Here is a 144,179-nt window from a genome sequence, read left to right on the forward strand (position 1 = left end):
TAGAGCCCTTATCTTCATTTATTCTTTCCATCTTTTATGCCAGTATTCTTCGTTATTCATAGCTACTCTAAAAATAGCTATTAATTGGAACATGAAGACATATTTGAGGCTTAATCAGAATAAAAGTTGATGTTTTGGAGTGTGCTCAAAAGTTCTGGAGACCTAATAGACAACACAGTGACTATAGTTAATGATTATTGTACACTCGAAATTTTCTGAGAGTAGATCATTCTCACCATACATACACAACACAAAAGTAACTTTGTGAGGTGATGGATATGTTAATTAGCTTGAGTGTGGTAATCATTTTGCAATATATATGTATATCAAAACATCGCCTTGTATACCTTAAATATACACAATTTTTTTCTGTCAGTCATACCTTAAGAAAGATTAACAAAAAATAACATTATAAAAATTGTACATAAAGATACCACTTGAGCTAAAAGAACTATAGAGCCACTGTCTGCCCATTACGGGATAGAACATTCGGTGTCTATAGTATGAAATGGCAAAGCACTGAATTAAACTTCCACTTGCTAGATTTTGGAGTTGAAGCAATGTACCCACCAATAACTTGTTTTGCCTCATAGCTGCTATTTTTAAATATAATGAAGAGATTACAGAGTGGAAAAATAAATCGATAATTTAGTTACTTATGATGACCTTGGATTACATAACACAATAAAAGGAAAGGCACCTGTTAGAGTTCTCTAGCTGAAATTTTGAACAAAAACTCATGTCCAATATGTGACTATGCTTTAGAAATCCATTTATCTCTGTTCTTATCATACTAAAGGAGTTGATGGACAAGTTTCAAGCAAGATATGTGTTTGTGATGCCTGTGACAGAAACAATATACCTATTCATATTACATGTCCACATAGGAAGAGAGAGTACTGATTGTCTAAAAACTGGGTCTTGATTATTAGAAAAGGAAAATAGGTTTTAAATCGCTTGAAAACATAAAAATCCAAGCCCACTTGTAATATTTTCTCAGTATTCATTTGCATGATCAGTATTAGGATATGAGTTCAATAATAATTTGAGGTTCTAAATAACAATCAAACTGGGAAAGTGAAACTTATTATTATAGTGAATTTCAGAATTGTTTGCAAAAACGTGGCTGAAACACGAGCAGAATATTGGAATCCAGATGTTAAAAGAAGGCAGTTGAACCAAGTAGAATGTGTTATACTATTAGGTCTCACTAAGAATTACATATTCCAGGCCAGGAATGGTGTCTCATGCCTATAATCCCAGCACTTTGGGAAGCCAAGGCAGGAGGATCACTTGAGCCAACAAGTTTGGGACCAGCCTGGGCAACATAGTGAGACCTGTCTCTACAAACAAGGCAAAAATTAGCTGGTTGTGGTCATGTACACCTATAGTCCCATCTACTAGGGAGGCTGAGGCAGGAGGACTGCTTGAGCCCAGGAAGTCGAGGCTGTGGTGAGCCATGATCTCACTGCCATGGCACTCCAGCCGGGGTGACAGAATGAAACCCTGTCTCAAAAAGACCAAAAGGCTGGGCGTGGTAGCTCACACCTGTAATCCCAGCACTTTGGGTGGCTGAGGCGGGTGGATCACTTGAGGTCAGGAGTTCAAGATCAGCCTGGCCAACATGGTGAAACATGGTCTCTATTAAAAATACAACAATTAGCCGGGCGTGGTGGCGGGTGCCGGTAATCCAAGCTACTCGGGAGGCTGACGTAGGAGAATCGCTTAAACCCAGGAGGCAGAAGTTGCAGTGAGCTGAGATTGTGCCATTGCACTCCAGCCTGGGCGACAGAGCAAGACTCTGTCTCAAAAAAAGAAAAAAAAATAGGAATACATATTCCTATTGCAGCAACTGGAAGTGATCTCTAAAAATGTTCTGTATCGACTGACATGTATCTACTTATAGTGCTAACTGTATTTTTTAACATTACAAACCCAGACCCTATGTGGACAGAAAATTAGCATTAACCTCTGATAATGGACTTCGCTGTTCCACTCTAAAATGACATTGTTTTAAAGTGTGTGGAAATTTATAAATGCTAGACAAAAGCAACCTAAACTCATCACCACCATTACCAGCGTCACCACTATCACCCTTACTAGCATCATCATTGAGCAACTTAAAAGCCTGTAGTAAATGCATTTTTGTTCACTATTTTTATTTTCATCAGAAAGACTTGTTTATCTTACTATAAGAAGGGATATAAAGATGTGGCCTCACAGTCAGAGTCACAAACATTTCAGAGCAACAGGATAAACAAGAAGGCTGCTGCACTTTATAACCAGGGCAACATACACTTTAAAAAATAAAACCAGAAACACATAGATTGAGTTCTGTTTAAAGAACTTCAGAGATCCCCCAAACTACAAGTATTTTCATCCAAATCTTCTTGGAATACTCTTATATTTCATGAGTTAATTCTGGTTCTTTATCTCCCCTCCCTTGGGGGAGGAAGCACAGGGAAAGCCTTCCTTTTGGGCAGCTGTGAGTTGAGAGGAGAAGGCTATGGTTTTGTACAGCAAGGGCATGACTATGAAGCACTGTGTCTTGGCTGCTGGCACAGAAATAAACTCCAGAATCCTCCAGTTCTGCAGGCTGCACCTTCAGAGTAGAATACGTCCCTCCAGTCCTTTCAGCTGAGAATCGCTTGTTGGGCATACCGGACTCATCCTGCACAGATGCTCTCATAAAGTATATCAGAAATTTTATTTCTTTTCCCATAACACGCCGATACCAATAAAGATAATCATGTCCAGAAATTGGGTCACATCTCAGAGTCACAGTCTGGCCCTTCTCTATTACCCTGTGGCTGGGGAACTGAGTAACTCCAGCTTCTGTATGCTCTGTGAGAAGAGACAAAAACAGAATACATGACAATACATGGCATGAATAGACTTCGATAGGATAGAGCACAGATATTTAAGTACCTGAAGACTCACTTGCTCCCAGGAGACAAAGGGACACTAAACTGAGAAGCCTAGAAACCATGGCAGGACCCAGGTAAATCACGTTTCCAGATGAAGGAGCTTGCAAGCATGAGAAAAAGGAAAGGAAATCTGTCTCTTGGCCCTGTATGTGGCCTCCAGTGACATCAGCATGTTAGCCAATGTCCACAGCTTCAGGAGCTCCCTCTAGGGACAGGAAACATAGAAGACCTAGCCAGGAATCTCTGAAGATTGCCTCTAGAGGGGACAATGGAGAAAAACCGACGTCAATTAAAATCAACCTGTTTATGCATTTGACTAGATGTTAACCTTATATATACCATTCATAGCTCCTGAGTCTGATGTCTAGATCCTACCTCACCCCATCTAGCCCTGTCTACCCTCATGTATCACATCCCCAAAGACTGTGGGGCATTTCAACTTATGGTAGTTATTGTTGCTATTGCTAATGATCAATACTTACCTTCAAATTCTCTTTTCCCATTATCTCTCTAATGCACTCCAATCAAGTTTCCCACCCATCCACACCATTCTCAAACAGCATGCTCAAAACATGAAAGATTATCCTCAACTTTGCTTCACCAACAGCCTTCCAGCTGAAAACCTTAAGAGTAGTCCTCGAATATTCTTTTTCTATCCCACCCTATAGCCAATCCATTAGGAAATTCAACTGGCTCTGTCATCAAAATACACTCAGAATCCACCCATTTTTTCATCACCTTCATTGCTAACCCTTGGGACAAAGCCGTCATCATCTTTTTCCTGGATTACTGCAATAGATTCCTAACTGATCTCCCTGCTTTCATCTACTCTACTTCTGAATTAGCTCTCAAACTCAGCCCTCTAGAACCTGCTAGATCATGTCACTCATCTCCAAATCATCTACTAGCTTCCAGTTTTATTTGGAATAAGAAAACAAAGCAACAAAGCACTTAAGGCCATCAAGGTTTTGTATGATCCATCCTGCCCCATTACCTCTCTGACATAAACTCTACCACTCCCTTCCTTAAATTTTCAGTAATATGGGCCTCCTCATTGATCCTAAAATATTTTTTAGGGTCTTTGCACTGGCTCCTTCCTCTGCCTGGAATTCTTTTCCCCCAGATACCTACATGTCTCTTTCTTTCATCCTGAAATCATTGCTCAAAGGTCACTTCCTCATTGGGCCCTACTCTGAACAATATATTGTCATTTCAACGCTCCTTACTCTGACAGTCCTGGTCTCCCTCACCTTAGTCTGCCTTTTCTTGTCTACATTGCAGGTATCACCTGCTAATACACTAAATGCCTTATTTATTTGCTTATCTCTGTCTCTCCCTCCTGGCAAAAAATGTAAACATCAAGTAGACATGAGTCTTTGTCTTTTTTCTTTTTAATATGTGCACTGAGAACATCATACAATGCCTAAAACTCTTTCAAGAGGAGGTACTGCTGGAATAAAATCTTGAAAGGAGACTAGACTTTTCCAATAACCTATGGAAGGCATACCCCAGACAGGGGGACATTAAAGTCTCAAAATTATTTTCTTCCTTTGTAGTTTGAGATGGGTGTCAGATAAAAACATGAGAGCAAGTTTTGCAGAAAATATTGAGGATATGAGTTTCTTGGCCTAGTCTCAGGTTAACTGGACATATTGGAGTATATTAATTTTGAGTGGCTGCTATAAAACTGTCACAAAGTTGCTGGCTTATAATGGCAGAGATTTATCCTCACAATTCTGGAAAAGTCCAAAATGAATGTCACTGGACCAAAATCTAGGTGTCATCAGGACCACATTCCCTCTAGAGGATATAGGAGAAGATTCATTCCTTGCCTCTGTTTCTAGTGGCTGCCTCACTCCTCGGCTTGTGGTCACATCACTGTAATCTCTTCCCCTATGGTCACATTGCCTTCTTGTCTGATCTCCCGCTGGCTTCTCTTATAAGGACACATGTAATTTCATTAAGGGCCACCAGGCTCATCCAAAATAATCTCCTTATCTCCAGATCCTTAACTTCATCACATCTGTAAAGTCCACTCTCGCCATCTAAGGTAACAGAGGCAGATCCCAGGGATTAGGATGTGGATGTCTTTGTGGGGAGGGGTATTATTCAGCCAGCCACACAATACAAAATCTGGCTTTTGGAAATTCTCACAGGTATCATCTTCCTGCAATAGTAGTGCATCAACTTTAATCTTTGGTACATAAATCTGACATGGACATTTTCTTCACAGTGGAGCCTCAATATTTGCCTCCTCATAAAAACTAGCTTTGGTGGAGTCTGTGTGGCCCAGCATGCTTGGGATTGTGCACAAAGGAGACTACAGAGGGAGCCCCTGTCTCAGAGAACCATCAGAGAAGCTCTAGTGATGGGCTTCTTAATAATGGGCTTCTGCTCAGCCTCCCTCACTACCCTTCCACTCCACCATGTTTAGGATGCAGTGAAGCAGAGGTCAAGAAGAAGAAGAGGTTGAATTCTAGGTCTATCTGAGAGCTCCGAGTCTGGGGAGTAAGGACAACTAACAGCAGCCTCACAAATTGGCTTGGTAGGGACTCAGGTGACCCAAAGCTGGAGAACTAATGTCCTGTAGCTATAACAATACTACCAAGTGACTTTATATCCTTCATCCAACACCCGCTGGTGCTAACATCACACAAACTATGAATTTGACACTGGCACAGTTGTCAAGTTCAGTTTTACTAAACTAAAGACCATTCAGTTTTACTAAACTAAAGACTGTAATCAGATTTCCCCAGTTTTTCTGATAATGACCTTTTCCTGCCCTAGTACCTAATCCAGGATCCCATATTACATTTAGGTGTCATATCTTCCTAGTGTTCTTCAATTTGTGACAGCCTCTTTCCTTGTTTTTAATGATGTTGACATTTGAAGATTACTGGTCAGGTGTTTTGTAGAATGTCATTCAACTTGGATTTGTCTGATGCTTTCTCATTATTAGACAGGAGTTATAGATTTGGGAGAGGAATATTACAGATATGTAGTCACATGATAACATCACAACATTGCATCATAAGAGAATGCACATGAGGTTCACAAGACTTATTACGGGTCATGTTTATTAACTTTGGTCACTTGGTTATCATTTTTCTATTTCCCTTGTCTATTCATTAGAGGCAGGCCACTGAATCCAGGAGAGCGGAATCTAGGGGGATGAGTATAAAAGAATGTATGGGCATATGTTAAAACCACCATCTTAATATTTTGGGGACGATACTTTGCAACTGTACAAATGATCCATTTCTTCTTAAAGTTACACCCACTAATTTTAGCACTTGTCATTGGGTCTTATGTGTGGCAACTACTCACAGTGGTGTTGTCACAGTGACTTTTCTATTTCCCTCTGTTTCTTCTACATTTGCAATTTGGAATTCTTCAGTAAGAGATTGTCCTGTCTCACATTTTTTATTATTTATTTATTTAATCATTTCATTTTCAGTGTGAACTTAAGGATTTTCTTTTACAAATTGTTCCAGCCTTAGTCATTGGGGAAGCTCTTTCAGATGGATTCCTCTGTCCTTTTGAGATGTGTCCTATCCTTTTTCTTTTCTTTTTTTTTTTTTGAACACACCTCATTACAACATTCTTATATTTTTTACCTCAGGGTCCTAGAACCACCTTTCATTTTTTTAATTGGAGAACAATATTTGGCAACAAACATCTGGGCACTAGTGGTCTTCTAAGTGGACAGAACTATGAAATACATATATATATATATACCAACCCCTTATTCACACAGGTATGTATTCATTTCTTTAGCATTTTATCTACATGTTTAAAAACAATAAATTCATACTGATATCTCCAAACAGATACTCTTGTACGTTAGAAATGTTATTCAGTTTTGCTCTGAGACTTGAGTTACTTGTAAACAGTTTGATATTTTGAAGTCTCTCCCACATAGACCAGGAGCCAAATTTAGTGAAGGGCTTGTTTTGCTTTAATACTGAGGCAAAAGTCATCTGAAACCTCTGCTCATTGACCCATGAATTATTAAGTTTCCCATTCTCACTGCTCTCTCTCTCTCTCTCTCTCTCTCTCTATATATATATATATATATATTTATTTATTTATTTATTTATATAACTTTCAGCCCTTTGTGAGCGCCAGGCATTGTTTCCCCTAATCTTGTTGAGTGGCTCTTTCTCCAACCTTAGGGAATTTCCTCACACATGTACTGCTTACAGCACAGCTGAAAGGTTAAGAGAGATCCTAGGAAGGTCTCCGGGATTCTCTCTGTGCAGCAATCGCCTTTTCAATGCCCTGTCATGTGAAATCTAGCTGCTTTGATCTTGTATTTCAAACTCTAACTCTGAGCTCAGTGAGGTCACCCAGCTCTGCCTGGATTCTGCTTTCTGGCCCACGGCCTGGAAACTCCCTCCAGGTATTAAGACAGTCGTAGTTCTCAGCTTGGTTGTTTCCATCTCTCAGAGATCACTGTCTTCTGTTGCCTGACTTCCAATGTCTTGACAACCGTTGTTTCACGTGTTGTGTGTATGTGTGTGTGGAGGGGGGCAGGGTAGGGGGTGGGGTGTTAGCTGTTTCAAGCAAGAAGTTAAATCTAATTCCTGTTAATCCATCTTGGTTGGAAACAGAAGTGTACTCCAGAACCGTATTGAATTTCTTAATGCCAGGGTCCCCAAGGGTTTTAATGGTAATGGACCTTTTTGCCAGTTTTTGGATGTGTGGTGTACATTCCATGCAGAGTATATTTCATTCCAAACACATATGAGACACAGCCTGAAGATTCAGTTTTTCTCTCCTAACTTTTCCTTTTTATCTATCACCCAAAGACCTGACCAAACATCCAGTTTCCAATTTCTGGATCTTTGGGGTATGATGCTTTTAGTTTATAAAGCCTGGGAGAATTTTGAAGCTCCAGGATTAAGGCAAACAATGTAATTCTGGCTCTTTTTTGTCATCTCTTTCATAAGGACATTAAAATCCCAGCTTCAGCTGTGAGGTCTGTACTGCTCTGAAAGCTTATAGGTCTTTATAATTTTAACTTCCCCTTAATACTCTGCCTATAAGTTCCTGCCTTTTTTTTTACATAGTAAATTTCTTTTTCTTTTTAGCTTGTCTGTATATTGTTTTGTAGCAGTGGTGTTGTTTTAAATTTTGATGGTAAATAGTATATCAAATTTAAAAAGGAAAAATTTCAAACAAAGACAAGGCTAATCATGTTCTTTCTGCTCTTTCTATATTTTCTCTCTCCAAATAACCAGCAAAACGTATCACAACTTTTTTCTTCCTTACCCAAGCATATAAAACTATATATAAACTTAACAGAGGTATTTACTGATTTATTTTTTTCTTAAATAATTTTATGTGCTGTGGATTATTTTGCAAATATTTTCCCCTTGGAAGTTTGTCTTTATCATTCCTACAAGAGAGTGGATAAATATGCCTATTTGGCATTCTTTTAACTTTTTTGTACATATGAAGTGAAGCACACACATGCATAAAAGTGATAGGATCATACATTCTGAGTGCATAACTTTTTTTAGTGCTTCTATAATTGTCAAAAGTATAACTATAATTGAAAGATGAAACTGATGAACTCATTAAAAAGTAACATGTTCTTTTAATAGAAGAAAAGTATATAATTTTATATGCGTAGAGGGACTTACAGATCTCAAGACATACTCTATAGTTACAATACCGTTTGACAAGGGTAAGGGACATTTTATGTTCTCTGTGTCATTGAAAGGGCCTACTCAGTGGCCCTTTCAGGTAAGAAAGGTCTCTTTCCAGGTAAGAAACAGAAAAAGAAAAGATGAGAGTTGAAGACATATGCAAGAATTTCAAAATCATCTTAGAACACATAGTCTAAGTCAGATAATGAATATAGTACATGAGATGATATGTGGTGCAATGTTTGCAGGAGAAGTCAATTAGTGGTCCTGATGGGGTTGAAGAATTGCTGCAGAAATAGTACCAGAGATGAAAGGAGAAGCCTGCATGAGACAATAGGAGGCTTGAGGAAGCTGTTTGGGGGTAATTCAAATAATTTGTTATTGGAAGTCTAGAAAAAGAAAGTGCAGAAGGTGAAGGAAATGATCATTTGAAGTGAGCAACTGAAACAACTGGGAAGCCAAGATTGATGTTGGAAGTAATCAAAGATGTTGAAAGTTTTAAGGTAGAAGAGAAAAGAAATGGCAGAGAAGTCATAACAAAAAGCAGCAAAGGAGAGAAGCATTCACGTGCAATGGCTGCACAGTGTTAAGCTCACTCGATCACTTGAAAGCTCCAGTCTGTGACACTCACCCTCAAACCTGGTCTCGGGCACCCTTGTGAGAAGTATGTGAGGAATCCCAGGAACCATTGCACCCACTGACTTCCTGCCAAAAGTTTCCTAACGTGATGCATCCTTATGACCTGTTCTTGCCTTGCCTAGGGACATGTGGAACACCAAACCTACGTACTTCCTGTGCTGGGGGAGGAGCAAGAAAGGCTGCTGAGAGCTGCTGGGTACTGGAGGAGAAGAGAAAGCACCAGGGTTTCTGCACAGGGAGCAGGCGATTCTGCAGCACTGTGACCAAACCACTGGCACAAAGATACACAGCCGAGTCCCTGGGTTCTGAGGGCTGGATCTTCAGAGTGGCTAAAGATGCGTCAGGCATCTCTGCTGAGAATCGATCCTTGGGCATTCCTGAATCATCTAGAGAAGCCTTGTTGCGTAAGTAAACCAGCAACTCCAGTCCTTGCATCACGGTCTGTCTGTACCAGAAAACAGTATTGTGGCCTAAAATTGGCTGACATCTCATAGTTACTTCTTGTCCCATCTCTGTCACCTTGTGCCTTGGTGTCTGGGTGACTCCAGCATCTATGAGCTCTGTGAAAAGACATAGAATTTGGGGACAGAATAAGAAACATAATTGGAATAATAACTGGCAATATCCAAAAATGCAGGTGCTTTATTTGTGGGGATTCACCTTCTCCCAGGAGACAAAGGACCAGACAGCAGAGGAGCCTGGTGGCCATGGCAGGGCAGCGCAGGTGGAGCCTTCACCTAGATGAGACCCTTGTGGGCATGAATACTGGAGCTGAGGATTCTAGACCTTTCACCCAGAATAAAAGGGGGACTGTCAGTGACATCACCATCTCTGTCCCTGCTCAAAGGACCTTCCTCCAAAGGTGAATGCTACAGAAGATAGGGTGAAATAAATTACAATTACTCTTTGATGTGGTTGGTTCACTCAAAGACTCTAAACACCCCCATTAGCTGTCACCCCTCCTAGCTGCAGTGCTTCCGTGGCATTGCACATCACATCACCCATTCTGCTTTCTCTGATGCATCACGTATTGATCTGCCTGGTGCATATTGCCACTTAGGTGTGCCATCAGCGTCTCAAATTCTGGACATCAATAAATTATTTGTGAAATATCAAGAATTTTATTGTTCCCCTCACCGGCCATCCCTATATGCCAGACACACAAAATCAAAATAATGTGTTGCTTAGTTGGAGCTTTGCCCCAGATCCCTCCTGGAAGCATCTGGACTGCCATGCTCCTCATGCAGAGAACAAAGTGGCTGCCCTGGAAAGAGACAGAACTGTCCTAATTTTATTCCCAGTGAGGGCTGGAGGTGGATACTCTTGTGCTCTGTGACTCCCCCAGCCACACACAGTGTCTTCTGCATTTCTGGAGGACAAGGTCCCTTTTCACTTCTCCAGGGTAAGGTTCAAAATTATGTTAATTCTTTGGGCACAGGTGAAGATTGAGCAGGGGTAAGTGAGAGCTTTGACCTTCCTTGAAAACGACAATAGGCACTCTCCAGTTAAATGTGATCTTCCTCTTACTTCTAAGAAAGCACAAACACGTTCCTTTAATGATTAACACTTGAGTCTCTCGGTATAGTAAGTCAACCAATATCCACAAATAAATCCTTTCTGGTGAGGGGGTGAAACTCTAGAAAATGGCCTGCTTTTTAGAGTATAGATAGTAGTAAGATGTCTGTTCACAGAGTGGATGTGACACACTAGCTCCATGTCTCTGCTATTGGCACAGAGATTTCTCCTCCAACACCTCAAACGGGGGAGTATGTCAAGGGACAGAGAAACATATGACCGTCAGGGTGAGAAGTTACAACAGTGATATTTTTGTAATGTTAGAGAATCAGCAGTAACCACTCCTTTCTGGTCCTGTGTTTATTTGTGTGTGTGTGTGTGTGTGTGTGGTGATGGTGGGGGTGGGGGTCTTGTGCTATCTCTGCAATCAAGTGTCTTCAGACTCCATAGCATCCTGAGATTTGTGGATGGAGAAGGCAGAGCCTAGATATAGGGCTTAGGAAGGAAGATGAAAACACAAACATATAGAAAACACTTCGATTCAAGGCCACAATATTCTAGGACAGGGATTTTTAAAAAAAACTCTTGGCATATCCAGGACTAACCTCTTTCAGGGTACAGAGTCATGAAACAAAGAAACTGTGAGCATATAACAAGAAGAGCAGATGAGTGAGGTATCTCCTTCCTCTATGCTCTGATCTTCAATGGAAAAAGAAGTCAGAATTTGGGACACCACAGGCCCCGGTAATTTTTCTGATGATATTAATGTATTTGTTGGTTTATGAGGAATGAGGAGCCCTCTGACTTAGACCACGGTTAGGCTGTCCTTCTCAGGCCCTGACTTAAAGCCCACACATCAGCAGGATGAAATCAGGCTAGGTTTAAAGGAAAGCCCATTCCAACAGCTTCCCTCATGTTCCTGAAATAGTTGCTGTCTCAATGATCGGCATTAGCTTATGAAACAAGATTCTTCTGTGTTTCTTTTAATGAAGGCCACTTATTTGAGCAGGAAGAGGCTTCCGTGACTATACTGTCACAGAGATGACCCTGTCCCCTTTCACGTAACATTAACATGTGGAACATTACAGGACAGGGTCCTTCTCTATCATAATATTGGCCACGATTGTTGCAGTCTATCTTTGTGCCCCCTACGAAAACATTTCTGTGTGTTAATGAGAGTTAGTTTGGAGGATAAAAGGTGATAGGAATCATGTGTACTCTTTTACTTCTTCTCTTATATGCTTTTCTGACCCAAAAAAATCCCATAACTTTTTATTGTAATTTGAACTGCATTGTACTGGTGGTATATCAGTGGCTTCTTTGTCTGATAACCATCCTGAACGTGTGTAAAATCCCAACCTCACTATTGGTCTTAGCCCATTTGCACAAGTTTAGAAATCTTTGGGTCCTCCCTTCTTTTTCCAGTGCTTTCTCAGTGCTCAACAGGTAGGGCTCATGATCCAGGGACCAAACGTGAGCTTCTTAGTTTCCCACAATCAGACAATTCTCTCAGCAACTCTAAAGTGTCAGTGAGTGGCTGTGGCACTGAAGTGTCTCCTGGTAGCCAGAAGGACACAGTCACTAGAAATGAGCCCTTTGTCAAGACCCGAAGTAATACATGCTGTGTTACACTGGCACAGTGGTCATGTGCAGGGGTAACCACTCTTTCTGACCTAAGACTCAAAACACCTGAGAGAAAAATACTCATGTCAGATCAAATGAAGTAGAAATGTGAGGTTTGATTCTGGTCAAGAAGGGGTTGAGCTTTGCAGCTTGTTGGGCTAGCTAGCATTCTGCCAAATCGAATATGCCCTTCCATTACCTTTTCCTTAGCAGACAGGATCCCCTACTGAATAAAGAATTGGCTCGCTAATTTTTTCTTTTCTTTTCGAGATGGAATTTTACTCTTGTTGCCCAGGCTGGAGTGCAGTGGCGTGATCTCGGCTCAGTGCAGCTTCCACCTCCCGGGTTCAAGTGATTCTCCTGTCTCAGCCCCCAGAGTAGCTGGGATTACAGGCTTATGCCATCACACCCAGCTAATTTTTGTATTTTTCGTAGAGGCAAGGTTTCACTATGTTAGCCAGGCTAGTCTCTAACTCCTGACCTTAGGTGACCCACTTGCCTCAGCCTCCCAAAGTGCTGGGATTACAAGCGTGAGCTATTGGGCCTGGTCTAGCTTAAGCTGAATTTCTAGAAGTTTGAAATGCTTTGTAAATTTGTCCTGCTCTTTCTCAAGCACATGTAGTATTAGCAATATTCACTAGAATTAAATTCCTTCTTAAATTTTATGTTTGCACTTGTCCCTAGTCTTTCCAAATATTCTAGATTTGATCTCTGTGATCTTCTCTATTGAGAGATGTGCAATTAACAATGTCTGGGTCCTCTAAAGCAAGCACTATTAAGATAAATATTGAATATCTTTAATCTCCTTGGTTAAGGAATTGTATCTAAAAGGTATTCTCATTTTTTGTTTGCCTACTTTTCCTTTAATATGTTCCACCTTTCTTACACTTTCCTAAGCATCATAATTTTAAAAATAATTAGGCAGGCTCCTTTCAAGCACAGGCTAGAGCTGAAAATCACATAATTTGAGAGTCTTCAATTGATGTCTCAAGGCCTCTCTTCTAAAAAATGTCCAAATTGCATGTAACCCTTTATATAGTGTTGATTTTGAGTCATTCCTTAACAAATCCCCAAATCTTGTCTTCCTGTGAAAAGTTTATCTAGTCTCCCCTCTGAGATCCTGCATCTTTTTTTTCCTCCATGAGGCTTCTTTACATCCAGTTATCTTGCCTGCCTTAGTAACAACTAAAATAAATCTCTTCTAATAAACCTTTGAGAGCAGTTGACTCCGAGTGCATTTCCTCTTCCCTCTAAAATTTATCTTTCCCAGATATGAGAACCTCTCCTTCCTTCCTTCCTTCCTTCCTCCCTCCCTCCCTCCCTCCCTCGCTTCCTTCCTTCCTTCCTTCCTTCCTTCCTTCCTTCCTTCCTTCCTTCCTTCCTTCCTTCCTTCCTTCCTTCCTTCCTTCCTTTCTTCCTTCCTTTTTAAAATTGGGGGTGAGGTCTCACTCTGTCACCTAGGCTGGAGTGTAGTAGCATGATCTTCGCTACTGTAACCCCTGCCTCCCAGGCTCAAGTGATTTTCCCACATCAGCCTCCCGAGTAGCTGGGACCACAGGCATGCACCACCAATCCCCAGCTAACTTTTTGTAATTTTAGTAGCAATGGGGTTTCACCATGTTGCCCTGGCTGGTCTCAAACTCCTGAGCTCAAGTGATCCACCTGCCTCAGATTCCCAGAGTGCAGAGATTACAGGTGTGAGCCACCACACCCGGCCAAGAACCTCCTCTTTCTTTCATATAAGAAGTGTAAGTCTTCTAAGAAGTTAGAACTATTCCTGAGGAAGTCTTTTTCCTCTTCCATTTTAATGAACTTATATTTTAAATTTTAGTTATAATAGTTTATAAATGGTTAAAAGGAATCCCGTCCCCAAATTCTTGTGTTTGAATCCCCCTTTCCTCCATTTACTAGCCATGTGACATGAAGAAAAGTATGTATCTTCTCTCTGCTTCAGTTTATTCTTCTATAAAATAAGGCATTCTAAGTAGATGCTGAATATTTTCTACTTGGAAAATGAATCCACTTGAAATGCCCAAAACACAGTAAGAATTACATAAGAGATTTCAATTTTAAATATTCTTCCTTTGTGCCTGTTCTGATGATCAGAAGGAAGTATCACTTCAAAACACTGTAGTGTCTCATCCATTTTCTCAGGAAGTTAAAATTCTCTGTGACAAGTATTCCAAGCACAGGCGTTCTTTTAATTATACTCTTAGGTTTTGTAATAATAATGTTGATTGATTTTGAATCGTTGTGTGTATGTGCTCTAACTTCTTTCAGAGAGTCCTCCTCATTACATTTTCTTCAACAGAGAGAGCTTTGACAGGTGTGCTTACTATCACATACTCTAAATTATTTCTGTCTAGGAGTTCACTGTTTCTGATAGCTCACTCTCCTTACTTTCAAGAGTCTTGGAAATATACATTCTCCCATAACAATCCACCTGATGAGGCAATTTGAATGGCTATCTTTTTTTTTTTTTCTTCGACTTTTATTTTAAGTTCCGGGGTACCTGTGCAGGAAGTGCAGGTTTGTTACATAGGTAGGTGGTTTGCTGCACAGATCATCCCATCACCCAGGTACTAACCCAGCATTCATTAGCTTTTCTTGCTCATGCTCTCCCTTCCACTAACCCCCTTCTGACAGGCCCTAGTGTGTTTTGTCCCCTGGGATCTGTCCATGTGTTCTTACCATTTAGCTCCCTCTTGTAAGTGAGAACATGCAGTGTTTGGGTCTCTGTTCCCATTAGTTGGCTGAGGATAATGGCTTCCAACTCTATCCATGTCCCTGTGAAGGACATGATCTCATTTCTTTTTATGCCAACATATAATTTCATGTTGTATGCACCACACTTTCTTTATCCAGTCTATCACTGATGGGCATTTAGGTTGATTCCATGTCTTTGCTATAGTGACTAGTGCTGCAGTGAACATACACATGCATGTATCTTTATAATGGAATGATTTCTATTCCTTTGGGTATATACCCCATAATAGAATTGCTGGGTCAAATGGTATTTCTGCCTCTAGGTCTCTGAGGAGTCGCCACACTGTCTTGTACAATGGTTTAAGTCATTTACACTCTCACAACAGTGTAAAAGTATTCCTTTTTCTCTGCAACCTTGCCAGTGTCTGTTATTTTTTTACTTTTTAATAATAGCCATTCTGGCTGGCATGAAATGGAATCTCATTGTGGTTTGATTTGCATCTCTCTAATGATCAGTGATGTTGGGCTATTTTTTAAATGTTTCTTGGCCACATGTATGTCTTCTTTTGAGAAGTGTCTGTTCACATCCTTTGCCCACTTTTTAATGCGGTTGTCTGGGTTTTTTTTTTGTTGTGAATTTGTTTAAGTTCCTTGCAGACTCTGGATATCTATCTGACCTTTGTAAGATAGATAGATTGCAAAAAAAGTTTCTCCCATTCTACAGGGGTCTGTTTACTCTGATGATAGTTTATTTTGCTGTGCAGAATCTCTTTTGTTTAATTAGATTGCATTTGTCGATTTTTGCTTTTGTTGCAATTGCTTTTGGCATGTTCATCATTAAATTTTTGCCTGTGCCTATGTCCTAAATGGGATTGCCTACATTTTCTTCCAGGGTGTTCATAGTTTTGGGTTTTACATGTAATCTTTAATCCATCTTGAGTTAATTTTTGTGTATGGTGTAAAGAAGGAGTCCGTTTTCAATTTTCTGCATTTGGCTAGCCAGCTCTCCCAGCACCATTTAGTAAATAGGAAGTCTTTTCCCCGTTGCTTGTTTTGCCAGGTTTGTTGAAGATCAGATGGTTGTAGGTATGTAATATTATTTCTGAGTTCTCTATTCTGTTCCATTGGTCTATGTGTCTGCTCTTGTACCAGCACCATTCTGTTTTGGTTATTGTAGCCTTAAAGTATAGTTTGAAGTCTGATAGCTGATTCCTCTAGCTTTGTTCTTTTTGCTTATGATCGTCTTGTCTATTCAGGCTCTTTTTTTGGTTCCATATGAATTTTAAAATAGTTTTTTTTCCCTAATTCTGTGAAGAATGTCAATGGTAGTTTAATGGGAATAGCATTGAATCTATAAGTTACTTTGTACAGTATGGCCATTTCACAATGTTGATTCTTCCTACCCATGAGCATGGAATGTTTCTTCATTTGTTTGTGTCTTCCCTCATTTCTTTGAGCAGAGGTTTGTAGTGGGCCTTTAGTGCAATACATTTCCCTCTTAAAACTGATTTATCTATACCAGAGATTCTGGTACATTGTCTCTTTTTTCTCATTAGTTTCAAAGAACTTCTTGATTTCTGCCTTAGTTTTGTTATTTACCCAAAAGTCATTTGGGAGCAGGTTGTTTAATTTCCATGTAGTTGTGTGGTTTAAGTGTATTTCTTGATCTTGAGTTCTAATTTGATTGAACTGTGATCTGAGAGACTGTCATGATTTCAGTTTATTTTTTGCATTTGCTGAGGAGTGTTTTACTTCCAAATATGTGATCAATTTGAGTAAGAGCCATATGATGATGAGAAGAGTGTATATTCTGATGTTTTCAGGTGAAGAGTTCTATGGATATCTATCAGTTCCACTTAATCCAGAGCTAAATTTGGGTCCTGAATATATTTGTTAATTTTCGGTCTCAATGATATTTCTAATACTATCAGTGGGGTGTTAAAATATCCCACTGTTATTGTGTGGGAGTCCAGTCTCTCTTTGTAGGTCTCTAAGAACTTGCTTTATGAATCTGGGTGCTCCTGTATTGGGTGCATATATATTTAGGATAGTTAGCTCTTCCTGTTGAATTGAACCGTTTACCATTATGTAATGCCCTTCTTTGTCTTTTTTATTCTCTGTTGGTTTAAAGTTTGTTTTGTCAGAAACTAAGATTGCAACCCCTGCTTTTTTCTGTTTTCCATTTGGTTGGTAAAATTTCCTCCATCCCTTTATTTTGAGCCTATGTTTGTCTTTGCATGTGAGATGTGTCTCCTGAAGACAGCATATCAGTGAGTCTTGGTTCTTTATTCAGCTTGCCATTCTATGTCTTTTAATTGGGCATGTAGCCCATTTACACTTAAAAGTTAGTATTGTTATATGTAAGTTGGATCCTGCCATTACTATGCTAGCTGGTTATTTCACAGACTTGTTTATGTGGTTGCTTCATAGTGTCACTGATCTGTGTACTTCAGTGTGTTTTGTAGTGGCTGGTAATGGTTTTTATCTTTTCATATGTAGTGCTTCCTAGAGGAGCTTTTACAAGGCAGTCCTGGTGGTGACAAATTTCCTAAGTGTTTGCTTGTCTGAAAAGGATCGTATTTCTTCTTCATTTATGAAGCTTAGTTTGGTCAGATATGAAATTCTGGGTTGGAGATTCTTTTCTTTAAGAATGTTAAAGCATAGCTTTAACCACTCTACTTTATAAAGTTTCCACAGACATGTCTGCTGTTAGTCTGATAGGCTTCCCTTTGTAGGTGGCCTGGTCATTCTCTCTGGCTACCCTTAACATTTTTTTTTCATTTCAACCTTGGAGAATCCGATGATTATGTGTCTTGGGGTTTATCTTCTCATGGAGTATCTTATGGGGGTTCTCTGCATTTCCTGAATTTGAATGTTGGTGTGTCTTGCTAGGCTGGGAAAGATCTTCTGGATCATATCCTGAAGTATGTTTTCCAATTTGGCTCCATTATCCTTATCTCTTTTAGGTACCCCAATCAGTCATGGGTTCAGTCTCTTTATATAATCCCATATTTCTTGGGGGTGTTGTTCATTCTTTTCCCTCTATTCTTGTCTGCCCCTCTTATTTAAGAAAGATAGTGTTCAAACTCTGAGATTCCTTCTTCCACTTGGTCTGTTCTCCCTCTGATACTTGTAATTGCATTGTGAAGTTCTTGTGTTGTATTTTTCAGCTTCATCAGGTGGATTATGTTCCTCTGTAAACTGGTTATTCTGGCTGTCAGCTCCTGTATTGTTTTATCATGATTCTTAGCTTCTTTGTATTGGGTTACAACATGCTTCTTTATCTCAGCAAAGTTCATTATTACCACCTTCTGAACCCTACTTCTGTCAATCCAGCCATTTCAGCCTCAGCCCAATTCTGTGCCCTTGCTGGAGAGGTGTTATAGTCACTTGGAGGAGAAGAGGCATCCTGCTTTTTAAGTTTTCAACATTTTTGTGTTGATTCTTTCTCATTTTTGTGGGCTTATCTACCTTCAATCTTTGAGGTTGCTGACCTTTGACCTTGGATTTTGCAGGGTCCTTTTCACCGATACTGTACTTTGTTGTTTTCTGTTTGTTTGTTTTTCTTTTAATAGTCAGGCCACTTTATTGTAGGGCTGCTGTGGTTTGCTGGAAGTCCACTTCAGACCTTAGCTGCCTTGGTTTTTCCCATACTGGAGGTATCATCAGTGGAGGCTGTGAAACAGCAAAGATGGCAGCCAGCTTCTTCCTCTGGAAGCTCCATCCCAGGGGCGTACTGACCTGTTGCTGGCCAGAACACACCTGTAGGAGATGGCTGGAGACCCTGTTGGGAGGTCTCACCCAGTTGGGATGAACAGGATCAGGGACCTGATTAAAGAAGCAGTTTATCTGCTTTTTGGTAGAGCAGATGTGCTGCATTATGGGGAGTCTTTTTCATCTAGACCATTTGGATTCTACAAAGCCAACAGGCTAGAAGGACTGAGTTGAGTGAACTGTGGAGATGGAGGCTGCCCCTCCCTGCCAGGAGCTCCATCCCAGGGAGAGATCAGAGCTCTCAATGTAGAACCCTGGGTAGAATGGCTGAAGCCTACACAGGGAGGTCCTGCCCACTGAGAAGGAATGGATCAAGGTTCTGCTTAAAGAAGCAGTCTGGCCATGATCTTCTGGCAAGGCGGCTGTGCTGCATTATGGGGGACCTTTCCTCATCCAGACCATTTGTATTCTCCAAAGCTGGCAGGCTCAAACAGCTAAGTCTACTGGACTGCAGAGTTAGTGGCCACCCTCTTTCCCCGGGAATTCAGACTTATCTCAGGCAGATTCTAGCCTGTTGCCATTGGCTGTCTGGAATTCCAAGCCAGTGGGTCTTAACTTGTGAGGTGCTGTGGAATTGGGGCCTGCAGGATGATGCTCCTTGGCTCCCTGGAGTCAGCCCCCTTCCTAGGGTTATATGTGGACAGATTTCCTGCCTTGCCTGGGATCCTGGGGCTGAAATGTGTAAAACTCCTGGGTCTCTGTGTGTGCCAGAGCAGCTGCTCTGCTAAAACTTTACACAGCTCTGTGTACTGGATCCAAGGCCCTGTTGTTCTGGGCTTGTGAGGGAATCTCCTGATACATGGGTTGCAAAGATCTGTGGAAGAAGCGTGGTTTCCTGGGCAGGGTCACACAATCACTCACTGCTTGCCTTGGCTGGGGTGGGGGTTCCTTTGGCTGTGTGCTGCTCCCAGTGGGCTGTCGTGCCCCCGACACTCTGCTTTTCTTTGTTCTCTGTGGGTCAAGTTGTTTGCCTAGTTAATCCCAGTGTGAGAACCTGAATATTTCAATTGACAGTGCTAAATTCAATCACCCCATTTCATTCCTCTCCATGAGCACCATGGACCACAGCTGCTTCTAACTGGTCATCTTGTAGACCCTGAATAGTTGTCTTCTTACTCTCTGGGAGACTTAATATCAGGTTTGACCCTGCATTAAAAAAAATTTCACCAGTGAAGGAGAAGTTTGTAATCATCCAGGATTTGAGAAAATATCCAGACAAAAGTAGCTGCCATTGTATAGCTAAGTATTTGATGGAGAACCCCAAAACTTGAAGCTACACAATATGGAAAATACACATTCTGTGTTTGAATTGAGGAGTGAACACAGTAATAGGTCTGTCACTAAACCCAAATAAGTCTGTTGGATGTTACTAGTCCATAATTAGAATGATCTACTGGTAATATTAAAAGGACATGTCTATTTTACATGAAAGTAATTTTCCCTGCGTATTACATATTTTGGGAAAGGACACTGTTGTATTTGTGCTTATGTGTCCAAGAATGACCAAGGGGTTGGTGAATCAGCCTCAGTAAAGGTTGGTGGTGAATCAGACTCAGTAAAAGCCAATGACCACACTGGGAAGTGACTCACAGACACCAGAAATAGTTCACAGGACTTGATATGCAAGCAGGAACTGCAAAGACCATGGTATCTTCAATGCCTAATGCAGTAATATCTCTAATTACTGGAATTGCAAAAATGTTTAAAGAATTACTAATTCAACATGGTAAACTGAGTACCTTCCCATACAAAACAATAAAAAATGCTGAAAACACGAAAAGATATTTTTCAGAAACAGAAATATTAAGGGCTTCTGGAGGTTTAAAAGCTGCTGGGAACTACGTTCATGTGTAAATCGAAATAGAAAACAGAAGAAAGACATCAGAGTTGAGCAACACTCTTCTTAAAAAGAACAAGCTTGGTTGCAGTGAGCTGAGATCCGGCCACTGCACTCCAGCCTGGGCGACACAGCGAGACTCTGTCTCAAAAAAAAAAAAAAAAGAACAAGCTTGGAATTAGTAATGGTCTATGGGATTGTGGCTAGAACAATTTTAAGAAATAGATATTGCAATATAGAGTATATCAGTTGACACCTGCACAGCAATGCTGTATAACAAACCTCACTCAAATCTCACTGGTTAAAGTAATAATCATTTTTTATTGCTCATGAGTCTATGTGTTAAATAGATAGTTCTGCAAATCTTGAAATAGTCATAATATTCCTTTGTTGGATATGTAGTTTACAAATGTTTTATCCATTGCTGTGGCTTCATTTTCATCCTCTTAACAAGGTCTTTTACACATTAAGTTAAAACTCGAACGTTCCCTTATCCTACTGGCTGGGCATGTGACAGGGGTATGGCTCACTTCACTGGTGCCCAGGTGCTCAAACCGCTAGGGGGAGCATGCAGACGGGCAGGTGCAGAGGCCGTGGGGAGTGCTTTCGGGCTCCCACCCCATGGCAGCGTCTAGGACTTACAGTGCACTCTCAGCTGTGCCATCTGCAGTCAGCTTGTGTTAGTCAACTCAACAGACCCTCTGCTTATTGCAAGGACAGGGGGCCAATGTGACAGCCTGAGCTCTTGCCCAGTGTATTGGAAGAATCAGATCCTATGTGGGTTGAAAGATTGAGTGCAAGGTTTTATTGAGTGGTGGAAGTGGCTCTCAGTGAGATAGATAGATGGGGAGCCGGAAGTCGGGGGACGGAGTGGAAAGGTGGTTTTCCCCTGCAGTTGGCTGTCCAGTGGCAGGACTCTTCTCCGACTACCCGTGGCTAAACTCCCCTTCGGCATTCGTGTCCTTCCGCCATTGCTGATCTGCCGGTGTCTGCTGGTGTATTCTTCTACTCTTCTCAACGTCCAGCCTCGTGTCTGTGTCCGCTGAAGGTCTCAGGTTTATATGGGCACAGGATGGGGGGCGTGGCGGGCCAAAAGGCAACTTTTTGAGTGCAACAACAGAAACCCCTGTCCTCGTTTAGGTCAGTGGGCACAGGCCCTAGGATGGAGCCTTCACCAGGGACTGCGCCCTTCTCTACCGAGCACTTCCCTACCCCACTCTTGTATCAAAATGTTTTTAATTTGAATGAGGGAAATCTCTCTTGGAAGATTTAAAGTGGTGGGGAATATGGCCTTAAATAGAAGCAAAACATAGCTTAACCATAGTTGAGCTTCTGAACCTCCTCACCTTCAAAAGTATGTAAAAAATAGTTTAATTTCTATAATCTGCATGGTTGTTTTTGTTCCTAAAATGTGTATCTTTTTTACCTCACTGTGAAAATAGAGTAAATGGAACCATTTCCTGCTTCAGTGAGAAAGAAAGCATTCAATTGTGTCTTGAGTGATTAGAAGTATTGAACAGTATGAAGAAGGTAGCAGAAATTACAAGAGCAAATGTACAAACAGGCATTAAATTGTGTAAGACTGTTTTGTAAGGGTGTGAAGTACACTTGATAAAGTAACATTTATCTTACTCAGTAGTCAAAAATAAGATAAGATATGGTCCAAATGTTTAAAAATTCAAATGCCCTCCCGAAGTGAAATTTTTATCTAGTGAACAATGGAGACTCGTTGAATGTATAAAAATTGAAAAGTGGTTTTAGGAAAATGATTGCATCACTGGTAGAATGATTCAGGCTTCTTGCAGGCCTAACTGGGATACTTGGGAGAAGGATGTTCCAAGCAAAGGGAATAGCTTGAGCAAAGGTTCTAAGGCAGAAGTGTGCCTTGTGTATTCGAGGAATGGCCGGAAGGCCAATGTGTTGTGAAAAAATAAGCAAGGGAAAGAGGAACAGAGAGGAGGCAAGAAATGTAACAGGGAAGGGGATCACCTAGGACCTGTAGGCCTATGTAGGCTGTAGGTTTTTCTCTGAGTGAAATAGGAAGCTACTGTATGGTTTAGCGGAAGAGTGACAGCATCTAACCTAAAGGATCACTCTGATTTCTATGTTGAGAGTAGACTCCGGGTTGGTGGCTAGAATGAGGGAGGCCAAGGTTAGAAGTAGAGGAACCTAAGAGGAGGCTATGACATCTATGGAAGATAAATCGAATGAGTCCCCACAGGGATTTTTAGTGCCCCTCCCAACTCTGCCATTCATAGGAACCTACAGGGAGTTGGATCTAATTGGGGTTGATATTATAGTCTTAAATCTCGAAACATAATTAAAAGAATGTAAGAATTAAAGCATAAGAGTTTAAAAGTTGTGGGCCCTCAGGGGGCTGCTGCTGGGCCGCTGGGTCTCTCTTTGTGGACTTTGTCTCCTGAGGCCTGGAACAGAAGGAACTCCAGTCCGTTCCAGCCTCCATGGCAGCCCACGGTTAGGTGCACCAGGGTTTGCTGATGTCATCTTGTGCTGTTCCACCCTTGGCGCCAGCAGAGCTGCTGCCCCACTGTCCCAGAAAAGCCTGAGCCTGTAGTTTAGGTAGGATGCCACATCTGCATCCTCAAGACCTGTTATCCATGCGCAAAAAGATGTTGGGAAAGGCCATTTTTCCAGGAGGGGTTAGGGGAGGGACAGATAATCTATTTTTAATAAATAACATCCTAGAAAGACCAAAAAAAATTTAAAAAAATAATAAAAGTTTTGGGCTCCATGAACTGGAGAGGTCAGAGAAATAGAAGAATTGTAGGAGTTACTGAGATAAACAGAAGGTAGGTGGTGGTAGAACGATAGGATAATTTAAATAGAAATATTGAAAGATCTTTGTTGTTCCTTAAATGGTCTATAATCATGGAAGTAAGTCTGAAAAGGACTGGAGGGGGAAAAGACTCAGAGTATAGGAGGTTGAGAAACTTAGAAGCCTTGCGAGTGAATAATTGTCTATGTGATGAATAGTATTAAGAAAGATGACTGGATTAGTAGCAGGCAGAAGGACTGAATAAGAAAATTTCTGAAGGTAATAAGGTAAGTACAACGAGAAGGGGTATTATTATAAAGCAACATGTATAAAGCAGCAGGGCTTTAAAGTAGGAGGGACAAAATGATCTGGAAGCAGCAGGGAGGAATTCTGCACTATTTTCGTCTTGAAAGTCAGGACCTCTATACGTCCAAAAAAAAAAAAAAATAGAAAAATGACAAAGTGGAATTTGGCTTATGGCAGAACTCCAACAAACCTCAATTGCCTTGGGCACTCAAAATACAGGGATCTTCCACCTCAGTTGTCAATGATATCATGATAGGGATTTAGAAGGAATCCGTATATAAATATGAATATCAGAGAAATTATAACCAGTCAGAATGGATTGCAGGTATTATATAGAAACTTCTCATATACATAAGAAGAAAAATGTAAATTTGTGTGTTAAGGACATATAATCAGGGAGGAAACAGGGCAACAGAAGACTGGACATGTCTCTCTGCTTTGAGATACCCCAGTATGGGTCCTTACCAGGAGGCCTCATCAGTGCTCTGTGAGTGTGCACAGCGTTTAGCCAGCACTTGGCTCTTCTTATGCAGAATAGAGATAACTGGATCCTTAGATTCCAGGCCAGGTAGCTTACATTTAGTGAACTAACCTGCTTGTTCTAGCCACATTTGAGACACTCTTTAGGAGTAATGAAAAATCCCTTAATAAACATAAAGTTGAAATTGGCATTAAAAAGGACTGTCCACACCCGTAGTAAAGAACTTTCTTTTACAATCTAGAAAACTTGTGAAGGAAATTTCTGTTTGCAACTTAGCGTTAGGAGAGAATGAAGGGGAAAGCGTAGTTCAGAAAACGTAGCCTTTCTCGGGAGCTCCCACCATTCTCATGGGATGGCAAATGCAGGAGGACGGGGAAATCTCCAGTGTGGGTAGCCAAGGTTTATCTTACTCCTGTGTGTTTTGAGCAGAGAGAATATCTGAGGAATCCTCAAAACCCATCTCATAATCCTCAAACCAACCTAAGGTTTCCTATGTTGATACCTTCTCATTTACTCTTTGTCAGACCCTCAAACCACTTTTTTCTCAGGAGAGGGAGGAACAGAAAAGACTTTGCCCAGGACTGCTGGGAGGTAGAAGGAGAAGGGGAAACAGCGGGGTTTCTGCACAGGAAAGGGGTGATTCTGCAGCGCTGTGGCTAAACCAGCACAGAAGTACACACAGCCGAGAGTCCCTGGGTTCTGAGGGCTGATCTTCAGAGGAGAATGATGCATTAGGTATCGTGGCTGCTGAGAATCGATCCTTGGGCATCCCTGAATCATCTATCGGAGACTTGTCGTTAAAGTAAATCAGGAACTCCAGTCCCTGCATCATGCTCTGTCTGTACCAGAAGAGGTAGGTATGGCCTGAAATTGGTTCGCACCTCAGAGTCACTTCTTTTCCCATCTCTGTCACTTCATGCCGAGGTGACTGGACACCCCATACCTGTGTGCTCTATGAAAGAAGACAGAATTGGGGGACAGAATAAAGAAAAATATATAGCATCATCCATGCAGGAGCATGACGATGGGTTAATATTCTGAAGACTCACTTATACCAGGGATACAAAGGGACATGCAGAGAGTCCAGGAGCCCATGGCAGAGTGAGAGCAGATGTGGAACATTCCAGGTCCTCTGTGAGCATGGGCAAATAAATGAATGTTGTGACACTTTATCCCCATAAGATGCATCTGTCAGTGACATCACTGAATGGGCCACCAGCCCCAACTTCTTTAAGAGGAGGCTGCATCTCTGGGAGATGAATCAGGCAGGACTGAACTCAACTCTAATGGATCTGAGATACAGAGGCACACATAGAGAAGCCCCCTGGGTACTATTTCTTTGATATTAACACCAGCACCTTCTCCATAACATGCCTTACATAGGGAGCCTTCCAACTTTATCCATCTGCACCTCAGACTCCAACATTTAAAGATGAACTCATTGTTCTACTGCATACAAATTTCTGCAAACTCTCTCATTCCTCTCACTGGTGGCTTGCGCTTCTACTCCTTTGCAAGCGTACTTCACCATCTCCAAGGTGAGTTAGGAGTAGGCATCTGAGAAGATGCATGTCAACTGCATTGTAGGGATACAGGAGCTGAGCTGGATGTCTGAGAACTGATTATATTTGAAGCTCTTCCTGCAGAAAACCTGGTTTATTTATCCTTGAACCGTATTGGAATTCCCAAGGCCCATGGAATGGAACCTCTCACACCCTCATTCCACAATAAAACAGAGGATAAGAGATTGTCTTATTCTTGAAGACTTGCAGCTAAATGTTCTATCTTTGAATTAAATCTTAGCTACTACCCCCTAGAAAGTTCAATGTTTTTTCATCATTAACACCTGGCCTTTTCCCCCATAATCACTTCTGTAAAACCTACTCCTCAGGGATTATGGAGTTGAGCAGTGACGTTTTGAGTTGGTCAATTCACATTTCTGCCATAAAAGGGCATATTTTGGACTCTTGGCACAGAGGTATGCTCTGAGTTCACTGCATTCAAAAGTACTTGACAATGTTAAAGGGCAATAGTTTGCAGACTAGCTTGTGTTACCAGAGGGGCCTATTTCCCTGCGGGCTCTATCCTTTTGCAGGGTCTGTTGTACCCAGGATATAAAACTGTGGTCATAATTCTGTCTTCAAAAATTTAATTGCTTACCACTCCCTGTAACCACGTTCTAAGCGTGGCAGGCAGCATGACAACCTCTCAAAGATGTCCATGTCTAATTCCCAGAAACTGGGAATGTGTTAAATTTTGTGGCAAGGGGAGAAAGGAATGTTCCAAATGGAATGAAGCTTGCTAATCAGCTGGCCTTAATACAGGGAGCATGTCCTGGATTTTCCAGGTGGGCCCAATGTAATCACAAGGGTCCTAAAATGTGGAAGAGGGAGAATGAAGAGTGAGCCTCAGCGTGATGCAGAGCAAGCAAAGGCTCAGCCAGTCCCTGTTGGCTTTGAAGATTGAATGGGGCCATGAGCCAAGGAATGCTGGTGGCCTCTAGAAGTTGAAAAGGAGAGAAAAACAGTTCTCCCCTAGAGCCTTGGGAAGGAATGCAGTCCTGCCAACACCTGGATTTTAGCCTGGTTTTGGACTTCTGACCTGCAGAACTGTAAGATAATTGCTTTTAGTTATTGTAAGCCACCAAGTTAATGGTAATTTGTGTCAATAGAAATTGAATACCTTCTAGTAGCCATGGGACTGATGGGTGAGAGGCAGAAGCCAGATACAAAATACAGGTAGAGACAGATGCATGATCACATGGAATGAATTTCAAATCAGGCTAAAGGAAGTCTATAATGCAGCTGGGCTTTAGAAAAGGAGGAAGGAAAATAATCTGGAAGCACCCAGGAGGAATTCTGCACTATTTCCATCTTGAGTGTCAGGACCCCTGTACGTAAAAAAAAAAAAAAAAAAAAAAAAAAAAAAAAAAATAGGAGAATGACGAAGTGGAATTTGGCTTACGGCAGAACTCCAAAAAACCTCAATTGCCTTGGGAACTCAAAATACAGGGATCTGTTGCCTCAATTGTCAATGATACCATGATAGTGATTTAGAAGGAATCAATATTAAATATGAATATCAAAGAGAAATTATAACCACTCAGAATGGATTGCAGGTATTGTATAGAAACTTTTCATATAAATAAGAAAAATGTAAATTTGTGTGTTAAGGACATATAAGCAGAAAGGAAACGGGACAACAGAAGACTGGACATGCTTGTCTGCTTTTAGACACCCCAGTGTGGGTCCTCACCAGGAGGCCTCGTTAGTGTTGTCTGACTGTGCACAGCCTTTAGCCAGCACCTGGCTCTTCTTATGCAGAATAGAGACAAGTGAATCCTTAGATTCCAGGCCAGATAACTTACATCTAATGTACCAACCTGCTTGCTCTAGCCACATTTGAGACACTCTTTAGGAGTAGTGAAAAATCCCTAAGTAAATGTAAATTTGAGATTGGCATTATAAAGGAATGTCCACAATCATAGTAACGAACTTTCTTTTACAATCTAGAAAATGTGTGAGGGAAATTTCTGTTTGCAACTTAGGAGAGAAGGAAGATGGCCTCATAGTTCAGAAAATGCAGCCCTTCTCAGGAGCTCCCACCATTCTCATGGGATGGCAAATGCAGGAAGGCAGGGAAATCTCCAATGTGGGTAGCCAAGGTTTATCTTACTCCTATGTGTTTTGAGCAGAGAGAATTTTTGAGGAATCCTAAAAACCCATTTTGTAATCCTCAAACCAACCTAAGGTTTCCTATGTCGATACCTTCTCATTTTCTGTCTTTGTCACACCCCAAAACCACTTTTGTCTCAGGGGAGGGAGGAACAGAAAAGACTTTGCCCAGGACTGCTGGGAGGTAGAAGGAGAAGGGGAAACAGCGGGGTTTCTGCACAGGAAAGGGGTGATTCTGCAGCGCTGTGGCTAAACTGCTGGCACAGAAGTACATAGCCGAGTCCCTGGGTTCTGAGGGCTGGATCTTCAGAGTGGAGAATGATGCATTAGGCATCGTAGCTGAGAATCGATCCTTGGGCATCCCTGAATCATCTATCGGAGACTTGTTGTTAAAGTAAATCAGGAACTCCAGTCCCCGCATCATGCTCTGTCTGTACCAGAAAAGGGAGCTGTGGCCTGAAATTGGTTCGCACCTCAGAGTCACTTCTTTTCCCATCTCTGTCACTTCATGCCGAGGTGACTGGATAACTCCAGCATCTGTGTGCTCTATGAAAGAAGACAGAATTGGGCATCAGAATAAGGAAAATATATGAGGTCATCCATGCAGAAGGCCAGCGTGACGATGGTAAATATTCTGAAGACTCACTCGCTACCAGGATACAAAGGGACACACAGCAGAGAGTCCAGGAGCCCATGGCAGAGTGAGAGCAGATGTGGAATATTCCAGACCAGGACCTCTGTGAGCATGAGCAAAGAAATGAATGTTGTGACATTTTATCCCCACAGGATGCATCAGTGACATCACTGATTGGGCTACCACCCCCAACTTCTTTAAGAGGAGGCTGCATCCCTGGGAGATGAAACAGTCAGGAATTAACTCAGCTATAATTGATCTGAGATACAGATGCACACTTGCAGAGGCTCCCTGGATATTTGAGTTGGTCAATTAAGTTACTTGCCATAAAAGGGCATATTTTGGCTCTTGGCACAGAGGTATGCTTCTGAGTTCACTGCATTCAAAAGTACTTGCCAATGTTAAAGGGCATTAGTTTGCAGACTAGCTTGTGTTACCGGAGGGTTATGGAGAAGGAACAATTCATGGTTCCTTCTCCATAACATGCCTTACATAGGAGCCTTCCAACTTTATCCATCTGCACCTCAGACTCCAAGTATTTAAAGATGAACTCATTGTCTTATTGCAAACCAGCTTCTCTGCAAACTCTCTCATTCCTCTCACTGGTGGCTTGGTGCTTCTACTCCTTTATGCGTACTTAAATTATCCATCAGCGAGTTAGGAGTTAGGCATCTGAGAAGATGCATGTCAACTGCATTGTTAGGGATACAGGAGCTGAGCTGATGCCCTGAGAACTGATTATATTTGAAGCTCTTCCCTGCAGTGAAAAACCTGGGTTTATTTATCCTTGAACCGTATTGAATTCCCAAGGCCCATGGAATGGAACCTCCCTCACATTCTCTATTCCCACAATAAAACAGAGGATAAAATTGTCTTATTCTTGAAGACTTGCAGCTAAAATGTTCTATTCTTGAATTAAATCTTATTACTACCCCTAGAAAAGTTCAATGTTTTTTTGTCATTAACACCTGGCCTTTTCCCCATAACCCCACTTCTGCAAACCTACTTCCTCTCAGAGATTACGGAAAGCTGAGAGAAAGATCTGTTTTTTGAGTTGGTTAATTAAGTTACTTGCCAACAAAAGAGAAGGGCACATTTTTTGCTGTTGGCACAGAGGCATGCTTCTGAGTCCCCTGCAGTTGAAAGCACTTCCCAATGTTAAAGGGCAATAGTTTGCAGACTAGTTTGCGTTACTGGAGGGGCTATTTCCCTGTGGGTTCTTTCCTTTTGCAGGGTCTTTGGATCCGGTATATAAAACTATGGCCATAATTCTGTCTTCAAAAAGTTAATTGCTTATTACTTCCTGTAACCAGGTACCAAGTATGGCAGCAGCGTGATGACCTCTTAAAGATGTCCTCGTCTAATTCCCAGAAACCGGGAATGTGTCAAATTATGTGACAAGGGGAGAAAGGAATGTTCCAAATGGAATGAAGCTTGCTAATCAGCTGGCCTTAATACAGGGAGCGTGTCCTGGATTTTCCAGGTGGGCCCAATGTAATCACAAGGGTCCTAAAATGTGGAAGAGGGAGAATGAAGAGTGAGCCTCAGAGTGATGCAGAGTCCCTGTTGGCTTTGAAGACTGAATGGGGCCATAAGCCAAAGAACGCTGGTGGCCTCTACAAGATGAATAGAAGAGAAAGATAGTTCTCTCCGAGAGCCTTGGGAAGGAATGTAGCCCTGCCAATACCTGGATTTTAGCCCAGTTTTGGACTTCTGACCTGCAGAACTGTAAGATAATAAGTTTTTGTCATTGTAAGCCATAAAGTTATTGGTAATTTGTGTCAATAGAAATTGAATACCGTCTAGTAGCCATGGGACTGATGGGTGAGAGGCAGAAGCCAGATATAAAATACAGGTAGAGACAGATGCATGATCACATGGAAAGAATTTAAAATCAGGCCAAGGGAAGCCTATTCAAAAACATCTTCTTATGTCTGCCAAGGCCTCATCTTCTTCCAGGATACACACTGGACTATGCCTCATATGTGGATATGCTGGTGGCATCACTGTGATTGTCAACTCCCTGGGGAGAGGGTCCCTCTGCTGTGGTCCTGGGTAGCACCTCCATTTCTTGCTATTCTACTCTCTACAGAGCAGGTAGGGTTGGCCTTGGCTGGTTTGGGGCCAGGCTTTCCAAGGCTCCTTTGACACAAGAACTCCTTCTCTGGTTTTCTCAGCTCAGAACATGGGCCCTGCACCACCCCAGCTCCTTGTGCCCCCACATCTTAAGCGAGCTCAGAGGTATATGCCCTGCAAAGCACACCTGTCACTCAGCCCCACTCAAAGCTCAATTTAAAGCAAAACCCACCTTTACAAAGGAGGAAGAAGGGTCGGTTACTAATTCCTTTATTCCCAGCCATCATTCAAGACATCTGCAAACCAACTCCCTGAATCTAGGTCCAACCTCACAGTAATCCTTAACCGTCTTTTTCCAGAGAGCAATCTCTGCTCCTCCCTGTAGACTCTGGATGACAGTGAAGCCACAGTGCCTTCTAGCGGCCAGTAGGCTGGAACAGCACAAATGTGCTGTCTTTTGCCAAGACACAGGGACTTGGGCTTTGTTTCACTGAGTACGGGGCATATAGAATATTATGATTAGTTAGTGTTAGAAGGCCAGCGAATAATATTAGTGCTATGGGGTAGGACAGAGACACCCGAGACATTGACAATGTGGTCAGAAAGGTGGAAACATAATGTCAGGTTTAATACTGATAAGCAGCAGGTCTCAATGTGAAACTTGATGGGCTGGCTAACATGGTGCTGAATCAGAATTTAACCATTCTCTGTCCCCTACAAACGGCAGGCTAGTCCTGCATGGAAGAGAAAGTTTGCCACTGATCTTAGCACACGTTGAAAGCGCACCAAAGAATCTACCTTTTCTCTAGAGAACCAGTAGGAAAACAGGAAATAAGGAGAGACTAAAATGAAGAGAACAAATACTATAACCGATTTCCCTTCCATAGAGAAGATTTGGCAAGGAATGGGAAGATTAAAACAGGATTATTATTTTTGGGGTGCCCCATAAAATGGGGTAGGTGGAACAAACTGTTGTCCCAGGAGACTGGCTTTAAACGGGGTAAAACAATAGTAACATATCAGTTACTCCCTCCAATTTTGACCACTGCCCCTGGGGAATACTCATAAAACAGCAAAAATACATCCCCAGGGTGCAGTAATTAAATTAATTTGAAGCCCAATCTGTACTATCTGACCTAATCTCAACATTCTCTTGATTGTGTTTCTCATCTTGCCATATGGTCCAATGGAACACAGAGGTTATGTGATAGAAATAAATAACAATATAAGAATACCCTAGTAATAACATGCCCCAAACAAAAATATGTCTCAACTGGATTATGAATGGCCTTTAAGTTTTTTTAAAAAAAGTATTTGATATCAGAGTTTAATATCTCTATACCATTTAAGTTAAATATCAGACACATCACAAAGAATCTAACATTAAAATTCAAGGAAAATTAGAATTCCAAGTAAAGTTATTTTCACCTTAATCCCAATAATTAAGGATAATGGCACTCACTCTTTCTGTTGTTATCTACATAGTTGGAAAAAATATCAAAAACATTAAAAATTTCAGTTAATTAAAGTCCTAAAAAAATAATAATAAGGAATAACTTGGCTGGAATGTTGGTGAGGGCAAGAGCCCTGGGAGGTAAGCACAGCAGTCCATTTGTCCTAGAGGGCATTTGCAGATCCTGACTCAGCACTCAGGAAGCTGACTCACAGGCCAGGGGGGTAAAGGCAAAAACCAGAACATACCAAATGTGTCATTGCCAAATTCCAATAGTAACAATAAGCCAGAGACAAACCTGTTCTCCAGATGCTCCAGGACACCTCAAGCCTTAAACTGATTCAGGGAGCCTGATCGTTTATACCTACATGCACTTTCAGAAGCACAGAAAAATGATCGCTGCTGAAAAATATGGTCCATCCTACACCAAAAATTATTTCCACAGCTATAGCATTTGGCACAATGTCAAACATCATCAGATTGGTAAGGAGAAATACAAACGCCATTAAAACTCAAGCAGCATAACTGAGAAACAGCACAAAAAGAAAATCACAAAAATATCCTGTGAAGATCTCAGGGGTGAAAATAATCAGACAGACTCTGAAACAACTGTGTGTCCTGTGTTCAAATAATAAAAAGTGATCTCAGAAAATATGAGGGAGTTATTAACTATAAATAACATAGCAGATTGGAAAAAGAAAAAAATAGAAATTTTGACAAGGAGATGGTGAGTGAGTGGTCATTTTAATCCATCACATCGGTGAGGTTTTATTAGAGGAATAAGGAAAGGGAGATGTGCAATGAGCAAATGGACATAAAGCCTGACCTGCCATCAGGAATTAGATTGGATAAGGAGGGGAGGGAAGTCAGGAGGGGCTAATGGACAGTGACAATGCTTTCAGACAATTTCCAGTATGCTGCTTTTTAGTAATTCTAACCAATACTTCAGGAAGATTTCTAGAATTATCTTAGTTTAGGCAGAAGAAGAGTAGTGAATATGGAGCTAGACACACAGAGTGTATTATCAGAGAGGGCAATTGATTGCTTCAGAAGTTCTTACAAGGAATATTTTAATCCACCAAGGAACTTTTAATATATAAGGCAGACAAGTGGAAATGTCCTCTGAACTGACTGGTCCAGGTCTAGAGATACTCTTGGGCTGGGATGATTACATAGAAGGGTTAGACAGTTCAGGAGAAGCAGAATTCATCTGGAGCCAAGATTTGGGACTGGTTGCCAGGGTATCCATTTGTGTGCATTTCTTTGAACTAGAAAAAGGGCTGAATAACGTAGCTGAAATGATAATCACTATCATTAACAACATCATTATTAACATACTTTAACAAAAATAAAACAGAAGGGAAAAGATTTCCAAACACATACTGTGTGTTGAGACTTTGCTAGACAGCCAGGGTGTCACCAAGGATAACAAGTCATTCACACGCTGACAACTACAGAGGGGGAGCCTGCTGTTTGCTGCTTGGTATAATCACTATCTGTATTACTAAGTTTATTGTACATGTTTCATGATCTCATACTTTTATGGGAGAGAAACTATCACTACCCCTGAGGACTCAATCTCTGATAAGTCACTTTAGGTTTCTTCAGTTGTCCCCAAGAAGTGTTCCAAATCCCTGAGACACATTTTCAAACAACAATGATAGCGCTCATGTTTTAAGAAATAGTTCATTTCCTACCACTGTATGAATCCTAGCTATATCTGAAAACTCGCTTCTTCCCTGGGATGATGAGGAATAAGGAAAGGCCGCTGTGAGCTGAGTAGAGAGGAGAGAGCCCTGCAGTTTTATGCACAGGAGGGAAGTGTCTCTGCATCGCTGTGGCTAAGCTGCTGGCACAGAGATACACGGCCGAGTCCCCAAGCTCTGCAGGCTGGATCTTGAGAGTGGAGTCTACTCCTTTGAGCCTCTCTGCGGAAAATCGATCCTTAGGAAACCGTGAATCATCTACTGCTTCCTCATTTTCATATCGAATCAGAAGCTCCGGGCCCTGTCCCAAGTTCTGCCGGTACCAGTAAAGGGTATTGTGGCCAGAAATAGGATTGCACCAAAAAGCCACAGGCTGTTTTTTCTCTGTGATCTTGTATCTCGGAGACTGGGTCACTCCAGCTTCTGTGAGTTCTGTGGGGGAAAAGAATTTGAAAACAGAAGGAAATGACTAGAATAATCTCTGGGAGATTATGTGAGGATCATGGTGTTCCTAGAACTCACCTGCCCCCAGGAGACAGAGGGCCGCCCAGCAGAGGAGCCTGGTGCCCATGGCAAGGTCAGGGCAGGATGGGAGCTTTGCCAGATCAGGGTCACTGTGAACAGGAGCAGAGGAAGTGGGACGTCACTGTCCTTACACGGAAGTTCCTACAGTGACATCATTGTCTCCACAAATGCCTAAGTTCTTAGAAAACAATTGTTGTAAACTAAAACACAGCTAAAAGTTGTTTAACGTATTCATAGACTGGAAGTTCATCCAAGCATCCTCACTCACATATTCAGGGCTTAGGGGATTAGATCTCTCACTACATCTCTAAGCCTATCCTGTGCTGGATGTTTCTACTTGAAAGTCTCAAAGGCAACTCAAAATATATGTATCAATTAGTGACCTCTTGATTTTAGCATTTTGCTAAGCATTTTCCTTTTCTTTTGGTATTTCTTTTCTACCAGGTCCTCCATGCTCCCAGTCCTCTAGGGTAATTGACACAGCTTTATCCTAGAACTGCATTGAACCAGCCGACACACTCTAACCGAAAGGGGTAAAATAATTCCCTAAGCACAAAGTTGGGAGGTTTCATTTTATCTGAAGGCCAATGACCAGTTCCCTTTTTGCTGTTATCAATCTTCATTATGCGTTATGTATCAAGCCTTCACTACGATTCTGCCTGTAGTTCTTGGTCACCAATGTATTGAAAGTAAGTTCTGATATCTTAACCAAAACGGGCGAAGAACACTCTAACTCCTGAAAATATCAGGGTGAATATCTAACAATAAATGCAAAATTGAACAGAACTTCTGGGATCTTAAACACTTACACCTCTATCATATTTTACAATTGAATTGCAGTGTTAGTATCCAGCAGTTTTTAAAAAAATTATGCAACATTAGTTATGACACACTTCTCATTGTCTGAGTGGTAGAGTGGGAAGGCTTGAGGGATTGGAGAAGCCCTGAGAATCAATATGAATGAACTAACCAATGATATGTATGTTCAGAGAAAGGGAATAGTACAACTCAGCCTAGAGAAATCCAAGTTCCTAAAACCTAGGGGACACATGTCAAGGTTATCAGGTGAAGACCTGTGAGTGTAGAATTATCAGAACCATCTCTTTTCCATATAAATTGTTCATCATTGTGGTAGAAAAACTGCTAGTCGGAGGCCACCTTATGTCGACACCAATTAATAATTTCATGATGGAAAGTGTCTTCACATCACAGTGTCACTATGTCTTCCATCCTTGTGACCAGGGCTTAAGGCCCTGGATGACAACAGCATTGAGAGAGTGGAGGCTGGGTGGCTGGAGATAGGACCTATCAGGTTGCATGTGAAATACTTGAAATGGGGGCATCCCATTTCTAGGAAAGAGATTCCCCAGGTATTCTCAGGCCTCCCCTGCTTCCTGAGCACCAAAACAAATGAACAAAAAAACACCCATGATTGTGTCAGGGCCCAAAGGGCCGTCTCATTGCTCACGGAAGGAAATGCCAGAGTTCTAGAAAATCTGGTTCTTGTTAAGAATATTTGCGGTGTTGGCTGGGCGCGGTGGCTCACGCCTGTAATCCCAGCACTTTCAGAGGCCAAGGCAGGCGGATCATGAGGTCAGGAGATCAAGATCATCCTGGCTAACACAATGAAACTCTGTCTGTACTAAAAATTAAAAAAAAAAAAAAATTAGCTGGGGGTGGTGGTGGGCCCCTGTAGTCCCAGCTACTCAGGAGACTGAGACAGGAGACTGGCATGAACCTGGGAGGCAGAGCTTGCAGTGAGCCGAGATCATGCCACCGCACTCCAGCCTGGGTGACAGAGACAGACTCCATCTCAAAAAAAAAAAAAAAAAAAAAATTGTGGTGGTGTTACTGGCAACATCTATAATTGTCCACTCCCATCTTCTACATTCCCCTTACATCCTCCTGTCGATCATCCAGTACACACTAGAATAGGTTGGGTGTAGGGCAGGGCGCATTGCTAAGGTTTCTCTGATGTTCTCCCAAGGAGGCATATTTCTCTCTGCATTGGTCTGTGAGCATTCAGGTTTGGTTCCTGGCTCTCCTCCATCTACCCCTCAAGTGGGCTCAGAAGATTCTCCACTCAATGGTTTGCTACAGTTCAGATTTCACTGCTGACCAGAACCCACTGGCATCAGCGGAGAAAGATGAGTTTCTACTGACAACTCAAAACACCTGCAAACTAGATACTGAATGCTAGGATGAAGCCAGACTTTTCCTTTAAACTCGACTTCTCAGGCAACACTTAACCTTCTATCAAAAACATTTGGACCCCATCAAACCTCAGTGCCTCCTGATGAGCCACTGGGCTTAGGCCCTCCATACATGGCTCAGGGAGGGTGATGGGACTTCTAAACAATGGAAACTAGATCAGGGCTACTATCGGACAGTGTTTGTGGGGGACTGAAGGGAATTCCTTCCAGCTCCATCTGATCCTTCTGTCCTGCTAGAGACCCCTCCCCACAAACAGTGTTTCGGTCCTTCTAGAGTCCCCTTCTCTTACACAAACACATATTATCCAACCACAACTTAGAACAAGCACTACCACTCCTCTGCGTACGTTCAGGCAATTCCCCAACATCTGTGAGTTCTTTACCAACCTGTAGAGAACTCAGAATCTCCTGTTTCAGTTAAAGCAGTCCTATGTATTTACTAAACAGCTTCTTGACATGCATTGTTAGCTAAGTTTTGTACTCCTCTCAAAGATGTCAAGCTATTTTGTCCTCAGACTATAAATTTTCTTATCTTTTGGGGGGACTTTTAAAAATCATAGCCTGTCCCTATAGAAAAAGGATACTATAGGGTTAAAAGAAACCTTATCTTGTGTGTTCATTTTGTGGTAATTATAGAATATTTCAAAGATATTGAAAATGAATATAAAAAATACTCACCACAAAACTGAAATCATGTCAACATTCCAAGATCTTAAGATTTTTTTCTTCTAATTTTATTTAAAAAGCTGATACCTTTGGAAGAGCTGAATCATACAACAAACAGAATATTAAAATGTATTTCAATCATTAACATCATTTGACATTTGCTTTATCTCTTTTTGTGTATTTTACCCTCAATTTCTGAAGTAAAACACTTTATTCTTATTGATTCAGTATGTCTCTTCTTAAAAGAGGCCATTACCTTAGAAAACCACAAATGCCTTTATTACACTCAAAAACTTTATTTCAAAAACATTATTTTCTCATATATACTTCACATTCCCCTTTCTCCAGTTGTACCAATGTGTCCTTCGGTTTTATTTTTTTCTACAGGACATTATCAAAGATTATGCATTTCTTTTGGTTGTCAGGTCTTTTTAGCTACTTTAAAACTAGGTATATATTTGGCCCACTTATATTTTCCAATTTTCATGGTCTTGATTTTTGTAAAAGTCCATGTCCGCTGAGTGGTAAAATGACCCCCAATCAGAATTTGCACATTATCAGAGGTTAAATATTTTGGCAAACACCATGCCATAGTTGATGTGTGTTTCCCATTGCATCTGATCAATTACAAGAACATATAATGCTATCTTTACACATTTTTGGTGATACTAAATTTAGCATCATAGACATGAGATCTCTCCATTGTGAAGATATCATTTATCTTTTATAGTTAATAAGCAATTAGTGGAGTGATACTTTGACACAATACAGATATCTTGGTCTCCAATAACTTTTCGGATGTTGGTTTTGACATCACCTGATGGTCTCTGTCTGTAACTGCATTAATGGTTACATTGATTTTCTAATTAAATGTACTACCTAGCATTATTCTGTAATGAAGACATTCTTACCTACATCTTTTTATTGTCATTATAGCCTTATAGATTTTAAAAATTTGTTATAATTTAGTGTCCTCATTATTATTCTCTAATGTTTAGATACTCCTGTTTGGCTAGTGGGAGCCCCGTGAAACTGCTACTGTGGATTTTTTGTATGTTTTCTGGGTCATGAGACTTCCTTGATTTCTGCCAAAATATGTTTTTGACTTTCCCTGCTCTGGATCTAGAAGAAGTCATTTCTGCTTTGTTTCTTTTAGAAACATGTAGAAATTAAATACCATGCAATAATTCTGCCCATTACTGCTGGGAATACAGCTACAAATAAATAAAGCAATTGTCCATCGACTTTATATTGCTTTTTACGTATGGTATGGTTAGAGTTAGGAAATACATAATTTTTTTAAAAGTTCATATTGATACCTCCAATTCAAATAAACATCACAGATTTCTTCCTTGTCTTTCCCTATTTCTTATTTGTATCTCTCTTCCCGTTGTAAGAACTCTGTTTCCCAGCCATGACAATGAATTTACTTATTCTCTGTTGTACAGTATATTAGAACTGTTTCGGAAATGTGCACTAAAAACACTAAGAGCAACAAATCTCCCAAGTGAAGTTCAACCCCAACCTCATGTAGCCTTATAATCGTAAAACTATTAAAATCTAAAGATAAAATGAAACTTTAAAAACCAGAAAAGAAAAGCCATTACCTCCTTATAAGATATACAAATGATCAATAATATATGAAAAGATGCTTAGTATGTAGTGTTTGGGTCTTCTATCTAAGTTCAGTTTATTACATGCAACATGTTGGAAAAGCTCTTTGACATTGGCCTTGGCAATGATTTCTTTGATATCATACAAAAAGTTCAGGCTACAAAAGCAAAAATAAATGGGACTAAATCAAACTGAAAAACTTCTGCACAACAAATACAACAATCAACAAAATGAAAAGGCAACCTGTGGATTTGAAAAAATATTTGCAAACCATATGTCAGCTAAGAGATTAATATACCAAACATATAAAGACCCCATACAACTCTCTGGCAAGAGAACATATAACCCTATTTAAACCGAGCAAAGGACGTAAACAGACATTTCTACCAAGAAGACATAAAAATGGCCAAGATGCTCAATATCACTAAATGTTAGAAAAGTGCAAATCAAAACTGCTATGAGATAGCACCTCACACCCATTAGGATAGCTATTATTAAAAAGATAAGTTGCAAGAGTATGGAGAAAAAGGAACTTTTATACACTGTTGGTGGAAAAGTAGATTGATGCAATCATTAAGAAAATTATTGTAGATGTTCCTAAAGAAATTAAAAATAGAATTATATGACCCAGCAATCTCTTTTCTTGGTATATACCCAAAGAAAATGAAACCCCACCTTTTGGAGATATCTGCACTCCCATGTTCATTGCAGCATTATTTACAAAGCCAAGATATGGAAACAACCTAAGTGTCTACTGATAGACAAAGGATGAGGAAACTGTGGTATACATATACAGTGGAGTATTATTTGGTCCTAAAAGAATAATGAGATCTTGCCATTTGCCTCAACAAACATAGATGAACCTGGAGGACATTAGGCTAAGTGAAATAAGCCAGACACAGAGAAATAGTATATATTATTTCTATGTGAAATTTATAAACACTCAAATATACAGAGAGAATGAAATAGTGGTTACTGAGAGGATGGCAGGGGGAGGGAATAGGAAATGGGAATATTTAGGCCAAATGACATAAGATAGCAGATAGGCAGGATGAAGAATTCTAAAGATCTAATGTACCACATGAAAACTATAGTTAATAATAATATATTCAGAATTTTTTTCTAAATGAGTAAATTATATCTGCTATTGCCACAGGGAGTGAATGGTAACTATGTGAGATGATGGCTATATGAATTTGTTTCACTATAGTAACCATTTTCCTATAGGTATGTATCTCATAATATCATGTTATGTACCTGAAGTATACGTAATAAAATTTTAAAATTTAAAGTAAAAGTTCAAAAAAAGATGCTTAACATCATTAGTCATTAGGAACATGTAAATCAAAATCGCAATGAGGTATCACTTCGCATTTACCGGATGGCTAAAATAATTTTTAATAAGAAAAACAAAACAGAAATTAAGTGTTGGCAAGGCTGTGAAGAAACTGGAAGGCTTTTACATTGTTGTGGGAATACAAAATGCTGAGGCTGCTGCAAAACACTGTTGGGCAGTTGCTCAAAATGTGAAATATAGAATTCCCATGTGACTCAGCAATTCTGGCCCTAGGTATACACCCAAAATAATTGAAAGCAGGAAATCAGACAGATACTTGTGGGCCAGTGTTTATTGCAAGATTATTTATAATAGTTAAAAGGTGGAAACAACCCACATGTCCATCAGCTGATGATGAAATAAACAAAGTGTGGTCTATACACACAATGAAGTATTAAATATACACACAATGTCTGTATATTGTATACACAATGGTCTATACCGACAATGAAGTAGCTATGTAAAGGAGTAAAATTCTGACACATGCTACAATATGGATGAATCTTGAAAGCATTAGGCCAAGGGAAAGAAGACAGATACAAAGGGATATATATTTTATGATTTCCCATAAATTAACTATTTAGAGTTGGTAAATTCATATAAACAAAGGGTAGATTAGGGGTTACCAGAGGCTGAGAAGCAGGGGAGATGTGGAGTTATTGCTTAATGGGTGTGGTTTCTCTTTGAGGTCATGAAAAACATTTGGAAACAGCAGTGATGGTTCTACAACATTGTGAATGTATGTAATTCCACTTAATTGTACGTTTTAAAATTGTTAAAGTAAAAAATTATAGTTTTATGCACATATAAAACATTTAAAAATTAACATTTAAAAGCTGGTAATATATATTTTATATATATATAAAACTGGTAATGTATATACTATATATTATACATATATGATATAATGTATATACTATATATAATACATATATGATATAATGTATATACTATATATTATACATATATGGTTATACATATATTTATAACCACAGTTTTTTTTTTTTTTTTGAGACAGAGTCTTGCTCTGTTGCCCAGGCTGGAGTGCAGTGGCCGGATCTCAGCTCACTGCAAGCTCCTCCTCTCGGGTTCACGCCATTCTCCTGCCTCAGCCTCCCGAGTAGCTGGGACTACAGGCACCCGCCACTTCGCCCAGCTAGTTTTTTGTATTTTTTAGTAGAGACGGGGTTTCACCGTATTAGCCAGGATGGTCTCGATCTCCTGACCTCATGATCCGCCCGTCTCGGCCTCCCAAAGTGCTGGGATTACAGGCTTGAGCCACCGCGCCCGGCCTATAACCACAGTTTTTAAATGTTAATTTTTAAATGTTGATTAAAACCTTCAAAATGGCTAAAATAAATATTGACAACTCAATTCTCCATGAAGGACCCTAAAGACAATGAAAGGAACTCAAGTAATTTAAACATACAGTCATCTCTTAGTATCCTGAGGGGACTGGTTCGAGGAAACCCTGCTGATACCCTAATCTGAGGGTGCCCACCTTCCTCACAGTCAACCTTTCATATCCTTGGGTTCCAAATCAGCTAATACAGAGGATCAAGTATCTTGCTAATTTATTTCAAAATGTTGCTTGTCAGAATATATCTCAGAAAGGGTTTTCTGATATAGTTATTGTATTAGTCTGTTTTCACACTGCTATGACGAAATACCCAGGACTGGGTAATTTAATTTATAAAGGAAAGAGATTTATTTGACTCACAGTTCACATGGCTGAGAAGGCCTCAGGAAACTTACAATCATGGCAGAAGGAGAAGGGAAGCAAGGCACATCTCACATGGCAGCAGGACAGAGAAAGAGAAAAGAAAACTGTCATTTACAAACCATCAGGCCCTGTGAGAATTCACTCACTATTAGGAGAACAGCATGGGGGAAACCGCCCCCATGATCCAATCACATCCCACCAGGACCCTCCCTTGACACATGGGGATTACAATTTGAGATGAGGGTGGTGACACAGAACCAAACCATATCAGTTATAATTTTCTTCTGTAGTATAATACAGTTCCACTAGTCATATCTTTTCTCATATTTGGGACTATCATTTCTTTGAAAACTTTCCAGTCTGGTAAGTTTGCATTCATAATTTACTGTTTCAGATTGGAATACTCTGATTCTAAGTGAGGTTAAGAACCTATTCTTTTTTTTTTTTTAAGATGGAGTCTTGCTCTGTCACCCTGTCTGGAGTGCGGGGGGTGATCTTGGCTCACCGCAACCTCCGCCTCCCAGGTTCAAGCAATTCTTGTGCCTCAGCCTCCCGAGTAGCTGCTGGGACCACAGGCACATCCCACCATGCCCGACTAATTTTTTTGTATTTTTTATAGAGACGAGGTCTCGCCATGTTGGCCAGGCTTGTCTTGAACCCCTGACCTCAAGTGATCTGTCCACCTCGGCCTCCCAAAGTGCTGGGATTACAGGAATCAACCACTGCCCAATAACCTATTTTTATGTTAGCGGTAATTTATGTTTACTTTTCTGTGAAATGCCTATTTAGACTAAGTATTGCCATTTTATTGGGTTGTCTTTTTCTTAGTAAGTTATGAGAGTGCTTTACTCATTTTAGATACTAACTCTATTAGATAAGAAAAGCTATGCTACAGAAAACAAAATAAAAATAAATCTTAAAATTTCATTGGCTTAATTCTATGAAGTCTTACTTCCCGTGTCCACAAAGCCCAGCAGGACCTAAGTGGCTTTCTTCCATGGCTCTTCACCAAATTACGACCCAGTGAGCCGGGCTGCTTCCGTATTATCGTTAGTCAATCTGTATCGCGTAGCTCCCAAGTTTATTAGGGCATGGCAAAAGAGTTGAAGGGTATCTGTACAGAAAACAGTCAACAGCAGGCTTGAGACTGCGGTGCTTAGAAAGTTCTGCTTGCAAGACTGGCATTTGGCTGGCATCTGGGAAGCTGTCTGGTGAGCAGTGCCCTGCACTGACATGAAGTTTCTCTTAACTAAGAGGAGTAGCTCGTTGTGCCTAGACTGATATCGCAAACAGTATTGTGCTGAACACCAGAGTTCCTTCTGGGCTGTGGATTTTGGGTTCATACTAGGCAGTGAGTGCCTCCATGTCCGGCCTCCACTGAAGCCTCTGGGGTGTTGAGTCTCTGATGAGCTCCATAGGCAGAAACATTGCACACGTGTTAATGCATTTTTGTTGCTGGGAGAAGTGAGATCTGTGTGACCCCTCCTGGGAGGAAGAGAGCATAAGGAAGTCAATGTGTGAACTCCTCTAGATTCCTTCTGTGTGTTTTCTTCATATGATCCACTGCTGAATATTTACTATGACACTGTAATAAATCTCAACGGTAAGTGCAACTGTATGCTATATCCCATGAGTCTTTGCAGCTAATTTCTGTGTCTACTTGAGGACTCCCTTCACAGTGCCACAAGTTATTTCTTTTTTCTCTTCTTTTTCTTTCTTTTTTTTTTTTTTTTTTTTTTTGAGGCGGAATCTCACACTGTCACCAGGCTGGAGTGCAGTGGCATGATCTTGGCTCACTGCAATCTCCACCCCCAGGGTTCAAGTGATTCTCCTGCCTCAGCCTCCTGAGTAACTGGGACTACAGGCGCCCGCCACCACATCCAGCTAATTTTTGTATTTTTAGTAGAGATGGGATTTCACCATGTTGGCTAGGATGTTCTCGATCTCCTGACCTTGTGATCCACCCATCTCGGCCTCCCAAAGTGCTGGGATTACAAGCGTGAGCCACCACGCGTGGCCGCTGCAAGTTATTACTAAGGGCCAGCCTTGGGATTGCCCGCATCAGTTCTGCACACATCCAGTTATTCAGAATCTCTTCATATGTTCCCAGCCCTTTAACTACAAGTGAAACCTGGAACCAAAGGGGAGCCAAGGCACTTTTGTAAGCATAAATGGTGTTTGTCATGCTGATTCTTCTTCATTTGTATGCATTCCTCATGTCTTTTCCAGGCTGTGGCTTGACTTTCCATTTTTTATCATGTGTTTTGATACATGATTAATACAGCTAATGTCAGATTTTTGTTGTTGTTTTGAGACAGAGTTTCACTCTGTCACCCAGGCCGGAGTGCTGTGCTGCCATCTCGGCTCACTGCCACCTCCACCTCCCAGGTTCAAGTGATTCTCATGCCTCACCTTCCAGAGTAGCTGGGAGTACAAGCGCTCACCAGGCTAATTTTTGTGTTTTTAGTAGAGATGAGGTTTTGCCATGTTGCCCAAGCTGGCCTTGAACTCTTGGACTCAAGTGATCCACTGTCTCGGCCTCCCAAAGTGCTGGGATTAAAGGCATGAGCCACCTTGCCCAGCCAGTATTATTTTTTATGGCTTGTGTTCTTTTGTATTTCCACTAAAAAAGTCTTCCCTCAAAGGATAAAAATATTTTCCTTAATTTCTTCTGGTAAAATTTAAGTTTTTCTGCTTATAGTTAAGAGTAAATGTACCTGAAAGCTACTCTCATGTGAGGAATGAAGTAGAGACTTGGGGATAAGAGGGAGGAACATATGCTCAGTGCAAAAAAAGTAATCTGTAAAAACACATCGAAACAACATAACACATATGAGGAAATAACTGAACATAGAGGAGTGTGGCTGGAGCAGAGAGAACCAGGGCAGACTTGTACAAAATGATGATGGAGATGTAGGTGAAGGGTAAATGAGAGAGGGCCCCATGAGGCTATTGCCCCGTAGAGGAAAGGCAGCCAGGAACAGAGGTCAGGAGTGAAGGTTCGTGACTGTGAGTGGAAGGGATAGTGGAGGATGGGGAAAGGGGCAGATGAAGAAGTCACTGAAGCCCACAGGTGAGAGAAGAAGTCCAGCCTTCAGGGTTAAGAGAATTATCACTAATCTCAACTAGTGATGCCTTTTCCTTTCTAAAAGCAGAAAAACAAGAGCTGCAGAAGAGAGACTAGGCAAGCTAAGGGTGTTGGGGTGACCTCCAGTTGGTTTGAGACTGGGGTAGGAATGGATGTCAGCACTGAGGGTCCTAAGGCCCCTGCTCTATGGCCTCCAGGCTGGCCAGGGCTCTCTGACTCCTGTGGAGGCCTGGACTGCCCAGGGTGGGGACAGACACAGAGCAACCTCAGTCTAACTGCCCTTTACGTGCAGAGAGGAGGCAACCGTGCAGCACTGTGGATTCACTGCTGGCACAAAAGTACACAGATGTCTGGGAGCGGGTAGCGGACTCCAGAGTGAGGAGGAAATCCTCTGTCTTTGATCTAGAGACACTGTAGCCATCTGAGACTTCTACTTTGTCAGTGTCTTCAACACCATATGAGTAATGGATCAGCCTCAGCCCATTCCCCAGGTCTTGTCGATACCAGTACATATAGCGGTGGTTCTCAGTCTGGTGACATCTCAGAGTCACTGGTGTTCCTGTCTCTGTGATCTTGTGTCTTGGGCTCTGGGTGATTCCAGCATCCATGTGTCCTGTAATAGAAAACAATAGACCCTGATGCTGTAATCCCAAGAAAAAGGCTTTTATTGAGGCCTTGGGAATTCCAGGGAAGGAAGCCCACCTGTGACCAGCCCTCACCTGTCCACAGGAGACAAAGGGCCACATAGAAGAAGAACCTTGTGCCCATTTCAGGTCCAGGCCAGGATCTCGTGTCTCCCAGCCCTGCTCGGGGAAATAGAACTTAGGTTCTCAGTGACTCGATAACATCAGTGCCCCTGACAAATAGTTGAGCTGCAAAGTTAACCTGCCACACCCCTTCCATTCTCCACAAAAATAAAGTGTGTGTGTGTATATATGTATAGAGAGAGAGTGAATATATGTAATTTATGATATGTACAGCAATATTTTATAGGGCATATATACAATTAATAGCTCAGAATGGGAATAATCTGTAGACTACTTTTAAAGACATAAGTGCATATGCTCTTTGCAGGATTTTAGAAAGAAAAGCATTCCTCTCTGCATATTTTGTTCCCATTAGGATACAATTCTTCATTTTTATGCTGTTTTAATTGTTTCTAATATTTATGTAGTCTAAGGGACATTCTCATGGCAGTCTGGTGTCCTTTAGAACTCATCTCCTCAAATTTGCCTCTAAGTTCCTTTTATTAGATTTTATCTTTTCTCAAACTCTGGATAACTGGATGTCAGCCTACAGGAATGGCCTCTGTTAAAAGAGCCACCTGACATCTGGGAAGGTTTCAAAAACTCTTAATGTTAGGGTCCATATAATTTGTATATTGTTTTATGCTCTGTCACATTAGTTCACCTCACAGGAGTCTCATCATCAGAGCTCAGACCTCTGTGTGTTCCCGCTGGTAGTGTGATGGTTAATTTTAGGTGTTAATCTGACCAGATGAAGGCATACCTGGATACTGGTACAGCAGTGTTTCTTGGTATGTCTGCGAGGGTATTTCTGGGGAAATTGGATTGTAAATTGATGAACTGTGTGGGGAAGATCTACTCTCAATGTGCATGGGCAATATCCAGTCAGCTGGGGGCCTGGATAAAACAAAAAGACACAGGAAGGGTGAATTTGCATTGTCTCTCAGAGATGAGACATGTGTCTTCCACTGCCCTTGGATATCAGAACTCCAGATTCTCCTAACTTTGGACTCTGGGACTTATACCAGCAATCCCCTGGGTTGTCAGGTTTTTGGTCTCGAGCTGAGAGACACAACATTGGCTTCTCTGGTTCTGAGGCCTTCAAACTTGGACTGAGTCATGCTACTGGCATTGCTTCATCTTCAGCTTGCAGATGGCTGGCATACTGGGGAACTTTTCAGCCTTCAAAATCACGTGAGCCAATTTCCCTAACAGATCTCTTCTCTTCTCTTCTCTTCTCTTCTCTTCTCTTCTCTGTATACATATAGAGTATGTATATATATAGTTTCTCCAGAGAAACAGAACTGATAGAATATATATATGCATATGTATACATATATACTTTTTTTTTTTTTTTTTGCTATGAGAATGCTTTACTAGGCAACACCACATACTATGAAAATGCTTTAAAATACAACAGGAAGAGATGTGAAGACACAAAGAATACATAGTGACACATGGCTATCAGAACACACTAAGTGATGATCCACACTGCTTCCATCCTTTATCCAGAAAAGGAATAATCTAGGTCACCTCCTCCTCAGAGAGAAACAGAACCAATAGAATACATACATGTATGTACATATATACATACGTATGACTAATACAGGTATGACTTCTCCTTTTGTTTTAGGGGAGGCCACCTGAGTCTCCGTCACCTAATAGGAATCTCATCATCAGAACTCAGACCTCTGTGTTCTCATGAGTTTTGTGATGGTTAATTTTAGGTGTCAACCTGACCAGGCTAGGGCCTACCTAGGTAGCTGGTAGAGCAGCATTTCTTGGTCTATCTGTGAGGGTATTTCTGCAGGAGATTGGCTTGTGAGTTGATGGACTATGTGGGGAAAACCCACTCTCCTTTTTTTCTTTTGTGTAAAAATAAGAGGAAGCTCATTAGGGAATCATATGAGATATTTGCCCACAAGTACACTAGTCTGGTGCCTTTAGGGTAACAGGGAAATGCCCTGTGTCCGTTCAGAAGGTCTTATACCCACAAATGGGAGGATATTGATTGAACCATAAATGTGCTGTGGTGCAAAATTTACATCCAGTCAATAGTGGTACTATTGTTATTTCAGATACAGGTTACATCTCAGTGTGAGGCTCCCTTTTTGTGACTGCACATCTTGATGTAACCTGGGTGGCTAATTCCTACACTCATGCTCCAGTGAGAATGGATACAGAATCTGAAGTGGAGACAGAGAGGAGACCCATGAACACCCCCATGGAGAAGCTGTGGCTGGGGCCTGGCAATCCCAGGAAGAGCTTTCTCATCTATGCCCAGAACTCCCCTGGTCCTGGGATACCAAAAGGCACACAGAAAAAGAGATCATTGCCCATGGTTGAGTCAGGACAGGAAAGGAGAGTTTTCCATCTCAGGGCTCAGATTCTTTAGGGTAGGGCACATGGAATCTAAGAGCTCTGAGAATTGTTATCAAAATAAGGTGTGATCCATCAATAAATAAGGTGGTGGTTCACCAATAGAATTCTCAAAAATACTCTGACTTCTCTGGAGAGATAAACATCTACCAGGAGTATTTTTCTTGTATTTACATTTTTATTTCTTGATCATTATTGATTTACAAATTTTCTTTTGTTGAAAACATACACCTTATTTTGCAGCTTTGTCTGTTTTCTGTGCTAATGTTTCTCAAGTATTTACATGGTGCCTACACACGATAACTAGCTAGAAGTGGATTTGCCATGAAATCAATGAAGAATAACTTTAGGCCTTCTCACTTGCACAGAATTTATTTATTTTTTTTAATTTGAGACAGAGTCTCACTCTTACCCAGGCTGGAGTACAATGGTGTGATCTCTGCTCACTGCAACCTCCGCTTCCTGGGCTCAAGTGGTTCTCCTGCCTCAGTCTCCCAAGTAGCTGGAAGTACAGGTGCCCACCACCATGCCTGGCTAATTTTTGTATTTTTAGTAGAGATAGGGTTTTACCATATTGGCTAGGCTGATTTTGAATGCCTGACTTCAAATGATCCACCCACCTCAGCCTCCAAAAATGCTGGGATTACAGGCATGAGCCACTTTGCCTGGCCTTGCACAGAATTTTTTCAAGACACTGTCATTTTGTATTCTCTTTTTCAAAGTGATCCCTAAAATTTTATAAGCCTTATGCTCCACAAAACTTGGATCTACTCTGCACATACGCTCATTAAATTTTTGTTGAATGACTGAAGAAAGAAATGAATGGTTCTCTGAGTCCAGGCAGACCCTGAAGCTGTGAAACATAAACTTAGTCTATTCAGTTACAAATAAGCTCAGAGCCTGAACTGAGCAGAGACCCATGTGAGTCTGTTGGGGACTCAGAATGAGTCCAAATGAACTTGGAAGAGATAGTTCACATATCATTATAAGACTTGTGAATGAATGCATGGCAGTATAACTAAAAGAAAACCACGGCCTTTTTCAAAGAGAAGTGTCTTAGAGGGTCATCCCATTCTATCACTGTCAAAGTTTTAAGCTGACCCTGAAGGCAAAGTTTGAGACGTGGGCTTTGGTGAAAGTAGTTTGCTTTGGAAAGGATCTCAGGAATTAGGTATAAGAGAGATGGGAGAATGAAATAGGGAGAGGGGAAACCAGGACAAAGGTACAATGTTGAGTTTGTGCTGGAGCAACAGGAGATGGAATCCATCAGGATTGCTCTGAATTCACACCTTTCTGGGAGCATCACACCTTGCATATCAGACTCAGTATCAAGCAGGAAATGCTGTAAGATGCAACATTTTTCACTTTCTCTTAAGGCACAACTGTTTATGTTACTTTTACCAGTGAATGATCAGACTACTATATCGGCATTTTAGATGACTTTGTGTCTGAATCATAGGTGAATCAGACAAAAGTAATTCGTGTCTGCCTTTGTTACCAGATTGCACAAAGTAAATAACTGCTCGACTAGAGATTTGTCAGAAAATTCATAGGGACCTAAGATTTATTGAGCCTATACTATGTATTAGACTTTGTCTTGTTTACAAGTTTAAAATTTCTGTAAGACATATATTACTGGCCTCAGTTTACAAGTGACAAAACTTAGCTAAATGTTTTTCAAGTCACTGACCCAAGGAATCAGAATATGAACCACTGAGGTCTCCTCATCTCCAAGGACCTTCCTCTTTAGCATGTAGCCTCCCACGTGAAATATGTTATTCAAATGATTTGTGTCAGATGCATTGTTTCTAAAAGGGACATTTGGGTCAATGTTTCCAATGTTGAAGGTATCTTCCTCTACCAAAATGTATAGGGTGGAGTAACTTCAAGCATAGGTTGAAAGTTAGTATGGCCTAGGTGTGAGTCCAAGTTCAATATTTGTTAGCTGTACCTCCTTTAGAAAATTATCTAAATTCTCTAACAGTTTTTTACCTGTAATATGGGAGTGAATTGTTCTCCCTTATGAAGTTCTTAAGAAATTAATTGAAATAATGTACTTCGTATATGATGGCCCAGAGAAAATGGGATTAACAATATTGCTTGTTATTAGCAATCAACAAGGGAATTTTCTGTAAGTTCACATAAAAGAGGTAGAATTAAGTTGGTCTCTGTCCACTGTGTACTTGCATATGCATCTGCAAATGGCACATCGTACACTTGGTAGCTGCTATGCTGATTGTTGTACATGTGCACCCAATGCTCCCCGCAACCCACTCTCACCTCCCTGCCCTGTACTGCCCTGGGCTGTGCCCCTGAAGACTGATTTCAGCAAAGGGTGCTAGCCAAGGTTTTGGCTGGGCTTTCCAATGGCAGACACCAGCTGGACAGTGAAGGGTAGTGAAGAGAGAGTTCAGTATATCTGGGCTTCCCCTTCCTAGCTTCTGGTCCTGAGTTCCTCCCTTTGGAAAACTTTTCTCATTACTTGCATGCACCTCCAGGAACACAGCATTTCCCTCCCACCCCTTTCTCCATAGGCCCAGGAGTTGTACTGGCTTCTCAGTGTGCTGGAAACCCCTGGTCCCTCGAACACTCCTTGTGTCCCTAAGTCTGTTTATCCCTCTGAACACAGTCCTTTGATTAAATTGTTTTCACTTCAGCCTTTTTGAATGTGTCATCTGTTCCACGCCAGAAAACTGACTGATTCAAATGACTCTCATACGTTGTAAATGCATGTATGAATAATTAGGAATATATTATCTTGCCAGACTTTAGACTTCTTAAAGACAAAATGTGTAATTTGAAAAATTACATCTCATTTTCTGTATTCCAAGGAAAATTTTAACATAATAGGTATTCCAGGAATATCTACTGAATAAATTAACAAGCGAACAACAACTAAATGACAACAGCAAAACTATATATATACATGTAATAAATTTTCATGGACAAGTTGACAGAAAATATAAAATTTGTTCTCCTGCTTTCCATTTCTCTGCTGCATAGCTGGGTGTGCTGATGCTTGTCTATTGGCACTGAGTACCCTTAAATGTCCTCCAACAATCTCTCTCTCTCTCTCATTGTAAGAGCTAGAAGACTTGAAAATACATGTCCCAGATTCTCCTGAGAGCAAGTTTCTGAAAACAATTTTGCTTCCCCCAATAAGTTATACTTGTGGAAAAGTTGGAAGCAGAATAAAGACTTTTTAAAATTTTTTTTATTTATTTTTATTTTTTTATTATACTTTAAGTTCTAGGGTACATGTGGATAATGTGCAGGTTTGTTACATATGTATACTTGTGCCATGTTGGCGTGCTGCACCCATCAACTCGTCAGCACCCATCAACTCGTCATTTACATCAGGTATAACTCCCAATGCAATCCCTCCCCCCTCCCCACTCCCTGTAATAGGCCCCGGTGTGTGATGTTCCCCTTCCCGAGTCCAAGTGATCTCATTGTTCAGTTCCCACCTATGAGTGAGAACATGCGGTGTTTGGTTTTCTGTTCTTGTGATAGTTTGCTGAGAATGATGGTTTCCAGCTGCATCCATGTCCCTACAAAGGACACAAACTCATCCTTTTTTATGGCTGCATAGTATTCCATGGTATATATGTGCCACATTTTCTTAATCCAGTCTGTCACTGATGGACATTTGGGTTGATTCCAAGTCTTTGCTATTGTGAATAGTGCTGCAATAAACATACATGTGCATGTGTCTTTAGAGCAGCATGATTTATAATCCTTTGGGTATATACCCAGTAATGGGATGGCTGGGTCATATGGTACTTCTAGTTCTAGATCCTTGTAAACTAGTTCAACCATTATGGAAAACAGTATGGCGATTCCTCAGAATAAAGACTTTTATCTGACAGCAACAGACAGGTGGATTTGCAATGACCTCTGGATACTTTCTTGTGAATCCCCCTCTTGGTCACTGCAAGACCACTGTGACTCTCAGCTGTTTCCAGTAGTCCCTGACCTTGGCAAAAGTAGCAACTTCAGCCTTTCTCATCACTAGTGGTGGATCTGAGGGCAAGCTTCAGCCTTCTGAGAACCTCCCACTTCTCAGCCTTCCAGTGGTTTATAACCACTAATTCCCTGTTTTAACTCCTATTCTCCTTGGAATTCCTAGAGGATTCTGTTTCCTTGACTGAACCCTCTGATGTATTAGAAATGCCCCCTTGTCACTATACGCCTATATTAGGACATATTGTGGCCCCATTCTGTATGGAACTAAGACAGGACACATATTCTCTGGCCAGAAGTTATATGTCCTGGAAGTTGGCAGGCCATAAGCCATAGTAACCACATTCCATAATATGTGACCCTCTTCTACTGCTTGGCTAGTCTTGAGATGGAAGAATAGTGCTTTGCTGTAGCTCCTTGACCAAGGCCCAGGAAACACTATAGAATTTTAGAAGTTTTATTTTGGAGGCATGGAGTCGTAGGTTTGGATCCTGGCTTTGATCCTTAGAAATACGAAATACTGGAGAAGTTCATGAGGCACAACTCTGTATCTATAAAATAGTACACTGAAATCTTCTTCATTTTTAAAGTGGATATACTAATGTCTATCTTTGCATTAAAACACATAAAGTCAGGAGGATCATTTGAGGAGTTTGAGACTAATCTGGACAACATGACAAGGCCTCATCTCTACAAAAAATAAAAATTAAAAAAAATTAGCCAGGCAAGGGGACACGTCACTACAAGGTGATGTTTCCCTGTAGTCATGGCTACTCAAGCAGCTGAGGCAGGAGGATTGCTTGAACCCAGGAGCTCAAGGTTGCAATGAGCCATGATCACACCACTGTACTCCAGTCTGGGTGACAGCGTGAGACCCTGTCTCAAAAAAGAAGACAAAAACACAATGTGCACTGCTATGATTTGACTGTGTTCCTAAATAATTTATATATTGAAAACTTGGTTCCCAATGCAGCAGCATTGAGAGGTAGGTCCTTTGGGAGGTGACTAGGTCTTAAGGACTCTGCCCTCGTGAAGGTTAATCCATTCATGGATTAATGGGTTATAGAGGGAATGGGTAGGTTATCATGAGAGTAGGTCTGTTATAAAAGCCAGTTTGGCCATCTTTCATGACCCCCTCATATGTGATGCCCTGTGCCACCTGAGGACTCTGCAGAGTCCTCACCAGCAAGAAGATCCTCACCAGATGTGAGTCCTTGACCTTTGACTTCCCAGCCTCCAGAGCTGTAAGAAGCAAATTTCATTTATGTATAAAATACCCAGTCTCAGGTATTCTGTATGGCAACAGAAAACACACTAAAACACATGCCCATATGTTGGCGCAGAGTAGGAGCTCCCACCACTTGCTAGGGATTAAAAAGTACTGGCTAAGATGTGAGAACTTCCAGTGGGTCTGGAGCCCACAAGTGCAGGAGCTCAGCAGGACAGGGGAAAATGTTAGAAAAGAACTAGAAGCATCTCTGGGGCTTGGCTAAAGCTGCGTGGCAGCCCCCACTTCCTTCTCCCTGTTACATCCCCAACTGAGACAGGAGGGTTTGGGTACAGAAAGCCAGTAATTCTGCAGGGCTGTGCCTAAGCTGCTGGCACAGAGGTACACAGCTGAGTCCCCCAGCTCCAAGGAGCTCATGTTTAGTTCAGAATGATAGTCACTGAACTGTTGAGCTGAGAATCGATCGGGGATGCTTCCTTTATCTCTCTGCATCTTTTCATAAAACGAAATGAGGAACTGGGGGCCCTGACCTGGGCCCTGCTGGTACCAGTAGACAGTGTCGTGTTCAGGGATAGGATAGCATTGCAGAGTGGCTGTTTCCCTCTTTTCTTTGATCAGGTGCCTTGGGGACTGGGTGACTCCAGCAGCCACTGAACCTGTGGAGGAAGGAGAGAGAAGCTGAAGACTCAGCTCAGGAGAGTTTGATACTTCAGCAACAATCGAACGCTATGGATGCAGGGATGTCCCAGCTGTATTCAGGACTCACCTGCTCCCAGGAGACAAAGCATGACATGGCAGAGGAGCCTGGTGTTCCAGGCAGAGTCAGGCAGGTCAGGACTAAGCATCTCCCTTCTCAGGGTGCTGGTTTCCTGGGATGAGAAAGCAGGGCTTTTGCTCCTCCTCACCATTTTTGGAGGTTTTTACTGTGATGTCACTGTTCTGATGTCATCGTCCTGTAGGCTCCCATAGGCACCCTGTACTCCAGGACTAGCTCAGCTAACTCAGGCTTTCCCCCTTCCTGTCCAGCTTCCTGCAGGGCAGGGGAAGCTAGCTGTGCTGAGCAAGGGGTGGGAGGCAGGCTTCTGGGCAGACAGCCATCCCCAGAGCTTCTGAGATTTTCATCTGAGTCAGATGCTCCTTTGTCTCTGCCCGGCTTGAGTTATCCAGGCTGCCCTGCTGAAACCCTCCCCACACTCCCTGTCAAACTTAGGCACCTAGAGAGGTCACATAAGGCTGCAGTTCATGGCTTCCTGTCATGACAAATACACATGCATATCGGTTGATCTGATAAGGCTATGATTAACTCTTCCTGTGCCAGCACTACCTCCGGTTCATCTAGTAATATCCCTGATACAGAGACGAAATCAAGACTGTCTCCCTTAACCCTCTCTCTCCCAGACAGCGCTATCAGTGGCCCACTCAGTGGATCCACAGTGCCCTCAAGTGGCCAGTGTGTAGTCACTATGATGAAGCGCTAAGGACCCTGACTAGGGAGGCTGGGTGCTTCCAGCTCTTGCTGATTTCAGGTTTACCTGCCTCAAACTCAACTTTTGCACAGGGTAGTGAGGGAGAGGCAAATGTTTTTCTAAACAAGAACCAAAACTTTTACATTTAAATTTAAATTTTAAATTTCATCAAATGATGGTGTAGGAAAGGAGATATCAGCCAGTCATTAGATGCCAGCTGCCATAGGAATGGGGTGAGACCTGGGCAAAGCATTCCCTTCAACCAAAGGTGATTCCTGGAGGCAGCTGACAGTGACCTGCTATCAGTGAAACAACCACCTAAGCTGGAGAAATAAGCACATTAGTCTCATGAAAAGAAACTGCTTACTTTTATATCTTTTATTTTTTTAATACTCTAGTCAATTTTTTGTTTTTAGTGAATTGTCTTCTTTATGATTGATGTGTAGGCATTCTTTATAATATGAATCCAGCCCTTTCTCAGATTACGTTTATTTTTTCTTAATATATTTTGAAGAACTTTTTGGGATTTGCATAAAGAACAATTTGCTTTTTTTATGGTTAGAACATTCTTTTGTCTTTAAGAAATCTTTGCCTACCCCATGATCATGAAGAGAGCTTGCTATGTTTTCTTCCAGAAGCTTTTGGGTTCTAGTTTTTTGATATCTGGGATTTTTTTGTGTCTGTTACTAATTTTTGTTTATGGGAAGGGTCAGCAGTTGTCCTGTAAAGGGTGAGATAATAAATTTTTTAGTTTTGTGCATCATGCGGTATTTGTGTCAACTACTCAACTCTGCCATTGTAGTGCAAGAGCAACCATTGACAATATATACATGAATGACCGGGGCCATGATCCAACAGAACTTCATTTATGTTTACTGAAATTTGAATATCTTATATTTTTATTTTTTACTTCTTTAATTTTTGCTTTTTTAAAATCTTTTAAAAATGTAAAATTATTGTTAGTTTCTGAGCTGTATGAAAACAGACAGAGGCCAAATTTGGCCCCGAGGCCATAGTTTGCCCACATCTGGTTTATGGAGTGAGATAAGGCTAGAGATTCGTTATTTTTCCGTATTATGCCATTTTTCTAGAACTATTTGCTAAAAAGACTATTTTATCCTCTTTTTGCTGTTTTTAGTATTTGATCTGGGAATTACAATATGCATCTTTGACTTATCACAGTTTGCTTGCAAAAATATTCTCCTGTTTAACCATGGGATGTCATAAATGTCCTTTTTTAGGGGAAGAAAATTTCTTATTACTCTGAGTTTGATAACAGTTTTCATCAAGAAAGGATGTTGAATTTTATCAAATGTTTATCTATAGATAACATATAGTTTTCATATTTTTAGTACAGATAAGGGAAATGATATAGTCTGTTCTTTGAAATTTCAGACCAACATTGTGTTACTGAGATAAACCCTACTTGACCATGTTGTACTATCCCTCTTACATATTGTTGGATTCTCTAGGCTGTAATTGTAAAAGGATCATTGAATCTGTGTTCTTGAGAGATAGATAGTAGTAGCTTTCTTGGAATCTCTTAGTCTCATTTTGGTATCAGGGTAGTTCTGGCCTCAGAATGAATAGAAAATTGTCCCCTGTCCTTCAGTTTTCCTCTCAGTCCTGCTTTGGCAGCATCCTACCAACTTTGATATATTTTTATATTTGTTCAGTTTAAAATAACTCTTTTCTTTTGAACATTCTCAAACATTTTATGCATATATAGCAATTTCCTTAAAATAAATGCATTAAACAAAAAACACTCTGAGTCAAGGACTGTTAGCAATTTTAACTCTTTTGATGTTTGTTGCTAAATTACTAGACAAAAAGGATTTTACAATTTACTCTCCCCCCAAAAAAGAAAGGGCTGGGCCAGGCACAGTGGCTCACACCTGTAATCTCAGCACTTTGGGAGGTCGAGCCAGGTGGATCACCTGAGGTCAGGAGTTCGAGACCAGCCTGCCCAACATGATGAAACCCCATCACTGCTAAAAATATAAAAACTAACCAGGTATGGTGGTGGGCGCCTGTAATCCTAGCTACTCAGGAGGCTAAGGCAGGAGAATTGCTCGAACCCAGGAGACGGAGGTTGCAGTGAGCCGACACTGCGCCACTGCACTCCAGCCTCAGTGACAGAGTGACACACTGTCTAAAAAAAAAAAAAAAAAAAAAAAAACTCATTTATCCATTTATCTTCATTCTCACCAGTATTTGGTCAAAAAGAAAAAAAAAATGACCAAAAGATACTATTAATTGTAAATTATCTTTTATCTTTTGATTTATTCTTTGCCTTATGAGTTATTTAGACAACTATTATCTAATTTTGAAATATTTAGGACTTTTCCAGAAATCTTTCTCTTATTGATTTCTAATGAAGTTTCACTGTGACCAGCAAGCACACTTGGTTTGACTTGAATACTTTTAATGCACGGATGCTTATTTTATGGCCCAGAGTACATAGTGCATGCTGGCACACAGTCAGTGCGCACTCCAAGAGAACATGTATTCTGCTACTATTGGATGAAGTGTTCTGTAAACGTCAAGTCAAGTGGGTTGTTGGTGTAGTTCATATCTTCTGTATCCTTACTCGTCTTTGTTTTTGTCAACTCATTAAACCAGTTACTAAAAGAGGGGTATTGAAATCTCTGATTGTAATTGTGGATTTGTCTAATTCTCCTGGCAGTTCTGTTTTTGCCTTGGTATCTTGAAGATCCATTTTCAGGTACATAAGTATTTGATTGTTAAGACCTCTTGATAGACCAATACTTTTGTCATTAGGATATGACTTTCATTATCTCAGATATTCTCTGCTTGAAATTTATTTTGTTTGATATTAACATAACTACTCTAGCTTTCCTTTAATTGGTGTTGGCGTAGTACATCTTTTTCCATACTTTTATTTTATTTTTTTACATTATGAGTCTTTGTAGTATTCTGATAAGCAACATATAGTTGTTTTTTGATAGTATTTAATAATACTCAATAGTACAATCTGTGCTTTTAGATTATTTAGATTTGATGTGATTGTTGATGTGGTTACTTTTGTGTCTATCATCTTCTATTTGTTTTCTATCAATCCCATCGCTTCTATATTCCTTTTTTCTTTTTATGCTGTTTTTTATGGATTATTTGAGCATTTTTATAACTCTGTATTGTGTTGGCTGTGTTTTGTCATCTTGGTGGTTGCTCTGTGATTTTCAGTATGCATCTCTACTTTAACACAGTCTACCTTCAAGTGACTTTACTCAGATTATGGAAACCTTCCAATGATACATGTGTTTATTTATTCCTCACCTGTCTTTATGCTAGTCTTGTTATAGATTTACTTTTGCATATATTAGAATCCCTGCAGTGTGTTGGAATTATTTCAGTGTAAATAACCAATTATCCTTTAAAGAAATTTAAGTTTAAAAATTTGCTTTTGGGACTCTAATTACATATTAAGCTACTTAAAGTCGTCCCTTAGTTTACTGATGACCTCCTCTTATTCTCTGTATTTCATTAAGAATTGTTTATTTCTTCAAGTTTATTAATATTTTATCCTGTAATGTCTCATCTGATGTTAACTTCATCCAGTATATTTTTCATAACAGACATTGTAATTTTTATCTCTAGAAGCTTTGTTTGGACCTCACTATGCCTTTCCCCGTCTCTACAAAGCTTTGAACTTACAGACCAGAGTTACAATAACTGTTTGACTTTCTTTGTCTGCCAATTTGTCATTTCTGACTTGGTTCCTATTAATTAATCCTTCTCTTCGTTATGGATCCTTTTTTCATGCTTCTTTGCAGGTAATTTTTGATTGATGCCAGATATTTTGTATTTTATATTTTTGGGTGGTAGATATTTTTATATTTCTATTAATATTTTTACCTTTGTTCTGCGATGCACTTAAGTCAGTTGGAAACAAACAAAAACAAAAACAAAAATCCCAGCAGTTGTTATCTTTTTCTTGAATAATTTGGCAAGCTGATTTTAAAATGTATATGAAAAAGAGTGTCAAGAGTGCTCAAGAACACTCGATAAAAAGGAACAAAGCTTGAGAAATTATTCTACCGGATATTAAGAATGAGGATGAAGCTGTAGTAAGACAGTGTATTATCAGTGCAAGAACTGACAGAACAGACCAATGTAACAGAATAGAGATCCGAGAAAAAAGGCCACACATGTATAATGACTGACTTATGACAAAAGTGGTATTACAGGGTGATGGCGAAACTCTTACCACTTAACAAATAGTATTGGGTAAATTGAATAATCATTTGGAAGAATAAAACTTGACCTCTTCCTCATATCACCTGCAAAGAATTAATTCCAGTTCAATTGTGAGTCTAAGTGTGAAAAGTGGAAAATATAAAGATTTTAGAAGGAAATATGAGAAAACATGATCATTTTGAAGTAAGCAAGGATTTCCTAAAGTGGACACCAAAATACAAAACACTAACTGAAACAGGAGAAACATGGAATGATTGTCACTTAAGAACTTCTGTTTATCAAGAGAAACTATTAGTAGAGGGAAAAACTAATCTACAGAGAGAGAGAGAAAAAAATTCCATCCAAAACTCTCATATACCTCTCATGGGAATGTAAATTGGTACATCTTCTTTGGAAACCTCAAAGAATCCTACGTGGTTGATATAATTTTATTCAGGTCTTCTTTGAATTGTGTCCTTTTAACACCTTCCCAGGTGGGATTTATCTTATGAAACCAATCTCAATTTGTATTTCTATTTTTTTTAAGTTAGACTGGAGAAGAAGGAAATTAAGCACAGAATGACTACAAGATTTTCAGAAGGAAAAAAGCAATGTATAAACATGAGTTAATATGCATTATTGTGTGTAACAGTTATTTCTGAATAATTGATTTTGATGGAAATTCTTACTAAATATTCCAATTGTCTTCCAAGGGTGGTAGCTGTAAATGGCCTTAACAGTGTTTGCTTTTGGCTTCCCCACTCCTTGGTAGATTGTAGGTCTGAGTTGGTGACCACGTGGTAACAGTAGTTTAATATGAATGTGCTGAAACTTCATAGTTCTATTAGAGAATATGTAGTTAGTCACTATCCCTGAGACTAAGCTCTGTTATATCCTAATTATGGAAATTTGAATTATATACAAGGAATCCCAGAAATCCATAAGCCACAATTATTACTACCTAGTGTTCCCTGTTCCTGTATTTCAGAGGTTATTTTCTGACCTCCTAGTATCAGAAGAACACCTGAAGTTCCAAATGCATTCATTCTCCTTGCTGAGGAAAGAGCAGGGCAGCTCCTTTGTTCAGGGCTTCTGAGAGCTGGAAGGAGAAGTAAGTGCCTGAGTGTTTGTGAACAGCAAGGAGGCGACTGTGCCATGCTGTGGCTAAGCTGCTGGCACAGAGATACACGGCCGAGTCCCCTTGCTCTGTGTGCTGGATCATCAGGGTGGAGATAGATCCCTCAGGCCTCTCTGCAGAGAACCGATCACTGAACAGCCCTGATCTGTCTTGTTGAGCTTCATTCTGGAAGTAAGTCAGAAACTCTGGGCCCTGCCCCAGGGTCTGTCGGTACCAGTAAAGGCGGTTGTGTTCGGAAATTGGAACACACTTGAAAGATACATTCTGTCCCGTCTTTGTGATCTTGTGTCTGGGGTCTTGGGAGACTCCAGCTTCTGCGTGATCTGTGGAGATAGAAGTTGGGAACAGGAGGAAAACAATTGTAGTCTTCACGCACACATACACACACACACGCGCGCACACACACACACAGACACAATGAGATTGCTTGGTATTCTAAGGCCTCACCTGCCCACAGGACACACAGGGCCACCCAGCAGAGGAGCCTGGTGCCCATGACAGGGTCAGGGCAGGATGCGAGCTTTACCAGATCAGGGTCACTGTGAGCAGGAGCAGAGAAGGAGGTACGTCCCTGTCCCCACAGAGCAGTTCCCACAGTGACATCACTGAGCCTCAGGATCACCTGATACTGATTAATTAAGTCTAAGATAGCAGCAACTCTGATGCGCACCACTTTATTATGTACCAGCAAGAAAGAAAATAATTACTGTCACTCATCAGAAACAATAAACAGTGTAACACCGTGAAGCATAGAATTCATGAAAAGTGATAAGTCAGAAGTGGGTTTCCACACACACAGCTTCTGTTAGGTCCGCATTGTTTTCCCCACTCAGCCCTCCAGGGGGTTGCCGCCCACATTCCACCCTCCACCTCTGGGAAGTCTTCTCGCTTCTCTTATTCCTTTCACCTTGTCGGCTGGACGTGCCACCTGGCTGCTTCAACAGCACTTTACACAGAAGATCCCAGTACTGACTGTCAACCTTCCTTGGAGATCTCCTGTTTCTGGCTCTGTTCCTGCATTTTCCTGCCCATCCATGGTCTGGGTAGGAGTGGGAGGTGTTTGGGAAGTGAAGGAGAGAATTGCTGGTCTTTTTCCTGAAAGAGTTTGAATTCACAGCTCAGAGGGGTAAGGGAAGAAATGTTGCCTCCGGCAGGCACCAAGCTAAGTTGGGATCTTCAACTCATTCTAAAGGTTAAAAAAAGAACAATTAAACAGTTCCCCATATGAATGTATTAATCTCAATACTGTTTCTTTTTTGTCTCCACTACTTATCACGACACCTCCTGTGTTTCTAAGTCACCTCTGAAATAAATAAATGTTCCACAGCCTTTAGAAAGAGTCAGAACTGTTTTACCCTTGACATTCTGATGGGAGTAGTACAATTAAAAAATAGGGAGTTGAATTAATCCTTGGGGTTCCTAACAGTCTGTATTATGAGCAATTAATTTCTCATTTTCATTCCTAACTTAACTCTCAAAACTCCATGGGCACCGTCTTTCATGTGAGGGACAATAGTCACAATTCCTCTCACTGCAGGCAAGTTAGACCCAGATTTGAGAAGATCCTGCAAAGTGGAGGAAAAGTTTGAAGCAAAGCAGAGGAGATGGTTGAGCAAGGTCTTTGCTGCTGGCAAAAGGAGACCCACAGAATCCCACGCCCCTAGGGGACATGTGTCCAGCTTATGGAGTGAGATGTTTGGTTGACCAGCTTGGAAAATGCCATTGTACCTTCAATCTCAGAAGTGCTACATCACAATAGTATAAAATTCATGCTGGTGCATTTCCAGCTGACATTGCTTCCCATAGATGATGCCAAAAGTAGCATGTATTCACACCTGTTTCTGCTCTATCCCCGTTACCTGCTTTCAAGAGGTCTGTGTGAGCACAGGGTCATGAATGGAGATAGAACCTGGAGCTAGGACCTATGAGGCTGTATAGGGAATGTTTGGAATTGAGGCACAGCAGTTGCAGGGACAGGGATTTCCCAAAAAGGTTTCTTGAGCCACCTGCTTCCAGGAGGCAAAGCACAATTGAGCAGAGGAACGTGGAATCCCCTCATGCTCTGAAAGGGAAATTGTTGTTTTTAACACAGACCCCGTATGTTTTCAAAATACATGGTTCCTCTGGCAAGGCTTGGCATACTTAGAGCTGAGATTCCCCCAGGTGCATCCAGTACACACTTAGTTTTGAGAAACCAAGGCATGTCCAGCACCCAGGAGAAGAGCCTGGATCCCATGGGAGACTGAGCAGGTAGAGGCCGTTCGGAGCTCTGGTGCTGCAAGAGGCCAGGATCTGTCATGAACCTGTGCCTGGCAAGTGTGTGTCTGTGGTGGTGCTGTTGCTGCTCATGTCACAGTTCACAGATCTCCCTGGCATGGTTCAAGGTCCCTTTTCTTCCCACCCAGTCAGTTTTCTCCTGCACTGACTCCTACACAGCAAGGGGTACAGAGCTGAGAGAAGCTGGATTCAGAGTAGATCCCTATTCTCACAGGTTTTCTGGTGGTTCTCTGAATTGTGCTGCCTGACCTGCCTCTAGGTGTGGATCTGGGATGGGGATGGGAATGGGGATGGGAAGACCCCCTAGGTGTCCATCATAGCACATCTTCCTCTGTAGCTAACAAAGAATCAGAGACCTTTGCCTACTGGATTTTAATCCTGTTCAAAGGTCTTCACAGGTCTGAAACCACCTGCACATCCTGTAATAGTGAGGGTTTATGTTTTCAGAGTTATATTTTCAGGGTTTGTAAGGTGGACTTCTTATTTTAGATATATGAGTGTATATATGAATATATTTTAACATCTCACATTCAATACCGATTCACAGTGTGGGTCATTACCTGTCATTTGTCTAGAAAGCTTTCTCATTCCTTGATCAAGCTGCATGGTGTAATCATGACTCTCCCAGTTGTCAAATCTTGACCTTCCTTCCATAGGGGCTGGGGGCTACCTGGGATTTGATCCCTGTATGTACTTGTATATCTAAAATACTCTTCACTCAACCCTACTGCTTCACTTAACAGTTCTCCCTCTCCCTACCCCTTCTACTCCTGATCATTCTGCTCATTCCATGACCAATAATACTTCAACGGTACTCAAGTAATAGAGTAACTTTAACCCTAACCCCCATAAGAATGGACCCACACATCAAGCCAATATTGGAAGTAAAACTTCACTTTAAAAAGCACCTAAAGAAAATGACCAAATGGCCCAGATTTTGCAAACTGCCAACACACTAAGTCCATCTTTGCTCTGTAGCACCAGCAAATTGTACCTGAAGGTGAGTCACTGCCACCATCTTCTGGGAGAAATTTGACTTGTGATTCCTCCAGGGTTTCATAAGCTTTCCCCTGGGATTTCTCTTTGTCTATTTCCTGAGCTCATCACCTTCTCCTAGACCCAGCCAACACCCTTTCACCCTTTCACCTCTCAACTTGCCAACAAGTTAGAGACTCTTAGAGTAGAAAAGGCCTTAGAAATAATCTTGTTTCCATTTCCAGGTGTGCTTTGGAAGGTGGACTTGTTACTAACACAGCTATTTGTCGTTCATTTCCAAAGAAATCACTCCCTCAGGTGTGCATCTGTGCTGAGACCTAAAAAATCCATTAGGAGAAGGAAGAGGGTTGCATCACAGCTGCACAGCTTAGAATTTGATATAACATGTCCTTTGTCTTCGACAGCCTGCGGCCACTCTGCCGTCTTCCCAACTGTCCCTCCCCACTGCCTGCGCTTCCTTTTCTGTGATTCAAAGAAAATAAGATTTACCCAATTTTAGAATGCAGGAACATTTGCCAATTTCTGCCCCATGAGAGTCTCTCTTTGAACTCTGAGATATTTATTAAACTGTGACTCCATTGGCCGTGCCATTTTTCCCTTCGTCACCAGCCTTCAAAAAGCAAAGGAGATGTATAGGTGTTCACTTAACCTTGAAAATAAATTATCCCACCTTCCAACTACTTAAAAGAAAAACTGACTAAAATCAGATGGGATTCTAGTTAACATTGTTTTCCTCTACATTTAGTGTATGGAAAGTGACCACTTAGTTGCTTCTCCATCCCTCATTTTAACAACTCTTCACAGAGCTCCCTGGCTTAGTTTATCCACATTGATGTCTCTTCTACATCTTGTGAAGGGAATAATTTTTTTCAAAGCTCTGATCTTCTGGTTCCAGACCAATAACCACTTACCTGGCTAGTACCTCCCCACTGCCAACACCATGATACTTGTACCTGCAGTGCTGTAGGGTACACAGACCGCCCTACCCCTGGTGTCCAATTTGAAAAAAAACCCGGATGGTTCTGGACTTCCCCTCCCTCAAACTCCAGTGACCCCTCTATCAATCCCACACAGAAGCTAGCTGACTGTCCTTCATCTGGCTCCAACATTTATTAGCTCGGAGACCATGGGCAAGGCCATTCATTACCATTCCTGGACTTTAACCTCATTTGGCCTCATCTATAAAACAAGACTAACATTCCCTTCAATGCTTTATGAGGATTAACTGAGATACTGTGTAGTCTCTGGTAGGTTTGATAAATGTCTATCCTTTTATCCCTTCCTGTCTCCTCATGCAGGAGAAACCAATGGAGCTCTCAGACCTGCCAGGACTATGAGTGATGGAAAAGCTGGAATCATCAACTCAGTGCTGGAGTGAGGAGAACCAGGAAGCATAAATAGGCCATTCAGTCACTTTAGAAAAGATCTAGCAGAATTTAGGAGTCAGAAAATAGAGCACGAATGTACCTGTCTACCCTCATTATGCAATATGAAGCAGCTAATAGGAGCAAGGTAGGTCTATATCAACCAATCTGGAACAATAAAGACCAAGGTATATTAACAGAAGAGTATGCATGTGACAGGTAAAGTGTACAGGTGAACCCATTTTCTGTAGGTGTACTTGGATAGAAAGTTATGCATGAACACAGAAAAGAGGGGTGAAAAGAAGCAAACCAGAGCGTTAATATTGGTTACCAATGGAAGGTGGGATTGGATTTGAGAGCATTATTGAAATCTTCTTTATATGTTATTTAATTTGTTTATTTAAAAATCTTCACCACATACAAGCTTTAAGTTACACCTTTCATCTGGTGTCAGACTTTGTAGTTTCTAAATGGGCAAAGTATAGAGAGTTTCTGTTTATGGAACCCCCTATAGAGGCCCATTTTTTGTAATAAACCGAGGATAAAGTAAAAGCGTGCAAGCTCCTGGTGAACACAACCAGTCTCTGACTGCTGAGAAGGGTGAGCATCGAGGTCGATACATTTGATGGTGAGGTTGGTTTGTGCTGATTATGAACTAATAAGGCTTCTACCCCTGAAAGTCTGATCACCACAGGGAAGTGGAGGATCTCACCCCTTGTTCTAGAACAGGCTTTGAATAGCCCCCTGATTGGAAAAGGAAGAGAAATGAGCACCCTCTAGTGCCTACATTTCCAAACTCAGTGAGAGCTCGTTTTACATTTTTCAAGCTTATGTTTCTGATCCAATTAGTAGTAGTATTATGATGTCGATTGTAATGATATTCCAGCATTTATTAACAGCACACAGCTTTCTCAAATGCAGCTTTAGTGAGTGGGTGGAAGAAAATACTGCCCTAGGAAAGATGTTCTGACTTTGGTCTGCATAAGGTTCAATTATTTAAAATAGCTACTCTATTTTTGGTCTTTATTGCCTAAGAGGTAAAACTTCATTCGTCTTTAAAACTTGGATGCAAATCATTCTGGCAAAATTGGGGCTTCCTTCTATCTGTGGGCCATCCTTAGTGACTATATATTTGATTATTTCCACCCAGGATGGCTCTCACAATTCCTCAAGAACTAATACATAGCCCTGCTCTGTAAATGGAGCCTCTGTCTCACAACCAGCCTTTCCTGACTGGCAAAGGAGGGGAACAAACAAAGGTCTCTGCTCAGTGCCCTGCACCAAAATCAGGTGTGGGCTGGAGGAAGCTGGTGGCCATGAGCTCTATGTCTCTGGCATTGCCCACCAATTCATGGAAATGGACACCCATAATATGGCTCAGTGTATCAGGCACTGTGGCCTCAAAGCCACCCAAAGGGATATTTGTGCCTTGGAAAAACTCTTCCTAAGAGAATGGGGAAGTCAATTGTTTTCTTCTCCATCACCTTTTAATGCCAGTGTTTGATATTATGTTTCTAATCACTCTCTCAGAGTGATTAGGTGCCCTGTGTCTGTGAGACTCCCAAATCCAGGACACCTGTGAGGGAAGGAGATTGAATGAGGAGATAAGCCAGGAGGGCGATGGGCAGATAGGAAATTTAGTCGTGTAGAAAGGCTTGGGATCCAGTGACTCATCCATGACAGGGATTTCTCATCTGTTTCCAGGACTCATTTGATCTTAGGAGGTGAAGGGATAGAGGGTCCCATTTAATGCTTACAGACTTCTGGAACAGTCTATGTGGGAACTCAGAGGGCCTTTCAATATCTGTTCTTTATTCTTTCAAGATTGATCAGTGGCACCTGGAACCACTGTTGGTCCTGATAATAAAATGAGGAACAAAACATCCACAATTTGTAAAATGATGCATTTTACAGTCTAGAATGCAAGAGAAGTGTCAAATAGTCACACAGAGTCAGGGAAAATGACTATGGTGCTAAATCTAAGAATATTAATGCATATTATAAGCTGTGAGCATTTACAATAAGGAGGTGCAGCCTAGGAAAACTGTTGAAGGAGTGTTTCTCTAGAGATGGTGGTAGCTAAACTGAGATTTGGAGAAAGAATAAAAAAGAAGAGACTTGTGATGACCCAGAGGTTACAGCATGTAGTGGAAAGGCCTTTGGTGGGAGGAGCATGACGCATGAGGAATGGCCTGAACTGAGGCATCTGTGATTGACATGGTGATGAGGGTGCAGACGAAGGCGAGGACAGCTGGAAGCAGACATCACATGGAGGAGGCTGAGGACTGATATGAGAGTGATGTGGGGAAGATGGAGTTGTGAAGGCCGACAGGGAAAAGAACATAGATTTGTGTTGTCAATGCTGTCTGCAAATACACAATTTCAAATGAACTTTCGTTTCTGAGAGCAACTGAGTAAGAGGACTTCTGAGGTCAGAGCTGTAGGAGGGGCCTGGAAGAGAGGCTGCCTCTGCTCACATCACGGTGACGTGCGTTCCCCCATCCAGCTGAGACTGGCCTGGGAGAGCTGCTCAGAAATCTGAGGGCCCCAGCCTGGGCAGTATCGGGGAAACTCCTATGGGACAATGTCTTCCACTGCCTGGATCATGGTCTCGTGAAGACAAGGCCACCTGTATCTTCCACTGAGTTCTGTGTGCAGAGCAAGGTGGCTGTGGGGAGGAGGCTGGTGCAAGAGGGCATAGAGGTCTGGGAGAGGCTGTGGGACACCAAGGCCACCTATTTGGCTTTGAGAGAAAGGCACAGACCCTCAGGGATTTCTCTGTAGTGTGTGCTGGGATGAATCAGCTGTGCACCAGCTTCAGCTCCTATCAATGCCTACACATGTAGTTACGGATGACAGTCTCACGCATCTCCGTGCCACTTCATGTCTTGCCTTTGTTCTCTGGTATCTTGGGATCTGGTTGTCCCAGCTTCTGTAAAGTCTATGAAAGAAGGAAGTTAAGTGTCCAAGGAGGGACTCCAATAATGTAGACCTGAGGTAAAGGCTTAGGCTAGGATGTGGTTAGACAAGAAAGAGGATTTAGGGGCAGAAGGCCGCACCACTGAGGAGTCTGGTGGTCATGGCAGGGTCAGGGAAAAATAGGCCAATAGTGGGGAGTTTTTACAACTTGTGTGTTGGGGTCATAATTCCTGGATGTCAGTAGAGTCAACTGGTGATTCCACTGCCCCTGCCAGCCAGTGACTCTGTCCTCTGCTTGCTATTCCTCCCTCTACCTGCTGCAACCTTCACCCTAGAGTCAAGTCATAAACCTTCACCCATTTGGTCTCTGCTTCTGGCTGCCTTTCTTCTACAAGACAACAGACTGACAAGGGTCATGATCATTTGTCCTCCACCTACCATCAGCTCCTCCTACCATCACCTACCATCAGCTCCCAGTGTCCACTTTAGGGCTCTGTTTGACACGCTATTTCTTCTTCACTGAACATGTGTGCTTCCCTCCCATTCCTAGGTCTCTATCTTATTTCTTACATAAGATATATTTCAGGTACATTTATTCTTCGTGGGGAAAATCCAAAATTAAATTTTACCAGAGTAAATTGAGAAAACTATGCTTAGACATTTATATGAGAAAGCGCTTTTTGTCTACACACGAAAAAATTGTTATTTTGTTGCATTAAATTATATTCTTGTGCATCAAAAAACACCATAAAAATTAAAATATAAGTTGTAGACTGGGGAAAGACATGGGGAATGCATATAAATGATTGTTAAAAAGTGTGAAATTTAACATTCCTCAAAGTTGCTAATGAAGAGGCCTTAGTAGTGACCCCTGAAGACAACTGAATCTCTACTGCGGCCCTGCTGGTCACTAGGGGACAGTATGAGGGCTCTGACTTACTGACCAGGATGCAGAAGGTGATGATGGAGCAGGGGAGTAAGTGGAAAATGTATGGACTAGTTTGTTTCCTACTTCTGGTCCTTACAAGCCAGGAGACACGGGAAAATGACTCAATGTCCCTGAGCCTTCCATCTATACAGGAAGAATAAGAATGTTTGATGTGCAAGACTGTTGAAAAGCTCTAAGCTATATAACAAATGCAAAGAATCAAGCACACATCTGGGACTCCGCAGTCACTCTTGTTCTGAAGTTACCCAGGAAGTGACAAGCTGCAAGAGGATGCAGCAGAGAAGCGGGCACTCTCAGAGCACAGGAAACCTGGGCTCTGTTGGTTGGGAGAGCTTCATGCTCGGTAGGACACAAGACATGCCTTCCAAACAACTGAAAGCTTCCCTTAAAGGAGTGGAACCCGGGTGGGGCCTGCAGCTCTCAAGTGAAAGCTAAGGCAGGAAGTTTATATACAGAATGTCAGTGACTCTGCCAGGCTGTGCCAAGCTGCTGGCACAGAGATACAGGGCCGAGTCCCCCAGCAACAAGGCGCTCACATTCAGCTCAGAGCTATAGTTAGGGAACTGGTGACCTGAGAATCGTTCAGGGAAGTTTCCTCTGCCTCTGTCTTCCCCCCGATAATACTGAAATATCAACTGGGGCCCCTGACCGAGTGCCTGTTGGTACCAGTACACAGTGTTGTGCCCAGAGATAGGAGAGCATCTCAGAGTCACTTGCTGTCCTCTTGTTTTGATCAGGTGCGTGGGACTTTGGGCGACTCCAGCGATCACTGGGCCTGTGGGAAAAGGAGATGGAGGATGATCCAGAAGACAGCCTGGAGACCCTCCCCAAGGTAAAGTGGAAGACACAGGGGTGGGAAAGCTGAGAATGGGGCTGCTGTCCAGTGCACAGGACTCACCTGCTCCCAGGAGACAAAGCAGCGCCCAGCAGAGGAGCCCGGGGCCCATGACACAGTGGGGCAGGCAGCACTGCACCTGATGCAGGGCTTGGTTCTCCTGGGGAAGAGCTGAGTGAGTTCTGGGCCTTGATTTCCTGATGGGAGGGGTATCCTGTGATGTCACTGTCCTGTGTCCTCCCCACACAGGCTTCCTTAGGTCTAGTGCTCCACGGACCCTGGACTCTACCTGTCCTGCAGAGCTGGAGGGATGGGTGAAGGCAGAAGCTTCTGTGATGATACAGTTGATCCTCTGCCTACACCTCCCCACTCACAGGCTGCCTCATCACCCTCTCACCTTCCTCCCACCTAGTGCTGCAGTGCTCCATGCTAGAGCTCACACACCTGCCCATCAGCAGAGCTGCCCATCAGCAGAGGGTGAGGAGCCTGTGATTAAACCTCAGGTTCCAGCTCTTCCTGACTGTCCTCACATCATCTCTCTGATGCTAGATTCACACCAATGTTTCTTATCATATTTTCCTGTCCCAGGCAACATTCCCAGCCCCTTTCCTGAGTGGCCAGCGGTGCAGAGTCCCCAATATCAGGTCCATCTGATCAGATCCAAAGCAGACCTGGGTTGTCTGTAAATTATCAAGAGTACAGTTTCCCCAGAAATTATTCTGGGGCCTCATCAGCTCACAGCACAGACCTAACCAGCTTGGGACTCAGCATCCTCAAGGCCATCCTATATGTAGTGCTCTGGACAGTTTATGTTAATCCCTCCAGATCCACCCTGCCTTCAGAAGCTGACCCCAGTGTATCATGTTAACTGTCTCCCCTTTTCTCTAACTCTAGAGTGAGTTTGGCTTATGGGAGACAGGACAGCAGAGGGAGGTAGGGTCACCATCTGTGCTGGTTTGCAAAATCTATTCCCTTGGCTCCCTTCTTGCTGGGTTAACTTTCCTGGTGCCTGAAAGTAGTCACACAGGAGCCTGAATGCTTAGCCGCTTAGATACTTCTTTCAGCAGATATCCTAGCAAATGGGTCATAATTTTTTTATTCCATAAAGTCCTAGAACAGGACATAATTTTGCCAAGGTTTTTGCTACTTACAAGGATGGCATTTACTTCAATTTCCAATACCTTGTTCCTCATTTCACCCTGAGCTTTCACCAGAATTGTCCTTCATGCTCTATTTTCAGCAGTCTAGGCTTTTGCTAGTCTACTTCTCCGCATTCTTCCAACCTCTATCCATTACCCGTTTGCCATTAACCAAAACTGTTTCCACATTTTCAGGTACTTGTCATAGCAACAGCCTCACTCTCAGCACCATGTTTGCTTTCAATTTCTTTCCTACTGCTATAGAGAAATTCCACAGACTGGGTAATTTATAAAGACAACAGAATTATTTGGCTTATAGATCTGGAGAGTGGGAAGTCCAAGATCAAAGGGCTATAACTGATGAGGGCCTCCTGCTGTTATCAAAGGCAGTAGGAAGGGGAAGCAAGCACCGAAGTCAGAGGAAATGACCGAATTCATCCTTTTTATCAGAAAACCATTCCCAAGACCACGAATTCGCTCCCACAGTAAGGGCATTGATCTCTTTCTGAGGGCAGATCCCTCATGACCTAGTCATAACTGTCCCACCTCCCAATACCATCACATTGACAAATTTCAACATGAGCTTTCTTGGGGACATGGAAGTGTAGCACACACATCTACACTGAGTCAGTATTTCCACTCTTATGTCTATACTTAAAAGAAAATTTAAAAAAAGAATGCGTATGTCCACAAGAAAGAATTCCACAAGAATGTTCACAACAACTTTATTCCTAATAGTTGAAGACAGGAGTAACGTGGATCTCCATCAACAGGAGCATGGATCAACAAGCTGTGGTGTATTTATGCCATGGAATATTAGTCATAAGAGAGAATGACCTACTGATACACCAATATGAATACACTTCAGAAATGCTAATTTTGGAGGAAAATAACTCAATAAAAATGGTATATGATTCCATTTATATGGAGTTCAGGAACAGACCAACCTAGTCAATGGTAATTAAAATAAGAAAAGTTCTGGCCAGGCGCAGTGGCTCATGCCTGTAATCCCAAAAATTTGGGAGGCTGAGGCGGGCAGATCATGAGGTCAGGAGTTCGAGACCATCGTGGCTAACATGGTGAAACCCTGTCTCTACTAAAAATAGAAAAAATTAGCCGGGTGTGGTGGGCATCTGTAGTCCCAGCTACTCCAGAGGCTGAGGCAAGAGAACGGTGTGAACCTGGGAGGCGGAGCTTGCAGTGAGCTGAGATCACGCCACTGCACTCAAGCCTGGGCTATAGAGTGAGAGTTGGTCTCTAAATAAATAAAGAAATAAATAAGAAAAGTTTTTATTTCTGGGATAGAAATTGATTGGAAAGGAGCATGATGACACTTTCCTGCACGACGGAAATTTTTTCATAATCATTTCAGTTACTGTTGCACTGGCATATGCATTTGTCAAAATGTACCAGGATGTCCTTGTATTAATATTTCTGTTTTACTCTCTATTGTGCTTTCATAAAAGGTATTACTAAAAAGTAAACAGCTAAATTGCATAAAATATGGGAGTCATTTACAAATGTATGTTTGTATTCTGTATAGCCCAATTTTAAAATGAATCACACAAAAATGAGAAAAGACAGGAACACACCTATCTGTGTAAGTTATGGAGAATGTGAATAGTGCTTGGTGACTGAAGTGGCAACATTGAAATTTGGCATCAAAATCAGCTCAACTGCTGAGTGGGCTGAAAAACAACTAGGACCAAAATCAAGGAAAGCTGTAGACAAACAAAAACTTTAAAAAATATCTTCATATGCTGTTGAAATCATTCTGAGAACCATGAGCTGCTACAAATTTCATAACTTGGAAAATTGGGCATTCATCAGTCTCACAATTGAGACTTTCCTTTCATTTTTGCTTTGAACAGATTGGCCAATTTTTGAATTGATTTTTTTGCCAAGCAAGAAGCTTACTCTCCTCTTTGTGAGTGGGGTCCTGGGTGACCTGGGCCTCCCCCTTTGGCAGCCTCACAGAGGGGAGTTGGGCACAGCACAGACACATGGGCTTCCCTGCACATGTGGTTTGCACTCCCTGTAAAGCCCAGCTGTGGACCTCACAGTCCTGTAGTTAATGGATCCAAACTAAAGAAACCTTGCTTTCAGCTTCACCTGTTAGTGCTAAAGAGGTGTTGGCTTTACCTGTTAGTGCTAAAGAGGCGTCAGCTTTACCTGTTAGTGCTAAAGAGGGATACAGGCTGGATAAAAATAAAAAGTTTGTTCAATATTATTCTGTAATATTTAACAAGAAAATCAATTGAGGAGTTAATGGATTTTCATCCAAGCCAAAGTCATGATAATAGCTGAATTCCTTCCTTAATCTACACTGATAGGACTCAAACACTGCTCTATGCCCACAAGTACTTAGTACAGACTTATGTATAGTCTCTTTTGTATAATTCTACTACTCTGTTATCTTCAGGTCTAACGCCACAGTTTGCTGCATCTACTAACATTTTCCTTCAATAGTTTGTTTACCTAGGTGTTTCAGAAATTGTTATCAATATTTTTTGTCCTCCAGAGAACACATGCTCTGTGCCCAATGGAATCTCAGCCAAGGTGATGTTATCAGTAAGACTTATGAAGTTGTAGAATCCCAGAACACTCAACAGGTTAAAGCTGTCACCTGCTGAGACCTGCAGAGAGGATGAGGTGCAGCAGAGATGCACTGGGATCAGGGCACAACCCACCCTTCACCTGTCCCTTTTCCTCTGAGGCAGTTGCTCCTCTGTCTACACCTGCCCCGACACCAAGGCTGCCTGGCCAACATTCTTCAACTGTAGATCTCATTAAAGATTAGAGGGACTTCCCACCTCTTGTACAGCTGTAGGTAGCCTGGCAATAACTGAAAACTGCTGCAACATCTGCATAATATTGGATCCAAGCCCTAATTTTTCTTAACCCTTTCCCTCCTAGGCTGCTCTCCCAGAATCCCCAGAGCCCTTCAGATCCCAGTGGACCACAGTGACATCTTGTGGCCAATAAGTGAAGTTTCATCATTGTTTATTCTGCAGTGGCCCAAGGAATGCTGGGAAGTGTCTGCAGAGTGAGCTGGAAAAATATTCCAGAAGTGCCATCCCGCACGTTTTATGAGCAGCTTCCCTAAACCCTAATTCCAACATTAGTTCTAACCCTAACTATTGCTTTGAGTTACCAATCTTAATATCCCACCCTCATGCTGAATAACTCTTATCACATAGCTCCAGTTAGAGTCTAACTTTTTCTCCCTTAAAACTACCATCTAGAGAAAGAGGAACAGAATGAGAGGAATGAAAGAAAGTAGTATTTGGTTTTAAATAGTAAGAAAACACGGACACTGAAGCACAAAGAGATTATTTAATCTGAATCACTAAACAAAAACATCCTCCAAAAATGACAATGTTACCCCAACAGTATAGATCAGCAAAAGGTGAAGTCAAATGTCTAATTAATAAAAAGTAAAATTGAAATATATAAAATGAGACCTCTTACAAGGCAATAAGCAATGGTGGCGGGAGCAGTACCTGATGCAGAAAATAAGGATGGATATAGCTAAGACTAGCAAAGGGGTTGTTTCAGGAAATGATCAGCTTCTACAATGCGCATCCACTGATCTGAGCAGCAAACAGGGAAGAGATGATTCTGGCCAAGGCAGAGGAACAGCGGGAGATGAGAATACGCTGGTGCAAAATAGTGTCATAAGGACGCAAATCAGCCTGGGGACTGTGGATTAGATGACTTTACTTTCTCCTGTCTCCTGTGACAGCTGAACTAGGCCATTTTCCTCTCCAAGGATTTGTTCCTGCACCCTGAGTTAGATGCCCCTGGGATTTGCTCCTCCTCAGCTTCCCATGGATGAACTCCCTCTCCCTCCTTGTTGAGCACAGTCTGAAGGAGAGGTCATCTCTCCCTCCCCTTCAATCCCACAGAATTGGGGATTGGCACAGACTTCTCCATTGGCATCGATCTCTCTCATCGCATGCTCACATGCCTCCTAACTATGCCTTTTCATTTCCACTAGACTGAAAGTTAGATGTGGGCAATGAAACATAACACCTTTATCATAGGATGCACAAGTGACTGCTTTCAAAATTCTTGCGGTTTTTTTCACTGCCTTGGGTTATAGCTGAACAGGAAAAAAAAGGCACAATTTCTTAATGTGGCTTAACCACAAAAACCTTCCTAAGTGCCAAAAACAATAGAACTACCAAGGGATTGCTCTCCTCATTGGTGAGATGGCAAAATAAAACAACGAAGAAAATTTTGTCAAATACTTTAAAGGAGACCCAGAATTTCAGTCCCTCTTATACAAACATTATTTTACGGTCTCCTTCTAACTAAGAGACAGGCAGAGCCATTCCCGTGCCCTGCACCTGGCAGGAAAGCCCTGCTGGAGTCTGTGGGGAGCTGGCGAGGATGAACCTTGGTGATTCCGCCCCCAGAGCAGGGATTCTCAGGGAGCTCTGGACAACATCCAGGGACTCAGATGGAGAGTGGCCATACTCAGTCTTGGAGTGGAGAATACTTATATTGTGATCCTTCTGACCTCTCAGCCTAAAGTAAAAGCAGAGTCATTCCTGACTGTTGTGGAACTGCTTAGTTTCCAAAGCAAAAAAGTCCTTGTTTCAGGGTCTGTTGGTGACACAGAAGAATAGCGGGGCTGTACGTGGTTCACAACCTAGAGTTGCTGCTTGGCCATCTCTGTTCCCAATGACTCCAGCATCTGAATATTCCATGTGAGGAAAGATAATTTGTAAATAATGAACTGGTTCAGGGATACCTTTAGGGACATTCAAGATGGTTATCATGTTCTAGATTCACATGCTTGTAGGAAAAACAGAGCTACAGAGCAAGAGAATTTGGGAGTTGAATAGAAATAGGAAAAATTGAGGAGCGCTTAGATGATGGCTTCTAAGAACAAGAGTAGAGGGGAGATAAATTCTGAGCCCTTTTGTCCCCATAAGACATGGCATAAGAGGGACATCAGAAAATACTCCAGTGATATGCTGCTAAACTGGGTGTCTGTGAAGGTGGGGGCATGGCTGGTAGCATTTCCTAATTTCTGTTGTACCAGCATCCCCACCATGGCAGATTTCAAGCAGCCAACATGGCTTCTCTGAATGGGGAGCTGGGAAGAGTACGCCTATTTACTGCTTCTAAGTCATACAAGTTGCCTCCAGCACATCCCTAGACTCAAGAGCAAGGTTTTCAAAGTTCTTCAATGCTTCCTACTCAACACACTGAAAATTAGGCCACAGCAACTATAGCACACCTCCTTATTTTCATGATAGGATCAGAGTGTGAGATCCTGGGTCTTGGAATGGACAAAGGGACGTTTGTGCAGAAAAGGGATTTCTGAGTCCTCTGAAGCTGCTGAGACCACAGAGCAAAGAGCTATGCTGGTTGGTTGGGGAGCCACTAGCCTTTGACTTGAAGTAATTGCAATGAAATGTTTCTCCTGCTTAACTTAACAGAATGATTTCATTAGAACAGAAACCCTATTCCTTCCTATTTGTTCGTTAGTAACGTCTGCCCTTTGCTCCTTTTGCATGTTCATTCTCAGTATAAATTGGAAGCCCTGCTCACTTTTCTTACATGTTCTTGCAGTACCGTTTACAACTGTGGACTGTGTTCTCTTCAGCCTTAGTGTTAGAGCTTGTCCACTGTTAGGACCAGGTGTCTCAGGAGTCACATGGAGGAAAGTGACAACAGTTAGAGAGGAGGTCTAGGGAGACAAGGAATTCCCATCTGTTCCCTTGCCTTACTCAGTCCCAGGAGACACAGTGCACCCGAGCAAGGAGTGATTTGATGAGGACACAAGAAAAAGTGGGTCCAGAGCAACTCCCTGCCATCATTCTCTGAGGAAAGAAATTTGGTGTCTGTACCACCACAATTTCTGATCAGTGAGTTTGGAAGGACTATGATGCCTCTCTTTTTTTTTTTTTGAGACAGAGTCTCCCTCTGTCACCCAGGCTGGAGTGCAGTGGCGGGATCTCAACTCACTGCAAGCTCCGCCTCCCAGATTCACGCCATTCTCCTTCCTCAGTCTCTCAAGTAGCTGGGACTACAGGCGCCTGCCACCACACCCAACTAATTTTTGTATTTTTAATAGAGACAGGGTTTCACCGTGTTAGCCAGGTTGGTCTCAATCTCCTGACCTCGTGATCTGCCCGCCTTGGCCTCCCAAAGTGCTGGGATTACAGGCGTGGGCCAACGCGCCCGGCTGATGCCCCTCTTAGCTATGAAAAATTCAGGGCACCTCTGTCATGGTTGTGTGTGAGACACTGAGTCCCAGACTTGGAGAAGTGGCCTGTTGCCGAGAACTCTCAGAAACCCATAATCCATAATCACATCAGCTCTGACCAGTGCGTTTGATTTCATAGATACAAACTGCAGCATCACCCACAGAGAGATGGAAGATTCTATTGCAATATAATCATTGTACTTCTATTTATAACAAGTACTGTATAACACTATATATTATGAAAAATAAAAGGGAATAGTTTCAATATTAAAAATAAAACACTTCTTGAGTTAAAGTCCTCAGGAAAATTATTTCAAATCAAATGAGTTGGACAACAACGAAAACACTCAGAGTCTAAAAATCAGATTTCCTGAGGGAATCAAGATGAACTGGCAGCAGTGGTGAATGCATGCCTATGTGTATCAGAACAGCAGCAATGGCAAATGGAAACAAAATAAAGGGTACATGTGGCTTAGAGTAGGCAGAAGAAATGAAGTCTTATTGTTATCATGATTGTATTTATCACGTAAGGACCACAAAAGTTGCAAAGACCTTTACTTCAAACAGGAAGAGAGGTTTGATATTTTGTTGCAGAAAACTTCCAAGGTGACAGGGATAGAAGAGGCTTCAGAAGAAAGATGTTCCTGGTGATGTAGCCTCAGACCTTCCAGATGCCCCAACATATGCAGAAGAGGCATGTTTCCTGCCCTTGACAACCTCATGGATGTGGGCAACACAGCAGCCTCCAAGACCTATAGAAGATGCATGTCTGCCCTGAAGGCCGAGGCTAAGACACCCACTCCTTGCTTGGAGAAGTGATCTGGCTGCGAGGACTCCTAGAGCACAGTGGGCCCTGATTGTTTTCACTACCTACATTTGCAGTCACTGTGTTTCAGAAATGAATCTGTGGTCTCTTTCTACCCAAAGGACAGCCGAAGTCCAAATCCACCTCTTTCCCATGAAAAGTGAGAAGCAAAGAGAGGCCTCTGTCAGGGTCTCTGGGAACTGCAGGAGAGCGAAGGATGAGGTTTGTAACAGGAAGGAGGTGACTGTGCCACGCTGTGGCTAAGCTGCTGGCACAGAGATACACGGCCGAGTCCTGCTGCTCTGTTCGCTGGATCGTCAGAGTGGAGACAGATCCCTCAGACCTCTCTGCAGAGAACCGATCATTGGGCAGCCCTGATTTGTCTGGTTGAGCTTGATAATTGAAGTAAGTCAGAAACTCTGGGCCCTGCCCCAGGGCCTGTTGGTACCAATAGAGGGCTGCATGACCCGAAATTGGATCACACCTCAGAGCTACATCCTGTCCCTTCTTTATTACTTTGTACCTAGGAGACTGGGAGACTCCAGCACCTGTGTGATCTGTGGAAATAGAATTTGGCAACAGAATAAGGAAAACATTTGTAGTCATCACTCACACACAGACACACACACACACACACACACGCACACACGTGCACACACACACCTACATACAGAAAAAAAAATGAAACTACTTTGTGTTCTGAGGACTCACCTGTCCCTAGGAAACCCAGGACCACCCAGCAGAGGAGCCTGGTGCCCATGGCAGGGTCAGGCCAGGACGGGGGCGTTACCAGATCAGTATCACTGTGAGCAGGAGCAGAGGATGACGGACGTCCTTGTCCCCACAGGGCAGTTCCCACAGTGACATCACTTCCTCTCTCAATCCCCAGGACATCAGGGTCACAGCATTTATACTAGAACACACTTGGGTGACACTTTAAATATTTATAACCTCCGTTTTAACAATATCAATGTATGGCTTATTGTTTTGGGCTCCAGAGCTGTCTGGACCCGGAGGCCTCACACTGCATCTCTGAGTTCATCTTCTCATCCTCTGTCTGCTGGGCATGTCCTGTAGGATGCACCAACACTGCCCCTAACATAGGGCACAAAGGGGTGAGCTCATGGTCTTTCCTGCAAAACAGGATCCCCTCTGCCATCCCCATTCATGCCCCAGACTCCTCCATTCCCCCAGTCACTGGTGCCCAATGGGACTGTCACATCACATGGGTTCCCTCATGAACTGCCCTCATGCCTTTCTTCTGGGATCACTTCCCACCTTTGTTAACTGTAACTCAGAAAAAATACCCATAGAAAATCATCTCAAGCATAGAGTGACTTACTAACGCTCATCTATTCCATGCCCTGGACTGGGTAACTGGAAACTTCCATATGAAAAACACCAGGACCTAAAAAGTTCTAGCATCTAAGATTTGTTTTACCACTGTCCAATTGAAGACACTGATGGAAGAAAACTACTCAGTTTACTGTTTAGGTCCAATTTATACAAATGAAATTAACATTCTTTACTCTGAAATCATATGTTCTCCTCTGAGTAAGTTAAAAGGTCACACAAATCATGAATTAAACCTACCAGGCTATACTGGGCCAAGAGAAGACAGAGCTTTTTTCTGGAAAGTCTGTTTCTGGGGTTAGTCAATGTGGTGCTGGAAGGAGGCTGGCATGCGAAGTATTTTTGCTTGTTGGAAGATGCTGGGATGTGTAATATCCTGGGTACTCAGCTGATCTGGGAGGAAGGGTGGTTAGGCATGTAATATGAGGGACCAATTGTTGTCAGCAGGATTGTCCTGGGAAATTGTCTTTCAACCATCTGAGACATGTTTTGGGCTCTTTGGCCCTCTCTGTTCTGTCCTGTTTGGGCGCCAGGTCTCTACATGGAGAGAAGGCATCTCTACCACACAGTATTCTTTCCGTCTTCACAGAAATGCAGGGCAATTTCTGCAGATCTGAGGATTTCACTTTGGGTTTGCCATCAGATCATTGAGCTGATCAGTTACAAATTCATGAAGCACATTTCTCATACTGCAGAGCTCAAAGAGAGACCAGAGCACTTGCTTTGCTTATAAAAGAACTGGGTCCAGGAAGGCAGCAAGAGGTGAGCTTCCCTCCCTCTCCACAGGTCGCTGCACTCTAAGCAGGAGTCTGATGTCCCCGCAACTCCAGCAGGACGGAAGCTCAGGAAGGAGACAGAAGCAGGAGGCAGAGCACTGCCTCTGGGGGGAGTGAGATTCCAGGCACAGGATTAAAAGAACAGTTAGTAGCCAGTGTCTAGAACATCTACATACAAATTGTGTCCACAGTCACCTGGGCAGCACAGGTGTCCCCCGGAGTGGAGTCCACGTACCATGGCAGGTTGAGACAGTTGTTGATCTGGTGCCTAATCTGGGAGAATCCCTCCTGTGCTGGGTTGTATTAAGTCAACTTTGCAAAGGTAAGAGTCTGATTTTCCCACAATGCCATTTCTCTTATCACTCTGGGTTTGAGATGGTCAAAGATAAATTTGGTAAAATTCAGAAGATGGATATAAAACCGTCACTGTAACAATTGGCAGGTCATTGTGGTCAGACAATGAGAGTCAGTGACCATCAGATACAGAGGCATCCAAAAGACCTTGGAAGTCCTGTTTCTTCTGAACCCTGTGTCCAGTTCATCTGGCCAACAGCAGCCAGGCTGCCCCCAGTGTTTGGCAGTGCACCTGCAGGGGTGGCCCCCACATAGAGGGAACAGCTTCCCCAGAAGCAGGTTTCCTTGGACTTTTCCTGTTCTCCCAGCTCAAAGTCCCACTGCATGGCCTGGCATGCTCTGATCCTCTCATGTCCCTGCATCTCCAGCCTGTCCTGCCCAGACCTCCAGAAGCCCTGGCTACTGACTGGCTCCTTCACCTTCTGACTTCTCTCCTCAAGACCTTGTCTTCCTCAGCTCCTGCCACAGATGCATAGTCTAGTTCTGATAATAAATCTGTTACACTCTCAAACTTGTAGTGGCCCTGTTTTATTGATAATAACCTAATGGAGATTTTCTTACCAGAAGTGGTTTCAAGGAACAACCTTTAAGAATGGAATTCTAGAGGTAGATCTCTGATCTGTCTTGATTTGTTGTGGGGGAAGACCCTGAAGGAGAGCACAGAGACCTGGAGGAGGTCAGGTGCTGCAGCCACAAGAGGAAACCTTGAGCCAGGTGTGGACACCAGGATAGTGATTCCCCATCAATTTCCAAGACTGACCTGAGCCCAGCAATCAAAGGGGTGGGCTTTCTTTACTTAATGCTAGATCTATGCCAGGTTACAGTAGATGTAGCGTGTTCCTACTATTGGTTCATCCACCCACTCATCACCCACTCAGCCTGTCATTCACTCATCCATTCTCTGTGAAATGGGTCTCCCCACATGTCAGGCACCGATATTGGTAAATGCAGCAGGCACAGCCTTAGCTCTCATGGGCTAAAAAATTAAGCACAGAGACCGGTCGTGGTGGCTCACGCCTGTAATCCCAGCACTTTGAGAGACCAGGGATCATGAAGTCATGAGATCGAAACCATCCTGGCCAACATGGTGAAACACTATCTCTACTAAAAATACAAACAAGAATTAGCTGGGCGTGGTGACACATGCCTGTAATCCCAGCTACTCGGGAGGCTGAGGCAGGAGAATCACTTGAATCAGAGTATCAGAGTTTGCAGTGAGCAGAGATCATGCCACTGCACTCCAGCCTGGCGACAGAGTGAGACTTTGTCTAAAAATAAAAAAATTGGGGGGAGCACCAAAATAATCAGACAAGTATCTGAGAAAGCCCAAGTGTGCTAAAGGTTACTAACAGACTTGATTCTTTGAGAGCTTATGAGAGGAAAGTTGATCCGAGCTGGGAGGCATGGGATTGCTTCCCACAGGAGGGCTGATCATGCTGAGATCTGAAGCACAGGTAGGAGCTGGTCACTAGAGAAAGGAAAGCTCCAGCCCAGGGCAGAGAAAATGGCCTTTGAAGTCTCTGTGATGGGAAGGAAGGAGTCACAGAAGAGGGGTTCCCCTCATGGCTGCAGTAGAGTGGGGCGGGGAGGTAGGGGGTGGAGAATGACTGCTAAGATGGGAAAGGTGGGCCACAGAAGGGTGGGGAGTTAGGGAAACCCTGGAGAGAGGAAGCAACACGGTCACCAGGGAGAGACAGGAGTCTAGATGGATGTGAAATACAAATCCTGTTTCATCCTGGGGGCCTCAGACTCAGGATGATGAGTTGAAAAGTAGGAGCTGGGGGAGCCCTGGCCCAACCCCTAAAGGAGAGCTCGGAGGACAGACCAGAGAGAGCAACAAAGGAGACATCTGAGGACCTGGGATCAGCCCAGGCCTGGCTGAGACTGCCTGCAGAGGCACCTGTCACAGAGCGAGGCTCATACTGTCTGGGCCAGTTGGGGCCACTTGGGGTTCCAAGGTTCCTGTTCCAGAAAACTCTGCCCAGGTCATCCCTGAGTCTTGGGTGGGGGAGGAGGGCAGAGCCTCCCTGCTTTCATGTGCGGAGAGGAGGCAGCCTTGTAATGCTGTGGAGTAACTGCTGGCACAGAAGTACACAGATGTCTGGGAGAGAGCAGCCGACTCCAGCCTGAGCAGGAAATCCTCTGTGTTTATTCTGGAGACATTGTAGCCATTGGGGACTTCTCCTTTGGTAGTGATACCAGCAGTAACTGAGTAATAAATCAGTCTCAGCCCCATGCCTGGGTCTTGTCGATACCAGAACATGTAGTCATGTTTCATATCCTGGGCACACTGCACTATCATGCTCTGTCCTGTCTTCAGGACCCGGAATTTTGGTGTCTGAGTGACATCAGCATTCACTGGACCTGCAGAGAAGAACAAAGCTGATGCTGCAGCCCCAATGGAAAGGGGCTGGGCCGTGAAATCCACACAAGGGTCCCTGCCCAGGACCCACCTGTCCACAAGAGAGAAAAGGCCGCACAACACAGGACCTCAATGCTCATGGCAGGTGCTACAGGATGGAGGGGTCTTCTGGTTCTGTGCATTGATGAAAGGGCAACAGGACTCTCAAGGGAATCATTCTGAGATGTCATTCTCCCTGCCTGGGCCCCAGAGCATTCTTGTCAGGAGAGGCCACGCCCATTCCCCAGATGGTCAAATTCAAGATAAATGCACCAGTGAACGGCTGAGAATGAGAAGGACACATTTGTCTGAATTGAATCAAGTCTACAAGATTTTCATGACCTTTTGTGAAGAGTTTGTAATTCAATGTCAATTTTATTTCTTCAATAATATAATACATAGCCTGGTGTTAGTTACCTACGTAGTGCTGTAGTCTAGAGTCTTAAGGAAGCTCCCCACGTCTTCCTGGTGTTTTTGATTCCTGTGTCCCAAATACTCCTTCAAGTATCCTTTTCTAATTTGCTTAATTGACCATAATCCTGTTTAAAATCCTTTGTCTATATTGGTTTTCTCTGTTATCAAGTTTCCAAATCATAGGGGCAGGCTCATCAACATTGGACGAGTTTTGCTCTGTTTCTTTTCAATTCACTGACAGATGGGACTCCTGACAAACCCAGGTGAGCACCTTCAGCTCTACCTAGGGCTCTTGCTTTCCATGTCTGGGGTGAGACCACAGCAGACAGACCCATCTCACGCTGCTGACTGCCCTCTCTGTGTGGATGATGGTGACCACCCAGTGCTGCCCATGATCTGTGGGTACAAAGGTGGCCTGATGCATGAGGGACTTGGGGAGAGAGGTCTGACTTTAAGGTAAGGAAGAATGCTCTGTTTTTATGTGAGATGCCATCTTTCATAGGGAATATCCCTTTGTGCAGGGTTACTGCCATTAATTTAGTAATAAATAAATTTTACTAATAAAAAAGAACTCTAATAACCTATCTCATGATTCCTTCAGGGTTTCACAAGTTTTCCCCGGGGGTTCTCCTTGTCTATTTTCTGAGCTCATCATCTTCTCCTAGACCCAGCCAACACCCTTCCCCCAGGTCCCTCTGTCTACTGAACCAAGCTGCAGGAATTGATTCCTTCTGGCTACCCTCATTTCCATGGTTGCTCAATTATGGGTGGGGTGGTTTGGGATGGCACAGGGCAAAACAACATCAAGGGCGTTATTCTTCCTAGGGCTCTGATTCACTCTCAGAACTATATGCTTCATGGTGGAACCTCATGGTACTCATCACATGTGGATCAACAACCCCCTATCCTCACCTCTCAGCTTACCACCAAGTAAGAGACTCTTAGAGTAGAAAAGGCCTTAGAAATAATCTTATTTCCATTTCCAGGTGTGTTTTGTAAGGTGAACTTGTTACTAACACGCAATTTGTCCTTAATTTCCAAAGAAATTACTCCCTCAGGTGTGCATCTGTGCTGAGACCTAAAAAATCCATTAGGAGAAGGAGAGTAGCATCACAGCTTCACAGCTTAGAATTTGATATTACATGTCCTTTGTCTTGGACATCCTGCGGCCACTCTGCCGTGTTCCCAACTGACCCTCCCCACTGCCTGTGCTTCCTTCTCTGCTTATTCAAAGAAAGTAAGATCCTCCTAATTTTAGAATGCAGGAACATTTACCAATTTCTGCTCCATAAAAGTCTCTCTTTGAACTCTGAGATATTTATTAAACAAACTCTGACTCCATTGGCCGTGCCATTTTTTGCTTCGCCAACAGTCTTCATAAGGTAAAGGTGATGTACTGATGTTTACTTAACCTTGAAAATAAATTATCCCACCTTCCAACAAAGCAAAACTGGCTAAAATCAGATGGGATTCTAGTTAATATTGTTTTCCTCTACATTTCACATATAGGAAGTGACCACTTAGTTGGTTCTCCTCCCTCCCTCATTTTAACAACAGCTCCTCACAGAGCTCCCTGGCCTAGTTTATCTACATCAGAGTCTCCGCTACATCTTGTGATGGGAATAGTTTTATCAAAGCTCAGATCTTCTGGTTCCAGGCCACTAATCGCTTACCCACTCTAGTACCTCCCCACTGCCAACACCATGATGCATGTATCTGCAGTGCTATAGGGTACACAGAGTCTCTTAACCCTGGTGTCTGATCTAAAGACAACCCCAGATGGTTCTAGACTTCCCCTCCCTCAAACTCCAGTGACACATCTATCAATTCCATATGGAAGCAAGACAACTGCCCTCCATCTGGCTCCACCATTTATTAGCTCTGAGACGATGGGCAAGGCTATTTGTTAACTTTCCTGGACTCTAGCCTCATCTAGAATCATCTATAAAACAAGACATTCCTCTCAATGCTTTACACACATGACTGAGATACTGTGTAGCATCTTGTAGGTTTGATAAAAGTCTATCCTTTTATCCCTTCCTGTCTCCTCATGCTGGAGAAACCAATGGAGCTCTCACACTGGCCCTGCTAGGACTATGAGTGATGGAAAAGCTGGAATCATCAGCTGAGTGCTGGGGTGAGGAGAACCTGGAAGCGTAAAGATACCATTCGGTCACTTTAGAAAAGATGTGGCAGAATTTAGGAATCAGGCAACAGAGCGCGAGTGTACCTGTCTACCCTCATTATGCAAAGTGAAGCAGCTAATAGAGCAAGTTAGATCTATATCAACCAATCTGGAACAATAAAGACCAAGGTATATTAACAGAAGAGTATGCATGTGGCAGGTAAAGTGTACAGGTGAACCCATTTTCTGTAGGTGTACTTGAGTAGAAAGTTATGCATGAACACAGAAAAGAGGGGTGAAAGGAAGCAAACCAGAGTGTTAATATTCATTACCAATGGAAGGTGGGATTGGGTTCGAAAGCATTATTGACATTTTCATATTACATATATATTATACATATACATTACATATATATTATTTAATTTGGTTATTAAAAAATCTTAACCACATGCAAGCTTTAAGTTTACACGTTTCATCAGGTGTCAGAATTTGTAGTATCTAAATGGACAAAGTACAGAAAGCTTCTGTCTATGGAACCCCCTATAAAGGCCCATTTATTTTTTGTAATAAACTGAGGATAAAGTGTGCTCCATAAAAACACACGAGCTCCTGGTGAACACAGCCAGTCTCTGATTGCTGAGGAGGGTGAGCATCGGGGTCGATACATTTGATGGTGAGGTCAGTTTGTGCTGATTATGAACTAATAAGGCTTCTACCTCTGAAAGCCTGATCACCACGGGGAAATGGGGGATCTCACTCCTTGTTCTAGAATAGGTTCGAATAGCCCCCTGATTGGAAAAGAAAGAGAAATGAGCACCCTCTAGTGCCTGCATTTCCAAACTCAGTGAGAGCTTGTTTCCCGTTACACATTGTTCAAGCTTTAGAAATGCTCTTCTTTTCTGATCCAAGTAGCAGTATTATTACGATGTCGATTGTAATGATATTCCAGCATTTATCAACAGCACACAGCTTTCTCAAATACAGCTTTAGTGAGTGGGTGGAAGAAAATGCTTTCCTTAGGGAAGATTTTCTGACTTTGGTCTGTTTAAGATTCAATTATTAAAAATAGCTAGTCTATTTTTGGTCTTTATTGCCTAAAGAGTTAAAACTGCATTCGTCTTTAAAGCATTAATGTAAATCATTCTGGCAAAACTGGGGCTTCAGTCTATCTGTGAGCCATCCTTAGTGATTGTATATTGGATTATTTCCACCCAGAATGGCTCTCACAATTCTTCAGGGACTAACACATAGCTCTGCTCCGTAAATGGAGCCTCTGTCTCACAACCAGCCTTTTCTGACTGGCAAAGGAGGGGAACAAGCAAAGGTCTCTGCTCAGTGCCCTGCACCAAAACCAGGTGTGGGCTGGAGGAAGCTGGTGACCATGAGCTCTGTGTCTCTGGCATTGCCCACCAATTCATGGAAATGGACACCCATAATATAGCTCAGTGTATCAGGCACCGTGGCCTCAAAGTCACCTAAAGAGATATTTGTGCCTTAAGAAAACTCTCCCTAAGAGAATGGGGAAGCCATTTGTTTTCTTCTCCATCACCTTTTAATGCCAGTGTTTGACATTATGTTTCTAATCACTCTCTCAGAGTGATTAGGTGCCCTGTGTCTGTGAGACTCCCAATTCCAGGACACCTGTGAGGGAAGGAGATTGAAGAAGGAGACTAGGGAGGAGGGCGACGGGCAGATAGGAAATTCAGTCATGTAGAAAGGATTGGGATCCAGTGACTCATCCATGACAGGGATTTCTCGTGTTTCCAGGACTCATTTGATCCTAGGAGATGAAGGGATAGAGGTTCCCATTTAATGTTTCCAGACATCTATGTGGGAACTCAGACGGCCTTTCAATATCTGTTCTTTATTCTTTCAAGATTGGTCAGTGGCACCTGGAACCGTTGTTGGTACTGATAATAAAATGGGGAACAAAACATCCACAATTTGTAAAATGATGCATTTTACAGTCTAGAATGCAAGAGAAGTGTCAATTAAATTGCCACACAAAGTCAGGGAAAATGACTATGGTGCTAAATCTAAGAATATTAATGCATATTATAAGCTGTGAGCATTTACAATAAGGAGGTGCAGCCTAGGAAAACTGTTGAAAGAGTGTCTCCCTCGAGATGGTGGTAGTTAAACTGAGATTTGGAGCAAGGCCAAAAAAAGAGACTTGTGTTGACACAGAGAATACAGCATGGAGTGGAAAGGCCTTTGGTGGGAGGAGCATGACGCATGAGGAATGGCCTGAACTGAGGCAGCTGTGGTTGAAGTGGAGGTGAGGGTGCAGAGGAAGGGAGAGGACAGCTGGGAGCAGACATCACGTGGAGGAGGCTGAGGACTGACATGAGCATGGTGTGGGGACGATGGAATTGTGAAGGCCGACAGGGGAAGAACATAGACCTGTATTGTCAATGCTGTCTGCAAATATACAATTTCAAAGGAACTTTCCTTTCTGGGAGCAACTGAGGAAGAGGACTTCTGAGGCCAGAGCTGTAGGAGGGGCCTGGAAGAGAGACTGCCTCCTCTCACATCACAGTGATGTGCGTTCCGTAGTCCAGCTGAGACTGGCTTGGGAAAGAAGTTCAGCACTGAGCAGTTTCCTATACACAGGACTGCTCAGAAATCTGAAGGCCCTAGCCTTGTAGGTATTGGGGAAACTCCTATGGGACAACGTCTTCATGAGATCATGGTCTCATGAAGACAAGGCCACCTATATCTTCCACTGAACTTTGTGTGCAGAGGAAGGTGGCTGTGGGGTGAAGGCTGGTGCGAGAGGGCACAAAGGTCTGGGAGAGGCTTCTGACACAAAGGCCACATATTTGGCTTTGAGAGAAAGTTACAGACCCTCAGGGATTTCTCTGTAGTGCGGGCTGGGACGGATCAGCTGTACACCAGCTTCGGCTCCTATTAACTCCCGCACATGTAGTCATGGATGGCAGTCTCAGGCATCTCTGTGCCACTTCATGTCCTGTATTTGTTCTCTGGTACCTTGGGAACTGGTTGTCCCAGCTTCTGTGAAGTTTATGATAGAAGGAAGTTGAATGTCCAAGGAGGGACCCCAATAATGTAGACCTGAAATAAAGGCTTAGGCTAGGGTGTGGTGGGCCAAGGAAAAGTCTTTAAGGGACTCACCTGCCCCCAGGAGGCAAAAGGCCACACCACTGAGGAGTCTGGTGGCCATGGCAGGGTCAGGGGAAAATGAGGAAATTGTGGAGAGGGTTTTCAGTTTGTGCGTTGTGGACATAATTCGTGGATGTCAGGAGAGTCAATTGATGATGCCGCTGCCCCGGCCAGCCAGTGACTCTGTACTCTGCCTGCTATTCCTCCCTCTACCTGCTGCAACCTTCAACCTACAGTATAGCCATAAACCTTCACCCATGTGGTCCCTGCTCCTGGCTGTCTTTCTTCTACAAGACAACAGACTCACAAGGTTCATGCTCATTTGCCCTCCACCTGCCTCTCCACCGTCAGCTCAGGATGTCCAATTTAAGGACAGGCTATTGTTTCTTCACAGAACATATGTGCTTCCCTCTCATTTATAGGTCTCTATCTTGTTTCTCACATGAGATATATTTCAGGTATATTTATTCTTAGTGGTGAAAATCCAAAGTTAAATTTTAGTAGAATAAATTGAGAAAAATATCCTTAGATGTTTATATGAGAAAGCAGTTTTTGTCTATACAAAAACAAAATTGTTTTTAGTTTTTGTTGTGTTAAACTCTTGTGCATCAAAAAACTCCATAAAAATGAAAATATAAGCTGCAGACTGGGGAAAGACAAAGGGAATGCATATAAATGATTGTTAAAAAGTGTGAAATTTAACATTCCTCAAAGTTGCTAATGAAGAGGCCGTATTAGTGACCCCTGAAGACATCTGAGCCTCTGCTTTGGCCCTGCTGGTCACTAGAGGACAGTGTGAGGGCTCTGATTTACTGACCAGGATGCAGAAGGTGATGATGGAGCAGAGGGGTAGGTGGAAAATGTATGGACTAGTTTGTTTCCTACTTCTGATCCTTACAAGCCAGGAGACACTGGGGAAAATGACTCAGTGTCCCTGAGCCGCCCATCTGTAAAGAAAGAATAAGAATGTTTGATGTGCAACTGTTGAAAGGCATTAAGCTATGTAACAAATACAAAGAATCAAGCACACATCTGGGACTCCGCAGTCACTCTTGTTCTGAAGTTACCCAGGAACTGACAAGCTGCAAGAAGATGCAGTAGAGAAGCGGGCACACTGAGGGCACAGGAAACCTGAGCTCTGTTGGTTGGGAGAGCTCTGCGCTCAGTAGGACAGAAGACATGCCTTCCAAACAACTGAAAACTTCCCTTGAGGGAGTGAAACCTGGGTGGGGCCTGGAGCTCTCAAATCGAAGCTAAGGCAGGAAGTTTATATACAGAATGTCAGTGACTCTGCAGGCTGTGCCAAGCTGCTGGCGCAGAGATACAGGGCCGAGTCCCCCAGCAACAAGGCACTCACATTCAGCTCAGAGCTATAGTTAGGGAACTGGCGACCTGAGAATCGATCAGGGAAGTTGCCTCTTTCTCTCTCTTCCTTCTCATAATACTGAAAGATAAACTGGGGCCCCTGACCCAGGGCCTGTTGGTACCAGTACACACTGGTGTGCCCAGAGATAGGAGAGCATCTCAGAGTCACTTGCTGTCCTCTCGTTTTGATCAGGTGTGTGGGACTTTGGGTGACTCCAGCGTCCACTGGGCCTGTGGGAAAAGGAGATGGAGGATGAGCTCAGGCGACAGCCTGGAGGTCCTCCCCAAGGTAAAGTGGAGGACACAGGGATGGGAAAGCTGAGAATGGGGTTGCTGTCCAGTGCACAGGACTCACCTGCTCCCAGGAGACAAAGCAGCGCCCAGCAGAGGAGCCCGGGGCCCATGGCACAGTGGGGCAGGCAGCACTGCACCTGATGCAGGGCTTGGTCCTCCTAGGGAACAGCTGAGCGAGTTCTGGTCCTTGATTTTCCTGATGGGAGGGATATCCTGTGATGTCACTGTCCTGTGTCCTCCTAGTGCAGCCTTCCTTAGGTCTAGTGCTCCACTAGACTGTACTCTCTACCTGTCCTGCAGAGCTGAAGGGATGGGTGAAGGCAGAAGCTTCTGCGATGATACAGTTGCTCCTCTGCCTACACTGCCCCAGCTCACAGGCTGCCCCATTGCCCTGTCACCATCCTCTGACCTAGTGCTGTGGTGCTCCATGCTGGAGCTCACACACCTGCCCATCAGTGGAGGGTGAGGAGCCTGTGATTAAACCTCAGGTTCCAGCTCTTCCTGGCTGTCCTTACAACATCTTTCTGATGCTAGATTCACACCAATGTTTCTTATTATATTTTCCTGTCCCAGACAACATTCCCAGCCCCTTTCATCAGTGACCAGTGGTTCAGAGTCCCCAAGATTTAGTCTGTCTGATCAGATTCAAAGCAGACCTGTGTTATCTGTAAATTATTTAAGAGTACAGATTCATCAGAAATAATTTTAGGACTTTAACAGCTCACAGCATAGAGTTTGGCATGTGGGAGACAGGACAGCAGAGGGAGGTAGGGTCACCATCTGTGCTGGTTTGCAAAATCTATTCCCATGGCTCCCTTCCTGCTGGGTTAAATTTCCTGGTGGCTAAAAGTAGTCACACAGTAGCCTGAATGCTTTGCCGCTTAGATATTTCTTTCAGCAGATATACTAGCAAATGGCTCATCATTTCTATATTCCATAAAGTTCTAGAACAGGACACAGCTTTGCCAAGGTTTTTGCTACTTATAACAAGGATGGCATTTGCTTCAATTTCCGATACCTTGTTCCTCATTTACCCCTGAGCCTTCACCAGAAGTGCCCTTTATGCTCTGTTTTCAGGAATCTTGTCTTTTGCTAGTCTGCTCCTCCCAGTTCTTTCAACCTCTATCCATTAGCCACTTCCCATTAACCAAAGCTGCTTCTACATTTTCAGAAATTATATCAACGGCATCACTCTCGGTACCATATTTTCTTTCAATTTCCTTCCTACTGCTATAGAGAAACACTATGGACTGGGCAATTTACCAAGACAAGAGGTTTATTTGGCTTATAGATCTGGAGACTGGGAAGTCCAAGATCAAAGGGCCATAACTGATGAGGGCCTCCTGCTGTTATCCAAGGCAGAAGGGAGGGGAAGCAAGCACCGAAATCAGAGAAAACGGCTGAATTCATCCTTTTTATCAGAAGACCATTCCCAAGACCACTAATTCACTCCCACAATAAGGGCATTGATCTCTTTCTGAGGGCAGATCCCTCCTGACCTAGTTATAGCTGTCATAATTCCAATACCATTACACTGACAAGTTTCAACATGAGCTTCTGTGGGGACACACAAGCATAGCACACACATCTACACTAAGAGTCATTATTTCCACTCTGAAGTCTATATATAAAAAAAAAAAAGAAAAAAAGAATGCATATGCCCACAGGAAAGAATCCCACAATATGTTCACAACAACTTCATTCCTAATAGTTGAAGACAGGAGTAACGTGGATCTCCATCAACAGGAGCGTGGATCAACAAGCTGTGGTGTATTTATGCCATGGAATATTAGTCTTAAGAAAGAATGACCTACTGATACAACAGTATGAATACACTTCAGAAATACTAATTCTGGAGAAAAACAACTCAATAAAAATATGATTCCATTATATGAAGCTCAAGAATAGACAAAGCTACTCAATAGTGATAAAAATAGAAAAGTTTTTATCCCTAAGATAGAAATTGATTGGAAAAGAGCATGAGGACACTTTCTTGAATGATGGAAATTTTTTTTTAATAATCATTTCAGTTACTATTGCACTGGCATATGCATTTGTCAAAATGTATGAGGATGTCCTTGTATTAATATTTGTGTTTTACTCTCTATTAATTATACCTTAATAAAAAGTATTACTAAAAATTAAACAGCTAAATTGCATAAAAGATGGGAGTCATATACAAATGTATGCTTGTATTCTGCAGAGCCCAATTTAAAAATGAATCACACAAAAATAAGAAAAGACAGGAACACATCTATTTGTGTAAGATATGGAGAATGTGAGAAGTGCTCAGTGACTGAAATAGGCAACATTGAAATTTGGCAACAAAATAAGCTCAAGTGACGAGTGGGCTGAAAAATGAGTGAGGATCAATATCAAGGAAAGCTGTAGACAAACAAAAACTTTCTAAAAATATCTTCATATGCTGTTGAAATCACTCTGAGAACCCTGAGCTGCTATACATTTCATAACTTGGGAAAGTGGGCATTCATCAGTCTCACAATTGAGCCTTTCCTTTCTTTTTGCCTTTCAACAGATTGGCCAATTGATGAACTGACTTTTTGCCCAGCAAGTAGCCTGCTCCCCTCTTTGTGAGTGGGATCCTGGGTGACCCAGGCCTCCCGCTTTGGCAGCCTCACAGAGGGGAGCTGGGCACAGCACAGACACACGGGTTCTGTCCACGGGGGGTTTGCATTCCCTGTGAAGCCCAGCTATGGACCTCCCAGTCCTGCAGTTAATGGATCCCAACTAAAGAAACCTTACCTCTAAGTGTCCGCTTTACTTGTAAGTGCTAAAGAGAGATACAGGCTGGAGAAAAATAAAATGTTTGCTCAATATTATTCTGTAATATTTTACAAGAAAATCAATTGAGAAATTCATGCATTTTCATCCAAGGCAATGTCATGAGGATAATAGCTGAATTCCTTTCTTAATCTATCCGGAGAAGACGCAAACACTGCTCTATGCCCACAAATACTTTAGTAGAGACTTATTTGTAGTCTATTTTCGATAATTCTACTAGTCAATTATCTTCAGGTCCAACGGCACAGTTTGATTCATCTACTAACATTTTCCTTCAGTAGTCTGTTTACTTAGGTGTTTTAGAACTTGTTCTCAATATTTTTTGCTCTCCGGAGAACACATACTTGGTGTCCAACGGATTCTCAGCCAAGGTGATGTTACGACTTATAAACTTGCAGAATCCCAGATCACTCAAGCACGTTAAAGCTGTTGCCTGGTGAGACCTGCAGGGAAGATGAGGTGCAGCAGAGATGCACTGGGCTCAGGGCACAGCCTGCCCCTAGCTTTCCAGTGTTCCTCTGAGACATTTGCTCCCCTGCACCTGCCCCTGATACCAAGGCTGCCCGGCAAAAATTCTTCAACTGTATTTGTCATTAAAGATTAGAGGGACTTCCCGCCTCTTGCACAGCTGTAGTTAGCCTAGCAATAACTGAAAACTGCTACAACATCTGCCCATCCAAGCCCTAATTTTTCTAAACCCTTTCCCTCGTAGACTGCTCTCCCAGATTCCCCAGAGCCCTTTCGATCTCAGCAGATCACCATGCCATCTTGTGGCCAATAAGTGAAGTTTCATCATTGTTTCTTCTGCAATGGCCCAAGGAATGCTGGGAAGTGTCTGCAGAGTGAGCTGCCAGAATATTCCAGAAGTGCCATCCCGCACGTTTTATGAGCAGCTTCCCTAAACTCTCATCCCAACACTAGTTCTAACCCTGATTATTGCTTTGAGTTACCAATCTTAATATCCCATCCTCATTCTGAATAACTCTTATCACATAGCTCCAGTTATAGTCTAACTTTTTCTCCCTTAAAACTACCATCTAAAGAAAGAGGAACAGAATGAGAGGAATGAAAGGAAGTAGTATTTGGTTTTATATAGTGAGAAAACACGGACGCTGAAGCACAAAGAGATTATTTAATCTGAATCACTAAAGATAAACAAAAACGTCCTCCAAAAGTGACAATGTTACCCCAAAAGTATAGATCAGCAAAAGATGAAGTCAAATGTCTATTAATGAAAAGTAAAATTGAAATATATAAAATGAGACCTCTTAGAAGGCAACAAGCAATGGTGGCGGGAGCCGTACCTAATGCAGAAAATAAGGATGGATATAGCTAAGACTAGCAAAGTGGCTGCTACAGGAAATGATCACCACGTAAAATGCACATCCATTGACCTGAGCACCAAACACGGAAGAGATGATTCTGGAAGAGGCAGAGGAGCAGCGGGAGATGAGGACTCGCTGGTGCTGAATAGCATCATAAGGAAGCAAATCAGCCTGGGGACTGTGGATTAGATGACTTTGCTTTCTCCTGTTTCCTGTGACAGCTGAACTGGACCATTTTCCTCTCCAAGGATTTGTTCCTGCACCCTGAGTTAAACGCCCCTGGGACTTGTTCCTCCTCAGCTTCCCATGGGCGAACTCCCTCTCCCTCCTTGTTCAGCACGGTCTGAAGGAGAGGCCATCTCTCCCTCCCCTTCAATCCCACAGTACTGAGGATTGGCACAGACCTTGCAATTGGCATTGACTTCTCATGGCATGCTCACATGCCTCCTAACTGTGCCTTTTCATTTCCACTAGACTGAAAGTTAGCTGTGGGCAATGAAAAGTAACACCTTTATCATAGAATGCACATGACTGCTCTCAAAATTATTGCTGTTTCTTTCACTGCCTTGGGTTATAGCTGAACAGGAAAAATAGGCACACTTTCTTAATGTGACTTAACCAAAAAAACCTTCCCAAGTGCCAAAAACAATATAACTACCAAGGAATTGCTCTCCTCATTGGTGAGATGGCAAAATAAAACAAACAAACAAAACAACAAAGAAAATATTGTCAAATGCTTCAGTGGAGACCTAGAATTCCAGTCCCTCTTATACAAACATTATTGTACGGCCTCCCTCTAACTAAGAGACAGGCAGAGCCATCCCTGTGCCCTGCACCTGGCAGGAAAGCTCTACTGGAGCCTGTCGGGAGCTGGCGAGGATGAGCCTTGGTGATTCCGCCCCCAGAGCAGAGATTCTCAGGGAACTCTGGACAACTTCCAGGGACTGAGATGGAGAGTGGCCATACTCAGTCTTGGAGTGGAGAATACTTAGGGTGTGATCCTTCTGACCTCTCAGCCTAAAGTAAAACCAGAGTCATTCCTGACGTGTGGAACTGCTTAGTTTCCAAAGCAAAATAGTCCTTGTTATAGGGTCTGTTGGTGACACAGAAGAACAGCGGGGCTATACGTGGTTCACAACCTAGAGTTGCTGCTTGCCCATCTCTGTTCCCAATGACTCCAGCATCTAAATATTCCATGCGAGGAAGGATAATTTGTAAATAATGAACAGGTTCAGTGATACCTTTAGTTACACTCAAAATAGTTGTCATGCTCCAGACTGCCATGCTTGAAGGAGACAAAGAATTACGGAGCAAGAGAATTTGGAGGTTGAATAAAAATAGGCACAATTGAGGCCCCAGAAGATGATGGATTCTCAGAGCAAGAGTAGATAGGAGGAAAATTCTGAGTCCTTTTGGCCCCAAAAGACATGGCATTACAGGGACATCAGAAAATACTCCAGTGGTGTGCTGCTAAACTGGGTGTCTGTGAAGGTGGGGGCATGGCTGGTAACATTTCCTAATTTCTGTTTTGCCAGCATCCCCACCATGGCAGACTTCAAGCTCCCATCATGGCTTCACTCAATAGGGAGCTGCAACAATTATGCCTATTTGGTTCTTCTGAGTCACAGAAGCTGACTCTAGCACATCCCTAGACTCAAGAGCAAAGCTTTCAAAGTGCTTCAATGCTTCCTACTCAACACACTAAAACTGAGGCCCCAGCAACTGTAGCACACCTCCTTATTTTCATGATAGGATCAGAGTGTGTGATCTGGGGTCTTGGAATGGACAAAGGGACATTTGTGCAGAGAAAGGATTTCTGAGTCCTCTCAAGCTGCCAAGATCACAGAGCAAAGAGTTATGATAGTTGGTTGGGAGCTGCTAGCCTTTTACTTGAAGTAATTGCAATGAAATGTTTTTCTGCTTAACTTAAGAAAACAGAATGATTTCAATAAAGCAGAAACCCTATTCCTTTCTATTTGTTCGTTAGTAACGTCTGCCGCTTGCTCCTCTTGCATGTTCATTCTCAGTATAAATTGGAAGCCCTGCTCGCTTTTATTACATGTTCTTGCGGCACCGTTTACAACTGTGTACTGTATTCTGTTCAGCCTCAGTGTCAGAGCTTGTCCACTGTTAGACCAGCTGTCTAACGGTGGTCTCAGGTGTCATGTCGAGGAAAGTGGCAGCAGTTAGAGAGAAGGTCGAGGAAGACAGGGAATTCCCATCTGTGCCCTGTCCTTAATCAGTCCCAAGAGACACAAGGTATCTGAGCAAGGAGCGATTTCATGACCACACAAGAAAAAAAACGGGTCCAGAGCAACAGCCCACCCGTGACCATCATTCTCTGGGGAAAGAAATTTGGTGTCTCTACCACTACAATTTCTGATCAGTGAATTTGGAAGGACTATGATGCCCCTTATAGCTATGAAAGACTCAGGCACCTCTATCATGGCTGTGTCTGGGACACTGAGTCCCAGACTTAGAGAAGTGTTCTGATGCCGAGGACTCTCAGAAACCCATGATCCATAATCACATCAGCTCTGACCAGTGCGTTTGATTTCATAGATACAAACTGTAGCATCACCCACAGACAGGTGGAAGATTCTATTGCAATATAATCACTGTACTTCTATTTATAGCAAGTACTAAATAACAATATATAATGTGAAAAATAAAATAAAAAGGAATAGATTCAATATTGTAAATAAAACACTTATTGAGTTAAAGACCGTAGGAAAATTATTTCAAATCAAATGAGTTGGACAACAATGAAAACACTCAGAGTCTAAAAATCAGATTTCCTGTGCGAATCAAGGTGAACTCACAGCAGTGGTAAATGCATGCTTCTGTCTATCAGGACAGCAGCAATGGCAAATTGAAACAAAATAAAGGATACATGTGGCTTAGGGTAGACAGAAGAAATGATGTCCTCTTGTTATCGTGATTGCATTTATCAAGTAAGGACCATAAAAGTTGCAAAGACCTTTACTTCAAACAGGAAGAGAGGCTTGATATTTTGTTGCAGAAACTTCCAAGGTGACAGGGATAGAAGAGGCTTCAGAAGAAAGATGTTCCTGGTGATGTAGCCTCAAACCTTCCAGATGCCAGATGCCCCAACATATGCAGAAGAGGCATGCTTCCTGCCTATGACAACCTCACGAATGTGGGCAACACCGCAGCCTCCAAGACCTATAGAAGGTACATGTCTGCCCTGAAGGCCAAGGCTAAGACTATATATGCCCTAAAGGCCAAGGGTAAGACACCCACTCCTTGCTTGGAGAAGTGAGCTGGCTCTGAGGACTCCTAGAGTGCAGTGGGCTGTGATTGTTTTCACCACCTACATTTGTATTCACTGTGTTTCAGGAATGAATCTGTGGTCTCTTTCTACCCAAAGGACAGCTGATGTCCAAATCTACTTCTTTCTCATGAAAAGTGAGAATCAAAGGGAGGCCTCTGTTAAGGGTCTTGGGAGCTGCAAGGAGAGAGAAGGATGAGGTTTGTGAACAGGAAGGAGGCGTCTGTGCCACACCTGGCTAAGCTGCTGGCACAGAGATACACGGCCGAGTCCCCCTGCTGTGTGGACAGGATCTTCAGAGTACAGACAGATCCCTCAGGCCTCACTGCAGAGAACCGATCACTGGGCAGCCCTGATTTGTCTGGTTGAGCTTCGTAATTGAAGAAAGTCAGAATCTCTGGGCCCTGCCCCAGGGCCTTTGATACCAATAAAGGGTTGCATGACCCGAAATTGGATCACACCTGAGAGCTATATCCTGGCCCCTACATCCTGTCCCCTCTGTGTGACTTTGTACCTTGGGGACTGGGGGACTCCAGTGTCTGTGTGATCTGTGGACATAGAATCTGGCAACAGAATAAGGAAAACATTTGTAGTCATCACACACACATACACACACACACACCCCTACATGCAGAAAAAAAAATGAAACTACTTGGTGTTCAGAGGTCTCACCTGTCCCTAGGAAACCCAGGACCACCCAGCAGAGGAGCCTGGTGCCCATGGCAGGGTCAGGCCAGGACGGGGGCGTTACCAGATCAGTGTCACTGTGAGCAGGAGCAGAGGATGACGGACGTCCTTGTCTCCACAGGGCAGTTCCCACAGTGACATCACTTCCTCTCTCAATCCCCAGGACGTCAAGGTCACAACATTTATAGTAGAACACACTTGGGTGAGGCTTTAAATATTTATAACCTCCGTTTTAACATCAATGCACGGCTCATCGCCTTGGCCTCCCGAGCTGTCTGGACCCAGAGGCCTCACACTGCCTCTCTGAGTTCATCTTCTCATCCCACAGCTGCTCCTCTGTCTGCTGGGCACGTCCTGTAGGATGCACCAACAGTGCCCATAACATAGGGCACAAAGGGGTAAGCTCATTGTCTTTCCTGCAAGTCAGGGTCCCCCCTGCCATCCCCATTCATGTCCCAGCCTCCTCCATTCCCCCAGTCACATGTGTCCAACGGGACTGTTCCATCGCATGGGTTCCCTCAAGAACTGCCCTCATGCCTTTCTTCTGGGATCATTTCCCACCTTTGTTAACTGTAACTCAGAAAAAATACCCATAGAAAATCATCTCAGGCATAGAGTGACTTACTAACGCTCATGTATTCCATGCCCTGGACTGGTTAACAGGGAACTTCCATATGAAAAACATTAGGATCTTGGTTCACGGCAACCTCCACCTCCCAGGTTCAAGCGATTCTCCTGGCTCAGCCTCCCAAGTAACTGTGACTACAGGTGCCGCCACCACGCCTGGCTAATGTTTTTGTATTTTTAGTAGAGACAGAGTTTCACCCTATTGGCCAGGCTGGTCTCAAACTCCTGACCTTGTGATCAGCCCACCTCGGCCTCCCAAAGTGCTGCGATTGCAGGCAAGAGCCACCACACCCAGTCTGACTTCACACTCTTTCAAATTTAAAAGCATAACTTATTTCAAATTGGAAATTCCCATACAAAGTGACAGATGAGCCTGAAGAAGCAAACGCTCTTATGCTTGCTCAATGGGAGAATACTAGTCTATAAACCCATAGAAAACCATCTCAGGCATAGTGTGACTTACTAACGCCCATCTATTGTGTGCCCAGGACACTGGGAACTTCCACATATAAAACAGCAGGACCTAAATTTCCAGCATGAAAGATTTGTTTTACCATTGCCCAATTTAAGACACTGATGGAACACAAGTACACAGTTTACTGTTTGGGTCCAACTTACACAAAGTAAAATGAATATTCTTTACTCTGAAATCATATGTTCTCCTTTGAGTAAATTAAAAGGTGACATAAATCATGAATTAAGCCTACTGGGCTAGACTGGGCCAAGAGCAGACAGAGCTTTTTTCTGGAAAGGCAAAGTTACAAATTCATGAAGCACATTTCTCATACTGCAGAGTCCAAAGGGAGACCAGAGCACTTGCTTTGGTTATAAAAGAACTGAGTCCAAGAAGGCAGCAAGAGGTGAGATTCCCTCCAACTGTCTCCACAGGTCACTGCACTCTGACCAGCAGTCTGATGTCCATGAAATTCCATCAGGAGGGAAGCTCAGGAAAGAGATAGAAGAAAGAGGCAGAACCCTGACTATAGGTGGAGGGAGACTTTAGGCACAGGATTAAAGAAAAGTTAGTAGCCAGTGTCTGGAACATCTACATATAAATTGTGTCCACATTCACCTAGGCAGCACAGGTGTCCCCAGGAGAGGAGTCCAGGGACTGTGGAAGATTGAGACAGTTGTGTGATCAGATACCTTAATCTGGGAGAATCCATCCTGTGCTGGATTGCGTTAAATCAACTTTGCAAAGGCAAGATAAGAATGCCATTTCTCTTACCATTCTGGATTAGAGATGGTCAAAGATACATTAGGTAAAATTTGTTAGATAGATGTAAAACAGTCACTATTACACTAGGCAGGTCATTGTGGTCAGACAGTGAGAGACAGTGACCAGCAAATACAGAGGCATCCAACAGACCTAGGAAGACCTGTTCCTTCTGTACCCTGTGTCCAGTTCATCTTCCCAAATGCTGGCCAACAGCAGCCAGGCTGCCCCCAGTGTTTGGCAGTGCACCTGCAGGAGTGGCCCCCATAGAGAGAGAACAGCTTCCCCAGAAGCAGGTTTCCGTGGCCTTTTCCTGTGCTCCCGGCTCAAGGTCCCTCTTGCATGGCCTGGCATGCCCTGATCCTCCCATGTCCCTGCCACTCCAGCCTGTCCTGCCCAGATATCCAGGATCCCTGGTTACTGACTGGCTCCCTCACCTTCTTATTTCTCTCCTCCAGACCCTCTTTTCCTCAGCTCCTGACACATATGCATATCATGTAATTCTGATCATAAATCCATTAACAATGCCAAATTTGTAGTGGCCCTGTTTTATTGATGCAAACCTAATGCAGATTTTCTTACCAGAAGTGCTTTCAAGGAACAACCTTTAAGCATAGAATTCTAGAAGTGGATCTCTGATCTGTCTAGATTTGTTGTGGGAAAAGACCCTGAAGGAGAGCACAGAGACCTGGAGGAGGTCAGGTGCTGCAGCCACAAGAGGAAGCCTTGACCCAGGTGTGGTCGCCATGATAGTGATTCCCCATCAATTTCCAAGACCGACCTGGGCCCAGCAATCAAAGGGGTGGGCTTTCTTATACTTAATGCTAGATCTCTGCCAGGTTACAGTAGATGCAGTAGATGTAATGTGTTCCTAGCATTGTTTCGTCCACCTGCTCATCACTCACTCGGCCTCTCATTCACTCATCCATTCTCTGTGAAATGAGTCTCCCCACACGCCAGGCATCGATGTTGGTAAATGCAGCAGGCACAGACTTAGCTCTTATGGGCTTAAAAATTGGGTGGAGAGGCCAGGTGTGGTGGCTTATGCCTGTATCCTAGCACCTTGGGAGGCCAAGATAGGCAGATCATGAGGGCGGGAGATGGAGACCATCCTGTCCAACATGGTGAATCTGATCTCTACAAAAACACAAAAACGAATTAGCTGATTGTGGTGGTGTATGCCTGTAATCCCAGCTACTCGGGAGGCTGAGGCACGACAATCGCTAGAACCAGAGTCGGAGGTTGCAGTGAGCCGATCATGCCACTGCACTCCAGCCTGATGACAGAGTGAGACTGTGTCTTAAAAAGAAAAAAAGAAAAAGAAAAATGGGTGGAGCACAAAAATAATCAGACAAGTATCTGAGAAAGCCCAATGGTTACTAACAGACATATGATTCTATGAGAGCTTATGAGAGAAGTTGATCTCAGCTGGGAGGGGAGGGAGTGCTTCCCACAGGAGGGCTGATTATGCTGAGATCTGAAGCACAGGCAGAAGCTGGCCACTAGAGGAAGGGAGGCTCCAGCCCAGGGCAGAGAAAATGGCCTTTGAAATCTCTGTGATGGGAAGTAAGGAGGCACAGAAGAGGGACTCCCCTCATGGCTGCAGTAGAGAGGGACGGGGAGGTGAGGGGAGGAAAAATCCAGCAGGGCCGTGGAGGATGACTGCCCAGATGGGAAAGGTGGGCCACAGGAGAGACCATGTGAGGGTGGGAGCTGGGGGAAACCCAAGCGAAAGGAAGCAACATGGTCACCAGGGAGAGACGGGAGTCTAGATGGATGTGAACTACAAATCCATGTTTCACGCTGGGGCCCTCGGACTCAGTATGATGGGTAGAAAAGTAGGAGCTGGGGAAGCCCTGGCCCTACCCCAAAAGGAGAGCTCTGAGAAAAGAACAGACAGAGCAACAAAGGAGACTTATGAGGACCTGGGGTCAGTCCAGTCCTGGCTGAGACTGCCTGCAGAGGCGCCTGGCACAGAGCAAGGCTCATACTGCCTGGGCCACTTGGGGCCAGTCGGGGTACCAAGGTTCGTGGTGCAGAGAACTCTGCCCAGGGCATCCCTGAGTCTTGGGTGGGGGAGGAGGGAAGAGCCTACCTGACTTTATGTGCAGAGAGGAGACGGCCGTGCAGCACTGTGGTGTCACTGCTGGCACAGAAGTACACAGATGTCTAGGAGAGAGCCGCCGACTCCAGCCTGAGTGGGAAATCTTCTGTGTTTAATCTGGAGACATTGTAGCCATTGGGGACTTCTCCTTTGTCAGTGATACCAGCAGCAACTGAGTATTGAATGAGCCTCAGCCCCACGCCTGGGTCTTGTCGATACCAGTACATGTACTTATGGTTCATATCCTGGGCACATAGCAGTGTCAAGCTCTGTCCTGTCTTCAGGAGCTGGAATTTTGGTGTCTGAGTGACACCAGCATTCCCTGGACCTGCAGAGAGGAACAAAGCTGCTGCTGCACCCCCAATGGGAAGGCGCTGGGCCTTGAAATCCATGCAAGGGTCCCTGCCCCGGACCCACCTGCCCACAGGAGAGAAAAGGCTGCACAGCACAGGAGTCCAATGCTCATGGCAGGTGCTGCAGGACGGAGGGGTCTTCTGGTTCTGTGCATTGGTGAAAGGGTACCAGGACTGTCAAGGGAATCATTCTGAGACGTCATTCTCCCTGCCTGGGCCCCAGAGCCTTCCTGTCAGGAGAGGCCACGCCCATTCCCCAGATGGTCAAATTCAAGATAAATGCGCCAATGAACAGCTGAGAATGCGAAGGATGCATTTGTCTGAATTGAAACAAGTGTCCAAGATTTTCATGACCTTTTGTAAACAATTTGTAACTCAATGTAAATTTTATTTCTTCAATAATATACTTAATAGTCTGGTGTTAGTTATCTACGTAGTGCTGTAGTCTAGAGTCTTAGGGAAACTCCCCACGTCTTCCTGGTGTTTTTGATTCCTGCGTCCCAAATACTCCTTCAAGTATCCTTTTGTAGTTTGCTTAATTGACCATAATCCTGATTAAAATCCTTTGCCTGTATTGGTTTTCTCTGTTAGCAAGTTTCCAAATCCCAGGGGCAGGCTCATCAACATTGGAGGAGTCGTTTTGCTCTGTTTCTTGTCAACTCACTGACAGATGGGACTCCTGAGAAACCCAGCTGAGCACCTTCAGCTCCTCCCAGGGTCCTTCATTTCCATGCCTGGGGTGAGATCACAGCAGGCAGAACCACCTCACACTGCTGACTGCCCTCTCTGTGTGGATGATGGTGACCACCCAGCACTGCCCATGACTTAAGGGCATAAAGGTGGCCTGATGCGTGAGGGACTTAGGGAGAGAGGGCCGACCTTAGGGTGAGGAAGAATGCTCTGTTTGTATTTGAGATGTCATGTTTCATAGGGCATATCCCTTTGTGCAAGATTCCTGCCATAAATTTAGTAATGAATAAAATTTACTAATAAATAAAAAGGAGCTCTAATAACATATCTCTTGATTCCGCCAGGGTTTCACAAGCTTTCCCCTGGGGTTTCTTCTGTCTATTTTCTGAGCTCATCATCTTCTCCTGGACCCAGCCAACACCCTTCCCCCAGGTCCCTGTGTCTACTGAACCAAGCAGCAGGGTTTGATTCCTTCTGGCTCCCCTCATTTCCGTGGCTGCTTAATTATGGGTGGGGTGGGATTGGGATGGCAGAAGGCAAAACAACATAAAGGGCATTATTCTTCTTAGGGCTCTGATGCACTCTCAGAACTATATGCTTCGTGGTACTCTTGGCATGTGGATCAACACCCCCGCCCCTTCCTCATCTCTCACCTGGCCACCAACTTAGAGACTCTTAGAGTAGAAAAGGCCTTAAAAATAATCTTGTTTCCATTGCCAGGTGTGCTTTGTAAGGTGGAGTTTTTATTAATATTGAACACAGCTGTTTGTCCTTCATTTCCAAAGAAATTACTCCCTCAAGTGTGCATCTGTGCTGAGACCTGAAAAATCCATTAGGAGAAGCAGAAGTTTGCATAACAGCTTCACAGCTTCACAGCTTCACAGCTTCGAATTTGGAATTACGTGTCCTTTGTCTTCGACATTCCATATTCCTAACTGTCCCTCCCCACTGCCTTTCCTTCCTTCTCTGCTGATTTGAAGAAAATAAGATCCCCCTAATTTTAGAATCCAGAAAGCTTTACCAATTTCTGGCCCATGAGAGTCTCTCTTTGAACTCTGAGTTATTTACTAAGCAAACTTTGACTCCATTGACCGTGCCATTTTTCCCTTCCCCACCAGCCTTCATAAGGTAAAGGAGCCATATAGATGTTCACTTAAACTCAGAAATAAATTATCCTACCTCCCAACTGCTTACAAAGCAAAACTGATGAAAATCATATGGGATTCTACTTAACATGGTTTTCCTCTACATTTCACGTATAGGAAGTGACCACTTAGTTGCTTCTCCTCCCTCCCTCTTGTTAACAACAGCTCCTCACAGAGCTCCCTGGCCTAGTATGTCCACATCAGTGTCTCTGCTACGTCTTGTGATGGGACTAATTTTCTCAAAGCTCAGATCTTCGGGTTCCAGGCCACTAACCACTTACCCACTCTAGTACTTGCCCAGTGCCAACACCACGTTACTTGTACCTGCAGTGCTATAGGGTACACAGACTCTCCTAACCCTGGTGTCTGATCTGAAGACAGCCCCAGATGGTTCTAGACTTCCCCTCCCTCAAACTCCAGTGACCCCTCTATCAGTTCCACACAGAAGCTAGCTGACTGTCCTTCATCTGGCTCCAACATTTATTAGCTTGGAGACCATGGGCAAGGCCATTCATTACCATTCCTGGACTTTAGCCTCATTTAGACTCATCTACAAAACAAGACTAACATTCCCCTCAATGCTTTATGAGGATTAACTGAGATACTGTGTAGTCTCTGGTAGGTTTGATAAATGTCTATCCTTTTATCCCTCCCTCATGCAGGAGAAACCAGTGGGGCTGTCACACTTGCTAGGACTATGAGTGATGGAAAAGCTGGAATCATCAACTGGGTGCTGGGGTGAAGAGAACTTGGAAGCCAAAAGAGGCCGTTCAGTCACTTTAGAAAAGATCTAGCAGAATTTAGAATCAGATAACAGAACACAAGTGTACCTGTCTACCCTCGTTGTGCCATATGAAGCAGCTAATAGTAGCAAGTTAGATCTATATTGAAAAATCTGCAACAAAAAAGATCAAGGTATGTTAACAGAAAAGAGTGTGCATATGGCAGGTAAAGAGTTCAGGTGAACCCATTTTCTGTAGGTATACTTGGGTAGAAAGGTATGCATGAACACAGAAAAAAGGGGTGAAAAGCAGCATACCAGAGCATTAATATTGGTTACCCATGGAAGGTGGGATTGGATTTGAGACCATTATTGACATTTTTAATATATATACATATATATATATAATTGAATTTGGTTATTAGAAAATCTTAACCACACGCAAGCTTTAAGTTTATACCTTTCATGAGGCATCAGAATTTGTAGTGTCTAAACGGGCAAAGCACACAAAGCTTCTGTTTATGAAACCCCCATAAAGGCCCATTTATTTTTTGTAATAAACTGTGGATAAAGTGTGCTCCATAAAAGCGCACAAGTTCCTGGTGAACACAGCCAGTCTCTGACTGCTGAGGAGGGTGAGCATCGGGGTCGACACATTTGATGGTGAGGTCGGTGTGTGTTGATTATGAACTAATAAGGCTTCTACCTCTGAAAGCCTAATCACCACAGGGAAGTGGAGGATCTTGCTCCTTGTTCTAGAACAGGATTTGAATAGCCCCCTGATTTGAAAAGGAAGAGAAATGAGCACCCTCCAGTGCCTGCATTTCCAAACTCAGTAAGAGCTTGTTTCCAGTTTTACATTTTTCAAGCTTTGGAAATGCTCTCTGTTTCTGATCCAAGTAGCAGTATTATTACGATGTCGATTGTAATGATATTCCAGCATTTATCAACAGCACACAGCTTTCTCAAATACAGCTTTAGCGAGTGGGTGGAAGAAAATGCTGTCCCTAGGGAAGATGTTCTGACTTTGGTCTGTTTAAGGTTCAATTATTTAAAATAGCTAGTCTATTTTTGGTCTTTCCTGCCTAAAGAGATAATACTGCATTCATCTTTAAAGCATAGATGCAAATAATTCTTGCAAAAGTAGGACTTCGGTCTTTCCGTGGAGCATCCCTAATGATTGTATATTTGATTATTTCTACCCAGAATGACTCTCACAATTCTTCAGAGACTAACACACAGCCCTGCTCTGAAAATGGAGCCTCTGCCTCACAGTCAGCCTTTCCTGTCTGGGAAAAGAAAGGAACAAGCAAAGGTCTCTGCTCAGCACCCTGCACCAAAATCATGTGTGGTCTGGAGGAAGCTGGTAACCATGAGCTGTGTGTCTCTGGTGTTGCCAACCAATTCATGGAAATGGACACCAATGACATAGTTCAGTGTATCAGGCACCATGGCCTCAAAGCCACCCACAGAGATATTTGTGCCTTGGGAAAACTCTTCCTAAGAGAATGGAAAAGCCATTTGTTTTCTTCTCCATAACCTGTTTTTTCTTGTTTTGTTTTGTTTTGTTTTTTGAGACGGAGTCTCACTGTCCCCCAGGCTGGAGTGCACTGTTGCAATTTTGGCTCACTATGAGCTCCACCTCGTGGGTTCACGCCATTCTCCGGTCTCAGCCTCCTGGGTAGCTGGGAATATAGGCGCCTGCCACCTCGTCCAGCTAATTTAGTTTTTTTATTTTTCGCAGGGATAGAGTTTCATCGGTTAGCCAGGATGTTCTCGATCTCCTGACCTCGTGGCCCGCCTGCCTTGCCCTCCCAAAGTACTGGGATTACAGGTGTGAGCCCCTGCACCCGGCCTCCATCACCTTTTAATGCCAGCGTTTAACATTATATTTCAGATCACTCTGCCAATGATTAGGTGCCCTGTGTCTGTGAGACTCCGAAATCCAAGACACCTGTGAGGGAAGGCGATTGAAGAAGGAAACAGGCCAGGAGGGTGATGGGCCTCCTGATAGGAAGTTCAGTCATGCAGAAAGGCTTGGGATCCAGTGATTCATCCATGACAGGGATTTCTCATGTTTCCAGGACTTATTAGATCCTGGGAGATGAAGGGATAGAGATTCCCATTTAATGCGTCCAGACTTCTGAAACAATCTAAGAGGGAACCCAGAGGGCCTTTCACTATCCATTCTTTATTTTGTCAAGATTGGCCACTGGCACCTGGAACTGCTGTTGGTATTGACAATAAAATGGGGAACAAAGCATCCACAATTTCTGAAATGATGAGTTTTACAGTCTAGAGCGCAAGAGAAGTATCCATTGGTCACCCAAAGTCATGGAAAATGACAATGGTGTTAAATCTGTGAATACTAATGTATATTATAAGCTGTGAGCATTTATAATAAGGAGGTGCAGCCTAGAAAAACTGTTGAAGGAGTGTCTTCCTAAACATGGTGGTAATAAAACTGAGATTTGGAGCCAGAACAAAAAAGAAGAGACTTGTGTTGACCCAGAGGACACAGCGTGGAGTGGAAAGGCCTTTGGTGGGAGGAGCACAACGCATGAGAAATGGCCTGAACTGACACTTCTGAGGTTGACTGGAGATGAGGGTGCAGAGGAAGGGAGAGGACAGCCGGGAGCAGACATCACATGCAGGAGGCTGAGGACTGACGTGAGCGTGGTGTGGGGAAGATGGAGTTGTGAAGGCCGACAAGGAAAAGAACGTAGCTGTGTTGTGAATACTGTCTGCAATATACAATTTCAAACGAACTTTCCTTTCTGAGAGCAACTGAGGAAGACTTCTGAGGCAGTGTTTGGGAGACTCCTATGGGACATTATCCACTGCCCAAATCACGGTCTTGTGAAAACAAGGCCACCTATATCTTCCACTGAACTTTGTGTGCAGAGGAAGGTGGCTGTGGGGTGACTTCTGGTGCAAGAGGGCACAGAGGTCTGGGAGAGGCTGTCTGACACCAAGGCCACGTATTTGGCTTTGAGAGAAAGGCACAGACCCTCAGGGATTTCTCTATAGTGAGTGCTGGGATGGATCAGCTGTACACCAGTTTCAGCGCCTATTAACACCTACACATGTAGTCATGGACGGCAGTCTCAGGGATCTCCGAGCCACTTTATGTCCTGCATTTCTTCTCTGGTATTTTGGGATCTGGTTGTCACAGCTTCTGTGAAGTCTATCATAGAAGGAAGTTCAGTGCCCAAGGAGGGACCCAATAATGTAGACCTGAAGTAAAGGCTTAGGTTAGGATGTGGTGAGCCAAGGAAAAGGCTTTAGGGGACTCGCCGGCCCCCAGGAGGCAAAAGGCCACACCACTGAGGAGTCTGGTGGTCATAGCAAGGTCACAGAAAAATGGGGAAATTGTGGGGAGGTTTTTAAGGTTGTGTTTTGGGAACATAAATCCTGGATGTCAGTAGAGTTAACTGATGATACCACTGCCCCTGCCAGCCAGTGACTCTGCCCCTGCCTGCTCTTCCTCCCTCTACCTGCTGCAACTTTCAACCTGCAGTCCAGTCATAAACCTTCACCCATGTGGTCTCTGCTCCTGGCTCCCTTTCTTCTACAAGACAACAGACTGACAAGGGTCATGATCATTTGCCCTCCACCTGCCTCTCCACCGTCAGCTCAGGGTGTCCACTTTAGGGCTCTTTTTAACAGGTTATTGCTTCTTCACTGAACATATATGCTTCCCTCCCATTCCTAGGTCTCTATCTTGTTTCTCACATGAGATCTAGTTCAGGTGCATTTATTCTTAGTGGTGAAAATCCAAACTTAAATTTTAGTAGAATAAATTGAGAAAAATACGTTTAGACATTTATATGAGACAGCAGTTTTTGTCTACACACAAACAAAATTGTTTTTCATTTTTGTTGCATTAAATTAAACTGTTGTGCATCAAAAAACACCATAAAAATGAAAATGTAAGCTGCAGACGGGGGACAGACATAGAGAATGCATATAAATGAATTTTTTTAAATGTGAAATTTAAGCTTCCTCAAAGTTGCTAATGAAGAGGCCTCAGTAGTGACTCCTTAAGACATCTGAGCCTCTACTATGGCCCTCGTGGTCATGAGGGCAGTGTGAGGGCTCTGACTTACTGACTAGGACACAGAAGGTAATGATGGAGCAGAGGGATAGGTGGAAAATGTATGGACTAGTTTGTTTCCTACTTCTGATCCTTACAAGCCAGGAGACACTGGGGAAAATGACTCAATGTCCCTGAGCCTCCCATCTGTAAAGGAAGAATAAGAATGTTTGATGTGCAAGACTGTTGAAAAGCTTTAAGCTACATAACAAATACAAAGAATCAAGCACACATCTAGGGCTCAGCAGTCACTCTTGTTCTGAAGTTACCCAGGAAGTGACAAGCTGCAAGAGGATGCAGCAGAGAAGCGGGCGCACTCAGGGTACAGGAAACCTGGACGCTGTTGGTTGGGAGAGCTCTGCACTCAGTAGGACAGTAGACATGCCTTCCAAACAACTAAAAGCTTCCCTTGAAGGAGTGAAAGCTGGGTGCGGCCTGTAACTCTCAAATCAAAGGTAAGGCAGGAAGTTTACATACAGAATGTCAGTGACTCTGCAGGCTGTGCCAAGCTGCTGGCACAGAGATACAGGGCCGAGTCCCCCAGCAACAAGGCGCTCACATTCAGCTCAGAGCTATAGTTAGGGAACTGGCGACCTGAGAATCGATCAGGGAAGTTGCCTCTTCCTCTCTCTTCCTTCTGACAATACTCAAAGATAAACTGGGGCCCCTGACCCAGGGCCTGTTGGTACCAGTACACACTGCTGTGCCCAGATATAGGAGAGCATCTCAGAATCACTTGCTGTCCTCTTGTTTTAATCAGGTGTGTGGGACTTTGGGTGACTCCAGGCTCCACTGGGCCTGTCGGAAAAGCAGATGGAGGATGAGCTCAGGCGACAGCCTGGAGGTCCTCCCCAAGTTAAAGTGGAGGATATAGGGATGGGAAAGCTGAGAATGGGGCTGCTGTCCAGTGCACAGGACTCACCTGCTCCCAGGAGACAAAGCAGCGCCCAGCAAAGGATCCCGGGGCCCATGGCACAGTGGGGCAGGCAGCACTGCACCTGACGCAGGGCTTGGTCCTCCTGGGGAAGAGCTGAGTGAGTTCTGGGCCTTAATTTTCCTGATGGGAGGGGTATCCTGTGATGTCACTGTCCTGTGTCCTCCCCATGCAGGCTTCCTTAGTTCTAGTGCTCCACAGACCCTGGACTCTACCTGTCCTGCAGAGCTGGAGGGATGGGTGAAGGCAGAAGCTCCTGTGGTGACACAGTTGCTCCTCTGTCTACACTGCCCAAGCTCACAGGCTGCCCCATCACCCTCTCACCCTCCTCCCACCTAGTGCTGCAGTGCTCCATGCTGGAGCTCACACACCTGCCCATTAGCGAAGGGTGAGGAGCCTGTGATTAAACCTCAGGTTCCAGCTCTTCCTGGCTGTCCTCACATCATCTCTCTGATGCTAGATTCACACCAATGTTTCTAACTATATATTCTTGTCCCAGGCAACATTCCCAGCCCCTTTCCTGAGTGGCCAGCGGTGCAGAGTCCCCACGATTTAGTCCATCTGATCAGATGCAAAGCAGACCTGGGTTGTCTGTAAATTATCGAGAGTACAGATTCCCCAGAAATTATTCTAGGGCCTCATCAGCTCACAGCACAGACCTAACCAGCTTGGGACTCAGCACCCTCAAGGCCATCCTATATGTAGTGCTCTGGACAGTTTATGTTATTACCTCCAGATCCACCCTGCCTTCAGAAGCTGAGCCCAGTGTATCCTGTTAACTGTCTCCTCTTTTCTCTAACTCCAGAGTGAGTTCGGCTTATGGGAGACAGGACAGCAGAGGGAGGTAGGGTCACCATCTGTGCTGCTTTGCAAAATCTATTTCCTTGGCTCCTTTCTAGCTGGGTTAAAATTCCTGGTGCCTGAAAGTAGTCACACAGTAGCCTGAATGCTTAGCCGCTTAGATATTTCTTTCAGCAGATATCCTAGCTAATGGCTTATAATTATTTTATTCCATAAAGTCCTAGAACAGGACACAATTTTGCCAAGGTTTTTGCTACTTACAACAAGGGTAACATTTACTTCAATTTCTGATACCGTGCTCCTCATTTCCCCCTGAGCCTTCGCCAGAATTGCCCTTAATGCTCTGCTTCAGCAATCAAGTCTTTTGCTAGTCTGCTTCTCCAAATTCTTCCAACTTCTATCCATTACCCATTTGCCATTAACCAAAGCTGCTTCTACAATTTCAGGTACTTGTTATAGCAACAGCCTCACTCTCAGCACCATGTTTTCTTTCCATCTCTTTCCTACTGCTATAGAGAATACCACAGACTGGGTAATTTATAAGGACAAGAGATTTATTTGGCTTATAGATCTGGAGACTGGGAAGTCCAAGATCAAAGGGTCATAACTGATGAGGGCCTCTTGCTATTATCCAAGGCAGAAGGAAGGCGAAGCAAGCACCGAAGTCAGAGAAAATGACTGAATTCATCCTTTTTATCAGAAGACCATTCCCAAGACCACGAATTCGCTCCCACAATAAGGGCACTGATCTCTTTCTGAGGGCAGATCCCTCATGACCTTGTCATAACTGTCCCACCTCCCAATACCATTACATTGACAAATTTCAACATGAGCTTTTGTGGGGACAGGCAAGCATTGCACACACATCTACACTGTGAGTCAGTATTTCTACTCTTAATCTACACCTAAAAGAAAATTTTAAAAAAAGAACGCATATATCCATAAGAAAGAATTCCACAAGAATATTCACAACAACTTTATTCCTAATAGTTGAAGACGGGAGTAACGTGCATCTCCATCAACGGGAGCGTGGATCAACAAGTTGTTGTATTTTTATGCCATGGAATATTAGTCATAAGAAAAAATGACCTACTGATACAACAATATGAATACACTTCAGAAATACTAACTTTGGAGGAAAATAACTCAATAAAAATGTTATATGATTCCTTTTATATGGAGTTTAGGAATAGACCAAGCTAGTCAATGGTGATAAAAATAAGAAATGTTTTGGCCAGGTGCTGTGGCTCATGCCTGTAATCCCAGAACTTTGGGAGGCTGAGGCAGGTGGATCATGAGGTCTGGAGATTGAGACCATCCTGGCTAACACGGTGAAACCCCGTCTCTACTAAAAATACCAAAATTAGCTGGGCGTGGTGGCGGACACCTGTAGTCCCAGCTACTCTGGAGGCTGAGGCAGGAGAATGGCATGAACCTGGGAAGCAGAGCTTGCAGTGAGCTGAGATCACACCACTGCACTCCAGCCTGGGTGACAGACTGAGATTCTGTCTCTAAATAAATAAATAAATAAATAAATAAATAAATAAATAAGGTAAGTTTTTATCTCTGGGAGAGAAATCGATTGGAAAGGAGCATGACCTCCCTTTCCTGCATGACGGAATTTATTTTATAATCATTTCAGTTGCTGTGCACTGGCATATGCTTTTGTCAAAATGTACCGGGACGTCCTTGTATTAATATTTCTGTTTTACTCTCTACTAATTATACCTTAAATAAAATTATTACTAAAAAGTAAACAGCTAAATTGCATAAAATATGGGAGTCATTTACAAATGTACGCTTGTATTCTGCACAGCCCAATTTAAAAATGAATCACACAAAAACAAGAAAAGACAGGAACACACATACCTGTGTAAATTATGGAGAATATGAGAAGTGCGTGTTGACTGAAGTGGCAACACTGAAATTTGGCATCAAAATAAGCTCAACTGATGCATGGGCTGAAAAACAACTGGGGATCAATATCAAAGAAAGTTATAGACAAACAAAAGCATTTTACAATATCTTTATATGCTGTTGAAATCATTCTGAGAACCATGAGCTCCTATACATTTCATAACTTGGGAAACTGGGCATCCATCACTCTCACAACTGAGACTTTCCTTTCATTTTGGCTTTCAATAGATGGGCCAGTTGGTGAATTGATTTTCTTTTTGCCAAGCAAGAGGCCTGTTCCCCACTTTGTGAGTGGGGTCCTGGGTGACCCGGGCCTCCGCCTTTGGCAGCCTCACAGAGGGGAGTTGGGCACAGCACAGACATGTGGGGATCCCTGCACGTGGGGTTTGCACTCCCTGTAAAGTCCAGCTATGGACCTCACAGTCCCGCAGTTAATGGATCCCAACTAAAGAAACCTTGCCTCTAGGTGTCCGCTTTACCTGTTAGTGCCAAGGAGGGATACAGGCTGGAGAAAAATAAAATGTTTGCTCAGTATTATTCTGTACTATATTACAAGAAAATCAGTTGAGGAGTTCATGGATTTTCATCCAAGCCAAAGTCAAGATAATAGCTGAATTCCTTCCTTAATCTACACTGAGAGGACTCAAACACTGTTCTATGCCCACAAATACTTACTAGAGACTTAATTTATAGTCTCTTTGCGATAATTTTACTAGTAGATTATCTTCACGTCTAACAGCACGGTTTGGTGCATCTACTAACGGTTTGGTGCATCTACTAACATTGCCTTTCAGTAGTTTGTTTACTTAGGTGTTTTAGAACTTGTTCTCAATATTTTTTTTTCTGCAGAGAACACGTGCCTGGTGTCCAATGGAATCTCAGCCAAGGTGATGTTATCAGTATGACTTATAAACTCGCAGAATCCCAGATCACTCAAGCAGGTTAAAGCTGTTGCCTGGCCAGACCTGCAGGGACGATAAGGTGCAGCAGAGACGCACTGGGCTCAGGGCATAGCCCACCCTCGCTTTTCCCTATTCTGCTGAGGCAGTTGCTCCTCTGCACCTGCATCAAGGCTACCAGGCCAAAATTCCTCAACTGTAGATCTCATTAAAGATTAGAGGGACTTCCCCAGTCTTGCATAGCTGTAGGTAGCCTAGCCTAGCAATAACTGAAAACTGCTGCAACATCTGCATAACATGGGATCCAAGCCCTAATTTTTCTTAACCCTTTCCCTCTTAAGCGCTCTCCCGGGCTCCCCAGGGCCCTTTAGATCCCAGTGGACCACAGTGCCATCTTGTGGCCAGTAAGTGAAGTTTCATCATTATTTCTTCTCAATGGCCCAAGGAATGCTGGGAAGTGTCTGCAGAGTGAGCTGGGAGAATATTCCAGAAGTTCCATCCAGCAGGTTTTATGAGAGGCTTCCCTAAACCCTAATTCCAACGTTAGGTCTAACCCAGACTATTGTTTTGAGTTACCAAGCTTAATATCTCACCTCATTCTGAATAACACTTATCATATAGCTCCAGTTATAGACTTTTTCTCCCTTAAAACTACCATCTAAAGAAAGAGGAATGAAAGGAAATAATATTTGGCTTAAAATAAGAGGAAAATACAGACGTTGAAGTATAAAGAGATTGTTTCATCTGAATCACTAAAAATAAACAAAAATGTCCTCCAAAAATGACAATATTACCCCAAAAGCATAGATCACCAAAAGGTGAAGTCAAATGTTTCTTAATAAAAAGTAAAATTGAATTATATAAAAAGAGACTTCCTACAAGGCAATAAGCAATGGTGGCAGGAGCAGTACCTAATGCAGAAAATAAAGATGGATATAACCAAGATTAGCAAAGGGGTTGCTACAGGAACTGATCAGCTTGTACAATGCGCATCCACTAATCTGAGCAAAAAAACAAGGAAAAGATGATTCTGGCCGAGGCAGAGGAGCAATGGGAGACAAGGACACGCTGGTGCAAAATAGTGTAATAAGGAAGCAAATCAGCCAGGGGACTGTGGATTACATGACTTTGCTTTCTCCTGTCTCCTGTGACAGCTGAACTGGGCCATTTTCCTTACCAAGGCTTTGCTGCTGCACCCTGAGTTAGATGCCCCTGGGATTTGCTCCTCCTCAGCTTCCCATGGGTGAACTCCCTCTCCCTCCTTGTTCAGCACGGTCTGAAGGAGAGGTCATCTCTCCCTCCCCTTCAATCCCACAGTATTAGGGACTGGCACAGACTTCTTAATTGTATCGACCTCTCTCATGGCATGCTCACATGCCCCCTAACTGTGCCTTTTCATTTCCACTAGACTGAAAGTTAGCTGTGGGCAATGAAACGTAACACCTTTATCATAGGATGCAGAAGTGACTGCCTTCAAAATTCTTGCTGGTTTTTTCACTGCCTTGGGTTATAGCTGAACAGAAAAAAATGCACAATTTCTTAACGTGACTTAACCACAAAAACCTTTCCAAGTGCCAAAAACAATATAACTACCAAGGGATTGCTCTCCTCATTGGTGAGATGGCAAAATAAAACAACAAAGAAAATTTTGTCAAATATTTTAAAGGAGACCCAGAATTCCAGTCCCTCTTATACAAACATTATTTTACGGTCTCCTTCTAACTAAGAGACAGGCAGAGCCATTCCTGTGCCCTGCACCTGGCAGGAAAGCCCTGCTGGAGTCTGTGGGGAGCTGGCGAGGATGAACCTTGGTGATTCTGCCCCCAGAGCAGAGATTCTCAGGGAGCTCTGGACAGCATCCAGGGACTGAGATGGAGAGTGGCCATACTCAGTCTTCGAGAGGAGAATAGTTATGTTGTGATCCTTCTGATCTCTCAGCCTAAAGTAAAAGCAGAATCATTCCTAACTGGTGTGGACCTGCTTAGTTTCCAAAGCAAAATAGTCCTTATTATAATGCCTGTCATTGCCACAGAAGAATAGCGGGGCTGTACGTGGTTCATAACCTAGAGTTGCTACTTGGCCTTCTCTGTTCCCAATGACCCCAGCATCTGAATATTCCATGTGAGGAAAGATAATTTGTGAATAATGAGCTGGTTCAGTGATACCATTAATTACATTCAAAATACATGCCATGTTCCAGACTGGCATGCTTGTAGGAAACACGGAGCTAAAGAGCAAGAGAATTTGGGAGTTGAATAGAAATAGGAAAAATTGAGGAGCACTTAGATGATGGCTTCTAAGAACAAGAGTAGAGGGGAGGTGAATTCAGAGCCCTTTTGGCCCCACAAGACATGGTATAACAGGGACATCAGAAAATACTCCAGTGATGTGCTGCTAAACTGGGTGTCTGTGAAGGTGGGGGCATGGCTGGTAGCATTTCCTAATTTTGGTTGTCCCAGCATCCCCACCATTGCAGACTTCAATCTCCCAGCATGGCTTCACTGAATAGGGAGCTGTGACAGTTATGCCTATTTGGTTCTTCTGAGTCATACAAGTTGACTCCAGCACATCCCTAGACTCAAGAGCAAAGCTTTCAAAGTTCTTCAATGCTTCCTACTCAACACACTAAAAATGAGGCCACAGCAACTATAGCACACCTGATTATTTTCATGATAGGATCAGAGTGTGTGATCCTGGGTCTTGGAATGGACAAAGGGACGTTTGTGCAGAGAAATGGTCTCTGAGTCCTCTGAAGCAGCCAAGATCACAGAGCAAAGAATTATGCTGGTTGGTTGGCAGCGGCTTGCCTTTTACTTGAAGTAATTGCAATGAAATGTTTCTCCTACTTACCTTAAGACAACAGAATGATTCCTTTAGAGTAGAAACCCTATTCCTTCCTATTTGTTCATTAGTAACGTCTGCTCCTTGCTCCTCTTGCATATTCATTCTCAGTATAAATTGGAAGCCCTGCTTGCTTTTGTAACATGTTCTTGCAGCACCGTTTAGAACTGTGGACGGTGTTCTGTTCAGCCTTAGTGTCAGAGCTTGTCCACTGTTAGACCAGCTGTCTCAGGAGTCACATGGAGGAAGGTGGCAGCAGTTAGAGAAACGGTCTAGGAAGACAGGGAATTCCAATCTTTGCCCTGGCCTTACTCAGTCCCAGAAGAGACAGGGCACCTGAGCAAGGAGGGATTTCATGATGGCACAATAAAGATGGGTCCAGAGAAACTCCCTCCCGGAGACCATCATTCTTTGGGGAAAGAAATTTGGTGTCTGTACCACCACAATTTCTGGTCAGTGAATTTGGAAGGACTACGATGCCTTACCTAGATATGAAAGTCTCAGGGCCCCTCTTTCATGGCTGCATCTGGGACACTGAGTCCCACACTTGGAGAAGTGTTCTGATGTCGAGGACTCTCAGGAATCCATGATCCGTAATCACATCAGCTCTGACCAGTGCATTCGATTTCATAGATACAAACTGCAGCATCACCCACAGACAGGTGGAAGATTCTATGGCAATATAATCATTGTACTTCTATTTATAACAAGTACTATATAACAATTTATAATATGATAAATAAAATAAAAAGGAATAGGATCAATATTATAAATAAAACACTTATTGAGTTAAAGACCTCAGGAAAATTATTTCAAATCAAGTGAATTGGACAGCAGTGAGAATACTCAGAGTCTAGAAACTAGATTTCCTGAGCGAGTCAAGGTGAACCAGCAGCAGTGGTGAATGCATGCTTCTGTCTATCAGGACAGCAGCAATGGCAAATTGAAACAAAATAAAGGATACATGTGGCTTAGGGGACAGAAGAAATGATGTCCTCTTGTTATCGTGATTGCATTTATCAAGTAAGGACTACAAAAGTTGCAAAGACCTTTACTTCAAATAGGAAGAGATGTTTGATATTTTGTTGCAGAAACTTCCAAGGTGACAGGGATAGAAGAGGCTTCAGAAGAAAGATCTTCCTAGGGATGTAGCCTTAGACCTTCCAAATGCCAGATGTCCCAACATATGAAGAAGTGGCATGTTTTCTGCCCTTGTCAACCTCATGGATGTGGGCAACACAGCAGCCTCCAATACCTTTAGAAGACGTATGTCTGCCCTGAAGGCCAAGGCTAAGACACCCACTGTTTACCTGAAGAAGTGAGCTGGCTCCAAGGACTCCTAGAGTGCAGTGGGCCGTGATTGTTTTCACCACCTACATTTGCGGTCACTGTGTTTCAAGAATGAATCTGTGGTCTCTTTCTACCCAAAGGACAGCCGATGTCCAAATCTACTTCTTTCCCATGAAATGTGAGGATTAAAGAGAGGCCTCTGTTAAGGGTCTCTAGTAGCTGCAAGGAGAGAGAAGGACGAGGTTTGTGAACAGGAAGGAGGTGACTGTGCCACGCTGTGGCTAAGCTGCTGGCACAGAGATACACAGCTGAGTCCCCCTGCTCTGTGCGCTGGATCTTCAGAGTGGAGACGGATCCCTCAGGCCTTGCTGCAGAGAAGCGATCACTGGGCAGCCCTGATTTGTCTAGTTGAGCATCATTCTGGAAGTAAGTCAGAAACTCTGGGCCCTGCCCCGGGGCCTGTTGGTACCAGGAAAGGTACTCATGACCCGAAATTGGATCACACCTGAGAGTTACATCCTGTCCCCTCTTTGTTACTCTGTATCTTGGGAACTGTGAGACTCCAGCACCTGTGTGATCTGTGGAAGTAGAATTTGGCAACAGAATAAGGAAAACATTTGTAGTCATCACACACACACGCCTACACACAGAAATTAAATGAAACTACTTGGTGTTCTGAGGACTCACCTGTCCCTAGGAAACCCAGGACCACCCAGCAGAGGAGCCTGGTGCCCATGGCAGGGTCAGACCAGGACGGGGGCGTTACCAGATCAGTGTCACTGTGAGCAGGAGCAGAGGATGACGGAAATCCTTGTCCCCACAGGGCAGTTCCCACAGTGACATCACTTCCTCTCTCAATCCCCAGGACATCAGGGTCACAGCATTTATATTAAAACACACTTGGGTGAGGCTTTAAATATTTATAAGCTCCATTTTAACATCAATGCATGGCTCATCGCTTTGGCCTCCCGAGCTGTCTGGACCCAGAGGCCTCACACTGCATCTCTGAGTTCATCTTCTCATCCCACAGCTGCTCTTCTGTCTGCTGGGCATGTCCTGTAGGATGCACCAACAGCACCCCTAATATAGGGCACAAAGGGGTGAGCTCATTGTCTTTCCTGCAAGTCAAGGTCTCCTGTGCCATCCACATTGATGACCCAGCCTCCCTCATTCCTCCAGTCACACGTGCACAACGGGACTGTTCCATCGCATGGGTTCCCTCACGAACTGCCCTCATGCCTTTCTTCTGGGATCACTTCCCACCTTTGTTAACTGTAATTCAGAAAAGGTACCTTGATAGAAACTCACAGCGGTCTTTTTTCATATTCCACTTAAATAAGTATTTTCAATCAATGTTACCTTAAAGGAAGGAGAATGACAATTGAGCTAATTGTTATTTTTAACCACTATCTTGACTTACTCTTGTTCTCCATCTATTCTTACGGGAGGTATTTCTCTTTTCTTTCTGATTGCTTTCAAAGTCTTCCCTTTGTATCTCATGTTCTACAATTTCCCTATGACTTGACTATTTGTCTTACTTGAGATTCATTTTGATTCTGGAAACTCTGAATTTGGTTCCTTAAACACCTCTAAAGAATTGTCAGCTAACATCTCATAAATCTCACCTCATAACATTCTACCTATTTTATCTGTTTGGAACTGCAATCATATGCAATTCAAAATGGGAAATAATGAAAAATATGCATATTCTAATATATGGGAAATATCCACTTTTTTCTTCCCTGTTCTTATTGTCTTTCATATTTCACTTTTAATTTTCCATGCTGCATTCCAGATCACTCCTGCAGATCCATCTTTGACATCACTAAAAATCTCTTTAGGAGGAGCTGATCAACTGTTTGACTTTCCATTTTGTTTTCAGTGATTGTATGAGGCATTTCTAGATATATTATTTGACAATTTTTATGAAAGTTACTTGATGGTTTCAGACATTCTCTTTTTTCTTGTTTCAGTTTCCCCTCGTGTTCATTTAAATGTAGCTCTCCAAACTTTCATATCTTATAATGCCAAAATTTACAGTCTTCAGGTTTGCACTTCAAACATTTGTTGTTTGTGTTCGTGTTTCCTCATGGCTATGTCCTAATATTCTTCTTACTGGGAATCTGTTTGTTCGATGGTCGTCTGTGACATTCCGGAGAGGACCGGACTGAGAGTGAACAACACCAAGAGTCTGTCATGTTTACAGGCATCTCCAGGCTAACTCGCAAAGGTACGGGCCCAAGAACTGTCTGCTGCACTCCGGGCTGCCAAATACACCCACAACGTAGGTTGGTAGGGTCAGAAATGCTCTCTGGGAAGTCCCAAGTAAAGATTTAGAATAGAATTCAAATTTTCTATTTCTTTTTAGAAAAACTCTCCTCATAAATAAATCCCATTAAGCCATGTAGTCATCATGACATTTTCTTCCAAGGGATATTACATACACACACACACACACACACACACACACACACACGCATCTCTGTGTGTGTATACATTTGTATGTATGTGTGTGCACATATATATACATACACACATATATACACATAGATCTTAAATATAAAAATGGCCAAACCTATGGATATCCCTACTTCTTTCCTTTTTTTTCTGAAATCCAAAACTTCAAAAAATAACTTAGATATTGGAGATATTGGAATTATATTATATTTGCAGACTTCAGACTCTTTCTTTTTTTTTTTTTTTAGACAGAATCTTGTTATGTTGTCCAGGTTGGAGTGCACTGTCGTGATCTTGGTTCATGTTAACCTCCACCTCCCAGGTTCAAGCGATTCTCCTGGCTCAGCCTCCCAAGTAGCTGGGACTACAGGTGCCGCCACCACGCCTGGCTAATTTTTTTTGTATTTTTAGTAGAGACAGGGTTTCACCATACTGGCCAGGTGGACCTTGTGATCAGCCTGCCTCGGGCTCCCAAAGTGCTGGGATTACAGGCATGAGCCACCGCACCCGGCCTGACTTCACACTTTCAAATTTAAAAGCGTAACTTATTTCAAACTGGAAATTCCCATAGAAACTGACAAATGAGCTTGAAGAAGCAAACGCTCTTATGCTTCCTCAATTGGAGAATACTAGTCTATAAACCCATAGAAAACCATCTCAGGCATAGTGTGACTTACTAACACTCATCTATTCTGTGCCCAGGACACTGGCAACTTCAATATGAAAAATACTAGGGCCTAAATTTCTAGCATCAAAGATTTGTTTTACCATTGTCCAATTTAAGACACTGATGGAAGAAAAGTACTCAGTTCACCGTTTAGGTCCAACTTATACAAAGTAAAATGAATATCCCTTACTCTGAAATCATATATTCTCCTCTGAGTAAATTAAAAGGTGACATAAATCATGAATTAAGCCTACTGGGCTAGACTGGGCCAGGAGAAGACAGAGCTTTTTTCTGGAAAGGCTAAGTTTCCAGGGTTAGTCAATGTAATTCAGGAAGGAGGCTGTTACGCGAAGATTTTTCCTTGTTAGAAGATGCTGGGATGTGCGATATCCTGGGTCCTCAGCTGATCTGGGGAGAAGGGTAATCAGGCGTGTAATATGAAGGACCAAATGTCAGCAGCAGGATTGTCCTGTGAAAATGTCTTTCAACCATCTGAGACATGTTTTGGGCTCTTTGGCCCTCTCTGCTCTGTCCTGTTTGGGGGCCAGGTCTCTACATGGGGAGAAGGCATCTCTACCACACAGTATTCTTGCCATCTTCACAGAAATGCAGGGCAGTTTCTGCAGATCTGAGGATTTCACTTTGGGTTTGGCATCAAATCTTTGAGCTGATCAGCTACAAATTCATGAAGCACATTTCTCATACTGCAGAGCTCAAAGGGAGACCAGAGCATGAAGGGGTGGCCTGACCCTCCACACCTGTGGGCGTTTCTCGTTAGGTGGACTGAGAGACTTGAGAAAAGAAATGAGACACAGAGACAAAGTATAGAGAAAGAAAAAGTGGGCCCAGGGACCGGCACTCAGCATACAGAGGACCCACACTGGCACCCAGTCTCTGAGTTCCCTCAGTATTTATTGATCATTATCTTTACCATCTTAGAAAAGGGAAGTGGCAGGATAATAGGATCATAGTAGAGAGAAGGTCAGCAGTAAGACATACGAATAAAGATCTCTGTGACATGAATAAGTTTAAGGAAAAGCGCTGTGCCTTGATATGCATATGCAAACGTCTCCATAAACGTTTTTAGTGCATAAAGAGCAGCATTGCTGCTAGCATGTCCCACCTTCAGCCCTAAGGCGGTTTTCTGCCTTCTCAGTAAATAGAACATACAATCGGGTTTTATACCAAGATGTTCCATTGCCCAGGGATGGGCAGGAGACAGATGCTTTTCTCTATCTCAACTGACAAATGAGCTTGAAGAAACAAACGCTCTTATATTAATCCTCCTCAGCACAGACCCTTCACAGGTGTCAGGCTGGGGGACGATCAGGTCTTTCCCTTCCCATGAGGCCATGTGTCAGAGTGTCGCGTGGGGAGAAACCTTGGACAATACCTAGCTTTCCTAGGCAGAGGTCCCTGTGACCTTCCACAGTGTATGTGTCCCTGGCTACTTGAGATTAAGAGAATGGTGATGACTTTTAACCAGCATACTGCCTTCAGGCACTTGTTTACCAAAGCACACCCTGCATAGCCCCAAATCCATTAAACCTTGAGTCACCACAGTACATGTCTCTTACAAGGACAAGGTTGGGGGTAGGGTTACAGATTAACAGCATCTCAAATACAGAACAAAATGGAGTCTCTTATGTCTACTTCTTTCTATATAGACACAGTAACAGTCTGATCTCTCTTTCTTTTCCCCACAGGAGCACTTGCTTCACTTATAAAAGAAATGGGTCCAGGAAGGCAACAAGAGATGAGATTCCCTCCCGCTGTCTCCACAGGTCACTGCACTGTGTCCAGGGCTTTGATGTCCTTGCAACTCCATCAGGAGGGAAGCTCAGGAAAGAGATAGAAGGAGATCGAGCCCTGCCTCTAGGTGGAGGGAGACTTTAGGCACAGGATTAAAGAAAAGTTAGTAGCCAGTGTCTGGAACATCTACATATAAATTGTGTCCACATTCACCTAGGCAGCGCAGGTGTCCCCCGGAGAGAAGTCCAGGGACTGTGGAAGGTTGAGACAGTTGTGTGATCAGATGCCTCAGTCTGGGAGAATCCATCCTGTGGTGGATTGTATTAAGTCAATTTTGCAAAGGCAAGATAAGAAGGCCATTTCTCTAATCATTCTGGGTTAGAGATGGTCAAAGATACATTAGGTAAAATTTGTTAGATGTAATACAGTCACTATTACACTAGGCAGGTCATTGTGGTCAGACTGAGAGTTAGTGACCAGCAAATACAGAGGCATCCAACAGACCTAGGAAGTCCTATTCCGTCCCCAGTGTTTGGCAGTGCACCTGCAGGGGTGGCCACCATAGAGTGGGAACAGCTTCCCCAGAAGCAGGTTTCCTTGGCCTTTTCCTGTCCTCCCAGCTCAAGGTCCCACTGCATGGCTTGGCATGCTCTGATCCTCTCATGTCCCTGCATCTCCAGCCTGTCCTACTCAGAGCTCCAGAAGCCCTGGCTACTGACTGGCTCTGTCACCTTCTGACTTCTCTCCTCCAAACCTTCTCTTCCTTAGCTCCTCCCACATATGCATACGGTCTAATAAATCCGTTACAGTGTCAAATTTGTAGTGGCCCTGTTTTAATGATGCAAACCTAATGGAGATGTTCTTAACAGAAGTGGTTTCAAGGAACAACGTTTAACGATGGGATTCTAGAAGTGGATCTCTGATCTGTCTAGATTTGTTGTGGGGAAAGACCCTGAAGGAGAGCACAGAGACCTGGAGGAGGTCAGGTGCTGCAGTGACAAGAGGAAGCCTTTTCCCAGGTGTGGCCGCCATGATACTGATTCCCCATCAATTTCCAAGACCGACCTGAGCCCAGCAATCAAAGGGATGGGCTTTCTTGCACTTAATGCTAGATCTCTGCACAGAGTGAGGCTCATTCTCTCTGGGCCACTTCGGGCCACTTGGGGTTCCAAGGTTCCTGGTGTAGAGAACTCTGCCCAGGGCATCCCTGAGTCTTGGGGAGTGGGGAGGAGGGCAGAGCCTCCCTGGCTTTATGTGCAGAGAGGAGGCAGCCTTGTAGTGCTGTGGAGTAACTGCTAGCACAGAAGTACACAGATGTCTGGGAGGAAGCAGCCGACTCCAGACTGAGTGGGAAATCCTCTGTGTTTAATCTAGAGACATTGTAGCCATTGGAGACTTCTCCTTTGTCAGTGACACCAGCACCAACTGAGTAATGAATCAGCCTCAGCCCCACGCCTGGGTCTTGTCGATACCAGGACATGTAGTTATGGTTCATATCCTGGGCACACTGCAGTGTCATGCTCTGTCCTGTCTTCAGGATTTGGAATTTTGGGGTCTGAGTGACACCAGCATTCCCTGGGCCTGCAGAGAACAAAACTGATGCTGCAGCCCCAATGGGAAGGCACTGGGCCTTTAAATCCATGCAAGGGTCCCTGCCCAGGACCCACCTGCCCACAGGAGAGAAAAGGCCGCACAGCACAGAAGCCTGATGCTCATGGCAGGTGCTCAGGACGGAGGGATCTTCTGGCTCTGTGTGTTGATAAAAGGGGAACAGGGTTCTCAAGTCATTCTGAGACGGCATTCTCGCTGCCTGGGCCCCAGAGCCTTCCTGTCAGGAGAGGCCACACCTGTTCCCCAGACAGTCAAATTCAAGATAGATGCACAGAGAACAGCTGAGAATGAGAAGAACACATTTGTCTGAATTGAAACAAGTCTGTAAGATTTTCATGACCTTTTGGAAGCCATTTGTATTTCAATGCAAATTTTATTTCTTCAATGATATAATTAACATTCTAGTGTTAGTTATCTACATAGTGAGTGGCTCTTCAATAACATAATTAATATTCTAGTGTTAGTTATCTACATAGTGCTGTAGTCTAGAGTCTTAGGGAAACTCCTCATGTGTTTATGGTGTTTTTGATTCCTATGTTCCAAAAACTCCTTCAAGTATCCTTTTGTAATTTGGTTAATTGACCATAATCCTGTTTAAATTCCTTTGTCTATATTGGTTTTCTCTGTTATCAAGTTTCCAAATCCCAGGGGCAGGCTCATCAACATTGGAGGAGTCGTTTTGCTCTGTTTCTTGTCAATTCACTGACAGATGGGACTCCTGAGAAACCCAGCTGAGCACCTTCAGCCACACCCAGGGCTCTTGCTTTCCATGTCTGGGGTGAGACCACAGCAAGCAGAACCACCTCACGCTGCTGACTGCCCTCTCTGTGTGGATGATGATGACCGCACAGTACTGGCCATGACCTATGGGCACAAAGGTGGCCTGATGCGTGAGGGACTTGGGGAGAGAGGGTGGGCTTTAGGGTAAGGACGAATGCTCTGTTTGTATTTGAGATGTCATGTTTCACAGAGAATATCCCTTTGTGCAGGATGCCTTCCGTTAATTTAGTAATAATTAAATTGAGTAATAACCAAAAAGGAACTCAAATAACATATTTCCTGTGTCCTCCAAGGTTTCACAAGCTTTCCCCAGGGGTTTCTCCTTGTCTATTTTCTGAGCTCATCATCTTCTCCTGGACCCAGTCACACCCTTCCCCCAGGTCCCTGTGTCTACTGAACCAAGCAGCAGAGTTTGATTCCTTCTGGCTCCCCTCATTTCCATGGCTGCTTAATTACGGGTGGGGTGGGTTTAGGATGGCACAGGGCAAAACAAGGTAAAGGGCATTATTCTTCTTAGCGCTCTGATTCACACTCAAGATTATATGCTTCCTGGTAAAACCTCACAGTGAAGGGGTGGCCTGCCCCTCCACACCTGTTGGCGTTTCTCGTTAGGTGGAACGAGAGACTGGAGAAAAGAAATGAGACACAGAGACAAAGTATAGAGAAAGAAAAAGTGGGCCCAGGGGACCGGCGCTTAGCATACAGAGGACCCAGGCTGGCACCGGTCTCTGAGTTCCCTCAGTATGTATTGATCATTATCTTTACCATCTTGGAAAAGGGAAGTGGCAGGATAATAGGAACATAGTAGGGAGAAGGTCAGCAGTAAGACATATGAATAAAGATCTCTGTGACATGATTATGTTTAAGGAAAAGCGCTGTGCCTTGATATGCATATGCAAACGTCTCCGTAAAGCTTTTAGTGCATAAAGAGCAGCATTGCTGCTAGCATGTCCCACCTTCAGCCCTAAGGCGGTTTTCTCCCATCTCAGTAAATAGAACATACAATTGGGTTTTACACCAAGATGTTCCATTGCCCAGGGACGGGCAGGAGACAGATGCTTTTCTCTATCTCAACTGCCAAGAGGCCTTCTTTCCTCTTGTACTAGTCCTCCTCAGCACAGACCCTTCACAGGCGTCAGACTGGGGGACGATCAGCTCTTCCCCTTCCCAGGAGACCATATTTCAGACTATCACATGGGGAGAAACCTTGGACAATACCTAGTGAAAGAAATCAGGCACATTCCTCAGCCCCGGGCTCAACACAAAGCACATTCCTCAGCCCCGGGCTCAACACAAAGCACATTCCTCAGCCCCGGGCTCAACACAAACAGGCCCAGTACAAACACATCCCACCATATATCTCTCAATTTCCTGAGCCCAGTACAAACACATCCCACCATATATCTCTCAATTTCCTGAGCCCAGTACAAACACCACCTGGAAAAGTCCCCGATAAGGACACAGCCGTTTGTGGTTTTACTGAAAGCGCGGGAACCAATAGAAAACTGCTAAATGTATAACTTAAAATGTAAACCAATTGTAATGCTGTAACCAAAAGAATTCCCTTGTTCCTCTGTAACTTTACGTATCTTATTTACATCGGGCTATAAAAAGCAAGCACTCGTATTGTTCGGGGCCCTCTTGTATGCTGTAGAATGGAGGGACCAAGTTCGAACTTGCAGTAAAAGATCCTTGCCGCTTGGCTTTGACTCTGGACTCTGGTGGTCTTCTTTGGGGAACAAACGGTCTGGGTATAACACTAGCTTTCCTAGGCACAGGTCCCTGTGACCTTCCACAGTGTATGTGTCCCTGGGTAATTGAGATTAAGAGAATGGTGATGACTTTTCACAAGCATACTGCCTTCAGGCGCTTGTTTAACAAAGCACACCCTGCACAGCCCCAAATCCGGTAAATCTCCAGTCACCACAGCACATGTCTCTTGCAAGGACAGCGTTGGAGGTAGGGTCACAGATTAACAGCATCTCAAATACAGATCAAAATGGAGTCTCTTAGGTCTACTTCTTTCTATATAGACACAGTAACAGTCTGATCTCTCTTTCTTTTCCCCACACACAGTACTCATCGCATGTGGATCAACACGCCCCCATCCTCACCTCTCAGCTTGCCAACAAGTTACAGACTCTTAGAGTAGAAAAGGCCTTAGAAAAATCTTGTTTCCATTTCCAGGTGTGCTTTGTAAGGTGGAGTTGTTATTAATATTTAACACAGCTATTTGTCCTTCATTTCCAAAGCAATTACTCCCTCAGGTGTGCATCTGTGCTGAGACCTGAAAATCCATTAGGAGAAGGAGCAGGGTTGCATCACAGCTTCACGACTTAGAATTTGATATTACATGTCCTTTGTCTTTGATATCCTGAGGCCACTCTGCTGTGTTCCCAACTGGCCCTCCCCACTGCCTATGCTTCCTTCTCTGCTGGTTCAAAGAAAATAAGATCCTCCTAATTTTAGAATGCAGGAACATTTACCAATTTCAGGCCCATGAGTGTCTCTCTTTAAACTCTGAGTTATTTATTAAACAAACTGTGACTGCATTGGCCGCGCCATTTTTCCCGTCATCACCAGACTTCACAAGGTAAAGGAGTCTTATAGATGTTTACCTAACCTCAAAAATAAATTATCCCACCTTCCAGCTACTTACCAAGCAAAACTGACTAAAATCAGATGGGATTCTAGTTAACATTGTTTTCCTCTACATTTCACATATAAGAAGTGACCACTTAGATGCTTTTCTCCCTCCCTCATGTTAACAACAGCTCCTCATAGAGCTCCCTGGTCTCGTTTATTCACATCAGTGTCTCTGTTACATCTTGTGATGGGAATAATTTTCTCAAAGCTCAGATCTTCTGGTTCCAGGCCACTAACCTGCTCTAGTATCTCCCCATTGCCAACATCATGATGCCTGTACCTGAAGTGCTGTAGGGTACACAGACCTTCCTACCCCTGGTGTCTTATCTGAAGACAACTCCAGATGGTTCTAGACTTCCCCTCCCTCAAACTCCAGTGACCCATCGATCAATCCCACACAGAAACAAGCAGACTATCCTTTATCTGGCTCCATCATTTATTAGCTCTGAGACCATGGGCAAGGCATTCATTAACCTTCCTGGACTCTAGCCTCATGTAGACCCATCTCTAAAACAAGACTAACATTCCTCTCAATGCTTTATGAGCATGAACTCAGATACTGTGTAGTCTCTGATAGGTTTGACAATTATCTACCCTTTTATCCATTCCTGTCTCCTCAAGCAGGAGAAACTGATAAAGCTCTCAGACCTGCTAGGACTATGAGTGATGGAAAAGCTGGAATCATCAACTAAGTGCTGAGGTGAGGAGAACCTGGAAGCATAAGATGCCATTCAGTCACTTTAGAAAAGATCTGGCAGAACTTAGGAATCAGGCAACAGAGCGCGAGTGTACCTGTCTACCCTCATTATGCAATATGAAGCAGCTAATAGGAGCAAGTTAGGTCTATATCAACCAATCTGGAACAATAAAGACCAAGTCTATTAACAGAAAAGAGTATGCACATGGCAGGTAAAGTGTACAGGTGAACCCATTTTCTGTAGGTGCACTTGGGTAGAAAGTTATGCATGAACACAGAAAAGAGGGGTGAAAGGAAGCAAACCAGAGTGTTAATATTCATTACCAATAGAAGGAGGGATTGGGTTCGAGAGCATTATTGACATTTTCATCACATATATATTATTTAATTTGGTTATTAAAAAATCTTAACCACATGCAAGCTTTAAGTTTACACTTTTCATCAGGTATCAGAATTTGTAGCATCTAAAAGGGCAAAGTACAGAAAGCTTCTGTTAATAGAACTCCCTATAAAGGCTCTTTTTTTTTTTTTAAAATAAACTAAGGATAAAGTGTGCTCCATGAAAACGCACGAGCTCCTGGAGAACACAGCAAATCTCTGACTGCTGAGAAGGGTGAGCATCGAGGTCGATACATTTGATGGTGAGGTCAGTTCGTGCTGATTATGAACTAATAAGGCTTCTACCTCTGAAAGCCTGATCACCATGGGGAAGTGGAGGATCTCACCCCTTGTTCTAGAACAGACTTTGAGTAGCCCCTGATTGGAAAAGGAAGAGAAATGAGCACCCTCTAGTGCCTGCATTTCCAAACTCAGTGAGAGCTTGTTTCCAGTTATACATTCTTCAAACTTTAGAAATGCTCTTTGTTTCTGATCCAAGTAGCAGTATTATTACGATGTTGATTGTAACGATATTGCACGGTTATCAACAGTACACAGCTTTCTCAAATACAGATTTAGCGACTGGGTGGAAGAAAATGCTGTTCTTAGGGAAGATGTTCCGACTTTGGTATGTTTAAGGTTCAATTATTTAAAATAGTTAGTCTATTTTTGGTCTTTATTGCCTAAAGAGGTAAAACTGCATTAATCTTTAAAGCATAGATTCAAATCATTTCGGCAAAATTGGGGCTTCCACCCCAATTTTGGGCCTCCACCTACCTCTCCACCATCAGCTCCGGATGTCTGCTTTAGGGCTCTGTTTGACAGGCTGCTGCTTTTTCACTGAACATATGTCCTTCCCTCCCATTCCTAGGTCTCTGTCTTATTTCTTACATGAGACATATTTTAGGTACATTTATTCTTAGTGTGAATATCCAAAATTAAATTTTACTAGAATAAATTGAGAAAAATATGCTTAGATATTTATATGAGAAAGTGGTTTTTGTTTACACACAAACAAAATTGTTTTTTAGCTTTTGTTGCATTAAATTAAACTCTTGTGCATCAAAAAACACCATAAAAATGAAAATGTAAGCTACAGACTGGGGAAAGACACAGGGAATGCATATAAATGATTTTTTAAAAGTGTGAAATTTAACATTCCTCAAAGTTGCTAATGAAGAGGCCATAGTAATGACTCCTGAAGACAACTGAATCTCCACTGCAGCCCTGCTGGTCACTAGAGGACAGTGTGAGGGCTCTGATTTACTGACCAGGACACAGAAGGTAATGATGGAGCAGGGGCTAGATAGAAAATGTATGGACTAGTTTGTTTCCTGCTTCTGATCCTTACAAGCCAGGAGACACGGGAAAATGACTCAATGTCCCTTAGCCTTCCATCCATAAAGGAAAAATAAGAATGTTTGATATGCAAGATTGTTGAAAGGCTTTAAGCTATATAACAAATACAAAGAATCAATCGCACATCTAGGGCTCATCGGTCACTCTTGTTCGAAAGCTACCCAGGAAGTTACAAGCTGCAAGAAGATGCAGCAGAGAGGTGGGCACTCTCAGGGCACAGGAAACCTGGACTCTGTTGGTTGGGAGAGCTCTGCACTCAGTAGGACACAAGACATGCCTTCCAAACAACTAAAAGCTTCCCTTGAAAGAGTGAAACCTCGGTGGGGCCTGCAGCTCTCAAATCAAAGCTAAGGCAGGAAGTTTACATACAGAATGTCAGTGACTCTGCCGGGCTGTGCCAAGCTGCTGGCACAGAGATACAGGGCCGAGTCCCCCATCTCCGAGGCGTTCACATTCAGCTCAGAGCTATAGTTAGGGAACTGGCGACCTGAGAATCGATCAAGGAAGTTGCCTCTGACTCTCTCTTCCTTCCTATCATATTCAAAGATAAGCTGGGGCCCCTGACCCAGGGCCTGTTGGTACCAGGACACACTGGTGTGCCCAGAGATAGGAGAGCATCTCAGAGTCACTTGCTGTCCTCTCATTTTGATCAGGTGTGTGGGACTTTGGGTGACTCCAGCGTCCACTGGGCCTGTGGGAAAAGGAGATGGAGGATGAGCCAGGAGACAGCCTGGAGACCCTCCCCGAGGTAAAGTGGAGGACACAGGGGTGGGAAAGCTGAGAATGGGGCTGCTGTCCTGTGCACAGGACTCACCTGCTCCCAGGAGGCAAAGCAGCGCTCAGCAGAGAAGCCCGGGGCCCATGGCACAGTGGGGCAGGCAGCACTGCACCTGATGCAGGGCTTGGTTCTCCTGGGATAGAGTTGAGTGAGTTCTGGGCCTTGATTTTCCTGATGGGAGGCGTATCCTGTGATGTCACTGTCCTGTGTCCTCCCCATGCAGGCTTCCTTAGGTCTAGTGCTCCACAGACCCTGGACTCTACCTGTCCTGCAGAGCTGGAGGGATGGGTGAAGGCAGAAGCTTCTGCGATGATACAGTTGCTCCTCTGCCTACACTGCCCCAGCTCACAGGCTGCCCCATCGCCCTATCACCATCCTCTGACCTAGTGCTGCAGTGCTCCATGCTGGAGCTCACACACCTGCTCATCCGCGGAGGGTGAGGAGCCTGTGATTAAACCTCAGGTTCCAGCTGTTCCTTGCGGTCCTCACATCATCTTTCTGATGCTAGATTCACTCCAATGTTTCTAACTATATTTTCTTGTCCCAGGCAACATTCCTAGCCCCTTTCCTCAGTGACTGGTGGTGCAGAGTTCCCAAGACTTAGTCAGTCTGATCAGATCCAAAGCAGACCTGGGTTGTCTGTAAATTATTAATAGTACAGATTCCCCAGAAAAAAATTCGAGTGCTTTAACAGCTCACAGTACAGAGTTTGGCTTATAGGAGACAGGACAGCAGAGGGAGGTAGGGTCACCATCTGTGCTGGCTTGCAAAATCTATTCCCTTGGCTCCCTTCTTTCTGGGTTAAATTTCCTGGTGACTGAAAGTATTCACACAGTAGTCTGAATGCTTAGCCCCTTAGATATTTCTTTCAGCAGATATCCTAGTGAATGACTCATAATTTTCATGTTCCATGAAGTCCTAGAACAGGACACAATTTTGCCAAGGATTTTGGTACTTACAATAAGGATGGCATTTACTTCAATTTCTGATACCTTCTTTCTCATTTCTCCATGAGCCCTCACCAGAACTGCCCTTAATTCTCTGTTTTCAGCAATCTAGGCTTTTACTAGTCTGCTCCACCCAATTCTTTCAACCTCTATCCATTAGCCACTTCCGATTAACTATAGCTGCTTCCACATTTTCAGATATTATAGCAACAGCTTCACTCTTGGTACCATATTTTCTTCCAATTTCTTTCCTACTGCTATAAAGAAATACCACAGACTGGGTAATTTATAAAAACAAGAGGTTTATTTGGCCTATAGATATGGAGACTGGGAAGTCCAAGATCAAGGGTCCATAACTGATGAGGGCCTCCTGCTGTTATCCAAGGCAGGAGGAAGGGAAAGCAAGCATCCGAAACAGAGAAAATGGCTGAATTCATCCTTTTTATCAGAAGACCATTCCCAAGACAACTAATTCACTCCCACAATAAGGGCATTGATCTCTTTCTGACGGCAGATCCCTCATGACTAATTGTAGCTGTCCCACCTCCCAATACCATTACATTGGCAAATTTCAACGTGAGCTTTTGTGGGGACACGCAAGCATAGCACACACATCTACACCGTGAGTCTGTATTTCCACTCTTAAGTCTATATCTGAAAAAAGAAAAAAAAAGAAGAATGCATATGTCCACAAGAAAGAATTCCACAAGAATGTTCACAACAACTTTATTCCTAATAGTTGCAGACGGGAGTAACGTGGATCTCCATCAACAGGAGCGTGGATCAACAAGCTGTGGTGTATTTATACAATGGAACATTCGTCATAAGAAAGAATGACCTACTAATACTACAATATGAATACACTTCAGAAATACTAATTTTGAAGAAAAATAACTCAATAAAAATATGATTCCATTATATGAAGCTCAGGAATAGACAAAGCTAGTCAATGGTGATAAAAATAGAAAAGTTTTTATCTCTGGGATAGAAATTAATTGGAAATGAGCATGACGATGCTTTCTTGAGTGATGGAAATTTTTTTATTTTTTTATTTTTTTATTTTTATTTTTTGAGACGAGTCTCATTTGTCACTTCAGGTTGGAGTGCAGTGGCCGGATCTCAGCTCACTGCAAAGCTCCACTCCGGGTTTATGCCATTCTCCCACCTCAGCCTCCCGAGAAGCTGGGACTACAGGCGCCACTTCACCTGGCTAGTTTTCTTTGTATTTTTAGTAGAGACGTAGGTTTCACCCATGTTAGCCAGGGATGGTCTCGATCTCCTGACTTAGTGATCCACCTGTCTCGCTCTCCCAAAGTGCTGGGATTACAGGCTTGAGCCACTGCGCCCGGCCAAAAGTTTTTTTTTTTTTTGAGATGGAGTCTCGCTCTGTCGCCCAGGCTGAAGTGCAGTGGTGCAATCTTGGTTGACTGCACCCTCTACCTCCCAGGCTCAAGTGACTCTCCTGCCTCAGCCTCCTGAGTAGCTGGGATTACAGGCACCCACCACTGCGCCTGGCTAACTTTTGTATTTTTAGTAGAGACAGGCTTCACCGTGTTAGCCAGGATGGTCTCGATCTCCTGATCTCATGATCCGTCAGCCTCAGCCTCCCAAAGTGCTGGGATTACAGGCATGAGCCACCACGCCAGGCCGGGAAATTTTTTTATAATAATTTCAGTTATTATTGCACTGGCATATGCATTTGTCAAAATGCACCAGGATGTCCTTGTATTAATATTTGTGTTTTACTCTCTATTAATTATACCTTAATAAAAAATATTACTAAAAATTAAACAGCTAAATTGCATGAAAGGTGGGAGTCATATACAAATGTATGCTTGTATTCTGCACAGCCCAATTTAAAAATGAATCACACAAAAATACGAAAAGACAGGAACACACCTATCTGTGTAAGATATGGAGAATGTGAGAAGTGCTCAGTGACTGAAATAGGCAACATTGAAATTTGGCAACAAAATAACCTCAAGTGACCAGTGGGCTGGAAAACAAATGAGGATCAATATCAAAGACAGCTGTAGACAAACAAAAACTTTCTAAAAATATCTTAAGGAGCTGTTGAAATTCTGAGAACCATGAGCTGTTATACATTTCATAACTTGGGAAATTGGGCATCTGCCAGTCTCACAATCGAGCATTTCCTTTGTTTTTGACTTTCCATATATTGGCCAATAGGTGAATTTATTTTTTTGCCCAGCAAGCAGACTGCTACCCTCTTTGTGAGTTGGGTTCTGGGAGACCTGGCACTCCCCCTTTGGCAGCCTCACAGAGGGGAGTTGGGCACAGCACAGACACACGGGGTTCCCTGCACGTGGGGTTTGCAGTCCCTGTAAAGCCCAGCTATGGACCTTAGTCCTGAAGTCAAGGGATCCCAACTACAGAAATCGTGCCTCTAGGTGTCCGCTTTACCTGTAAGTGCTAAAGAGGGATACAGTTGGAGAAAAATGAAATGTTTGCTCAATATTATTCTGTAATATTTTACAAGAAAATAAATTGAGGAGTTCATGCATTTTCATCCAAGGCAAAGTCGTGATAATAACTGAATTCCTTCCTTATCTAGCCTGAGAAGACTCAGACACTGCTCTATGCCCACAAATACTTACTAGAGACTTATTTATAGTCTCTTTTCGATAATTCTACTGGTAGATTATCTTCAGGTCTAACGGCACAGTTTGGTGCATCTCCTAACATTTTCCTTCAGTAGTCTATTTAGGTATTTTAGAAATTTTTATCATTATTTCTTTGCCCTCCAGAGAACACGTACTTGGTGTCCAGTGGAATCTCAGCCAAGGTGATGTTTTCAGTACGACTTACAAACTTGTAGAATCCCAGATCTATATACTATATAACACTATATATTATGAAAAATAAAATAAAAAGGAATAAATTCAATATTATAAATAAAACACTTCTTGAATTAAAGGACTCAGGAAAATTATTTCAAGTCAAATGAGTTGGACAACAATGAAAACACTCAGAGTCTAAAAATCAGATTTCCTGAGGGAATCAAGGTGAACTGGCAGCAGTGGTGAAGGCATACTTCTGTCTATCAGGACATCACCAATGGCAAATGGAAATAAAATAAAGGATATACATGGCTTAAAGTAGGCAAATAAATGAAGTCTTGTTGTTGTCATGATTGTGTTTATCAAGTAAGGACCGTAAAAGTTGCAAAGACCTTTACTTCAAACAGGAAGAGAGGTTCAATATTTTGTTGCAGAAAACTTCCATGGTGACAGGGATAGAAGAGCTTCGAAAGAAAGATGTTCCTGGGTATGTAGCCTCAGACCTTCCAGATGCCCCAACATATGCAGGAGAAGAAGCATGTTTCCCTCCCTTGACAACCTCATGGGTGTGGGCAGCACCACAGCCTCCAAGACCTATAGAAGATGCATGTCTGCCCTGAAGGCTGAGGCTGAGACACCCACTCCTTGCTTGAAGAAGTGAGCTGGTTCCAAGGGCTCCTAGAGTGCAGTGGGCCATGATTGTTTTCACCACCTACATTTGCAGTCACTGTGTTTCAGGAATGATATCTGTGGTCTCTTTCTACCCAAAGGACAGCCGATGTCCAAATCTACCTCTTTCCCATGAAAAGTGAGGAGCAAAGAGAGACAAAAAGTAAGGGGCTCTTGGAGCTGCAAAGAGAAAGAAGGACGAGGTTTGTGAACAGGAAGGAGGCGACCGTGCCACGCTGTGGCTAAGCTGCTGGCACAGAGATACACGGCCGAGTCCCGCTGCTCTGTTCGCTGGATCTTCAGAGTGGAGACGGATCCCTCAGGCCTGTCTGCAGAGAAGCGATCATTGGGCAGCCCTGATTTGTCTTGTTGAGCTTCGTAATTGAAGTAAGTCAGAAGCTCTGGGCCCTGCCCCAGGGCCTGTTGGTACCAGTAAAGGTAATCATGACCCGAAATTGGATCACACCTGAGAGCTACATCCTGTCCCCTCTTTGTGACTTTGTACCTCGGGGACTGGGAGACTCCAGCACCTGTGTGATCTGTGGAAACAGAATTTGGCAACAGAAAAAGGAAAACATTTGTAGTCATCTCTCACACACACACACACACACACACACACACACGCCTACATACAGAAAAAAAATGAAACTACTTGCTGTTCTGAGGACTCACCTGTCCCTAGGAAACCCAGGACCACCCAGCAGAGGAGCCTGGTGCCCATGGCAGGGTCAGGCCAGGACGGGGGCGTTACCAGATCAGTGTCACTGTGAGCAGGAGCAGAGGATGACGGACGTCCTTGTCCCCACAGGGCAGTTCCCACAGTGACATCACTTCCTCTCTCATTCCCTAGGACGTCAGGGTCACAATATTTATATTAGAACACACTTGGGTGATGCTTTAAATATTTATAACCTCCGTTTTAACAACATCAATGCATGGCGCATCGCCTTGGGCTCCAGAGCTGTCTGTACCCGGAGGCCTCACGCTGCATCTCTGAGTTCATCTTCTCATCCTACAGCCGCTCCTCTGTCTGCTGGGCATGTCCTGTAGGATGCACCAACAGTGCCCCCAACATAGGGTACAAAGGGGTAAGCTCATTGTCTTTCCTGCAAGTCAGGGTACCCTGTGCCATCGCATTCATGCCCCAGCCTCCTCCATTCGCCCAGTCACACGTGCCCAATGGAACTGTCCCATCACATGGATTTCCTCACGAATTGCCCTCATGCCTTTCTTTTGGGATCATTTCACACCCTTCTTAACTGTAACTCAGAACAGATACCCATAGAAAACCATCTTAGGCATAGAGTGACTTACTAACGCTCATCCATTCCATGCCCTAGACTGGGTAACTGAGAACTTCCATATGAAAAACACCAGGACCTAAAGTTCTAGCATCTAAGATTTGTTTTATCACTGTCCAATTGAAGACACTGATGAAAGAAAAGTACTCAGTTTACTGTTTAGGTCCAATTTATACAAATAAAATGAACATTCTTTACTCTGAAATAATATGTTCTCCTGTGAGTAAATTAAAAGATCACATAAATCATTAATTAAACCTACCAGACTAGACTGGGCCAAGAGAAGATAGAGCTTTTTTCTGGAAAGTCTGTTTCTGGGGTTAGTCAATGTGGTTCAGGAAGGAGGCTGGTATGCAAAGTGTTTTTCCTTGTTGGAAGATGCTGGGATGTGTGATATCCTGGGTACTCAGCTGATCTGGGAGGAAGGGTGGTCAGGCGTGTAATATGAGGGACCCAAAGTTGTCAGTAGAATTGTCCTGGGAAGTTGTCTTTCAACAATTTGAGACATGTTTTGGGCTCTTTGGCCCTCTCTGCTGTGTCCTGTTTGGGGGCCAGGTCTCTACATGGAGAGAATGTATCTCTACCACACAGTATTCTTTCCGTCTTCACAGAAATGCAGGGCAATTTCTGCAGATCTGAGGATTTCACTTTGGGTTTGCCATCAAATCATTGAGCTGATCAGCTACAAATTCATGAAGCACATTTCTCATACTGCAGAGTCCAAAGGGAGACCAGAGCACTTGCTTTGGTTATAAAAGAACTGGGTCCAGGAAGGTAGCAAGACATGAGATTCCCTCCCACTGTCTCCACAGGTCACTGCACTCTCTCCAGGAGTTTGATGTCCATGCAACTCCATCAGGATGGAAGCTCAGGAAGGAGACAGAAACAGGAGGCAGAGCCCTGCCTCTGGGCGGAGTGAGATTTCAGGCACAGAATTAGAAGAAAAGGTAGTAGCCAGTGTCTGGAACATCTACATACAAATTATGTCCACATTCACCAGGGCAGCACAGGTGTCCCCAGGAGAGGAGTTCACGGACCATGGCAGGCTGAGACAGTTGTGTGATCAGATGCCTTAATCTGGGAGAATCCATCCTGTGCTGGATTGTGTTAAGTCAACTTTGCAAAGGTAAGAGTCTGACTTTCCCAGAATGCCATTTCTCTTGTCACTCTTGGTTAGAGATGGTCAAGAATACATTTTATAAAATTTAAAAGACAGATATAAAACCGTCACTATAACAATTGGCAGGGCATCGTGGTCAGACAGTGAGAGTCAGTGATCAGCAGACACAGAGGCATCCAACAGACCTAGGAAGTCCTGTTCCTTCTGCAACCTGTGTCCAGTTCATCTTCCCAAATGCTGGCCAATAGCAGCCAGGCTGCCCACAGTGTTTGGCGGTGCAACTGCAGGCATGGCCACCATACAGAGGGAACATCTTCCCCAGAAGCAGATTTCCTTGGACTTTTCCTGTGCTCCCGGCTCAAGGTTCCATTGCATGGCCTCACATGCTCCGATCCTCTCATGTCCCTGCCACTCCAGCCTGCCCTGCCCAGACCTCCAGAAGCCCTGGTTACTGACTGGCTCCTTCACCTTCTGACTTCTCTCCTCAAGACCTTGTCTTCCTCAGCTCCTCCCACATGTGCATAAAGTGTAATTCTGATCTTAAATCTGTTACACTCTCAAACTTATACTGTCCCTATTTTATTGATGCAAACCTAATGGAGATTTTCTTACCGGATGTGGTTTCAAGGAACAACCTTTAAGGATGGAATTCTAGAAGTGGCTCTCTGATCTGTCTAGATTTGTTGTGGGGAAAGACCCTGAAGGAGAGCACAGAGACCTGGAGGAGGTCAGGTGCTGCAGCCACAAAAGGAAGCCTTGAGCCAGGTGTGGATGCCAGGATAGTGATTCCCCATCAATTTCCAAGACCGACCTAAGCCCAGCAATCAAAGGGGTGGGCTTTCTTGCACTTAATGCTAGATCTCTGCCAGGTTACAGTAGATGTAGTGTGTTCCTACTATTGGATCATCCACTCACTCATCACTCACTCAGCCTGTTCTCTGTGAAATGGGTCTCCCCACATGCCAGGCACCATTGTTGGTAAATGCAGCAGGCACAGCCTTAGCTCTCACGGGCTTAAAAATTGAGTGGAGAGGCCAGGAGCGGTGGCTCATGCCTGTAATTCCAGCACTTTGAGAGACCGAGGCAGGCGGATCATGGTGTCAGGAGATCAAGACCATCCTGGCCAAGATGGTGAAACCCTGTCTCTACTGAAAATACAAACAAGAATTAGCTGGGCGTGGTGGCGCATGCCTGTAATCCCAGCTACTCGGGAGGCTGAGGCAGGAGAATTGCTTGAATCAGAGAGTCAGAGGTTGCAGTGAGCAGAGATCACACCACTGCACTCCAGCCTGGCGAAAGAGAAACATTCTGTCTCAAAAAAAAAAAAAAAATTAGGGGAAGCACAAAAATAATCAGACAAGTATCTGAGAAAGCCCAGCTGTGCCAAAGGTTACTAACAGACATGATTCTATGAGAGCTTAGGAGAGGAAAGTTGATCTCAGCTGGGAGGGGAGGGAGTGCTTCCCGCAGGAGGGCTGATCATGCTGAGATCTGAAGCACAGGTAGGAACTGGCCACTAGACAAAGGAAGGCTCCAGCCCAGGGCAGAGGAAACGGTCGTTGAAGTCTCTGTGATGGGAAGGAAGGAGTCACAGAAGAGGGGTTCCCCTCATGGCTGCAGTAGAGAGGGGCGGGGAGGTGGGGGATGGAGGATGACTGCAGAGATGGGAAAGGTGGGCCACAGGAGGGTGGGGGCTGGAGGAAACCCTAGAGAGAGAAAGCAACACGCTCACCAGGGAGGGACGAGAGTCTAGATGGATCTGAAATACAAATCCAGTTTCATCCTGGGGGCCTCAGACTCAGGATGATGAGTAGAAAAGTAGGAGTTAGGGAAGCCCTGGCCCAACCTCAAAAGCAGAGCTTGGAGGACAGACCAGAGAGAGCAACAAAGGAGACATCTGAGGACCTGGGATCAGCCCAGGCCTGGCTGAGACTGCCTGCAGAGGCACCTGGCACAAAAGCTATACTCATACTGTCTGGGCCACTTGGGGTTCCAAGGTTCCCATTGCAGAAATCTCTGCCCATTTCCCCATCCCCTGGAGTCCTGGGTAGGGATGAGGGTGAGCCCCCAGCCTTTAAGGTGCAGAGAGGAGATGGTCTTGTCACCCTGTGGAGTAACTGCTGGCATAGAAGTACACAGATGTCTGGGAGGGAGCAGCCGACTCCAGCCTGAGTGGGAAATCCTCTGTGTTTAATGTAAAGACATTGTAGCCATTGGAGACTTCTCCCTTGTAAGTAGTACCAGCAGCAACTGAGTAATAAATCAGCCTCAGCCTGGGTTCCACACACAAGAGACACATGTAGTCATGGTTCATATCCTGGCACACTGCAGTGTCATGCTCTGTCCTGTCTTCAGGAGCTGGAATTTTGGGGTCTGAGGACACACACCAGCATTCACTGGACCTGCAGAGAAGAACAAAGCTGATGCTGTAGCCCTGAATGGAAAGGGGCTGGGCCATGAAATTCATGCAAGGGGCCCTGCCCAGGACCCCCAGCCCACAGGAGAGAAAAAGGCTGCACAGCACACAGGAGCCCAATGCTTATGGCAGGTGCTGCAGGACAGAGGGGTCTTCTAGGTCTGTGCTGCTGTTGAAAGTGGGTACCAGGACTCAAGGGAATCATTCTGAGACTCCTATTCTCTCTGCTCAGCCCCAGAGCCTTCCTGTCAGGAGAGGCTACGCCCATTTCCCAGATGGTCAAATTCAAGATAAATGCACCAGTGGTAGCTGAGAATGAGAAGGACACATTTGTCAGAATTGAAACAAGTCTCCAAGATTTTCATGACCTTTTGTGAACAGTTTGTAATTCAATGTCAATTTTATTTCCTCAATACTATAATTAATAGCCTGGTGTTAGTTATCTACATAGTGCTGTAGTCTAGAGTCTTAGGGAAACTCCTCATGTCTTTCTGGTGTTTTTGATTCCTGTGTCCCAAATACACCTTCAAGTATCCTTTTCCAATTTGCTTAATTGACCATAATCCTGATTAAAATCCTTTGTCTATATGGGTTTTCTCTGTTAGCAAGTTTCCAAATCCCAGGGGCAGGCTCATCAACATTGGAGGAGTCGTTTTGCTCTGTTTCTTGTCAACTCACTGACAGATGGGACTCCTGAGAAACACAGCTGAGCACCTTCAGCCACACCCAGGGCTGTTGCTTTCCATGCCTGGGGTGAGACCACAGCAGACAGAACCACCTCACACTGCTGACTCCCCTCTCTGTGTGGATGATGATAACCACACAGCGCTGCCCACGATCTGTGGGTACAAAGGTGGCCTGATGCATGAGGGATTGGGGAGAGAGGGCGGGCTTTGGGGTGAGGACGAATGTTCTGTTTTCATGTGAGATTCCATGTTTCATAGGGAATATCCCTTTGTGCAGGATTCCTGCCATTAGTTTAGTAATAAATAACATTTAGTAATAAAAAGGAGTTCTAATAACCTATCTTGTGATTCCTCCAGGGTTTCACAAGCTTTCCCCAGGTATTTCTCCTTGTCTATTTTCTGAGCTCCTCATCTTCTCCTGGACCCAGCCACACCCTTCCCCCAGGTCCCTGTGTCTACTGAACCAAGCAGCAGGGTTTGATTCCTTCTGGCTCCCCTCATTTCCATGGCTGCTTAATTACAGGTGGGGTGGGTTTAGGATGGCACAGGGCGAAACAACATAAAGGGCATTTTTCTTCTTAGGGTTCTGATTCACAGTCAGAACTATATGCTTCTTGGTAGAGACTCATGGTACTCAGGGCATGTGGATCAACACTCCACCATCCTCCCCTCTCAGCTTGCCAACAAGTTACAGACTCTTAGAGTAGTAAAGGCCTTAGATATAATCTTATTTCTGTTTCCAGGTGTGCTTTGTAATGTGGAGTTGTTATTAATATTTAACACAGCTATTTGTCCTTCATTTCCAAAGAAATTACTCCCTCAGGTGTGCATCTGTGCTGAGACCTGAAAATCCATTAGGAGAAGGTGGAGGGTTGTATCATAGCTTCACAGCTTACGTGTCCTTTGTCTGCGACATCCTGCGGCCACTCTGCCATGTTCCCAACTGTCACTCCCCACTGCCTATGCTTCCTTCTCTGCTGATTCACAGAAAATAAGATCCTCCTAATTTTAGAATGCAGGAACATTTACCAATTTCCGCCCCATGAGAGTCTCTCTTTGAACTCTGAGATATTTATTAAACAAACTCTGATTCCATTGGCCGTGCCATTTTTTGCTTCGCCAGCAGCCTTTATAAGGTAAAGAAGTTGTACAGATGTTTACTTAACCTTGAAAATAAATTATCCCACCTTCCAACTACTTAAAAAGGAAAAATGACTAAACTCTGATGGGATTGTAGTTAATATTGTTTTCCTCTACATTTCACATATAGGAAGTGACCACTTAGTTGGTTCTCCTCCCTCGCTCATTTTAACAATAGCTCCTCACAGAGCTCCCTGGCCTAGTTTATCCACGTCAGAGTCTCTGCTACTTCTTGTGATAGGAATAATTTTCTCAAAGCTTGGATCTTCTGGTTCCAGGCCACTGATTACTTGCCCACTCTAGTACCTGCCCACTGCCAATACCATGATGCTTGTATCTGCAGTGCTGTAGGGTACACAGACTCTCTAAACCCTGGTGTCCAATCTGAAGACAAGCCCAGATGGTTCTAGACTTCCCCTCCCTCAAACTCCAGTGACACATCTATCAATTCCACTTGGAAACAAGCTGTCTGTCCTTCATCTGGCTCCACCATTTATTAGCTCTGAGACCATGGGCAAGGCTATTCATTAACGTTCCCGGACCCTGACCTCATTTAGACTCGTCCATAAAACAAGACTAACATTCCTCTCAATGCTTTATGTGGATGAACTGAGATACTGTGTAGCCTCTGGTAGGTTTGACAAATGTCTATCCTTTTATTCCTCCCTATCTCCTCATGCAGGAGAAACCAGTGGAGCTCTCACACCTGCTAGGACTGTGAGTGATGGAAAAACTGGAATCATCAACTGATTGCTGGGGAGAGTAGAACCTGGAAGAGTAAAGATGCCATTCAGTCACTTTAGAAAAGATCTGTCAGAATTTAGGAATCAGGCGACAGAGCACCAATGTACCTGTCTACCCTCATTATGCAATATGAAGCAGCTAATAGGAGCAAGTTAGGTCTATATGGACCAACCTGGAACAATAAAGATCAAGGTATATTAACGGAAAAGAGTATGCATGTGGCAGGTAGAGTGTACAGGTGAACCCATTCTCTGTAGGTGTACTTGGATAGAAAGGTATGCATGAACACAGAAGAGAGGGTGAAAAGAAGCAAACCAGCGCGTTAATATTTATTACCAATGGAAGGTGGGATGGGATTCAAAAGCATTACTGACATTTTCATTATATATATTATTTAATTTGGTTATTAAAAAAACTTAACCACATGCAAGCTTTAAGTTTACACTTTTCACCAGGTGTCAGAATTTGTAGTGTCTAAATGGGCAAAGTACAGAAAGCTTCTGTCTATGGAACCCCCTATAAAGGCTCAATTATTTTTAATAAACTGAGGATAAAGTGTGCTCTGTAAAAGCGCACAAGCTCCTGGTGAACACAGCCAGTCTCTGACTGCTGAGGAGGGTGAGCATCGGGGTCGATACATTTGATGGTGAGGTCGGTTTGTGCTAATTATGAACTAATAAGACTTCTACCTCTGAAAGCCTGATCACCACGGGGAAATGGGGGATCTCACTCCGTGTTCTAGAACAGGTTTGAATAGCCCCCTGATTGGAAAAGGAAGAGAAATGAGCACCCTCCAGTGCCTGCATTTCCAAACTCAGTGAGAGCTCGTATCCAGTTACACATTGTTCAAGCTTTAGAAATGCTCTTTGTTTCTGATTCAAGTACCAGTACTATTACGATGTTGATTGTAATGATATTCCAGCATTTATCAACAGCACACAGCTTTCTCAAATACAGCTTTAGCGAGTGGGTGGAAGAAAATGCTGTCCTTAGGGAATGCGTTCTAACTTTGGTCTTTTTAAGGTTCAATTATTACAAATAGCTAGTCTCTTTTTGGTCTTTATTGCCTAAAGAGGTAAAACTGCATTCGTCTTTAAAACATAGATGTAAATCATTCTGGCAAAATTGGGGCTTCGGTCTATCTGTGGGCCATCCTCAGTGATTGTATATTTGATTATTTCCACCCAGAATGGCTCTCACAATTCTTCAGGGACTAACACATAGCCCTGCTCTGTAAATGGAGCCTCTGTCTCACAACCAGCCTTTCCTATCTGGCAAAGGAGGGGAACAAGAAAAGGTCTCTGCTCAGCGCCCAGTACAAAATCAGGTGTGGGCTGGAGGAAGCTGGTGACCATGAACTATCTGTCTCTGGCATTGCCCACCAATTCATGGAAATGGACACCCATAATATAGCTCAGTGTATCAGGCACGTGGCCTCAAAGCCACCCACAGAAATATTTGTGCCTTGGGAAAACTCTCCCTAAGAGAATGGGGAAGCCATTTGTGTTCTTCTCCATCACCTTTTAATGCCAGTGTTTGACATTATGTTTCTGATCACTCTCTCAGAGTGCTTAGGTGCCCTGTGTCTGTGAGACTCCCAAATCCAGGACTCCTGTGAGGAAAGGAGATTGAAGGAGTAGACTAGGCAGGAGGGCGATGGGCAGATAGGAAATTCAGTCGTGTAGAAAGGCTTGGGATCCAGTGACTCATCCATG

The 144,179-nt window shown here is 43.3% G+C and overlaps 1 protein-coding gene, 1 long non-coding RNA gene and 14 gene segments (V, D, J or C); 1 reads left to right on the plus strand and 15 right to left on the minus strand.

Moving 5' to 3' along the window:
* Positions 1-1,776: 1,776 nt before the first annotated feature.
* LOC101024654 lies at positions 1,777-3,289 on the minus strand. The segment is given in 2 exon segments: positions 1,777-2,844; positions 2,941-3,100. Coding segments are annotated over 2 exon segments (492 nt in total).
* A 4,031-nt stretch (positions 3,290-7,320) lies between these two features.
* Positions 7,321-10,092, minus strand: LOC116274658. The segment is given in 2 exon segments: positions 7,321-9,780; positions 9,881-10,092. Coding segments are annotated over 2 exon segments (513 nt in total).
* Positions 10,093-27,734: 17,642 nt separating this feature from the next.
* On the minus strand, positions 27,735-28,784 carry LOC101023951. The segment is given in 2 exon segments: positions 27,735-28,458; positions 28,559-28,784. Coding segments are annotated over 2 exon segments (651 nt in total).
* A 4,724-nt stretch (positions 28,785-33,508) lies between these two features.
* Positions 33,509-34,408, minus strand: LOC110742949. The segment is given in 2 exon segments: positions 33,509-34,213; positions 34,304-34,408. Coding segments are annotated over 2 exon segments (477 nt in total).
* A 10,804-nt stretch (positions 34,409-45,212) lies between these two features.
* Positions 45,213-45,850, minus strand: LOC101023250. The segment is given in 2 exon segments: positions 45,213-45,559; positions 45,666-45,850. Coding segments are annotated over 2 exon segments (396 nt in total).
* Positions 45,851-51,820: 5,970 nt separating this feature from the next.
* LOC101006732 lies at positions 51,821-54,512 on the minus strand. The segment is given in 2 exon segments: positions 51,821-53,918; positions 54,029-54,512. Coding segments are annotated over 2 exon segments (537 nt in total).
* On the plus strand, positions 53,880-73,798 carry LOC108585183. 2 transcript variants are annotated; one of them, XR_001901283.3, is made up of 4 exons: positions 53,880-54,092; positions 64,635-64,848; positions 69,306-69,400; positions 73,459-73,798. It is a non-coding gene; the product is annotated as an uncharacterized LOC108585183 (long non-coding RNA). The 2 variants fall into 2 exon arrangements; XR_001901282.3 differs by lacking the exon at positions 53,880-54,092 and adding an exon at positions 56,964-57,453.
* On the minus strand, positions 59,718-60,873 carry LOC101022895. The segment is given in 2 exon segments: positions 59,718-60,386; positions 60,511-60,873. Coding segments are annotated over 2 exon segments (468 nt in total).
* Positions 73,799-77,097: 3,299 nt separating the features above from the next.
* Positions 77,098-79,666, minus strand: LOC101022187. The segment is given in 2 exon segments: positions 77,098-78,127; positions 78,282-79,666. Coding segments are annotated over 2 exon segments (519 nt in total).
* Positions 79,667-81,474: 1,808 nt separating this feature from the next.
* Positions 81,475-82,657, minus strand: LOC101021839. The segment is given in 2 exon segments: positions 81,475-82,417; positions 82,507-82,657. Coding segments are annotated over 2 exon segments (600 nt in total).
* Positions 82,658-86,843: 4,186 nt separating this feature from the next.
* LOC108585187 lies at positions 86,844-89,950 on the minus strand. The segment is given in 2 exon segments: positions 86,844-89,712; positions 89,837-89,950. Coding segments are annotated over 2 exon segments (378 nt in total).
* An 11,689-nt stretch (positions 89,951-101,639) lies between these two features.
* On the minus strand, positions 101,640-102,532 carry LOC101021468. The segment is given in 2 exon segments: positions 101,640-102,156; positions 102,246-102,532. Coding segments are annotated over 2 exon segments (402 nt in total).
* A 14,703-nt stretch (positions 102,533-117,235) lies between these two features.
* LOC116274657 lies at positions 117,236-119,185 on the minus strand. The segment is given in 2 exon segments: positions 117,236-118,093; positions 118,203-119,185. Coding segments are annotated over 2 exon segments (522 nt in total).
* Positions 119,186-122,266: 3,081 nt separating this feature from the next.
* Positions 122,267-125,427, minus strand: LOC101019720. The segment is given in 2 exon segments: positions 122,267-123,972; positions 124,059-125,427. Coding segments are annotated over 2 exon segments (498 nt in total).
* Positions 125,428-133,786: 8,359 nt separating this feature from the next.
* Positions 133,787-138,607, minus strand: LOC101019015. The segment is given in 2 exon segments: positions 133,787-135,596; positions 135,730-138,607. Coding segments are annotated over 2 exon segments (552 nt in total).
* A 4,750-nt stretch (positions 138,608-143,357) lies between these two features.
* LOC101006392 overlaps positions 143,358-144,179 on the minus strand; it is a 10,577-nt gene continuing 9,755 nt past the window's right edge. The window contains 1 exon segment of the mRNA XM_031664958.1: positions 143,358-144,179. This exon segment is cut by the window's right edge and continues 2,988 nt beyond it. The gene's annotated coding sequence lies outside the window, so the exon portion shown is untranslated.

Source organism: Papio anubis, chromosome 4 (genome assembly GCF_008728515.1).
Source record: "Papio anubis isolate 15944 chromosome 4, Panubis1.0, whole genome shotgun sequence".
Taxonomy (NCBI): domain Eukaryota; kingdom Metazoa; phylum Chordata; class Mammalia; order Primates; family Cercopithecidae; genus Papio; species Papio anubis.